This window comes from Euleptes europaea, chromosome 17, assembly GCF_029931775.1.
Source record: "Euleptes europaea isolate rEulEur1 chromosome 17, rEulEur1.hap1, whole genome shotgun sequence".
In the NCBI taxonomy this organism is placed as follows: domain Eukaryota; kingdom Metazoa; phylum Chordata; class Lepidosauria; order Squamata; family Sphaerodactylidae; genus Euleptes; species Euleptes europaea.
The window spans coordinates 6,804,072-6,948,250 of NC_079328.1; the positions used below are offsets into that span (position 1 = coordinate 6,804,072).

General features: G+C 46.0%; 1 protein-coding gene across 1 annotated transcript; it reads left to right on the plus strand.

Annotated features, from left to right (window-relative positions):
- The first annotated feature begins 15,306 nt into the window (after positions 1–15,306).
- On the plus strand, positions 15,307–112,863 carry ADAMTS16 (ADAM metallopeptidase with thrombospondin type 1 motif 16). Its single transcript, XM_056862659.1, has 23 exons — positions 15,307–15,366; positions 15,488–15,587; positions 20,468–20,787; positions 26,179–26,449; positions 31,222–31,421; positions 38,807–38,890; positions 40,365–40,524; positions 42,203–42,308; positions 43,544–43,681; positions 48,122–48,275; positions 51,378–51,473; positions 64,436–64,584; positions 67,475–67,647; positions 71,472–71,602; positions 73,437–73,560; positions 79,959–80,203; positions 83,588–83,726; positions 95,993–96,119; positions 101,385–101,586; positions 103,463–103,657; positions 103,905–104,123; positions 109,852–109,999; positions 112,748–112,863. Exons 1-23 carry the CDS (start codon positions 15,307–15,309, stop codon positions 112,861–112,863), a joined length of 3,657 nt encoding a protein of 1,218 aa, XP_056718637.1.
- Positions 112,864–144,179: the final 31,316 nt, after the last annotated feature.

Consider the following 144,179-nt stretch of genomic DNA (forward strand, 5'->3'; position numbering starts at 1 on the left):
AAAAAAAACTAATGGTATAGCTATGTATTTACCTGCGATATTAGAACCAAATAATTATTTTTCAAGGTCAAGAAGGAAGAATTTTGTTGGTAGAAATAACTTGTGGTTTTCAAAAGATTTTGTTGGTGGGACTTTATGCGCCTAATACAAACCAAAAAAGGTTTTCTAAAACTTTAGCTACAATTCTGGCTGAATATGCTTCAGAAAAAATGATTTGGATGGGGGACTTCAATGGGGTAACAGAACCCAAGATAGGTAGGTCTGCAAAGAAAAAAAAGGGAAAGTCCGAGGGTAAGCTACCGGGTATTTTTAATGCCCTAACAGATCAGTGGGATATGTTTGATGTTTGGAGATTGGGTTCTGGCAACAAAAAGGGATATAATGTTTTTTTCATCTAGACATCTTACACATTCCAGAATAGATATGTTATGTTAATACATAATGTGGTATGTCACACATTAACAGATCACTTCAGGATACAATGATTCCATATTAACATACCACACCCTCATTAGCACATTATCTTGATACTTACAGGACAATGATTAGCACATTACCTTTGATACTTTTTGCAGGACAATGATTCAGCTCAACCCAACCCCTTTCTAACTATATATTACTCTTCCTACACACTTGACACTGAGAGACACTGTCCTTCAGTGTTACTCCTCTGAAGATGCCTGCCACAGCTGCTGGCGAAACATCAGGAAAGAAAATACCAAGACCACGGTCACACAGCCCGGATAACCTACAAGAACCAAAGAATTTAATTCCCATATTATTAGAGATGATTTACTTCAAATTTGGAAAACAAATATGGGAAAACTTGTGGAAAAGGGAATACAGATATACAGTTACTAATGAAATAAGAGAAAAATTATATAAAATATTTTATAGATGGCATATAACGCCGGTACTGCTAAGTAAAATGAAGAAAGACAATATTGGTTTATGTTGGAAGTGTGAAATCGAAAAACGCACGTTTATGCATGTATGGTGGTTTTGTAAAAAAATTAAGAGATTTTAGAGATTAATATTAAAGGAAACTAATAACCTGATAAATATAAAAATAAAAAAGACCCCACCTTTTGTTTATTGGGAATAACTAAAGATAATATGGATAGAGGTGACAGAGTCATATGTCAATATAGTTTTGCGGCAGCAAGAATTATAATAGCCAAAAACTGGAAGCAAGTAAATAAACCTTCAATTAAGACTGGAGAGAGAAATTGTGGATGTACATGCGAATGGCCAAACTTACAGATTCTTTTACATGGTAAAGATATGGAAGAGTTTAAAAAAACATGGTCAAAGGCCGTCGCTTTTTGGGATAAACTGGCGAAAATGAACTTTACAAGTATAGTTAATGAATTATAGATAAAATGTATTGTTTTTTTTACAATAATAATAGTATAATGTAATTTTAAATACTGTCAAAGCACTTCTCCGGGAATCTATTGGGGGTGGGATTCACTGTTAAGGTGGATGGTGGATATTTGAGCACTGTGTATTTTATAATTCATATCAAATGGTGTGATACTGTGTGATACAAAAAGTACAATGTGCTTTTTGTATTTTTATGTTCTTTTTTATGTTTTTTGTTATTGTATGTTCTTTATAATTATTAAAAAATAATAAAAATTTATAAATATATAAAAAAAGAGCCTCAGGAATCAGGTAACTAGAAAGGCCTTTCTCTGCTTGAGATCCTGGAGAGCTGCTGCCAGCAACCTTGATGGACCAATGGACATGCTAGGTAGAAAGCTACCTAGTCTTCATATGTGGCCTGTGATTTGGCCAGAAATGTAGATCCAGGGAGAGGGCCATGCCAGCGTGGTATAGTGGACACAGAACATTGGACTAGGATCTGGGAGAACCAGGTTTGAATTCACACACTTCCATGGAAGCTGGCTGGGTGACCTTGGGCCAGTCACTTTCTCTCAGCCTAACCTACCTCACAGGATTGTGGTGATGATAAAATGGAGGTGAGGAGAATGTTGTAAGCTACTCTGGGTCTCCCCAATGGAAAGAAAAGTGGGGTGTAAAGTAAATCAAAATGTACCCTTACACCATGCCTAAATGGCTCCGTAGACCATGAGGACAAATGTAGGGAATACATTTGATAATGTCAGCATTTGAGGAGCGATTATTATGGAAAACTCCTGAAATCTAAGCAAATCATTACATAAAGTGTGTGTGTATTCATATGTAAAATGCTTGTTTTTCACAATGTTGCCATAATCAAATCTTTAAAAGAGTGATTATGGCTATTGTGTATTTGTAATGTTATATGTTGCCAAGAGAAGAATTCACCCATGTTCCCACGCACACACGCTCACTGAAGTGCACTTAACTGCTCTTTCACCTTTGACACAGCAGTAAAAACTAACCAACAGGCCCAAAGGGGTTTTGTTTTAACAGGTGAAGGAACATGAACATCGCAGCACTTTGTTGATGTAGTTCAGTTCAGACAAGGAGACTTAATTTTACCATCTCATTCATGTGTAAATGCTTCTCTCCCCTCTAAGCTTTTTGGGGACTGAAGCAGCCAGACAAACTTGTAAAACAGTGTGAAACAAGCCGGATTTTTCTGCCTTCCTGCAATGTTTGGTGTTTCAACGGGTTTGGGAACTTCAAATTCTGCTGAGGACCCCAGCTGTTGCATGTCTGACCAAACACCTGGAGTAGGGGAGTGCTGAAGTTTGCTTTGACAGGATGATGCAAAGGGGTCAGGGTGTCAGACTAAGACCTGGGAGACCCAGGCTCAAATCTCCACTCTGCATAGAACCAGGAGCTACTTTGGGTTCCTACTGGGAAGTAAATAAGTAAGAGTTATGCACACACCATGATAAGCAACTGCCTATAGCACCTTCTCATTTTACCTCTAGCAGTGGGGAGAAGACCAACCCCCCTGTCAGCCCTTGGCCCACAGAACCAGAAATCACCACAAAGTCGTATAGAGTCCAAACAGATGGATTTTACTGATCAAATAGGCATACAGTGCAAACGAATAAAATGACAACTATGAAAGGCTCACTAGCTGGGAGATATTATAAGGCAGGAAAGGCGGGAGATTACACGCAGGAATACAGTTTCCCAGGAGCTGAGTTCCCAGGCTTAGGCTTAGGCATGCGACCTTGGGGGGCAGACAATACAGCACAGAGACAGAGGCAATAACGAAACCGAGATAGCAGCCTGACATTCTGCTCCCCTCAAGGCCCCCTCCCAGTTCGCAAGGGGGCTGGCCTGTTCGGGTAAGCAATGTGAAAGGCGTCGACGAGGTCGGGGGCGGAGACATCCCGTGCGCGCACCCATTCGTCATAGGCAGGGGGGAAATGTTTCCAACGAACTAGATACTGGAGAGTACCATGGTGAATACGGGAGTCAAGGATCTTGGAGACTTCGAAGTGTTCTTCCCCCCCCACCATGATGGGGTGCGCAGGCGGTGGGTCCGGATGCCACCGTGGAGAAGCAACATGGGGTTTGAGGAGGCTTATGTGGAAAACAGGATGCACACGCCTCAAAGATTTGGGGAGAGCCAGTTCCACTGTGACAGGGTTTATGATCCGAGTAATGGGGAAAGGGCCAATGAATTTGGCGCTGAGTTTATGGCACGGTTGGGTGGACCGGAGGTTTTTGGTGGAAAGGTAAACCAAAGCACCCACTTGCAGATCACCCCCGGGGGAGCGATGTTTGTCAGCTTGCGCTTTGTATTTACGTTTGGCCCGGTCGAGGTTGCTAACGAGCCAGGGCCAAGTGGTACGGAGGGCGTGTGCCCAGGAGGCAATGTCGGGGTTCCCCTCCCCCTCTACATCATCTGTAGGAACGATGGGACTGAACTCTTGTCCATACACAGCGAAAAACGGGCTAAAACCTGTGGATTGATGCATGGCATTATTGTAGGCATATTCTGCTAAAGGTAACAGTTCTACCCAGTTATCCTGGTGGTAGTTAACATAACAACGCAAATAACATTCGAGTACAGCATTGACACGTTCAGTTTGACCATCAGTTTGAGGATGGTATGCACTAGACATTCCCTGTTCCACCCCCACCAACTTGAGGAAAGCTTTCCAAAACTTAGAAACGAAACCACTTCCGCGGTCACAAATTATTTTACGCGGAAACGAATGTAAACGAAATATATGCGTTACGAAGAGGCGGGCCAGTTTCTGAGCAGAGGGGATCCCTGCACATGGAATCAAATGTATTTGCTTAGAAAACAAATCAGTAACAACCCACAACACAGTTTTACCCCCACTGAGAGGGAGATCAGTCATGAAGTCCATAGCAATCACTTCCCAAGGTCTGCTGGGCGTTTCAAGAGGTTGTAGCAATCCCGGGGGTTTGCCCTGCGATCGTTTCGCAGCGGCACAAACGGGACAGCTGCGGATGAAGGAGTCAATGTCGGAACGCATTCCCCCCCACCAGAACTGTCTGCGCAATAAGTGAAGGGTCTTCAGAAACCCAAAGTGCCCAGCTGTTTTGGCTCCATGAGCTAAATGTAAAACGTCCTTCCGGAGAGCTTTGGGTACATACAATTTTGAGTCTTTGTACCAGGACCCCCCTTGTTCCAAAACACCAGGAGGTAGGGTATGAGCGGAACGTTCTAAAAGGCACTGGTCCCGAAGGACCGTTAAAAAGGATTCGGAGATGGGGAGCTTGGAGGGAGCCCCCCCGTCGGTCCCGGAGATTTGAGAAATAGTTATAGGGTTAGTGCTTACGTGCGGCGGCGCGCAGACTGCAGGCGGCTGAGCGGTCGGAGGGGTAGAAGGGGCGGGAACTCCGGTCTGTTGCGGTGGCGGCTGGGCAGCCGGTTGGGCTGGCGGAGCTTGCGAGTTAGGGAAGGTGTGTTGATGCTGGGATCGGGTTTGCACAGCCAGCATAGGTAGGGCCCCACGTTGCATAGGGGTGAACAGAGAGTTGGTGGGTCTTTCGAGTTTTACCGGATATTGTGGTAAACGGGAGAGGGCATCCGCGAGAACGTTCTGCTTCCCAGGGACGTGCTTCAGGGTGAAACGGAACTGAGCAAAGAACTCCGCCCACCGTTGTTGTTTCGCCGATAGTTTATGGGACCCCGTGAGGGCAGCTAGATTTTTGTGATCGGTCCAAACTTCAAAGGGTACTTTAGACCCTTCCAAGAATTGCCGCCATAAAGTCAGTGCATGATGAACTGCAGAGGCCTCTTTCTCCCAGATGGGCCAGTTTACTTGAGCGTGCGCAAATTTTTTTGAAAAGTAAGCGCAAGGGTGAAGAAGACCGTCTGGTCCTTGTTGGAGGAGAGCCCCTCCCATGGCTACATCGGAAGCATCGACTTGTACAATGAACATTTGATTTGGGTCTGGGTGCCGTAGCACCGGCTCCGAAGTGAAGAGGCGTTTGAGGGCCAGAAAGGCGGCTTGGCATTGCTCAGTCCATAGGATTTTTGCGGAGGGCAAGGCAGCCGAGCTTACTTTTCCCTTAGTTTTCAGTAGGTCCGTAATGGGTAGAGCCACTTGGGCGAAGTTAGGGATGAATCCCCGATAGAAGTTCGCAAATCCCAGAAATTGCTGTACTTGCTTACGGTTGGTGGGGGGAGTCCAATCGAGGACGGCTTGGACTTTGGCGGGGTCCATGCGAAGACCTTGGTGGGAGATGATGTATCCCAAAAACGTGAGTTTGCTTTGGTGAAATTCACACTTAGCTAGTTTAGCGAACAGTTGATGGTTACGCAGGCGTTGTAGAACTTCTCTGACCAGAGTCACATGCTCGTCCATAGTTTTCGAATAAATGAGAATGTCATCTAAGTAGACCACCACCCCACGATATAGAAGGTCATGTAGGATTTCATTGATGAGTTGCATGAAGACCCCCGGGGCCCCTTTTAATCCGAACGGCATTACAAGGAATTCATACATTCCGAAACAGCTAGAGAAGGCAGTGAGGTGTTCATCTCCTTCGCGGATACGGACTCGGTAGTAGGCTTCCACCAAGTCTAATTTAGAGAATACACGGCCTTCCTGTAATTGTCCCAAAATATCCGATATTAATGGGATAGGATAGGCGTTGGTCTGGGTAACCGCATTGAGCTTTCTGAAGTCAATGCACAGGCGAAGGTCGCCCTCTTTTTTCCGGACGAAAAACGCGGGGGCCGAGTTTGGGGCATTCGAAGGGCGAATGAACCCTCTGGCGAGGTTTTTGTCCAAAAAGTCCCGGAGGACAGTGCGCTCGGAAGCGCTCATAGGGTAAATCTTACTTTTGGTTAATGTGCAGTCCTTTACTACTTCAATCGCACAGTCTGAGGCCCGGTGGGGGGGTAAGGCATCACATTCCTTAAGGTCGAAGACATCTTCAAAGTCCCGGTATACAGCGGGTAGAGCCGGTGGTACTGGAGCAGTAGAGGTTAACGCTGGAACGGGCGGAAATGGCAGAGCAAAGTTTTGCCGATGCTGGTCGCAGGTGGGACTAGCGAAAGAAATAGTGTTTGTTTCCCAATCAATACTGGGACTATGTCCTTTAATCCAGTTAATTCCCAAGACCACGTCAAATCGGATAGGGGCTATAGTGAAGTCTATTTGTTCCCAGTGGGAACCAATTCCCATTGCCACCCCTATGGTGCGATGATCAACTGGACCCCCCTGGAATTGGCTCCCGTCCATTTGAGCAAATTGGACGGGGGCGGGTAAAGCCTCTGAGTCGGCTCTGAGGGCAGCAAACGTGGCTTCGTTTATGAGAGTGCGACAGCAACCGGAGTCAATTAGTGCTTTGACGGGGATTTGTGGACCTCCGTTAAGTTGTTGTAAAACTGCATCTACGTAGACGGTGGAGTCCACTTCTTTGATTTTGGTAGGAGCATTCGGTTTGATAGGAAGATCCTGAGAGGTCTGTGGAGATGCTCCATTCACCACAGACCGGAGCCGTTTTTTGACAAGTCGAGGGGAGATTCCAGGTTTAAGGCTGGAGAAATCCAAGGGTTTTCCTCATCCGAAGAGGGAAAGCTGTCCCCCAATGGGGCACTTGTAATCCGAGACCCGGCGGGGTCGTTGGAAGCAGGCAGGGAGGCTGGGTCCCCGGCATGGAGTGCAGAGGGTGTGGGCCTTCCCGGAGCTGCGCTGCGGGTGGCCGCGGTGCCTCTGCGTGGTGGACGACCTCGGGCGCGGGTTGTCGTGCTGGGACGAAATAATTCCTGGCGGCGTGGGCAAACGGCTGCAAAGTGGCCCATTTCTCCGCATGTAAGACAGGCACCCCTCTGAAATCGGGCTTCACGTTCCTGGAGCGGACGTGGGGGATTTCGCGGGACGAGCAGTGGTGCCTTGGGTTGAGGCTTTTGGGTGCCCTTCTCCTTGTGCTTTTGACGGACGAGAGAAATAAAGCGGCGGCGGCTTTCCACTTCCTCGGCTAATAGGATCCAGCCTTCGAGGGTATCGGGATCGCCCCGCATGTAAGACCAGTTCAGAATGTCAGCCCTTGGCCCACAGAACCAGAAATCACCACAAAGTCGTATAGAGTCCAAACAGATGGATTTTACTGATCAAATAGGCATACAGTGCAAACGAATAAAATGACAACTATGAAAGGCTCACTAGCTGGGAGATATTATAAGGCAGGAAAGGCGGGAGATTACACGCAGGAATACAGTTTCCCAGGAGCTGAGTTCCCAGGCTTAGGCTTAGGCATGCGACCTTGGGGGGCAGACAATACAGCACAGAGACAGAGGCAATAACGAAACCGAGATAGCAGCCTGACACCCCCCCCCTTTCAAGCCTTGCAGTCTGTCCCCCCTGCCTTTAGAGGTGAGGCAGGTAGTGAATGGAGACAGGGCATTTTCTGTGGTGGCACCTTACCTTTGGAATACCCTCCCCCTTGCGGCTCCACTGACACCTTCCTTATTGTATTTTAGGCTCCCCACCAAAACATTTTTACCCAGACTTTTAATGAGGGCTTTTCTCTCTCCAGTTGTTTTATGGTCTGTCTGTGCTCTGAGGTTTGTTTGATGGGTCATTTTATGCTGTTTTTATATCCCTGGGCTTCTTTTAATGGCTTATTTGTTTTTAAAGGTAAAGGTCCCCTGTGCAAGCACCTGGTCATTCCTGACCCATGGGGAGATGTCACATCCCGACGTTTTCTAGGCAGACTTTGTTTGCGGGGTGGTTTGCCAGTGAGTTTTTATTTTTATTGTCAGCAGCCTCATGCAGGATTCTGGAGAGGTGGCATACAAATCTTGTTAAGTAAACAAACAGCCTCAGTGTGGCTTCTTCTCATACCACTTGCTAAGGTCAGAAGTGTGAAGTCCTGTGTTAGGAACCTCTTCCGTGTTCCAGTTCCGTAGACCTCTTATTGAAACTGGAACACTGGCGATGTAGGGGAAAGCCTCAATGTGTTCACATAATTCAGACTTATAAGACTAAGCAGGGTCCAGGGGAAAGCCAGGCTGAAAGCACATGTGTGGTAGAAGTAGGTTTGACAACCTCTAGGTCAGGGGTGGGGAACCTTTTTCCTGCCAAGGGCCATTTGGATATTTATAACATCATTCGCGGGCCATACAAAATTAATTAACTTAAAAATTAGCCTGCTATATTTGGTCAAACATTTAGCCAAGAGGCACAACCGGAGACTGCTCTGAGTGTCTGCCATGTAGAGCGACTCACTTTTGACCTCTGTTGTCCCCAGCTGGGCCCAAGAGATTCAGGCAGGGCAGCATCCTTCTGAGCTAGAGATCTGCCAGGACCCATGAAGGGGCCAGACCAAATGATTTTGTGGGCCTTATAAGGCCCCCGGGCCTGACGTTCCCCACCCCTGCTCTAGGTGGAGGCTGATGTTCTCCCAGAATTATGACTGATCTCCAGACTACAGAGATCAGTTCCCCTGGATTCTATGTAGATCTTAACATGCCTAAGTCCTGTATGTGCATATGTTAAGTGCCAATTTGTGGTGACCCTGTGAATTAATGACCTCCAGAATGTCCTAACAGCCTTTCTCAAGTCTTGCAAACTGAGGGCCGTAGCTTCCTTTATTACATCAATCCATCTCATGTTGGGTCTTCCTATTTTCCTGCTGCTTCAAACTTTTCCAAGCATTATTGTTTTTTCCAATGACTCTTGCCTTCTTGTAATGTGAACAAAGTACAATAGCCTTCATTTAGTCATTTTAGGAGGAAGAAGAAGAAGACTTAGTTTTTATATGCCGACTTTCTCTATCACTTAAGGAAGAATCAAAGCGGCTTATAATCACCTTCCCTTCCCCTCCCCACAATAGACACCCTGTGAGGTAGGTGGGGCTGAGAGAGCTCTAAGAGACGAGCCCAAGGTCACCCAGCTGGATTCAAGTGTAGGAGTGGGGAAACAAATCCAGTTCACCAGATTAGCTTCCACTGCTCATGAGGAGGAGTGGGGAATCGAACCTGGTTCTCCAGATCAGAGTCCACTGCTCTTAACCACTACACCACTACACATACTGTAGGGAGAGTTCAGGCTTGATTTGATCTAGAACCCACTGACTTGTCTTTTTGGTGGTCGACAGTATCTGCAAAAATTACCAAACTGAGCTTTATGCATTTTCTCCAATGCTTTGCCTTCTTCAGTAGTTAGGAACAGAATAGACCAACAAGTTACTTCTGTCAGTCTGTCCTTCAAGTGCAACAGGAAATTGGGAAGGGGGTTCCTTTTGGGGAGAAAGGCTGTAGCTCAGTGGTAGAGGATCTGCTTGGCATGAAGAAGGTTCCAGGTTCAATCCCTGGCATCTCCAGTTGAAAGGGCCAGATCACAGGTGATCTGGAAGACCACAGCATGAGAACCTGGAGAGTTACTGCCAATCGCAGGAGCAGACAATACTGACCTAGATGGGCCAGTATAAGGCAGCTTGATGTATTCATGTGTTCTTCCTTGTTCATCCTACCCACTCTCTGCATCACCACCAGCTCCCTCCATAAATAACACATCTTGTGGCACTTTAAAGAGTTAACAGGTTTTCATCCTAGCTTCCAAGAAGCAAAACCTACTTTGTCATGCATGGCACAAGGCAGGCTGTAGTCCACAAGAGAGCTTATGCTGGCATTCAATCTCATTAGTTGTTCCAGTTGTTACTAAACTCTTGTTTGGGAGGACTGAGTGATTGTGGACCGAGAGCCGGTGCAGCAAAGGGGTCAGGGTGTCAGACTAAGACCTGGGAGACCCAGGCTCAAATCTCCACTCTGCATAGAACCAGGAGCTACTTTGGGTTCCTACTGGGAAGTAAATAAGAAAGAAAATAAATAAATACATGTATTTACTGGATCTTCACTAGGCAGACATGTATATATTAAGTTTTTTAAATTGTGAACAGCAGCTCAAAGGGCCATGAAATGCAGGAAGTGAGATGTAATTATGCAAAATTCCAGTGTAAATCAAGAAAAATACAGAGACCATTCACAATAGCGGTAATTACTAATCTCCCTAATTTTGCTCAGCTAGTTAACATTGTATTGGGTAAAGAATTGGACAAGGAATCTGTTTCCTTTGTAATTCTGAAAGGAACTGTGGTGATGGTGTAAATATTAAACCTTTTTTTAAAAATTAAAATGCGGCTTATTTTCAACATCTGTTCCATTATTTTTTTCATGAAAAAACTGGAAGCAAAGTTCAGAATCGCTGCAGACTGGATATAGTGAAACAGCACAAGAGATCTATGGGATTCTGCAGGTCTCAGATCAGGCACTGGAATGCTTCTGGTACCATTGGTTGGTGGAAGATGCTTGCAAGCAGTTCAAGCCAATCCGCTGCCAGCTCAGAGTCCCCAGGAATCAGGTGCTGCCAGACAACCAATCCCAGGCCATTTGTGGCTCCCAGCTCAGAAGCCCTGCAGTGGACCATCCAGATGTATTGCATACAAGTGTCCGTGTTTGCAAGAACCGGACTAGCCCCGTGTATGACGAACAAATGCTTTGATGGGTCCATAAGATCTGGAGAAACGGGCTAACAACACTTCTGAAGTTATGTTGGGTTTTAATGAGGTAAAGTTTGCAGGTCTGTGGGGTATTTTTCACGGAGATTTGCTGCTGTTTCGACACTGATTTGTGTCGGAGTCAAATTTTGGTTATTCACTGCAGATCCGTATTTTCCCCCACTGAGCAAAATAAGCCGCGTTAAAAGAGAGGCAATCCAAACCACTTTTGAGACAATCTTTCCTGTGGACGTGTGTTTTGTTGCTTGGATGCCCATGAAAAAATGTTTGCTTCGCTCCCCGGGACGTCTCCTTTCTCCTCCCCCAAGAACGGTGATTGGATGGGGGAGTTTCGCGCTCGGACAAGAATACCGCCCCTTTTGCTGCCTGCCTGTCTGCATAAAATCCTGGCACTTCTCTCCCTCCTTCCCCGCACGCCTTCCCCGCCCCTCGCCTGGGATGGGCCTTGGAGCTGGGCCCACACCTCCAAGCCCAGGGGGTGTTGGACGGACGGCTCCAGGGGGAGACCTGTGGGGCCACGCCATGTGCTCCTCACATGCTGGGGGTGGTGGTGGCAGCTCAGTCTAGGACAGCTGAACCCGTGGGGGGGATGTTCAAGGGAAGGGGCTGTTGGCCCCTCTACCCCAGAGGGGAGGGGGGATTTTTGAGAAATCGGATGGGAAAAATGTGCATCCTCAGAGCGGAAAACCCAAGGCAAAACTCCCTCCCATCACTCTTCTGAAGAGGGGCGGCCAGCCTGCTTTTATCTCCCTCCTCTCTCTATGCACTGTGGCCGGATCATGGCCGGCACACAATCCAGGGGCCTTCTTTCCTCTCCCCCCCCCCCGCCATGCACACTGGCTGGATCGGGGCTGGCGTGCAAGCTAGGAGCCCTCCTGTCTCTCATGATGCAATGTGGCCGGATCATGGCCGGCGTGCAAGCCAGGGGTCTTCTTTACTCTCCCCCCCCCCCGCCATTCCCACTTTCAGCTAAACACTTCTCTGGGCACATGGATTCCCTGCCCCCCCCCCATCCTGTCTATCATTAAAGGGCAATGGGTTCCACACCTATAGAAAATAGAGGGAGCTTTGAGGAAAGCGCTGCCTTCCCCCCCCCCCACCCCCAGTTTGGAATCTGACTGTTCCAAAAGCAGAACAGAGCGAGGGTGGAAGAAAAATGGAGGAGACCAGAGGGACTGGTGCTTGTTTTTTGCGCTGGGGCTGGTGAACCGCACAAGGTAATCTGCTGGGCGGAGCTGGGGGCAGGCATAAACAATGAGCCTGTTGGAAGGGGAGGCCTCCTGCAAAAGGGACAGACCAAACAGTTGTCAAATACAGCATGCTTTGTTCCCATGAAAAACCAAAACTACATCGAGATTGACAAGGATAAATCGCGGCCATGAAAAAAACATTTAAATAGTGGTTTTTTTTAGTCCGTGGCAAAACAGAAGTAAAATCTACCATGAAAAATGCCCCTGTGTCTTCTCCCAAGGTAAGACAAGAGAGTTACTCCATGTCCAGTTAATTATTTGTTATTTCTCTATTCTAACAAGTGACAAAATTTACCTTGATGTTACCTAGGATGGAGACGGATGTTTGGATAACCATCTTTCAACCAAAACTCAGTACACTAAAATGATTATAAGCGCAGCCAGATGAGCACAGTTCCCGGCCCCCATAATTAGTGACTCAGAAAATTGAATGCAGACCCCCAGCCATGAACCCCTCCCCCACACAGAGGCTTGACAACTATTCTACTTTTGCAATTAGCAAAAGCCAGGAGATTGCCAGAATTCTCATGGGCTGCCATGCACAACTGCTCTGCAGACAGCTAGGTGGGTGGCAAGCTCTGCAGACCTCTCCTTGTGATTGTCATCTTGGACTGCAGGCCTTAGAGTACCCAGGGCTCTGGAATTTGAACCCAGAACCTCAAAGTTTGAGACCTAGATAGTCATCTTGAGGCTGCAACCATGCTTTCACTGTGATGATGAATCTGCATCCGGGCTGCACCATTCCAGACTGAAAGCAGAAACTTCATGAGAAAATGATCCCCTGCAGCGTAAAAAGCAGATTAATACACATGCAAAACTAGCATTGATTCTCCCCGAGATGCTAGTGGGTTCTGTGCCATTTTTAAAAAAAAATGGGAAGCATTTCATTATGTGAGCCCCTTTTCCACCTGATGCGCGAATGACCACACTTCAGAGAGAGTCAGAGCAAATGTGACACAGAAGATACTTGATCAGGATTGTCTACAGCTTTGCAATTATATCACATAACATCTCCCCCCCAAATCTGCTTTATAGCTCCTCAGGAATGGGGGGGGGGGAGGGAGGGAAGGAGAGAGAGAGAGAAAGAGAGGGAGAGAGAAGTTTCTCCATAGACCATAAATGGGAGGAGGGCAGTGGAAGAAATGGTGATTTGGTAGATGACTGCAGGTGAAAGAGAAGGAGGCACCAAGTGAGGGAGTCCTGCCATACCTGTTAATAGCAGCAGCAGAAGCAGAAAAGTTGTTTTTATATGCCGACTTTCTCTACCAAAGGGAGACTCAAACCGGTTTACAATCACTTTCCCTTCCCCTCCCCACAACAGACACCCTGTGAGGTACATGGGGCCGAGGGAGCTCTAACAGAGCTGTGACTAGCCCAAGGTCACCCAGCTGGCTTCCTGTGTAGGAGTGGGGAAACAAATCCAGTTCACCAGATTAGAGTCCACCACTCATTAGCGTCTGCCGCTCATGTGGAGGAGTGGGGAATCAAACCCAGTTCTCCAGATTAGAGTCCACCACTCCAAACCACTGCTCTTAACCACTACACTATTCAGTACAGAGAGGAACCATCCAGAAATATGTACAACACTGTGGATGAATAGGTTGGTCGAGAGCTAAATAGAACACATCTGTTCAAGGGGGACCCTTTGAACTGTGTATATATGGATTGCATATGTATATTTAAAGTGTCTTTTTAAAAAAAACTTTCCTTTAGTTTGTCTTGTAAGTTTTATACCTACAAAATGCCATTTTAAAATTTAATTTGGCCTCTTTGATCCCATCACCCATTTCATGACTTGTGAGTCCCCGGGGAACAGAAATATTTGCATTCAGGAAAACTGCTGGTAAGGAGGCTCTCCGTGGTAGAGTATGTGCTTGGAATGCAGAAGGTCCTAGGTTTAATTTCTGGTTGAAAGGATCAGGCAGTAGGTGACCTGAAACCCTGGTGAGCAGCTGCCAGTTTGAATAGACAACACTGACCTTAACGGACTGATGGTCTGATTCATTATCAGGCAGCTTCATGGTTCAATCCCTGGTTCAATCACCAGTATCTCCAGTTTAAAAAGATGTGAAAGACCTCTGCCTGAGACCTTGGAGAGCCACTGCCAGTCTGAGTAGACAATACTGACCATCATGCCAACAAAGGTGACTGAAACTGAAAATACTGACCTTGATGGACTGATGGTTTGATTCAGTATCAGGCAGATCCATGCGTAAATACTGGGGAGGGGCCGTGGCTCAGTGGTAGGGCATCTGCTTGGCATGCAAAAGTTCTCCAGTTCAATCCCCAGCATCTTCAGCTAAAAGGTGATGTGAAAAACGCTCTGCCTGAGACCCTGGGGGGGGCACTGCCAGTCTGAGTAGACAATACTGACCCTGATGGACTGATGGTTTGATTCAGTATCAGGCAGACCCATGCATAAAAATTGGGGAGGGGTGGTGGCTCAGTGGTAGAGCATCTGCTTGGCACGCAGGAGGGCTCCCGTTCAAGGAATCTGGATGAACAGAAGCCCTCTGCCTCCCTGAAAGGGCAGGACCCTGAAGTAAGGGATCCATTCCCACCCACCCACCCCCCTGTCAGGACCTGGACCGTCTGGAGGTCTCTGCACACACATTCTAGCCTCACCATCGCAATGGACTCAGGAATCTGGGGGCGAAAGCGCACGGGCGCTGGAGCCTCCTTGCTTCCCTGTTCCAGCCAGGATCCAGCCAGGGTCGAACGCGCGGCCGTTCTTCGAACGTTCCAGCCAGGATCGAACGCACGGACGTTCTTCGAACGTTCTTCGAACGTTCGAAGAACGTCCGTGCGTTCGACCCTGGCTGGATCCTGGCTGGAACAGGGAAGGAAGGAGGCTCCAGCGGCCGTGCGTTTTCGCCCTGGGAGAAGCTGCCGCCTTCTGCTTATTCCTCGATTAACTCCTGGGGGAAGGAGTTCGGGCAGGACTGTGCGCAGGGAGGGCACACGCCGCACACTCTTTCGTGGGACAGCTATTAAGATGCTGCGCAGAAGGCAGCGTGAGTTAAGAGAGGGGGGGGGAGCGCACCTGGCGCGCCCCCTCCCCGCCGCCGCCCCCCCTCTCGGCCGCCCCCTGGCGGGGCTGGCAGGACGCCGCTCCCGGCAAAGCGGAGCAGGCCGGAGGATGGGCGGCCGCGGCTCGGCGGCGCTGCGCCTCTGGCTCCTGCTGCACATCCCGCTGCGGGTAGGTCGCCCGCGCTGCCTTTCAGGGGAGCGGGTTGGGGGGGGGGGTCTTCTGGGGCTGCTCCTTTTCCTGTCCAGCTCTGTCTCCTTGACCGCTTTGCTCCTCTTTGCCCTTCCTCCAGTGCTCACCTGTGGCAGGTGCGGCGGGCACGGCTGCCGGGCGCCCAACCCTCCTCCTGTCCTCCTTGAGCTCGGAGCTGCTGCGCTTCCTAGAAGACGGGGGTAAGTCACCCGGAGGGGTCGGAAGAATTCCCACCAGAAGTCACCCGGAGGGGTTGGAAGAATTCCCACCAGAAGTCAACCAGAGGGTTCCCACGCCTGGGGAAGGGACTTAGCTCTTGGGCTGGCTGAAGCATAGGAACCAGGAACATGGTCTAGACATCGATGGATTCAACTCCCTTGATAGTGGGCTTGAATGATTAGAAATCAGCCCCCCTGTGAGTGCACCAAACGTTGCAACTTTAGTGTGCAGTTTGTTAAAAAAAGGCTGGTGGAGATTTTAGTTAAGCCTATTCAAGGGTCTTGAATAGCGCAGCCTCACATGTTCCTTAGATCTCAAGATGTTGTGAAATATAGACTGCTAACCGTTCAGATTCTCAGGCGGTGCTTCCTACAACGCACAGATTTGGAAGGGAATCAGGCTTCGGCCGTATGCATTACTTACTTGAAAGTCAATCCCATTGCAATTGGTGGTATGGAAATAAAACATGTTGGTGACCAGAGGGGGTCTGGGAAGGAATTCTGCAGTGGTTCAGATAATTGCATTGGTAGGTATATTGATCAAACAGGATCTGCTGATAAATCGGTGTTAGGCAGCCTTAAACAGAAGTGCCGCTGAACAGAGAGCAAATTCCAAAATAAATATGCTTAGAATTCAGGGTATAAGGGGGGGGGGGATGTCACATTCTGTAGACAGAAATTTCTGTTTTTATTAGAAAGACACTTCTGGTGCAGTCCTAAACAGAGTTACATCCTTCTAAATCCATTGACATCAGTGGGCTTAAGGAGGGAGCAACTGTTTAGGGTGGCACAGTCAAATTACATATATTTATTTGTTGATGTTTGTGAAGTGTGGTTGATATTTGACGGTCTGTGGCTTTTGGCTTGTTGTTGATCAGTTCCCACATGCACGCAATGCACAAAGCTAATTTTGGGGTGGCTTTCTTAAATTAAACTGATGTATTTGCCACTCGGCTCCCTTCCAGTTCTCCCAGTCTGGAGTTGCAACTTAAAACCTGACCGTAATAACTTAATGGACGAGGAAATAACACCCACACACATTTGAGCTAATGAATAACCGTGACCCTGAGGGAGGTCTTGCCGCAGGGTGGGAGGAGCCTGGCAAGGAGCCCAGGCCAAGGGCTGACTTTGCTGTCTTACTGCCTTGCAGAGAATGAGTAGAAATCAAAACTGGGGCTCATTAGCGATCTGAATATTGTTAAATGTGTAAATCAACACTGTTTTTCCATAATCATGACAAAAGGAAGTTTGGCTTTTTATTAGGCACATAAAACATCCAGATGTGCAATACCCTACTGGAACAATTCCATTCTATAGGAATATTTCACAGAAAGAACACTAGAGGGTGGTAGTGTGACCATTACTATCCCCAGTGTTAAGGGACAGTAACATTAACATTAAAAAGGACATTTCTCATTAATTTAATTCATTTTCTCATTAAATGGTAATATTTATTTTTATTTTATTTTTAATTAAAGATGTATTTTGCCCTTTCCCTGCCAAGGCATGTCTCAGGGTGCCTTACATCCAACAACAAGCACAACAATATTCAAGTAACTAATATACAATACAAAATATTTAAAATCCAATTAACGCAATAAACACTCAAAAGAAATGGGGGGGGGGAATAAGCTTCTTAAACAAAAAAAGAAATTTATTGAATTAATAGAAAGAGAACCAAGTTAAATCAGGTGAATAAAAATGGAGGCACTACAGAAAGGAAATAAAATTCAAATTTCAAATACCTTTATTGGCATAGTACAATCTGCAGTATATAAAAGGATAAACGTTAAATAAAATAAAATTAATATAAATCATTCCTTAATGTTGTGATTCTACTTTCAACTAGATTCCCATTGATTGACTACTATCGTCAGAAATTTTGCCATGTTTTCGGTTATCTCAGGATCCTTATCAGCTAATAGTTTGTAAAGTATTTTCGTATTATTTGAGGAGAAATTCAAAACTATAGGTTTTATGAGGTTTCCTCTTGGGGAATCATAAAGATGGCAGTCCAAAAGAATATGAGACAGGGAGTCAGGACATCCTGCGCCACATCTGGAGACTCTTTCAGCGTAAGGTTTCTAACAGAGCGGTTCCTCAGTGGAACAGGCTTCCTCGGGAGGTGATAAGCTCTCCTTCCCTGGAGGTTTTTAAGAAGAGGTTAGATGGCCATCTGTCAGCAGTGCTGATTCTGTGACCTTAGGCAGATGATGAGAGGGAGGGCATCTTGGCCATCTTCTGGTCACTAGGGGTGTGGAGGGGGGAGGTAGTTGTGAATTTCCTGCATTGTGCAGGGGGTTGGACTTGATGGCCCTGGTGGTCCCTTCCAACTCTATGATTCTATGATTCTAAGGTGTTTTCAGGAATCTGCCACGGAGGATCGCAGAAGGCAATGAATTAGTCCTAACTTGCATAAAGACTTTCCTGAGCTTAGGATTGTCAAGACAGTCCAGGTAGTTTAAATGGAAATTAAGTGGAAGTCCAAGGTATTGAGGTGAGCAAATTGGCAGCTTTAAAGGAAATTTGCGCAGGAACTTGTGATCGGCTAGTCTTTGTTTTATTAGACTTAGGATATAACTCTCGCTGGACAGAAGCAGGGAGTCCAGGTCGATGCCTATCTGGGCAATTTTCTTTTTTATCTTGATTGTCCATTCAGAACGTTCAGTCCAGTAGGGGTCTTCTAGTAGGTATTTTAACAGGGTTGATTCCCCCGCATGATAATGGATCCGTAGCCAAAACTTTATGGCAGATGACCAGGCCCTAGTTGTTACTAGTTTTTGATTTGTTTCAGAGCAGACAGTGGAATAAGAGACACAATTTGGGAGCCCTACAAGACATCTGAGAAAGCGGCCTTGGATCCGTTCCACTTCATCTGAGTAGGCATGAATCCAAATTGACACAGCGTATAGCAGTTGTGACAATACTTTCAGATTGTTATTTGTAGTGCTGCTGGGACTTGTTGGTTCCCTTGATAGTAGAAGAACCTTACTGTGGCGTGTGCCGAACATCTGGCTTGGTTCACTATGCGTGTTTTGTGCTGTGTCCAGCTTAAATTATAGGTAAAAGTCAGACCTAGATACTTGAAACTCTTGCCCTGTTCTAAGGTGGTGGTGCCGACTTTCCAATTATAATGTCTCTAGGTTTGGGCAAAGATCATAATCTTTGATTTTTCTGCATTGATGGTGAGCCCATTTTGTTGACAATAGGCAGTGAAGGCCAGGAGGTATCTTTTAAGGCCAATTGGAGTCCTGGCCAAGATTACGGCGTCATCGGCGTACAGTAGCAGCAGAAAGGAAATAAAAGCATATGTAAAATATAAACACGGTTTAAAACCTTTCCTTAACAAACTACCTGCTACTAGTTAAGCATCTTAACATAAACTGCTATTCTCTGTAAATTGTAACTGGATCTTGTATTCCCTGCATGGCAGCTGTCAAAACTGAGCTACTGGACATTTTATTCCCTCCTCCCTGCTAGAATATCTAAGGGCTCCACTACACTTTACTGTTTCTTTTGCATTTGAAATACTTTTTTTATTTTGCAAATTTAGCTGCCAGGATTGCTTTACAAAGGAAGAGAAGAGAGTAGGTAGAAAGAGATAAATTATAACCCTTTCCACTCCTGTTGTTTTCTTGCTGGGGGGGCATCTCTGGGCTGCTTTTACCCCAGCTGGGTAAACCCAGTATTATCCTCACGGGGATACCCACATTTTTTTCTCTATCAGGTGTAAATGATTCGGGGGGGGGGGGCTATTCCAGCAAGAAAATGGCAGAGGAGGAAAGGGTTAAAGTTTCTTTCCCTGCCCCCTTGATAAAGCAGTCCTGGTGGCCAGATTTCCCAAAGGGGAAAATGAAATGTGTTGCCAAGCCCTTAGACTTACTTGTCAATGCTAGAGAATTCCCCATTGCTGTTACTGTCCATTTTGTGTTATAGTTATCCTCATTTAAAGTGCTGAATAAATGCTAGCTCCACAGTGATGAACTGAAGAGCCTTTGAAATTTAGACAATAAAATCCATAGCTCATGAATGCCCAAAGTAAGTAAGGCCTCTCTGACAATGGAGGAGCATAGCCATGCACTCTGTCTCTTGAGCCTTAAAGAGAATGGAGAAACCCCTGTTTGTATGGAGCTTCCACTATATTGAAGTTGAGGAGCCCCAGCCCAGTGGGGTGCATCTGCTTTGGGTACAGAAAGTCCTACGTTCAGTCTCTAGCCAAAAGGATCCAGTAACAGGTGATGTGCCAGAACTGAGATCCTGGAGAGCCCATGCCAGCCAGAGTGACCAAGATTGCCCTCACCTGTATCAGGCATAAGGCAGCTTCAGGTGCATGCTTTCTAATTTCATACTAACATTTGAACCAACTGAGGCTGCAATTCTAAGAATGCTTTTCTGGAAATAAGCCTCAATGAATAAAATGAGACTTAATTATGAGTAGACTTGCTTAGGTTTGATTCCTGACTCATTCTTTTGATTCCATAAAAGCGGTTTTTTAAAAAGCCACTATTTCTGGCAGCCTGACTTCATTTTTGCCACCACCTCATGACTGACACAGATCTGTATAACATTTCATTCAACATTCTAACCATTGCACCACGCTGCCTGTGTGCCAAGTAGACCATTGTTCCAATCCTGCCTTGCCATCAATTCATTCAGTGGCCCAAGGCAGGCCATTCTCTTTCAACTGCAGCCTGTCCATTGTATAAATGATACCGATCTGAATTAATTTTCTGGATACCAAGCAAACACACGTGAGGTGGCCAATTTGCAGTCGGAAGGGTGTGAGTGTGCCCCTGTGAGTTTCAGCCTGGATCTGTCACTGCTACTGTGTATTCTGATTCTATATCTGTTACGGATTCCAGAGTATGACATTGTGACAGCGTACGAGGTAGACCAAAATGGGGATTACATCAGTCACGCCATTGCGCATCATGACAGGAGGAAGAGGTCAGCAGGAGGAAATGACTCGCTCCACCTGCGTTTCCAGGGATTTGGCCACGACTTCCAACTCGACCTTAAGACTTCTAATTTCCTTGTGACACCAGGATTTACAATACAGACGTTGGGCAAAGGGAGAACCAAGTCAGTACAGGCCTACCCGGCAGAAGAGTTTTGCTTTTATCAAGGAGTCTTGCGATTGCACAAAAACTCCTCCGTAGCACTTTCAACATGTGGAGGCTTGGTAAGTGAAGCGTATAATAAGTATTGCAACCTACAATCTAGATTTTAAAAAGAAAGAAAGAAAAAAGGAAAGACGGTTGCCAGATCTCATATACAGCAAAATTTAAGTTGAAAGGAGGCTCGGCCTCCAGCTCAGGCAAAACCTCTTTGGGAATTTTGGTAGAATGGCATTTCATGTATTATGTTTTGAAGTGTGTGTTGAAGACACTTCATCAGTAATAACAGACAGGGTGTCCCTAGCAAATGCACTTCTAACATCACATGTATGTGCCAGTCTTGTACATTTCATATCTGCACGTAGCGTACATTCATAGGAACATTTTGTTTAGTTAGTTATTTTATTTCATCGACCTCCTGCCTTTCTTCCCAACGGGGACCCAACGCAGCTGACATCATGCTCGTGCATTTTATCCTCACAACAAGTCTGCAAGGTGGGCGAGGCTAAGAGTGTGTGACTGGCCCAAGATCACCCAGCAAGCTTCCAGGATAGAATGGGGATTTCACCCTCAGCAACTTTCATTCAAAAACATACTGCCTCTGAACATGGAGGTTATTTTTATCTGTCGTGGCGAGTCTGCATCTGTTTATTAACCACCCCCATTTAAAGCCAATCATTGCTACATTTTGTGGCAGCAAATTCTATCATATTAATTTTCAGCAGTGGAACCACTGCAGTAATTTCCATTAAATTACAGTCATATTTTGCTTTGGTATGAACCCAGTGTTTATCAATTCCTGCGCCAGCAAGATGTTCCCCCCTTTCTTTTGGCCTAAGTGCCTGATCACACAAAAAGTTTCCTTTAGGACTTCATGAGTTTATTACTCAGACTGAGGTGGACAGTGTTGCAGATAATTTGGACCATACTGCAGTTTCAGAGCAGGATCAACCAGAAAACCACCTTTTGTATGATACAAATGTATCGTGGCCTCTGTGGTTTTAGAAACTGGAGACTTTGTTTTTGTCCAAGTAGGCCTTCTAAGAGAGAGTTTCATAAAAACTCTCTGTGGTATTTCAAATTCCTGCATTGGTCAGCTGAGATGTTGTCCATGGACCATTGGGTCTTCTTCCAAGAGACCTCTCCCTTGGTCTTAGCGTAATTTATTCTTGATGTTTCCTCTTTATAATGTTCAACTGAATTTAAGTAAGACAAAACAAGATCATATCATCAGTGTACAAAAGAATGGATACCTTCCGAGAACCATGAGGGTGGGAAGTGAACTCCTGTCCTGATATCTTCTTGATTACGTCATGGAGATATAATTTTTTAAAAGCCATTCATAATTCTCATATATCCTGCCATGATTTCAGCATGAGCCAAATGACTTGATTCTGTTCCAACAGTGAATTCATTCCTCTCATCTCAAACAAGGTGTGGATTTGGAATCCAGAATGAATTCTGCAATCCATTCCAGTTAAGCTTGGGGAGGTCTAGTGTAGCCTCCAGACACGTGAGGTGAGACCCGGCACCGGGTGGGGGAAGTGGCCAGGCCACATGGAGCCTCCTCTGGCATGTCATGTTCCAGAACAGGAGTGCAGCAGATTCTGGGTCAGAGTCAACAAGACATGACAGAAGGAACAATGTATGTACTTAAGCGCAGTTCCGTTTGCACAAGCAGTGTGCGTGAATACTAGGGTGTCAGATAGGGCTTCTGACAGCTCCGTGCCCAAACAAGATGGTTTCCCCGCAAACAAGATGGAGTTCTCCGTGCACCCCCCCCCCCGTTTTGCACACGAGCTCCGGCCAGGGATTTACAATTGTATTGGGACCCGCCCGTGTAAATCTTCGATCTGATATCGGGTCCCGCGCACAAAGCCGAGAGCTCGGCCATCTCCTCCACTGATTTCTCTTAATTGTTTCTGTTTCAGTTTTACTTAAGTCGTTACCGGCCGGAAACGACTACATTGTCTCTTTGTTCCTGTAACCCTATTGTATCAGCCCTATATATGTATCTCCACTCCCCCAGTCATGTATTCCAGCCTTGCTCGTCTCCTTACTGAAATCACTGACTTTCGGAATAAATCCTTGAATCGCTGCTCTGTCTGGATTTGAGTTCTATTGCCGTGCATTTGCTGAAGCCTGACATAGGGTTGCCAACCTCCAGGTACTAGCTGGAGACCTCCTGCTATTACAACTGATCTCCAGCCGATTGAGATCAGTTCACCTGGAGAAAATGGCTGCTATGGAAGTCCCTCCCCTCCCCAAACCCTGCCCTCCCCAGGCTCCACTCCAAAAATCTCCCGCCGGTGGCGAAGAGGGATCTGGCAACCCTACTGGATACACATCAGTGGATACACCAACACATGTAATTTTAATGTAATTTTAACACAATAGCCATGTACATGTGGAACAATGGAAAATACAACAGATTTATTTGTTTATTTACCTCATTTACACTACACCTTTCTCTCCAGGGGGAAGTCAAAGCAGCTGACATTTGTTTTCCTCTATTTTATCCTCACAACAACCCTGTGAAGTAGGTTAGGCTGAGTGTGTGTGACCGCCCAAGGTCACCCGGCAAGCTACCATGGCAATGCAGGGATACAAAACCTGGGTCTCCCAAATCTTAGTCTGCTCTTTAACCACTATTTCAAAAATTCCAATTATTGTACAATTCAAAAATATTTTAAGCCCCGAATCAAGCAGAGGATGATTAAAACAAGCTTTATATTAACATATATCAACACACTTACAGTCTGGTGAAGATACAGGTCTGGGAGCTCTCACCCTGTTCATGTTAAGCAGACAAACTAAGTTATTCTGTGGCAAATGCTCATTCATGGTTTCTAGCAGAAATGTCTAGAGCCAAATGCAGAGCCACCGAAAACTAAAAAAAAAATGCTTACAGGATGAAATGTCCGAATTTTTTAATATAGCCACGGGCTTAACAGTTAAATAACAACACTCAAAAACAATTTTTTGTACAGACGGGTCTCATGATTTCATTCAATTTCAGTTTGAAATTGTATCGGGAGAAAATATTTTGTGCGGTGTTTCCTTGTTCCTCAGGAAAAGACAAGCGGGGATACACTTAGTGCCGGCAGACAGCAAAGACCGCGATCTTAGTCCTTCCACTGGCTCAAGGACTGCTGAGCACACAGAAGTCATCTCTGTGAGATGCATTCTGCTTATGCCCATTCTGGAAATAATTCTTCTGACCTAACCAGAGTTCAGGTAACTGGGATTTGGATTTCAGATCTGAATTCCAGTTGGGGAGGAATCCATTTCATGACATGAGATCTTCCTTCACCACCACCTGCTAGGGAGTATAAAAAGATGTTACTCACTGTGACATGTTGGAATCATTGTGCTATATTTTGTAAGTTGATATGGCAACACACACCTACACACTTACAAAAAAAAAACCTGACAAGCTTTCTTTTAGTTTGGAGGCCCAGAAATCTGTTAGACATTTGACCCAGAGGGCAGTTGAGCATTTGGCCTCGCATTAGGAAATATAAAATCATAACAGTTAGTCATGGAAAAGCCCTCTTAGCTCATCCAGCCTCTTTCTTTGCCAGACAAGAACAGTTTCCTTTGCTAGCATTGTGACCGATTTGATTTAAAACTCTCCAATGAATAGACAGCTGCCATTCCCCTAGTGCTTAATATGAAAGAGACAGATGTGGCATACGATTAGGAAACATTTCTTGAGGCTTTTTTTTTTTTAAGAGGAACTCATGGTGTATTTATTGTATATATTGCAATGGAACAGTCTGTTCCCCCCACTCATATTTGTGCGTGTTGGTTTTGTCTTGTGAGGTGGAGTCCCTGCTGGTTAGTTCTGTTTGTTAGTTAGCACTGTAGGCTGTGGGTGCTTCCTTGTCCTGAAACCAGCTGCACCCATTGCTAATAAATAAATGCTCTTTTGAATGCACTGGTTTCTGCTGGGTTAACCTAAGAGCAGGAAGTGAGTACCCTGTTCCTGATCACATTGTTTCAGAAGTGGTCCTGTTAACATCACACCCTCCACACTGAGTCCGGCTCTGCTTCCTTCCTTCTCAACTCATCTTCTCCTCCTCCTGGTGGTGACAGCTGCTGCCCCAATATCACATGCTATTTTGTGTTGCTATGGCAGCCCTATATGCTGCCCAAAGTCTAGGGTTCCTTTGTGATGACTGTGCATGTAAAGACATTTCTTTTAACATTTGGGAGTACTTTTACCAGCCCCTTTTTTAACAAATAATTTTTTTCCCTGCCAGTGTTGGGGTTCCTCTGTAGCCCCATTGTGTAGATTTTTTGATCCATCTGGGGGCTGGCCCTTTGCTATTAGATATATGGACACTCTGGGGAAGGCCTATGACTTGCGTACAACTTCTAACTTTAACAGTGTTATTTACTGCCATGGAAAGGGGTGGGCTTTGGATAGAGCAATTCAAAGGGATGGTGGTGGTATACTCAGTTCACTACTCCCATCCCTTTCCTGGCTCAATCAAGGAGCTGCAGGACCACTGCCCAGAAAGCTGCTATGTTAGGATAATCTGAACTATGATGTTATGAAGTACTTACAACATTGCATCATTCTTATTTTCCCCTTTCAGTTCTCCAGAGCAAATTCCCTTAATCTTTCCCATTTCTATTTTAAGCATTGTTGAAGTGTTGCATCTGCCATGATGCAAACCATGGTTTGCTGCTACCCAAGCCTCAGTGATGTCATATTGATGGGTTGTCTCAATGTGGTTAAGAGACTGGGAACAGCTGCTTGCTCCTCTTGTTTCCTTGCCTCTCACACAGGCACACACCCCTTTATTTCAGTGACATTACTATGGTTAACATCACAAACCTTAGTTTTTGTTAGCTATTACCAACCCACTGTTTGCATACTGATCTGTAACCGTGGTTGTAAACCACCATTTGGAGGTTAAAAAAAATGGCAGTGCAAATATAATGCTGGCAGTAATTTATCTCTGAAGTGGAAAGCGTTGGGGGTAATCCCATGAGAGAGGAGAGTAAGGTGGCGTAACCATGGTGTTCTCCCAATTTCCTATCAGTGGTTGGGAGATCGGGCTGAGTTACATCTGTGCCTATGCTCCCTTTTAATCAAAGTTAGCAACCCTATTTCAAACCCTGATTAATGTGGGAACCTTGGTTACTGTTAACCATGGTGAGTATCAGAAGAGAAGCAACATGCAACCCTGGTTAAAACTGAGAAAGAGGAAAAAATTGCTTCAGAGAGGGGAGGAGCCTGTGTTGCTTAGACTGGCTTCTGATTTATAAATCATCATTTGCAGGAGACCAGTGTTGCCTCTGCACTGGACCTTGGTTTTCTCAAAACTATTGTGTTGATTGGGGAGGCTGGAAGCTCGCTATGGGAAGACAGATAAAAGAACAAGAGTCTCCCAGAGGAGTGACTGAATCCACTGGCCATTTTTAACTGTGTTTTGTCTTTCTAGTCAGGCTTGATAAGGACGCAGGAGGTGGATTACTTCCTGAAACCACTACCTCCAAATCTTGCACTTAAACGTGACTTCTCTGCTCCTGACGGCCACCACTCTCACGTACTGTATAAGAGATCTCCTGAGCCACAACTGTCAATTGAGAACGAAGTCACTGTGAACAAGAGGCAAAGGGAGGCAGAAGCTCCGCATGTTTTCCATGAACCGCGGCACCCCCACAGTTCCAAGCAGCAAAGCAAACGGCACTTTTGTGGAAGGCACAAGAAATGTAAGGCAGTCTTCTCCTCCCCCTTGATATTTTCACTATCTGTGAAGTAGTTAAGATTATTCATCTGCCTTCCTCTTCTGGTCATGTTAATGGGTTACTGGATATGTAATTGAGCTGTGAGCTTGCGTTGGTGGGCAGGGTTACCCAGCTGTAGGTTGCCATGTCCCCCCTCTCGATTGTCGGAAGGTTTTAAGGGGCGGGGTTGGGGTGGCCACATGCATGTGATGACATCACTTCCATCAAACCCGTGGGGGTTTGAGTGCTAAAGCAGCTGCAGCAATGTGGCGCTTCTGGGGGTTAACCCAGAACTGGCATCATCGTGTGTGTGTGGCCACCTCTCTGGAGCATCTGGATGGATTGGCGGGCAATTGCCTGCCAAAACCACCCACCTGGCAACCCTATCCAGCTGCCTACCCCAGCAAGGTTCACATCACTCGTATAAGTACACCACTAGTAGCTTCTATAGATTCAGAGGGCTGCAGTGGACCTATTAGTGCTTAGAACCTTGAATGTTGGGTACTAAACTTACCATATTGGTACCTAAATATATGAACAATCATTTGGTAAACCATTTATGATGGGATCCATCGCAGACTTTGCCCTGGTCCTCCCCCACCATCTTAAGTTTGGTTGTCTGAATGTCTGCATATTTGCTAGTTTCTACTAAAGAACGCTGACATGAATCTCACCTAAGGGTGCCAAATTCATATTGGGAAATTCCCGGGGATTTGCAGGGGTGGCACCTGGGGAGGGTGGAGGGACTTCTGTTTCCCCTAGGCTCTATGGTTCACTCTTCAAAGCTACCATTTCCTGAAAATCAAGCATAATTCTGGGAGAACCCCAGGCCTCACTTTGGGTTTGGTAATTGTTCTCTGATCCAACATCAGCATTTAAAAGTTTTACTGATTTCAGCTGCAGTATTTATTTATTTATTTTGTTAGATTTTTATCCCGCCCATTCCTGAACAAGGCAGCTCACATCCAAAGAATATCATCCACAACATTCCATTTAAAATAGTATATACAATTAAAAGCTTGTAGCATCCCAGAAACTTAACAATTAAAACCAAAGGGTCCAGATGGCGCTTTTCATACCAGTACTGATAGAGAGGCAGTCAGGTAAGAAGGCGAGGCAGGCCAAGAGAAGGAGAAGAAAGAGGAGGAGGAGGAGCTGGTTTTTATATGCCGACTTTCTCTACCACTTAAGGGAAACTCAAACCGGCTTACAATCACCTTTCCTTTCCCTCCCCATAACAGACACCCTGTGAGGTAGGTGGGGCTGAGAGAGCTCTAACAGAGCTGTAACTTGCCCAAAGTCACCCAGCTGGCTTCATCTGTAGGAGTGGGGAAACAAATCCAGTTCATCAGATTAGCCTCCGCCGCTCATGTGGAGGAGCTGGGAATCAAACCCGGTTCTCCAGATCTGAGTCCACTGCTCCAAACCACCACTGTTAACCACAACACCACGCCGGTGTAGTGATTAAGAGCAGTGGTTTGGAGCAGTGGCCAACTGCTCTCAACCTAGGGTTGCCAACCTCCAGGTACTAGCTGGTGATCTCCTACTATTACAACTGATCTCCAGCTGATAGAGATCAGTTCACCTGGAGAAAATGGCCACTTTGGCAATTGGACTCTATGGCATTGAGGTCCCTCCCCTCCCCAAACCCCACCCCCCTCAGGCTCCACCCTTTAAAACTTCTCATCGGTAGCAAAGAGGGACCTGGCAACCCTACCGCAACTGTAGGCCTGGTGGAACATCTCTGTCTCACAGACCCTGTGGAACTGACCTGTCCTGCAGGGCTTGGTTGTCATTAGACAGAGAATCCCCCCAGGTCGGAGCCAGAGCCGAAAAAGCCCTGGCCCTGGTTGAGGACAGCTGGATACTTCTTAGGCCAGGGACCACTAATAAGTAGTTGCTCAATAAGTGTAAAGCTCTTTGAGGGTTATATCAAGAGAGGCAGTCCCATAGGTACGATGGTCCCAGACCGTTTAGGGCTTTGAAGGTCAGTGCCAAAACCTTAAACCTGATCTGGTACTCAACCTGCAGCCAGTACAGCTGGCGGAGCACAGGTTGAATATTCGGCTTTTTCGGGAGTTGCCTATTTGGCTTTGGGCAGATTCCCAGGTTTTGGTATTCAGTTGGCCCGAAACCCGAATATTGCCCAAATGGCTAATTTTGGGTTTATTTTCAGTTCGGGTATATCGATACGCACAACCCGTTGGGTTTCATTTGCATATTTGTGACACCTCAGCCCAGACCTCCTGATGGCTTCTCCCAGTGGCTTCATATAGTTATTAAATATATGTACCTTAGCCTGAACTGTGGCCTATGGTTTCCACCATCTTTATTGTTTACAACATTGTGGAGCTCCTGGAAAATTTTCAGTGTCACAGTTCCTAAGATTTTTGTACAGCTCAACAAAGTTAGTAGGAGAGCACACTGGCCTTTCTGCACATAACCTAAAGCCACCCCAAAAGCAACTAAGGGTCTTGGTGTTTCTGCTTTCCCATGGCTTCATCCCAGACTGGTCTAGTAACCTTTCTGTGTCACATGGGAAGGGATAGTGATGTTCAGTACAATCAATGCACAGAGTGCTGGCTGTGTGGGAAACTGACATCTGGAGCAAAATGTTAAGAACTGTAGCGCTGGTGTGCTGAATCAGCCATATACTTGAGGCTTCACACAGACACCCATAAAAAGAGAACTGTGCTCTGGAAGCACTATTGCCTCCGTTTCACCACACATAACCCTCCAGAGTAGGGTTGCTAACCTCTAGGTGGGGCCTGGAGATCTCCCAATATTATAACTGTTATCCAAACAACAGAGGTCAACTCCCCTGGAAAAAGTGACTGTTTTAAAGGGTGGACTCTATGGCATTATACCTTGCTGAGGCTCCTCTCCTCCCCAAACCACACCCTACCCAGGCTCCACCCCAAAATCTTTCAGGAGTTTCCCAACCTGGAGTTGGCAACCCTACTCCAGGGCCAAGTTGGGTAAAAATAGGTTATGTTAATTTCTGCCAGAAGCCAGCCATTCACAACCCTGATTGGCTACTGCCTGTGATATCAGAAATCCCATCATTCCTTGGGGTGCTTTTCATCATTTTAAAATTTGATTCTTTTATTTCTTTCAAACGTAAGGCCTGAGTAAACTTCTGATTGCTTAATCACCGCAAGGCAGACAGCATGCTTGAATCTTGTGAATCAGGGAGCAGTGGGAGCGAGAAGACTGAAAATTCAATCATCATTTGATTTACTTGTGCGCATGTCTGTCAAAAGCACTGTGGAGGCAGTGGGAGGAAGGCAGACTCATTCCAAGGAAGAAGAAAATGCACACTACTGTTTTTTAAAAGGGTACTTTTGTGTGGACCCTGGGCTGTTCCAAGGCTGGAGTGGCCAGCTGATTGAATGTGGGGGGATATAGTTTGCAGTAAGGCTTTATCTGGTCCCCAGGGCCATAACTGAGGAGTGTCTTCTCTTGTCGTGCACATGATTAACTTTGAGGTTTAAAATATAGAGGAAGATGCTACAAGAGGAATCTGAGACTAGCTTCAGTGAGGACCATATTCTTCTCAACATATTTGGGGAGCCCTCTTCTGTGCTCCAAGCCTGGCCACAATGACCCGGCTGAGAGTGGTCTGTTCCCCCAGGTCTAGGAATTCCACTAACCATGACACTATAGTTGGATACCAGCTTGTTCTCTATACTCTGAACCATGCATGTATGCCACATAATAAGATGTACCCATAGGTCGAACTAACTTTGTAGGGTCTCCTTGGACTGGCAGCAGCTCTCCAAGATCTCAGGGCCAATTAAGATGATGCTGGGTGTTCATTGCTCAGAGCATTTAAAAAAAATGATTATCAGGCATTCAGGGACCTGGTTTGGATCACGGCTATGGCATAAGCCTCTCCACTATGCCATTGTCCCAATCTAAAAAGGCCCTGTTTTCCCTGTTGGAGGAATCATATCAGTACACATATCGGCAGTCTTACGTTTTCCCGGTGAGGCAAGTTGAGGACAGGTAGGTGCTGCCACTGTTCCGAGAAGCAGAAGGAGAAAAAATGTTTAACAGTTGGCTATTGGGCTGACAGCATGACATTGCTTTCAAGGAAACCTGGAAGTGATGTCAGTGCTCTATTGGAATTGCTAGAAACCATGGTTTTACCTCAGAGTTTCCAGTGATTCCTAGAGAGGTGTGACATCACTTCTAGGAAAACCATGCTGTCAATGAATGGCATCCCCTGTGTTCCTCCATGAGTCTCCCACTGAAGAGATTGCATCCCCACTTCAAATTGGGAGAACAGTATGCAGGGAAGACTTAAAACTCATCACACCGTGGTTGTGATATGAATAAGGCCTTGCACGCCCATTGAATACATTAAAAAAAAAACTCTCTGGGAGTTTTCATCATGGAACTCCCAGCATCGCTTTGCCTGAGGCCGAGGTTTTCCTGGCTTAGTACTGAGGATCCTTGAGAAAGAGAAAACTGGGATTGAGCCTGGAACTTCCTGCATGAAGCCTCCCTGAGCTTGGCTTTGGCTGGGGATTGAGGGTGGGGTATAAATATGAATGAATGAATGAATGAATGAATGAATGAATGAATGAATGAATGGACTGTGCTCTGTCACTAAACTGTGGTCTTACCCCACTTTGTTGCCAGTGGAGTTCCTTTTATCGGTCATGATCTTTCTTACATTTGTAGCTCTTGAGTTTGGTTTTGCTCTGCATGTACATAACTTCGGCTTTACTTGAAGATCTCCTGTCTTGCAGATATGCCACAGCCTCCAGGTGGAGATATCTTTATCTTGCCCGATGAATATAATTACCTACTGAGAAACAAGCGCTCTCTTCTGAAGGGCTACAAGAACAAAGAGATGAATGTGGAGACTTTAGTGGTGGTTGACAAGAAGATGATACAAAACCACGGTCGCGACAATATCACTACTTACGTTCTGACTATACTTAATATGGTACAGTGATCCCTTTTCTTGAGACTAGATGGTCATTTAAAATTTGGAGTGTTGTGGGTTTGTTCTGCCATCCCCCCCAACCCTGGATTCTACCCTGAGTGAGATTTGGGAGCGCCTGGCTTCCGCATTTGCCTTCCTACCTCTTTTCCATGCCTCTTGCTGTGGGTAGAAATCAAATCAAATTTATATGCTTGAAACCATAAGGCATCATCCATGTAGGGGGGAAAGACACACGCTACACACAGATCAGCTGACACAATATAGCCTCCAGAAAACATAAACTTTTCATAAATGGTCTCTGGAGCATTATGTCCTGCTTTGCAAAACAAATACATACTGAATTCTTAGAGCAGCTAGAACAAACACATCAGCTTTATGTTACACATTACTTTCTGTCAGATATCAAATTTTCTTGGCCTCATTTGAAGATGACATATTATCAAGAATTTCCTTCAAAAAGATCTTTCCCCTGGGGAGTATATAAAGAGAGTTGGAATGTATAGCCTATGAAAGCTCCCGCTTCTCTCTGGCCTTAATACATAAACAACAGTTAACAGGAACTTCAACATAACTTCCCTGCAAATACGCCAAACTCACTCTTCGGCATCACAAAGCAGCAAAATGTTTTCCTTAGAACATAGGCATATAACTCTTGAAAAATAGTCAGGGAGGCCAAAGTTTGTCTTTTCAAGGCAGCAAAATCAAGAAAACCAAGAAATGAGGCACCTGGGTGTGTTAAGGTCACTGTAGAGAGAAGGAAATACAAACAGGGCTCTGGTGGCACTTTAAAGCTGAACCAAGTTTTAATCTAGCATAAATAGTTATGACTGCTCGGTCAGACACATGGCAAAGTGGATGGTAGCCTGTGATAACTGAGGCTGGAATAGAGTCTTTAACAAGACTTTAAGACACAACTAGATTTGTGCTTATTTTTGCTGAAACAAACTAACACGGCTACCCCCCAAACACGCACCATGCACCTGAGAAGGCAAAGGAGATTCCTTGTTGAATTGAAAGCAGGGAGGGTCTGCCTAAATCTGCAATTAAAAAAATTTATACTCCGCTTTTTCTCAGCCAAGCTGGGCTCAGGGCAGCTTCCAACCATAATACATTACAATATAAATACACAGTATAGATTTAAAACATAGCATTTAAAACTATAGTTCCGAATTTAACTTGATAGATGGTGTTCTAGTTGCATACCTACTATATATAGTAAAATATTCTCAGTGGTGAGTTGGTTCATAATAGTGAACAGGTGACCAGCAATGACCCAGAGATTCATAGGTCCTCCAAGGAGTAGAAACAAGAGGAAGAAAACCAAGGGGGAAAGGAACAAAAAGGAAGGCAGTGGGGGAGTGAAGCGTGGCCTTCCCTCCTCGTCGTGGCCAGAACCTGGGAGCAGCAGATCATCTGAACAAGCACTGTGAGGAGTGCTAGAAAGATCTCTGCCCAAGTGCAAACTCAAACTAGCCATTGTGCAAATTTCAACATGAACGTGATTGCCAGGCAAACTTCTCTCGCTTGTAGGGTTGCCAACTGCCAGGTAGTAGATAAGAACAACAGCACGTGGCTCAATCATAATAAATGCAACTAGAAAAATGTATGGTACAAAAACATTTGTTCATGTTCATATAATAACCAAAAAATTAGTAAACATCAAACCAAATACACCAAAGCAATATTTCAAAAGGAATTCAAGTTCATTCCCAGTTCATAGGAGAGTCCCCAAACCCCACCCTCCTCAGGCTCTGCCCCCAAAATCTCCCGCCGGTTGCAAAGAGGGACCTGGCAACCCTGCTCTCTTGACTCCCTCAATTACACTCCAGGCAAACTCCTGATCAGATCTCCGAGACAAATGTTGTTGAAGGTGATCTTGAGCAGCTTTGCACTGTGCAATAGCTGCTTATTTTATGGGACCAGGTCACCACAGTTTGTGGCTGCTTTTGCCCAGTCCAATGACTGATGGAGGTACTGTACAGCCGAATCATTAAAATGATCTAATGGTATAGCAAAGCAAGAAATTGCTGGCAGTTTTGGTAGGGTTGCCAGGTTGGGAAACACCTGGAGATTTTGGGGGTGGATCCTGAGGAGGGCGGGGTTTGGGGAGGGGATGGGAGAGGCTTCAATAGGGTATAATGCCATAGAGTCCACCTTCCATTTCTCCAGGAGAATGATCTCTGTAGCTTGGAGATCAGTTGTAATAGTGGGAGATCTCCAGCCACCACCTGGAGGTTGGCAGTGCCCTGAGTGGCAGCCGTATTTGCAGTCTCGCAGTCAGTTGCATCTTTTAAACGACCAATGTCAGCTAGACTGCATTGCCTGCATTTGTGCAGCTGCACAGTCAGCGCCACTTGTTGGAGTATCAGCTGCATGAAATGGCAGGAAGGTTAGCTGGGCTCACAGGCAGACACCAAAGTAGTAGCAGCTATATTTGAGTCCAGGAGCACCTTAGGGAGCAACGAGAGTTTCAGGGAAGAAGCTTTAGAGAGTCAGAACTCCCTTCATCATACATAAGTAGGAATAGAGATATCTGAGTCTTCATATCTTGGTCAGAAGGTGGGAGGGGTGTTGTAAATAATGCCTATAAACGATGCAGACATACAATGCACATTGTAATCAATGTGTATTAGAGCAGAGAGAAAAATATTTGGGGGCAGAAAATTAGCATCTGTATAATCATAGAATTGGAAGGGGCCATAGAGGCCATCTAGTCGAACCCCCTGCTCAATGCAGGATCAGCCTAAAGCATCCCTGACAAGTGTCCAGCCACTGCTTGAAGACTGCCAGAGTGGGGGAGCTTCCCACCTCCCTAGGTAGTTCATTCTACTGCTGAACAACTCTTACTGTAAAAAAAATTCCCTAATATCCAGCCTTTCTGCCTGTAATTTAAACCCATTTTTGCGAGTCCTATCCTCTGCTGCTAACAGGAACAGCTCCCTGCCCTTCTCTAAGTGACAGCCTCCCAAATACTTACAGAGAGCAATCATGTCCCCCCTCAACCTCCTCTTTTCCAGACTAGTGAGATAAGAATCCTGTGTGCCTATTCAGCCCCGGGGGTGGGGGTGTTCCATTGTTCTGAATTTGTGAATGAACTCAAGTTCAGCAATCTCACATTGTAATCACCCCTTGAAGCTCCTCTGTTTGGGGGCTTCCACAGTTAGGTCAGCAATGGAATTACCTGAAAGATTAAAATGTTCTCTCACTAGATTTTGAGTGTTGTTGTTTTTAGTGTAAGGTTTATGTCTATTCTTTTGGGTAGGGACTGACCTGTTTGCCTGGTGTAGAGAGCGGAAGGGCATTGCTTACATTTAATGGCATATATAACATGGGAAGATGAACAAATGAATGAATCTGAAATGGTATGGCTGATGTTGTCAGGTCCGGTGCTTGTGTTGTCAAAGGGGATATGGAGACAGAGCTGGCCGCTTGGTTTGTTGCAGGTCCTGGTCCCAGAGTCTATGTTCATAGAAGGCTGACTGGACAAGAAAAGGTTTGCCTCCCAGCCAGCGCCTGTGAGAGAGGAGTATCATTGTCCAGCATAGGTTGTAGGTTGTTAATGGTTAGGGTTGCCAGGTACCTTACCTCCTCCGGCAGGAGGCTTTTCTTGTTAAGTGCATGTGCGCGCGTGTCACTTCCGGATTAGAACCGGAAGTGCCACCTCACAAAGGGCCTTTACCTCTTAGTTTGAGTGGTAAAGCGGCCCTTTACCACTCAAACTAAGAGGTAAAAGTCCCCTTGCGAGGCTGAACTTCCGGTTCTAAACCGGAAGTGATGCGCGTGGTATGCACGCGCTCGTGCACATCTGCCCGCCTACCCTCATGTGGTCGGCGGGCAGAGGGGAAAATTGCGGGGGGGTTGCCCGCCACCAGCGGGCACCTGGCAACCCTATTAATGGTGCATTGAACTGGTTTGAGCTGAGAGCTGTATGTGACTACCTGTCAGGTCTGTGTCTCAGTTTTCTCACCAACTGCCTTCAAGGATTGTTTTGCATTCCTAGTCTCTTTGAAGCCGACAGAAGTCCGTGGGAACAGCGGCGCCTCTGTACCATTTGTAATATGTAATCTCTTGAAACAGCTTTTTTTCAAAGCTTCTATATTACCAAGTGCAAGCCAGTTTCCTCCATTGCTGTCTTGGGTTCTCTATGCTCTGCTTACCTATGCTACCATTAAACCAACTTCTTTGGACAACTTCGTCTCCTGCTGTGGTTAGTGGTTCTCGATAGGACAAATGCTTACACTACCAGTGGTTTTCTGCTGTCGGTTCATTTGGGCCTATCTTGTAGAAGGTTATCCCTTGGTATCATTCTGGTTTTGCTGATCTGTTTCCTTACTGTATCAGGTGGGTATTGTAATTCCAAAAATGGCTGCTGTAGATCTTGCAGGAGATAATCTGTCTCTGAGGGATCAGAACAGATGTGGCTGTGGCGTAGAGCTTGGCTGTAGACCATGTATTGTTTGGTATATTTAGGATGGTGAATAGTAGTACGTCTCAATTAAAAAACTCAGATTTTTTTTTACAGTGTTCCTTTTAACAATGGGGAGGAAGGGCATCTGCTGCAAAAATGTGCTGTGATCTTGTGAGAAAGTAGCATTATCTTGTAAAAAGAACACCTCTGAATTCATTCAGACATGTCTGAGCAGGGTATACTTGCAAGTGGCACCCAGGGTAAGAACTGTTCCAGCGGGTGCCAGGGCATGCCTAGCCCAAACCCCTTCTATTTAGACAGAACTTTTTTTTTCTCCTTGGGGGAAAGAGCATGATAAGAGAGGCTTTCTCAGCAGATTGTCTGCTCCTAACTTCACTGCAGAGCTTCAGCCCCTACCTAGAGATGGGATAAAGACCTGCTACCTGGGATTGGGAAGGTAGAGACTGTTACCACCTCGGCCTGCAGATTGCCATCATTTTAAATTCTTGTTGGTAGGTGTATTTTGGTGGTGTACGATTCCCCCCACTCTGGCCTGGATGGCCCTGACTAGCCCAATCTCATCAGATCTCAGAAGCTAAGCAGGTTTGGCCCTCATTAGTACTTGGATGGGAAGGTTGCTATGCAGAGGCAGGCAATGGCAAACCACCTCTGAACATTTCTTGCCTTGGAAACACTGAGACATCATGGCAGCTGCTGACACCTTTTCTGGCACCCGCCAAGTGTATTTAGGAAGTTGGGGCCAGGCAGGGCTTTTGCCTAGCAAAATCGACTATTGGAGATTTGCTTGGCTGTGCAGATTTTTTTAAAATGTTGCTTTGGCAGCAGCTGCCACCACAGCACAAGTATCTGCACTGTGTTACTGAAGTTAAGCCATGGTGGCCTTTTTGTGGTTGGCCCCGCCTCCTGTAGCAGCCGCTTTGTGGCAGCCATTTTGTTGTTTTGCCCATTGTGCCTTGTCATAATTCCAAATGTGTCCGCAGGCTCAAAAAGGTGAGGGATCTCTGCCCTACGGGGTCCCCATAAGTTGGCTGTGACTTGACGGCATTTCCCATAGGGCTGCCAACCTCCAGGAACTAGCTGGAGATCTCCTGCTATTACAATTGTTCTCCAGCCAATAGAAATGGTCGCTTTGGCAATTGGACACTATGGCATTGAAGTACCTCCCCTCAACAAACCCCGCCCTCTTCAGGCTTCACCCCAAAAACCTTCCACCGGTGGCAAAGATGAACCTGGCAGCCATACCTTTCCACCACCACTATCCCCCCTCCCCCCAAGATCAATAGCTGCTCCTGAGATTATTTTGCAGTTGATTAAACAAGCTCTTGAGGTGTGAGCGATGTCAAGAAGGGACTGTGTGCCAGGCAGAGTTTAGTAATAATAGTGGTGTCAATCATGGGTGTCTTCTGTCAGGGATCTTCTGTCAGGGTTCAGAATGACCTTGATAGACTGGAGAGCTGGGCCATAAGCAATAAAATGGATTTCAATAGGGAGAAGTGTAAGGTACTTCACCTAGGCAGAAACAACATAAGACTCAGGTACAGGCTTGACAATAGTACCTGTGAAAGAGATCTGGGAGTCTTAGTGGGCCACAAACTGAACATGAGTCAACAGTGTGATATGGCGGCTAAGAAGACCAATGCAATTCTGGGCTGCTCAGCCACCAAAACAAACCCGTCAACTACATGGGATACTGAAATTTCAAGGGCACCTGCCTCCGTTGTGTCAGTGTCTTGGAAAAAGAAATATTTCCTGCCACTTTATCAGCTCATTATCTGGGTGATATCTCCCAAATTCCATGACAGAGAACCTTCTGATCTCTGTGGGCTCACCTGGGCCATAGTGGTTGCTGGGATTGGTGGGCAATTGCCCACCAATCAACTGAGCTCCTTGGAGTGGCAATCTCACGTGCAGCCACACACCACTTCCGGGTTTACCCCTGGAAGCACCCCATCGCATTGGGACGCTTTAGCACTCAAACCCCCAAAATGGTATATAACGGGGGTAGCTCTTGACTAGGGTGCAGGGCCCAGTACAGCCCATGAGGAGTTTAGGTTTAGCTCTCAGTGATTTCGAACCTTTATTCTGAAAATCAATTAGCTCTTAAGGAAGAAAGTGGCTATCTCTTCCCAGTTATCAGTCACTTCAGCTCTGTCTCACCTGCCCTTTCAATAACCAGCAGTCACCTACCCCTACCACGCATAGGGGTTGGCTCCCACCTTACAGGCTCCAAGACTTGCCAAAGATCTTACTATTCAAAAGCACAGTTTTTAGTACTTCTCTTGTCTTCTTAATGTGCCCTTGAGTTAGCACAGACCACACATTATAATTTCTCTCCAAGTCATGATGTCTGTTCCAATGCCTTTCCCATTAGCCAGCATGGTGTAGAGGTTAAGAGAGGTGGTTTGGAGCGGTGGACTCTGGAAAACTGGATTTGATCCCCCACTCCTCCACATGAGCAGTGGACGCTAATCTGGTGAACCGGGTTGGTTTCCCCACTCCTGCACATGAAGCCAGCTGGGTGACATTGGGCTAGTCATACTCTCTCAGCCCCACCTACCTCACAGGGTGTCTGTTGTGGGGAGGGAAAGGTAAGGTAAGCCGGTTTAATTCTCCCTTAAGAGGTAGAGAAAGTTGGCATATAAAAACCAACTCTTCTTCTTCTTCTAACCTTTGCTTAGCATGCAAACTTTTGACAGCTAGGAATAAAGCCATATCTAAACATCTTCGGTCTGCTAATCAGCCTTGGCCTCTTGACCAGCACAGGCCTACACTGGAATGATGGTTTATTGTCATGCAAGCTTTTAAAGGACAGATCCCATTTCATGAGTTGTATAAGCAAAATTCCTTGAATGATTTTTTTTTATTAATTCAGAGTTTATTGGGCATAATTTCAATTCTCTTTGGATGAACTGCAGATGATGGTCCTGACTCCATCTGTACTTGTATTTTCCTTCAGGTTTCTGCTTTGTTTCGAGATGGAACAATTGGAGGGAACATTAACATCGCTGTCGTTGGTTTGATCCTTTTGGAAGAAGAGCAGGTACAGTGAATAATTGTATTATGTTAAATGTTATTGGCTGAAGGGACAATGAAATAAGTGCATGGGCAGGCATACATCCAGATGGGCAGGGTCATGGGGGCATTGTGGGAGAACACAAAATTATTCTTCTGGGGAAAGCCTGGAAGTGACTTCAGGTCTCTCTAGGAATCACTGAAAGACCACGAAGTATTTGACATCTGTCTGAGGCAGATTCTTACACTGTGCAGGAGCAGGCCTCAGGATCACCTGCTTTTTAGCCAGGATTTTTAGCTGGCTCCAAATACCGTGTTTGAACCTTGATTCAAAACAAGCCGTCTTTAGTACGCCCCACGGTAACACTGATGCTCACAGGATCCTGAGCCATGGTCAACAGTGGTGCTCAGGTAATCCTGAGGCTGGCGAAAACCAGCGTGCAGAAGGAAGAGGAGAACATGATCTTGCAGCCCACTCTTTTAAACTGTATATTAGCAGTTTGAAAAGTAGCTTCTGCTCAGACCCTGCTATGATCCCTCTCCATGCTTTTATAAAAAAAGAAAGAAAAGGTGAAACTGGAATCTTTCAATCTGTTTCAATTACCTTTAATGATGGAAATAAATACACTGATTCAAAGCACCCTGCTGGAATACCCAGCCAAATACATGGGGGAACTTACTCTCGATATTTTGAAGGGACAAGGTCATATCACGGCTCACCAATGAAGCTCTGAAAGAACAATTTCAGATGATCACTATTCCGTACAATTGTGTGATCTGGTACGCCCAAATCTCCTCTCCCTTGGTTTTTATTTCCTTCCTTTTGCTTCGGAGTTGACTCCAGAGTTCTGTGCAGTTGAGCTCTTGGCTAACAATGTAATGCCTCATTTTATGTGCTGAGCGATGCAGCCTCCTTAAGTGACAGCTTAATTACATTGACTACTCAGCTTTTCATGCTTGGATCGCATCCAGCCTGAACAGAGTAAGAAGAGTATTCTTTTGATCTTACACCTGCAACATAATTTTCCTTTACATCTCTGGCTCATGGGAGCAGCTCTTGCAAACCTGTTGTTTCTGCTGTTTTTTGTCCATTTGTAATAAACCATATTCAGTGCGGGGTGGGGGTAAATAAATAATTAGCCCTTGTTAGAAGCAGACTACCATTTGTAGGGCTGCACTTAATTGGCAATTAATTGATAGTATTGGTTGATCAGAAGCCTTTTGATTGATTAAAAGACTTCTGTGGTTTCATTGGCAGCAGAGTGTTTTTTTTTTAATTTATAAACAAAATTGGGAGATGGCATCTTAGGAGGAGCATCCCCCCCCCTTCTCTTTCACACAGGAAGGAATGGCTCCTCAAGGATGATGTCCCACTTGCATATTCTAAAAACAAAAAGTGCTTTTTTGTTTTTATTTTAAAACATAAAATCATCTCCTGTGGTCAAAGTAAAGCTCACTGAATTTCCTGTGGTGGACTTCATTTCTGCTTGATTCCTGTGCAGCCCGGGCTCACGATCAGTCATCATGCAGACCACACCTTGAGCAGTTTTTGCCAGTGGCAGTCGGGACTGATAGGGAAAGACGGCAGCCGACATGACCACGCCATTCTGCTTACCGGCCTGGACATCTGCTCCTGGAAGAACGAGCCGTGTGATACTCTTGGTGAGTGGAACTGTGTGTGACCATCCCTGGACGGATGACCTCGGCACCAAAGGTCCTTTGACAAAATGGATGCCTGCAATCCATTGGCTGACTTGATACTCAGCTGGCAAAGAGAACACGGGGCCCATGATTCGAAATGTTTTTAAAATGTTGGAGCAGGTTTAAAGTTGAGCAGCAGGAAGGCCCTGAGCGCAACTCAGCCACCTGAGCATTATTGCCTGCCCCCCTCACACACCTCTGCAAAAGAAGGGTAAAGGGGGAACAGCTTGACGAACAGTGGGGCTTGCCGGTGGGGCTCTTCAGAAGGTGGGAGTTGAGCTTCTAGTCTCATGAGCTTCAGAAAGCTACTTGCTGAGCAGAATTATACATCAATATAGGAAAATTATTTTCCCTTTCCCCTTGTTACGCTGTCCAAAAGCAGAGAGGGGGAAATAGAGCCAGCACCTCGCATTTCTCTGCAGTGGGGATCCAAAACAGCTTATATCAGTCTCTTCTCCATTTTATACTCACAACAATCCTGTGAGGTAGGTTAGGCTGAGAGTGTGCAACTGTTACCCAGCAAGCTTCCACAGCAGAGTGGGAATTCTCACCTGGGTCTCCCAGATCCTAGTCCAGCACTCTAAACAGGGCACCACACTAGTGTACACTACTCTACACACACATCAGATAGTCTGTGATAAAGATGATCATAGTTGGGGGTGGGGCTGTCTTTTCATTAAGGTAAAGGTAAAGGTCCCCTGTGCAAGCACGGGGTCATTCCTGACCCATGGGATGACGTCACATCCCGACGTTTCCTAGGCAGACTTTGTTTACGGGGTGGTTTGCCAGTGCCTTCCCCAGTCGTCTTCCCTTTACCCCCAGCAAGCTGGGTACTCATTTTACTCAACATAAAAGCCACGTCCAGAAATCTCTGGTGAGGAAGTGGCAGGTGGGTGGGGCCTATGAATGCCCCCTCAGGAAGTGAAGTGAACTCAGTGAATCATTGCATATGGCTGTCCCTGCCTTGATACTGAAGCCATGTTATATCAAACACAACAGCAACAAAATGCTCAGTGCAACACGCACACACATACACATTCTGGCTGCATTTTATAAGCTAGCAGATCAAAGTACTGTGTGTGTGTAAAGTGCCATCAAGTTGCAGCCAACTTATGGCAACCCAGTAGGGTTATCAATGCAAGAGATTAACAGAAGTGGCTTACCATTGTCTTCCTCTTCATAATGACCCTGGTGGTCTCCTATCCAAGTACAAGCCAGGACCGACTCTGACTAAGCTTCTGAGATCTGATGAGATTAGGCCAGTCTGGGCCATCTAGGTCAGGACAGAGAGATTCAGAGGTGGTTTGCCATTGCCTGCCTCTGCAGAGCAACCTTGGACTTCCTTGGTGCCCTCCCATCCAAGTACTATCCAGGGCCAACCCAATTTAGCTTCCAAGATCCGACAAGGGTTGTTTGCTATTTCCTGCCTCTGTGTAGCAACCCTGGACTTCCTTGGTAGTCTCCTATCCAAATACTAACTGGAGCTGTCCCTTCTTGGCTTCTAAGATCTGATGAGATCAGGCTAGCCTGGGCCATCCAGGTCAGGGCTCGAACCAAAGTTACTGTTATTAAAATACTCCTATGGCACTTTCCTAAGGAATTCTCTTTTGTTTCTCCCTTTTCCATTTAAATTGGCTAGGATTTGCTCCAATCAGTGGGATGTGCAGTAAATATCGCAGCTGCACCATTAATGAAGACAGTGGACTGGGGCTAGCATTTACTGTTGCTCACGAGTCTGGACACAAGTAAGTGTATATATGTTTGTTGGACTAAGAGAGTAGTGCTTCATTTGGAAAGTCTGAGAATCCTTCAGTTTTTTCATTTCTTCATATCAGCAAATGAAGTTGAGACTCACAATGATATCGTGTTTTTATTTAATCATAGCTTAGAACTGAAGCCATGGTTTGCGTTTCCAGGCTTGCAAACAAACTACAGCTTGTATCCTACCACTCTGTTTGGCTAAATCTGAAGCCTTCCTTCCATCCAAGGAGACTTCCTCCATTGGTCATGGCTCTTCCACCAGTAGCCCAAGGAATCTTCCAGCCTCTTCTGATGAAGAAAGGCTCCTGGAACTGGAGAAAGGCTTCAGGCTTAGCTGAGGTGTGTCTCAAGGTGTGCTTGAGAAATGCTTTGCTTTCATTTCCGGTCTCCTTGGCATCCTACTGTCTGTGTAAAGAAGCCGCTGAGGAGCAAGCGACAGCCACCGCTAGGATTAGTCAATTCAGAGATCCGGCCAAATTGTAGAAAGCACAAGGCACGCTTTGCCAACTCACTGGAATTGCTTCTTGGGTTCAAACTAGATGTTACACATTCAGTATGGAGAAGGGGAGGTGGAGAGGGGGACAGGATTGCTCTCTTTAAGTATTTGAAAGGCTATCACTTAAAGGATGGTAGGGAGCTATTCCTGTTGACAACTGAGGTTAGGACTCACAATAATGGGTTTAAATTGCAGGAGGAAAAGTACTGACTGGATACTAGGGAAAAAAAGTTTTACAGTAAGAGTTGTTCAGCAGTGGAATGGGCTGCCAAGGGAGGTGGTGAGCTCCCCCGCACTGGCAGTCTTTAAGCAGAGGCTGGACAAGCACTTGTCAGGGATGCTCTAGGCTGATCCTGCATTAAGCAGGGGGTTGGACTAGATGGCCTGTATGGCCCCTTCCAACTCTATGATTCTATGTGACATGAGTCAGGACAGGGTGCCTGACCCGACTTGCCATCCCACCTATGACCTGGGGAATTTACCTTGCAAGCATTCCTTTTGGCTTTGGAGCACTGCAAGAGGGGAGGATGGTCTTACAGTTTCCTTCATGTGCCATTTTCGCCAGCAGAAACAGCCAGGGGTGGGGCTGTTGGGCCCTTCCTCTGACCCCACATGCATACATATAAAAAAAAATCAGGGTTTGTTGTGCTGTGCAAGAGCAAAAGCCATGGATGGCAGCTGTAATACAGACACAAATAAAAGTGATCATTTTGCCTCTGACAGCTTTGGCATGGTCCATGATGGAGAAGGGAATATTTGCAAGAAGTCTGAAGGTAACATCATGTCCCCCACCCTGGCAGGACACAACGGGGTCTTCTCATGGTCAGCTTGCAGTCGTCAGTATCTCTACAAATTTCTAAGGTACATGTGCTGAAAAAGGTAGTTCTGTCCAAGCAAGAAGCATACCTACTTGGCAGGGGGGGGGGATATTTCTTTTGTTGCCCTTCTTAGAAGGAAAACCCTCAGGTTTTAAACTTCAGTAGTCGATCAAGAGTTACCCTCTTTCTGCTCATTAGCCTGAACAACATGCGCAAAAAATACATCATCTTTACAGCAGAAGAACAGTTATTTTCCTGTAACTTTTAACAGATACATCTGCTTTTGTAGAAAACCTTCATTGAGTTGTGAATTCTGCCATAGTAAGCTAAAAGGAAAGGAATGATGTTTGGAAGGGTTGCCTCTGAGAGATGTGCCTCTCTTTCAGTTGCCAGTACTTGTAGAGCCCTTCTGAGAGAGATCCCTAAAACTACCTGGCAAACACCAGACTTTTCCTCTCTGGCCCTCCTGAAGGATGGGGAGGTCCAGATGGCCAGCTGACAGAAAGAATTTGCCCAGGAGGTGTATGCATTCATTTCTAGCTTGAAAAAGCTGGAACTGACAAAGGTGTTACACACATTAAGGGAATTAAAATGAATGGGAATATCAACAAATCAAACAAGGCCAGCAGGTTGGTTTCGCAAGTTTGCAGAGGGAGGAGGGATCAGGAGAATGAATCTGACATTGACGCTTTTTGATCAACTTCAAAGAACCTTGGTAACTCTGCCTGTCTTTCCAGGGAAGGGTGCAAGCAAAATGTCTGCTCCTGCAGCTCTGCGAATATCAATGCCAGCCATTTCTTGCTGTGTAACTCTGCCTGCATTTTTCAAGGGGCCAAATGCTTCCTCTGCCACACTGCTTGCCTTCTGGTGTGTGCCATATGTCTGCCTGTGCCATGTAAGAAAACCCCTGCGGAGAACTAATTTCTGCCTCCCCCACCCCCTCCGTTACATGGTAATCAAAGAAGCAGTTTTGTAGTTTAGAGAGAGAGGCTTAGATCCATAAGCTTTTAGTTTAACTGTCTGAAAAACTTTCTCCTATCTGCACAAATACGGCACGGAGGATCCTCTGGGTGAGGGGTATATTGACTAAAAAATTTAATCCACATTGGATGGAAAACATATGGTTCTCCTGAAAAGCAATAGAAATAAACATGTTATAAGCTGGGGGAACAAATGTTTGGAATGAATGTGAGAGTGGAAGATAACTGAATCGCCCTATCCCCTTTAGATACTGAATGTCCCCATCACCTTCAAGCTTCCCTGCTTCTCACCTTGAACTAAGCTAGCCCTTCTCTTGGAGACTTCTGCTGAGCATCTTGTAAAAAATCAGAATTGGGGCTGGTGTTCCCCTGTACTGCTGAACTGGGTGCCCTCAGAACAGACTGGGCAGAGCACTCTTCCATTTGCCCACAGCTCTGAGCTCTTCCCTCCCTTGCCACTGGATCTTAGCTAGGAGTCAGACGATATTCACTGGCTTGCTAATTAATCTTCTCACATACTTGGGGCTTTCCAGGTTTGCTAGCTGGGCTCATTTTGGTAAATCCCTGGTTGCCAACTTGTTTTTGTTAGGTGTCATTTTGGGAAGGGAATGGGGGTGGCAGACAGTACCCCAGACACTGGTCCCAGATTCGCCTGCTTCAAGGTCTGATGGCCAGAGATACTGCTGCATCACCGCCCTTGTTTCTAACTTGGTGGTTGGAGTCTCTGGTCACACTTCTGTTGGGGGCGTTCTCCCACTGGCCCACAGTGCAGCTGGCCCCTATAATCAAATGTTGCTAGATCTGTGGCTATTCGTTAGGCTTAAAGGCATGAAGAAGGGTTGCTTTGGGGATTTTGTGGGCAGTGAGTGCCAGCTGGATGCCATTCTTATTTTTCCTGTACAGTGGCACTGCATGCCATGTTGTGTAGCCTCTGGTTCAAGTCTGGGAGACCCCAGTAAGTGCCTTAGAATCACATTTTCACAGAATCTGGTGAGTTCAGAAATGATGTACAGATTAATGACTGTGCTGCATTTCATAACAGGGCTTTCCAGCCTGGACAAATTTAGTCTTCTGAAAACAGCCGGCATTTCATGAGGGAATTTCTTATGAAGGCCACTTTCAGGTTTTTCCACATGCCCTGTTCTTCAGTGCTGGTTCCAGGTTTTGGGGGGCCCTGAGCAGGTTTTGGGGGGCCCAGAGAAGGGCAGCAAAGATGGTGAGGGGTCTGGAGACCAAGTCCTATGAGGAAAGGCTGAAGGAGCTGGGTATGTTTAGCCTGAAGAGAAGACTGAGAGGGGATATGATAACCATGTTCAAGTACTTGAAGGGCTGTCATATAGAGGAGGGTGCCGAGTTGTTTTCTGTTGCTCAAGAAGGTCGGACCAGAACCAACGGGTTGAAATTAAATCAAAAGAGTTTCCGTCTAGACATGAGGAAGAATTTTCCAACAGTTAGAGCGGTTCCTCAGTGGAACAGGCTTCCTCGGGAGGTGGTAAGCTCTCCTTCCCTGGAGGTTTTTAAGAAGAGGTTAGATGGCCATCTGTCAGCAATGCTGATTCTGTGACCTTAGGCAGATGATGAGAGGGAGGGCATCTTGGCCATTTTCTGATCACTAGGGGTGTGGAGGGGGGAGGTAGTTGTGAATTTCCTGCATTGTGCAGGGGGTTGGACTTGATGGCCCTGGTGGTCCCTTCCAACTCTATGATTCTATATTTGGTATTTGTCAATGTTGCTTTCCTGTAGGACAGTTTGCACAGCAGAGGGGCATTGGAGGGCTTCTCTCTGATTTTATTATTTTGGCACTTTGGTCATGGCTTTAATGATCTTTTTTGATTTTGGTATGTTATATTGTAATTGGAAACTGTGTGGAGCTGTAAGGAAAGGCAATACTGAAATATTTTAAACGAAGGAATGATCGTGGCTTGTTGTCATGACTGACCCTGCCTTGGTGCAGTAGCGTAACTTAGTTTCCTTGGGTTTGGTTCCAGTAACCCCCTGAGTAACACACACCATGAAGCAAAAGAAGGCTTTATTAAAGAAAATTAAGAAATGATGTTAAAACAATGCATATAGTTCACTGGTAGTAAAATACACAAAAAAATATCAAGGCTGACTAGCTGTCTTACTTACTGGAGTCCTATCACAGTGCAGCTGGTTCTTAAGGCAAACAATTTCCAGAGCATATTACAAATATCTTCTTGGCAGCTAGGAGGGGTAGGAAGGAAAAGATAAAGAGATAAGGATTTTTCTCTCTAGCTTCACTTATAGAAAACTACTGACCATAACCTCCTGACCTCCTCAGCCAATCATTGGGCAGTATCCATGGAACTTTCCAGGGTGAGATTGAATCCCCCCCCCCATACCAGATTCACAGCTGAATTGTATGAGCTAATTAACAGGCCTGAGAAGATGTCCTTGACTAACAGCCATCAGTGTGGGGTGGCTAATACCTGCAGAGGGTCAGGGAACAATGAACTAAGTTGGAAAATTCCTTGAAGAAGTCTTCTCTCTTGACCCTTCTATCCTCCTGCTCTGCTCAGCCAAGTTTGAAGCCTTCTTCTGGCCCAAGGAGCCTTCCTCCAAAGGAAGGAGCTCTTCCACTAGCACAGGCAGAAAGCACCTTGGGCCAGCCTTCATATCTGGTTGTGCAGAGCGTACCTGCCTTCCAGGGCTATTTAGTCCTTGAATTGCCTTAGAACCAAGGTCTCTGTGTTCAGTGGCTGATCTCATTGGCTCACTCCTCTCCCCAGGAAATCTGGGGGAGTCAGTTTAGAGATCTGCATAAATCCTCCCTCACACACAAACCTGAGAAGTAACAGAAGCAAATGCATTTATATAAGGAAAGGCTGGCGGTGTTATGAAACACAAGCCTTGGTACCCCGAGTCCAAGGCCAGCCCAGACCTCCCCTCCCCTGCCAAGAGAGGAGAAGAGGGCTTGCATCAGAGTCGTAGTTTCAGCTCAAGCAAGTTGCTTGTGGTTTCTCTATCTCCCTCCAGGAGTCAGCTCAGGCAGATGACCAACAGAGGTGTTGACCACAATAGCTTTTTCACCTTATAGTTCTTTTATCCCCAAGCCTTACAGGGGGAAGACCTGATTCTTCCACCTCCATATCTCTTCTCTGTGTGTAAAGTGTCAATCAAGTCACACCCAGCTTATGGCAACTCCAGCAAGGGGTTGTCAAGGCAAGTAAGAAGCAGAGGGGCTTTCAAGGCAAGTAAGAAGGCCATTGCCTTCCTATGCAGAGTCTGCCTTTGTGGTCTCCCTTCCAAGTACCAACCCTGCTTAGCTTCCAAGTTCTGACAAGATCGGGCTATACCAGGCTGCCTTCCCTCCCTTCCATATCTACCACCACTCCCATATTCCCAGTTACTTTCATTCACTGCTGTGGGGCTTGCTCAAGAGAAGCAGATCATGGCCTAAAGCCTTTCTTGTTTCAGAAGCCACAGCAAAGGGCCCTTTTCAAATAGCATTTTTACATCTCCAGCACTTGGGTTTCTTGCAGCTCCACCCAGTCCTTGTGTCTTGCCGATCAGCCGAAGCCCGTGCAGGAGTACCAGTACCCAGAAAAGCTTCCCGGAGAGCTGTACGATGCGGCCATTCAGTGCAAGTGGCAGTTTGGAGAGAAGGCCAAGCTGTGCATGATGGACTTTAAAAAGGTAGGACCTTGTTTTGTTTACAGACACGTTTTATTTCACATTTAATCCAAGGAGCATAAGGCAACATGTGCAGGTTGTTTCCCTCCCCTTTTTTCTCCTCACGGCAAGGGTCAACAAAGGTGGGGCAGCTGTCACAGTGGTGTTTCCAGCCCCCCAGCAGGGGTGGGTGAACATTGCCCTCACCTCTCATTTCCCCTAACTGCTCCGGGCATCGGGCCAACAGTGTAACATCACCATCGGTAAAAACCTGGAACTGATGTCAGTCCTCTCTAGGAATTGCCAGACACCATAGATTCTGGTGATTCCTAGAGAGGTGTGACATCACTTCTGAGTTTACCCAAAAGCGATGTCACTCTGTTGCTGATGGCTGCCCCCCCCCCCCGCCCCATGTCCCTCTTCTGGGCTCTTGCTGGTTGCCACAGCCCAGGGTTCCTGGCAGGGCCCACCGCCTCTGTCCTGCCCCACTGACCTGCAAGTGCTCTGCCACTCATGCTGCCAGCAGCTAGCTCTGCCCAGCATCATCGGGGAAAGGCCTGCAGGCAGTGCAGGTGGCTGTGAGCATGAGAAGTGGGAAGGCTCGGAAGGGAGCGGTGGCAGGAAACACAGGCAGGTGTAGGGATGCGGTTGCCAAACTCCAGGTGGTGGCTGGAGATCTCTTGCTATTATATCTGATCTCCAGGCGACAGAGATCAGTTCACCTGGAGAAAATGGCCACTACAGAAGGTGGACTCTATGGCATTATACCCCGTTGAAGTCCCTCTGCTGGAAACTGAAGACAAGGGAAAAGGTCCAGATATTTATGGTAAATGGAACTGGACCTCAGCCATCCCGTTTTCTAAGAGTGATGAGCTGACATAGCCAATGCCAGGCCATACTCCATCTTCGATGTCAGAGGCTCCTGTTACCAATTGGAGAGAGATAAAATACAGTCCCACCATCATCAAGCACCTGTTAATGGCTCTGAACTTCCATGACAAATAGATGGTCTGGCCCATACCGGATTTTCTTTTGTCCCGAAGGGGTTAACTGTGTCAGGATAGTCCAGTGTGGAATGGAAATGAATAGGTCATTCTAATATCAACCTCTAGGAGTTCAAGATCCCAGACACTCTAGGTAGCAGTCTTAAGCCTTAATAAGTTTTAAGGTTTCTGTCACCTTCATGGTAGGATTCTAATCCAGGCCTCTCTAATCCAAGGCTAGCGTTTTTTCCACTGTACCACACTGGTTCTCCCATTGTTGTGGGAGATCTTACACAGTGTGTGCCATGTACAAGAGAGGTACTTGTCAGAAAGGAGGGGAAATTATGTTCTCCTGCTGGCCCCCAGTTCCCTCCCACACACACCTTTGCATCTGTTTCTGCTTCCTCTCCCAAGCTCCTGCCTCCCCCTTCTCACTGGCTCCAGCTGCACTTATCCTGCCCCCTTCGTAACTACCAGCCACTCTTAAATGTACCATTCTTAAGCAAGGTGATTGCTTAAGAGTGGTGGCTGGACAACTTCAGGGATTCCTGAATGAAGTGGATGGTTCGGATCCATTCCAATGTGGTTCCAGGCCTGGTTATGGGACTGAAATGGCCTCAGTCACCCTGGTGACATGCGCCAGAAGATGGACAGGGGAATATGACCCTGTTAATTCTCTTGGACCTCTCAGCGGCTTTCAGTCCCATCCATCACGGTATCCTTCCATATTGCCTTTTGGGACTGAGACTGGGATGCCCCGTTCTGCGATGGTTCCGATCCTAGCTGGAGGGTGAGTTTCAGAGTGTGGTGCTGGGGGGCTGCTGCTGTGCCCCTTGACTTTTGGCCTGTGGGGTTCCCTGAGGGTCCTTGTCCCCCATGCCTTTTAACATCTACATAAAGTCACTGGAAGATGTCATCTGGAGATTTGGGCTGAGCTGCCACAAATGTGCAGATGACGCTCAGCTCCAGCTGACGCTCCCAGCAGATCCCAGGCAGGCTGTGGAAGCCATGAACAGGTGCCTGGACGCAGTTTTGGAATGGATGAGATCTAACAAGCCGAAACTTAATCTCGACAAAACTGTGTTTTAATTGTTTTTATGTTCACCTCCTTGTGGACCCTGATCAGGTGGAAAGGCAGCACAAAATGTTAAATAAAATAAAAGCCTAACCGTGAGAGTGGGAATTAACACAGGGTCAGAAGTTCAAAGAAACTCCCTTTTCTCTTCCAGTTCAACTACAGAGGCTCAAAATGTTGTTGTGGGAATATTTCAGGGGGAAACACCCAAATTATACGAGTCTGCAAAAAGTTTAATATTTTAAATGGTCTGGTAACCTGACTCAGGTCTATGATTCTGAGGAATCACGGAGTTCTCTAGCCAAGGCGTTCTTGTTGCTGCATGGCAATCTTTTGGTTTTACGTGCCCCCCCCCCCTGCTTCTCTGGTGGGTGTTTCATTTCCTTCAGCTGACAGGGTTGTTCTTTCGTCTGTAATAGTTGCCCTGCTTGCAAATACACAAGCAGAGAAGAACTGGAATTACAGAGATACTCCTAAAGTGTGAAGCAAATCCACTGGGCCTGAATCAGATTACCTGAGAGCAGTTTGTGCAGACCTTTAAACCTGCACTCCAGTTTACCTACCTAGTCAATTCCTGGCTGTCTCTTTTCCAAGTTCAATCTTCTGCCCATTGGCTTTTTCTCACACTCACGAACCTCTTCCCGACAGTTGGATTGCCATCTAGGAGAACAGAAGTATGTTAATCTCCTATGCCATTTACCTGTCTGGATTAGAAATTCAAAGACTCATTTGGGATTAAGTTATGTGACCCTTGGCTGTAGACATTTAGCAGATTGGTAACCCAGCCACAACCACACTACTTTGGCACACACCCCATTGATGTCAATGAAATTTCCTCCCACGTGGTAGGTAGAACCCAGTGGAAATTAAACATGTAAATCCTGCTAATGTCAATTACTCTGTTGGCTCTTAATCCTGTTCTTTTTTGTGTGTTCTTGATAGACAAGGGAAAATGTGCCACATTTGAACTATGATAATTGCACTCAGCTGTTTTACTTGATTCAAGTTGTATTTGGAAATTAATTTCTAATGTCTCATTTTAGCTTGTTGCTCTTTTTGCCCAATTAGGATATTTGCAAAGCATTGTGGTGCCACCGGGTTGGAAGGAAATGTGAAACTAAATTTATGCCCGCTGCAGAAGGTACAATGTGTGGTTATGACATGGTAAGGAAACTTTCTTTCTTTCTTTCTTTCTTTCTTTCTTTCTTTCTTTCTTTCTTTCTTTCTTTCTTTCTTTCTTTCTTTCGTGTGGGTGGGAAGCATAATGAAAGGGATGCTTACAAAATGTACCGGGTACTTACAAAATGAAATTAACTAGAAGAAAGCCTCTTTTAGAGATCTCTTTAAATATCACTAATTAAAATAGTTCTGGAAGTTAAACTCAGGTACACTGTGACAGTGAGGAAATCCTCACTTGGCCATGGGTTATAGCAGCTAAATAATGCACAAAATCAATATGTTTAATTGAAGACATAAACATGTTTGAGAAAACCACCTCCGGATGCCCTATTTTTCAATAATGAGTTCTTTGGAAATTGCAGGGATGCAGACCTAGAGGAGCCCTGTGTCAGCTCTTGCCCCGTGATAATTTCATGAATAAATTCCATGAGATGCTTAGTCCAGAAAACCAGGTTTATTCAGAAAAGTTAACAGGTTTCAGAAGCCTAAAAGTCAAGTGGACTCTAATGCAGGCGATAGGCAGATACAGAACATAAGTAGTAAAACGAAGATTGATAACAGGGCACCATGGTAACCACCACCACCCCCGCCCCCCCGGAGACCAAAGGAGACCAACGGGGCACTCGGTGCTTCTCACGGTGCGAAGTCTAAACAGAGAACAAGGCGAGACCTTGGACGAGGAACACAACAGCAGCTGCTCACAGCCACAGCATACCATTCCCAGGATCTGCTCCTGACACCCTGACCTGGATAGCCCCAGGATAGCCTGATCTCGTCAGATCTCAGAAGCTAAGCAGGGTGAGCCCTGGTTAGTATTTGGATGGGAGACCACCAAGGAATACCAGGGTTGCTGTGCAGAGGAAGGCTCTGGCAAACCACCTCTGTTAGTCTCTTGCCATGAAAACCCCAAAAGGGGTCGCCACTTGAAGGCACTTAACATACACACACAGAGAGACCTAGAGGAACCCTTGATATTCTCGCAATCCACTGAAAGCATTTGTATTTCTTCTGATAAAGAATTAAAAGCAAGCATTGCATTTCCCAGTAAACATTGTTTCTGCTGTGCTTTTGAGTGAGTCAGACATGCATGTTCACTATTCAGTGGGGCAACATCGAGGCCCTGTTCACATATTCCATTTGGTCGCCACAGAACATTGCAGCTGCCGGTCAGGGGCCCTCCCACATCTGTGAGAATATTTACTCTTCCCATGAGGATCTGCTGGGATGAGGGAGAAGGAATCACCACTGGACACCAGGGAGCCGGCACTCCTGCTGGCACTTCCCATACAACCTGGGGGGGCGGGCGTGGAAAGAACATTTAAACATTCTCATGGCCTTGTGGACCCCTTGCCATGTAGCTGCAAGCTCTCCTCTCTCGCTGCATTGCCACAGGTCTCTCTGAGCCCACCCTTCATCAGTCCATCTTCCGTCCTGTTCCCTGCAACCCATTATCTGGTACCTCCCCTCCTTTCTGTTTCGCAATCCACCAGTCTCTCTACAGTCCCGTCTCTGTCACCACCACCACCTTTTCTTCTTCCTGTAAGTCATAGTGTCATTTTTTCTATGCCAGTGGTTTTCAACCCATGAGTCATGGACTCTCAGGTGGCTTGTGAGTCCCTACAGAGGTGCTGCTTTTCTGAAATACCTGCTGCTTGTGCATATGTGTACAAGGCAAGGGCAACACACCTGCTGCCTCATTTTGCATGCCTGCTGAGAAGAGCAGCCAGACAGCAAGGTGAGGTCACTCATCAATGAAGAAGATTCCTTTTTTTATCACAGGCAGGTTCAGAACAAGAGGTGCCAGGCCTGACGACCCAGTGGAAGACCCAGGATCGAGAGGGGGGCATCAACAACATCGTGACCTCACTTCTGGAAAAACCTGGAAGTGATGTCATGGCTCTCTAGGGATCTTTAAAAACTCTGTGGTAAAACCATGGTAAACTATAGCATTTCTGACAATTCCTACTGAGGAGTGACATCCCTTCCCAGTTTTTGCCAGAAGTGGCATCTCGCCCAGTGTTGGCCTGACAACCATTTTTTTATTTTATTTTCCTCCTGCCACTCAGGAGAACCTCACCATCCCCTTGTGAAAGTTTTCTCTTTCACTCTCTAATCTTCACCTGTCCTTGCCTGGCACACCTATCCCCATCCTTTTTTTTAAATTAAATTTTATTTAAAGTAACAAAAATGTACATTTCTCAATGTATCTGTACATTTTGCTTAGTCCTCTCCTCCCAGCCCCACAACACAGAACAGCTTAAAAACTTTTCAGTTGTTTTCACCGATTATGGCTGTCCCCACTCCTGATAGTCCAGTGCTTTGCATGTGGAGTCCTGCATAATGGTGAGGCCACAACTCTGGCCCCTCTAGAGTAATGTATTGAGTCTGTGGTGTCATGTGATTTCCTGTCATGTGCTTTCAGCTAAGTGGGCCCCATGCTGCCCCTTGGGGGCTCAAGGTCTGTATTGGGACAGATTGAAGACCATTATTCTAGGCAGACTATGTTTACGGGGTGGTTTGCCAGTGTTTTCCCCAGTCGTCTACACTTTACCCCCAGCAAGCTGGGTACTCATTTTTCCCAGCTCGGAAGGATGGAAGGCTGAGTCAACCTTGAGCTGGCTACCTGAAACCAACTTCCGCCGAGATCGAACTCAGGTTGTGAGCAAAGCTTTTGGTCTAAAACGCATGGTCACCTACTCTGGTTTCTGCCCAGTCTCTTCCCCATTCCAGCCAGGAGTAAATGAACCCGGGCGGGGGGAGAATCTGTGCGCATTACCTTTGTTGATCCGTGGCAAAACAGCGTGCTGATCCGTCCGTCAAAACAGAAAATGCGGGAGACACGTACTTCCTGGCCGTTCAGCAACGCCCCCTCCCCCTGGTTATTGGTCGACTCAAACTGACCAATGATAGCCTTGAGCGCAGGATCGGGCCGGGGCAGAAAGCCCCAGAAGGCCCCCTCACTTGGGGGGTGGAAAGAGGGGGTCCTGTGGCTCCAGGGGGAAGGGGGCGTCCCGCGAGCCCCACATCGTAGACGGGGCTCGTGGGAACCCATAACGTGGTGGGTAGGGATATGGATAGAAGTGGACCCAGGCCATTTATGCACGGGAGGTTTTGCCTGTGCCTTTCTCCAGAAGCACATTTCCCCCATCCCAGTTCTCAAAACTCTGCCTGGGGGGCTTATTGTTGAGTTTTGAGAATTGGGATGGGGGAAATGTGCACCTAGAAAGCGATAAACCCAAGGCAAAACCTCCTGTGCACAGTTTCTTCCAGTACAGTCGGGGCCGGATCCTATGAAGAGTTCTTCCACGTCTTATTAAAAGCTCCTTGAAATTGACGTGGGCCATTGATGCCTGGGAGGTTTCGCCTTGGATTTGCCACTCTGCACATTTTCCCCATCCGAATTCTCAAAAACTCAAAAATAAGCCCCCCATGCAGAGTTTTGAGAATTCAGATGGGGAAAATGTGCACCTAGAGAGTGGCAAATCCATAGGATTGCGGTGAGTGCATGTTGGGGAGGGAGCTTCCCCCTATGGAGATGAATGAGAGCATGGGAGCTCATTCCTTAGACTCCCCTCACCCCAACTGGGCGGCTTGAGACAGACATTTCCTTGGCTAGGACTGGGAGCACACAGGAATGCCGAATAACGGGCAGGAGGGTGAGAGTGGGAAAATTTGGCGGGCAGGAGAGTAACGGCTCTGGTGTCCACGCCCCGCTTCCGGTATATGGGGGGGGGGGAAATTATGCAAAAAAAGCAGTGAGGTTGCGAGGGGAGGGGTTTGGAGGCGGGCGGGACGTCGTGACGCCTGAAGACTCGGCTCTTAATCTGAAACGAGCCAGGGGTAACGGTTTGGGTCCTCAATTGCAAAACCGGGTTTGTTTTGGGTCGAGACAGCGCTCAGCCAGCAGCAACTGAGGTGCCGTTCGTTTGCGAGGATTTGATCCTGGGTGAAACAGGGAATAAACAGGGAGGAGACTGGGCAGAAACCGGAGTAAGTGACCCTGTGTTTTAGACCTTTGACTGCAGTACTGCAACTTACCACTCTGTGCCATGGGGTTCAAACTGGATACTGACAACTAAAGCTAGATGAGGAAAGCAGTAAGCTGACTAATTTAAACTCACCATTTGGACACTGGTGCCTCACCAGAAAAGTTTGGAATTTCTTCTGCTCAGGAAAATTGTATTTTTTTTTAATCTAGGAAGTAGTAGACGGATTGAAAGGTGTGGAAGTGATTATTGACGTCATAATGGTACATGGTTCCATCAGAAAAGAACATGATAATAACCTAAAAGCTCTACATGACAGTGGAGCACATAATGAAAATACCTCTAGCTGAGGCACCTGCTAGGTTGCAAAGAATGATTTTGTGTGTCCAGAAACATAACCTGACAATCACATACAAACCAGGGAAGGAAATACCTGTAGCAGACACGTTGTCCCGAGTATTTTTGCCATACAAGAGAGGAAGAAGACCTGGAGGAACAGGTTCATATGATCCTAAAGAATTATCCAGCCACTGAGGAGAAACAAGAAGAAATAAAGCAGGAAACAAAGAAAGACGAGACATTGCAGAAATTAATGGGGATGATAAAGAGAGGATGGCCCACAATGAAGTTGCAAATGCCATGGGAAAGAAAATATTTCTGGAATGCCAAGGAGGAACAATTGATGAAGGTCTTATAGTGCAAGGAGAGCAGATTGTCATTCCAAAATCACTGCAACGAAGTATGCGCCAAAGAGTGCACACAGGACACATGGGCACTATCTTGTGCAAAAGATGAGCAAGGGATATATTATATTGGCTTGGGATGAGTGTACTGATAGAAGACATGGTGTCTGAGTGAACAACATGCTTAGAACACCAAAAAAGAAACACCAAATTACCAATATACCAACACCAAATAGACCATGGCAGAAAATTGGAACAGACTTGTTCACCTGGAAAAAAAAGAACTATTTGCTTGTGGTGGTCTATTACAGCAGGTATATAATTACTTGACACACGAGCAAGCACTGTGGTGAACTCTTTAAGGTTCATTTTAGCAAAGCATGGAATACGTGAGAAATTAATATAGAATAATGGAATACAATGAAGTTTGAAAGATTTGCTAAGGAGTGGGGTTTCAAACGCAAACATACAAGCCCATACTATCCACAATCAAATGGACGAACAGAAAAATATGTACAAATTGCGAAAAAATGATCAAGATATTCACCTAAGCTTGTGGAATTACAGAAGCACACCAATAGTGGGAGGTGCCTCACCAGCACAGCTGTCTATGACTAGACGATTGCAATCCAGTCTTCCAGTCACCAATAGACAATTACTACCAAGAATCCCAAAGTATGAAATAATCAGAAAAACCAACACCAATGCTAATTTCAAATTAGGGTTGCCAGACCCTCGCCGGGGGCAGGGGATCTCCTGATTTGAGGGGGGGCCCAGCGCCATCCAGCTGGCCAGCAGGGGTCTTACCGGGCTTAAACTGAGCCCTGGCCTTGGCCCTGTTGGCAGAGTGACATCACTTCCAGAAGTGACGTTATCACATCAGCACTGTCGAGGAAGACGCTCTGGTATTTGGGGAAAACTCTAATGTAAAAACAACCTCTACCACAGAGTTTTTGCCCAAATATCAGAGCATCTCCCTCGACATTACCAACATGATGGCATCACTTCTGAAAGTTGCACGATGCCAGCCTCACTCCATGGCTGGGAAGTCCCCTTCACCCTCCCATCCCCCATCAGTTGCCAGGGGGACCTGGCAACCCTACATCGAACAGAAAATATATTATTGAAGAGGCACCAAGTTACTAAAACCTCTGAAAAAAGATCAGTAAGAATACAACAAGGAGGACACTGGGAACCAGCAGTAGTGGTTGCTGTTGGAGATATACCATATTCATTTATAGTGTGGACACAGAGGAAAGGAATACAGGAGAAATAGAAGGCTACTGAGATATGTGTAAATGTAAACGTTTATTAATACGGCACCAGCCAGACAACAATAAATAGACTGAGACATGGGAAAACAGCATAGTACAAGGAATACCGCACACTAGGGTTGCCAACCTCCAGGTAATAGCTGGCGATCTCCTGCTATTACAACTGATCTCCAGCTGATAGAGATCAGTTCACCTGGAGAAAATGGTATCTTTGGCCATTGGACTCTATGGCATTGAAGTCCCTCCCCCCTCCAACCCCGCCTTCCTCAGGCCCCGCTCCTAAAACCTTCCCCCGGTAGTGAAGAGGGACCCGGCAACCCTACCGCACACCTATAAACAGGTGCGAAAGAGAATTTCAAGAACTACATTTCAAAGAAACATCCGAGTTCACAAATACACCAAAAGAAGCAGAAAATAAGGGGAAAGACACTGCAGCTACCAGCACAACCATGGAAAGAAAGACGTACAAGAGATAAAAATGGGAGTCAACTGACTCAGACCAACAGACAAAAGACAGTTTTCCAGATATGGTTGAGAAATGAAGCCCAAGATGTGGAAAGATCATGTAATGTAAAGTCAGTAAAAGGACATCCCGTATTTCAGATGTCAATTCAAATGCAGTTATTCAAAAGAAGGGGGGGTATAGAGTATACTAGAAATGCAGTTAGTAGATCAGAGCGGGCAATAGAGTTCTGTCTCTGTAGAAGGTTATGTTCAAAATGGTTACTGAGTTGATTACTGAGGCCTTGCGGTGCACCCTTCGAGAGAGACCAGATATATAACAGTTACGAAGGAATCCCAACCATATTTACTCAGAAGTAACCCTCAGTGATGCTTGTGGGTGTGCGTAAAGTGCCATCAGGTAGCAACAAGGGCTCTTAAGGCAAATGATTAAGCAGAGCTGGTTTGCCACGGCCTTCCTCTGCAGAGTCTTCCTTGGGGGGGGGGGGTCTCCCTTCCAAGTACTGACCCTGTCTAGCTTCCAAGATCTGAAGAAATCAGGCTATACTATTTTATTTATTTATTTATTTATTTAATTCAATTTATACCCCACCCTCAATTCCCAGCCAAGATAACAATCAGGGCAGATAACAACATATAAAAACCATACAAATTAATTAAGCAGTGGGGCTCAGGAGTGGGGATCACATGTGTGTGGCCATGTGTGACATAATTACGACTGGCCACTTTACCACTCAAACACTAGTGCTTGGGGAGTTGGAGTGGTAAAGCATCCCGTCGTGATGCGGTGCGTCTGGGTAGAAACCGGAAGTGATGTAGTCACGTTGCATGCAGCCGCGCGTGATCCCCACCCCAGCTCCGCTCCAAAAACCTCCTGCCGGAGGAGAGGGGGTACCTGGCAACCCTACCTGTGAGGAACTCTCCAGCCTTTTCCCCCACCATGATCCCCCTCCAGAGCTCTCTTTCACTTTTTTTTAGAAGATTCAGTCTTGCCATCAGCTACTCCCACAGTAAGCTGGAACCAACATGGGAAGCTGATTGGTCGGCTTCAAAAGTTTCCCCCTTTCCCGCTTTCTTCCATTGAGCCAGTAGGATCTCTCTGGGACCATCCAGGCTAAAGATATCAGTTCCCCTGGAGAAAACGGCTGCTTTGGAGGTTGAAGTCTAGGGCATTAGAAGGTCCCTCCCTTCTCCAGACTCCACCCTCCACTTTCCCCAGGCTCCACCCCCAAATATCCAGAAATTTTCCAACCTAGTGTCAGCAACCATACTTCCAGATATTTCCTGTGCCTTGAACCAGATTTTAGCCAGGAACAGCTTTGGTTAGAATAACTGGAAGGAGTATAAGGCCTTCACATGACCTATTTATACATTTCTAGGAGAGACAAGCTTGTTAGTTTTCTACAGCTCCTACATAATAATATCTACCTTCATCATTGTAGGGTAGATCGCATGGTTACATACATTGCTGTGATTGCCAATTTGGGCATAGGGGTATGATGTCACAGCAGTGATATGATATTGTTCTAGGGCTTCAGTTTCTCCTAGATATTGTGGTATACCACAGAGTCCACCCTCTGAAGTTGCCATTTCCTGCAAAGGAACTGATCTCGGGAGAACTCCAGGCTCCACCAGGAGGTTGGTAACCTGCCCTCAATATCCGTGAGACAACGGCCATTAAACGCGAAGTAATTCCAGAAGCACCACCCACAAAATTTGCCTCCTATTTTATTCCTGGAATTTAAGATGAATGGCTAGTCAGACGCTGCAGACAGCCACTCTTTCTAAGATTTAGTTTTCCTTTTGAACTCTGATTCATTGCTGATTAAGCTTCCCCTACCTCCCAATGTTCATATATTACAGACATCAGCCAAAGCCAGGCAGTGGCAGTGAGACCATTTTTAGACAGTGATCTAAAGCCTGAAACACATTGGGATAACCTGAACATTCAGCTTGTTCAGGGTCTAACAAGGGCACAGAACACCCAAGGGAAGCAAATGGCAATTTGCAGATATAATTCTTTATTTTGAACAAAAAAAAGTTAACTGACTTAAAAAATATAGTCTATCCATCCATCATAAATTCTGCTGGAAGTGTTTTTGGCACACATTTCTAGTTCTGAAAACAAATTTTGGGAATGTAGCAAATGCGTGTTAAATCTACTTCCACTGCGCTTTAGAATGTTTTGTCTGCCTTTACCCACAGTCTAGTGTAGACGACTGGGGAAGGCAGTGGTCAACCTCCCTGTAAACATAGTCTGCCTAGTAAACATCATGATGTGACATCACCCCATGGGTAAGTAATGACCCGGTGCTTGCCTTTACCTTTCTAGTGAAACAAAGAAATAAAATTCAGAATGGGGCTGTGCAGATGAAGACACCCGACTTGATACTCTGTAGATTGAATCCGTCCCTTATTTGGTTAAAAAACAAACAAGAATATGCCTGTACTGATATATAATGTTGTGCCAATTTCCACCAATTCCCCTATCAGGATATGGGAGACACACACACACACACACACACACACACACAAAGGTGCCACTACTCAGTACCAGTGAGTGCTAGGGTTGCCAGGTCCGTCTTCACCACCGATGGGAGGTTTTTGGGGTGGAGCCTGAGGAGGGTGGGGTTTGGGGAGGGGCTTCAATGCCATAGAGTCCAATAGCCAAAGCAGCCATTTTCTCCAGGTGATCTGATCTCTATCGGCTGCAGATCAGTTGTAATAGCGGGAGATCTCCACCTAGTACCTGGAGGTGAGCAACCCTAGTGAGTGTGTCCACAAAAAAAGCCCTAATTGAATCACAAAGGGTCAGAAGCAGGTTTAGACCCTCCCAGTGGCATCCCAGAGTTCACTCCTGTCCTTTCTCCTATGCATAGTAATAAGCGCCATTCAATCCTATACAGAAAAATAAAGCGCTGCCTTTGAGGTATGATAAAGGCAGAACTTGCCCCCTACATGTAAACTGGTAGCTTGGCCTTCAGGGACAGGGATCCTACTCTGCGTGCTCATATGATAGCTCTCTGTGCAGAGCTCACAGAGACACCGTGTGTGCCTCCTAACCAGCCTTTGTAGTATACACATTTTTGTGTCTACAAGCACTCCCCTCACCCTGTGTTTCTTAACCTTCTCTGGTCTTGGCAGCCATTTTAGAAGGTGAATAGAAAAAGAATATTCCACCAAAGAAGCCAAAAGTGGAGGATTGAAAAGCACTCCTGGGAGTTTTAAACAGAAGTGTTTTTGAAAATAAAGTGTTTGGGATGAAGTCTGGTTACCAGAAGGTGCCCGTGGGCCCCACCAGTTCAAGGTGTGTCTCGGGAGCCCTCAAATTGTGAGTGGTGTCTGAGTGCGCTGGGCTGGTCTCCACATGTCCTGTTGACTGTGTGGTTGGCTCTATGAATCTGTTATCTTCTGTGGTGCAGACACTAGCCGTGCATTCCCGAAATGCGGCAAATGGGAACGGCGAGGAGAAGGCTCAGGCGAGCTGCCTCCTAAAGCCGTTTGCCGTTCGCCGAAAAACAAAAAAAAAGCCTTTTTGCAGCCTAGTTTTGTTCAACGGGGTCTTTTGCCCCATAGAGAACAGCGAGGCTGCGTCTGCTAAAAACCAGGTGCAGCAACGCTGTTCTCGGCACCGGCGTAATGGGGCGAAAGGGGAGAGGAGGCTGCCTACCGGCAGCTCCTCCCCTCAGCCCGTCCCAGGAATGCCCCCCCCCCACACTGGCACCACAAGTCTCTGCCGTGGCCTGCGCCACGGGGACACTTCGCCGGTGGAGGGGCAAGGCGCAGCTCCGCGGCCCTCACCGCCAGTGTAAGTGCGTCTTGTTCCGTGATTAGACGCGCTTACGCTGGTGGCGAGGTCACACCGCCTCCTAAAGGGATTCGCCCCCCCCCTTCAGGAATGCACAGTAAGGAAGGCAATCCCCCTAGTTGACTGTAGCTCATCATCATGGGCAGTGAAGCTATTATTTTGTTTATTTAGTTATTAAAAGATTTATATCCCGCCTTTCCTCATGGTCCGGTGTGGTTTACAATAATAGTTAAAAACATTTCCAGTTTAAAACCAAAAATAAAATGTAGACAATGCTGACTTTGATGGACCAAGGGTCTGATTCAGTATAAGGCAGCTTCATGTGTGTTCCCCCCTCCTCCCTTAAGATATGCCTGCCAAGTCAAACCTCCTCAAAAGCCCTGGCAAACAGGCAAGCCTTGCAGTACCTCCTGAAGCTCTCCCACCTCTTCAAGGGCCTGTTCCACAGAGCTGGAGCCATGATGGAAAAGGCCTAGGCTCTGGGCCACCCTAAGGGGTGGGATAGCAACAGATGGCTGCCTAGGGTTGCCAGGTCCCTCTGCTCCATCAGTGGGAGCTTTTGCAGGGGCATGGCTGGGGTCACCCGACGCACTGACAGCACTTCTGGGTTTACCCGAAAGTGACATGGATGCTCGAGCAATCTCCGCCAAAACTTTGTTTCCATAGAGTGCCAGAACCCAGAAGTGACATCGGCGCATAGCACACCTCCCCTTCCGCCTGGCCTTCTTTTGCCTGCTGACCAGCTAAGCATCGGTGGGCAGTCTGGTGGATCGGCGGGCTTTTGCCTGCCCCCACCAAGCAATTGGCAACTCTATGGCTGCCTGACAACCACAGTTGGTACACAGGGACATATAGAAGGAGACAGTCTTTCAAATATGTAGGCCCCAGGTTGTGATGGTCTTTAAAGGTCATAGTTAGCACCTTGAAAGGCATTCGGAAACAGGCTGGCAGCCAATGTCGCTGTTTCAAAAATGGGCACCATATCTTGCCCTTTTGTTAGGTAGCTGTCCCCCTAACAAAGGTTGGGCTGCCGCATCTGGACCAATTGTAATTTTTGAGTGGTCTTCAAGGGCAGCCCCATGTAAAACACGTTGCAGTAATCCAACGGTGAGTTTACGGAAGCATGGATCAGCGTTGCCAGATCAGTTGAGTCTAGCTAATGAGAAAGTTGGCTAATCAGACGCAGCTGATAGATGGAGCTCTTGGCCACCATGCCAACCTGCTTTTCAGACAGCAAGGCAGGGTTTGTGAGCACCCCCAAACTCATATTAATCTCCTCTGAAAAAGCCAGCATCTCTCCATCTAGGAAACAGTTCTAAATGTCTCCGACCTCTGCTTTTGCCTGACGCGAATGGAGAGACATTTGTTTTGGTGTGTGGAGATGCCTTCATTAAAGGGTATTCTTTTTTAATAAAGGCATCTCCACACACCAAAACAAATGTCTCTCCATTCGCGTCAGGCAAAAGATCTGTGCCATCCCCATTTCTACTCCAGTGGCAGGAGGCACAGAAATGCTGAATGTAAACTTATTACCGCATCAGACGTTTTTTGTGCTTGATACGAGCAGGGAGATGTCTGGGGGGAGATGTGAGGGAGCAGCCCATCCCCTTCCATACGGAGTTATGCCCTGAGGCAGCTGAGATGTTTGGGTTCCCTGTGTTACAATAAAACATGTAAAAACTAAGATCTACATTAACCACAGATAAGTACAAGTTCCCCTTTTTTAAATCACCTTCAGACCAAAAATTGCAAAACTACCCCACTTCAGGGACTCCTGCAAACATCCTGACTGAAGGCTGAGAGACGCTGAACCGCAGCTCAGCCCCTGCTTGTTTTGTCTGCTAAGAAAGTTATGTGACCTCGGACAGACAGTCATTTATCACACCGCCCAGGTGTCTCGGGAGGAAAGCATGAATCATCCGGCCCGGTAGAGCTCAGCAAACACCTTGCTGCCCGTGCTGTAGCTGAGGAGTTCAGGCCCCATGCAGATTCCCACACCCAAATCCTTTGTCGGTTCTTAGGATTTAACAAAGCAAAAGCGAAGCAGAGAGCTTTTAATTGTGTGTTTCAAGAGGTTTGGTAGGAATGCTGTTTCATACAAGTTCCAGGCCAGCAAAAAGCAGGTGTTGTTTGTGCTTATTTTCAGACTCCCCAAAAAAAAAAAAGGAAAAAAAAGAGAGAACAAAAATATATTCTTGTATGTTTTTCCCTTCAGGACAAATGTTGTCTTCCTAGGGGGGAGGATTTGAATTGGGAAAACAATGTAGCTAAAAAGGGTCATAGCCCTGTTATTCCTCTGCCATCACAGCTCTTTTTCCATTTTCCATTGTACATGTGGGCTTTCCAGCCTCAGAAAACGGTCCTTAGAAAGCATCCCATAATACAGCAATTTTGAGAAGAAAACGTATTATCTTCTTTTGGTTAAGTAGGATGGAATCGAAGAGCATCCTTTACTGAGGGTGAGAGTTTCTCTGTGCGATGATCTTAATAAAACCAGTACAAAACCAGATACTATAGTATGCAAATGCAGAAGAAGAAGAAGAAGAAGAGTTGGTTTTTATATGCTGACGTTCTCTACCACTTAAGGAAGAACCAAACCAGCTTACAATCACCTTCCCTTCCTCTCCCCACAACAGATAATAACAGGATGTATTTTAAAAACTTTCCCATTTTGAAAGTGGGACCTGATGATCATACAAAAGTTCTGAACCCCTCCAAAAATTGCATGTTCCAGTGGTGTCGTGGTGGCCAGTGTGTGAAATACGGTGATGAAGGGCCCAAGCCAACCCATGGACATTGGTCAGAGTGGTCCAGATGGTCATCTTGTTCCAGAAGCTGTGGAGGAGGCATATCTCATCGAGAGCGAAATTGCACCAATCCAAGGTGACTGAAGATTTCTTGTTGCAAACCTAAAAGTTTTTCTCTTTATATTGTTTTATACCACATTGCAAAGCCACCTTGATCCCTAGGGTTGCCAGCCTCCAGGTGATGGCTGGAGATCTCCCGCTATTACAACTGATCTCCAGCCGTTAGAGATCAGTTCCCCTGGAGAAAATAGCCGCTTTGGCAATTGGACTTTATGGCATTGAAGTCCCTCCAAACCCCGCCTTCCTTAGGCTGCGCCCCCATAATCTCCAGGTATTTCCCAATCCGGAGCTGGCAACCCTAATGATCCCATTTTGGAGATAGGACCACTCATACATACATTCATAAACCTTTATTGGCATAATAACAGCATTTTAACATGTGATAATACAAACACCAAAGGAAAACCATATTCTATCCATCTGCTTCAATAAAATTGCTAAATGTCTCCTTCTCATATAACAGGCGGATAAGGCCATCCAAGCCCTTTAATGTTAAATACACTGGTACATATCTATAGTCACAGTTCTTATCCTATACCACCATTCTCTCTCTCTCTTTCTTTATCTTCACAATAGCAAGATACTCAGCAACATGCTCAGTAACTTCCGGGATTCTATCCATCAACAAAAACCTTGTACTCATGTCTGCTGAGTTTTTCTGGACCTGTAGATGAGGACCGATCAGTTGCAAGCGCTGTTGGGCAAAGAGTGGGCAGCGCAAGAGGATTTGATGGACTGAGTCTGGTTCTTTAAGATGGCAACTACAGCGCCTTTTCTCACGGGTTTGGAGAAAGGCAGTGTATAAATATTTTGCATGAGTGAATAAGAAGCATGCTGCCACCAAGAGCCAAAAGAGTCACGACATTATAGTGTGGCTTGTGTCAGCAATTCAGGCACTAGGCTATAACGTGATCCGTGACAGAGGCACAGCTGATACATTTCTGTTTGCAATAAAGATTGAAATTCACAATACTCAGATTTAACACTTTTGAGAATGAGGTTGGTTCCCTGGCAGAGGGCATGCTTTACATGCAGAAGGTTCATCTCCTAGGATCTCTCATTAAAAAACAAAAAACCCTCTGGTAGCTGCACTGGGAAAGGCCTCTGCCTGAAGTTTGAAAGAGCTTCTTCTTGTCAGAGAAGGCAACACTGAGCTAGATGTGGGGGTGGATTGGCATGTCGAGACATCTCTGGAGCAAGCTGAGCCACGTGGGCCCTGTGGTGCTGGTCAGAAGCCTACATCCATAGTTGATTGTCACCTCACTCTGGGTCTGAGCCAGGTGGACCCTGTGAATCTGCCAGCACTAGGGGTGCCATCTGCCTGCCCCAGGAGACATTTCCTCACTTGCTGGCTGATGGTAATCATCACATAGGTTTGCCAGGAGATCCCCCGCTTTGGGCCCCCTCCCCCCCGGTGCCATCCAACTAGCTGGCAGGGGTCTTCCCAGGCTTAAAATGAGGCCGAGGCCTTGACAATTATGGCATGATGATGTCACTTCAAGTGATGTCAAGGCCTAGGCCTCAATATAAGCCTGGTAAGACCACCACCACCACCCTCCCCCTTGTGGGGGTAAAGCCCAGGCCTGGCAACCCTATCATCACAGCAGGAAAAAGTGTGAGGAAGAATTGTATACAAAGCCAGAAGTGACATGCAATGCTCTGGGAATTACCCCAAATCACCAAGGTCTTTACCAAAGAGATTGGGGGGGGGGGGTCCTAGCATTGCTAGTGGGGCCTGGGGCCATTTATTCGTGGAAGGTTTTGCATTGGATTTGCCACTCTTTAGATGCACTTTTTCCCCATCCATATTCTCAAAACTCAACAATAAGCCGCCATGCAGAGTTTGAGAATTCAGATGGGGAAAATGTGCATCGATAGAGTGACAAATCCAATGCAAAACCTTCCATGAATAAATGGCCTGGAAATCTCTTGGAATTACAACTGATATCCAGCCTACAGCAATAACGTCTCCTGCAGAATATGGCTGCTTTGGAGGGTGGAGGAAGGAAGAGCTTGGGAAGGGGAGGAAGCTCAGCAGGGATGTGATGCCGTAGAGTCCACCCTCCAAAGCAGCCATTTCCTCCAGGGGTAGAGTTCTGGAATTACAGTTGATCTCAGGCTACATAGATTGGTTCCCCTGAAGGAAAAGGCTGCTTTGGAGGGTGGACTCTATGGCATTATTCCCTGCTGAGGTCCTTTCCTTTCCCTTCCCTCCCCAAACCCCACCCTGCCAGGCTACACCCTACTCAGGACCGGCTTTCGATTTGGAATCAAGGCAGACTTTAAATTCATGGCAAAAGAGCATCATGAAAACACAGGGAAACCATTACTGGTGGGGAGAGAGCGAAGTTACTTCTAAAAGTCAGAAAAGACGTGCATAATGAAAACGAAGCCCAGAAGTATCACATGAAGCTGCCTTACACTGAATCAGACCCTCGGTCCATCAAAGTCAGTATTGTCTACTCAGACTGGCAGCGGCTCTCCAGGCTCTCAGGCAGAGGTCTTACGCATCACCTACTTGCCTAGTCCCTTGAACTGGAGATGCCGGGGATTGAACCTGGGACCTTCTGCATGCCAAGCAGATGCTCTACCACTAAGCCACGGCCCCTCCCCCCAATTTTTTTATAGACATGTCTTCCAGCGACCAATGGGCAAGCCCAGCCTGGAAGCATTCCTACAAGTCAGGGTACATCATCTGATATTCTTGTACACCCACCAGATTGGCCCAACTATCAGCTCTGTGTCCACAGCCATACTAAAGAAGTCAGAGGCTGATCGCGATGGAAAAACCTGTTCATTAAAGGCTTAAGAATGCCTGTTTTAGCCACAACTATGAGCTGGTTTATTTGAATGTAAGTTGTTACGGTTGCCTGTTAACACCAATATTGTTTTCTTTAATGCTGTAGACCCTCTCATGGAGGAAAGTTCTGTGAAGGTTCCCCTCGGATGTTGAAGCTCTGTAACAATCAGAAGTGCCCGAAAAACAGCATTGGCTTCAGAGCAGCCCAGTGTGCAGAATTCAACAGCAAGCGCTTTAGAGGGTGGAATTACAAGTGGAAACCTTACTCTCAAGTGGAAGGTGAGCTTACATCTGTGATTCAATCCCTGACGTTCAAAACTGTGAGCTCAAATCATCCTCCCTCTGTGCACACATCTCATAGACGTGTGTGCATGGGATGAATCCTCAAAGGGGTCAACAAAGCCCCTTCAAACACCCCCCCCCCCCCGCAGCAGACAACCATGCTGCCTAGGGAACAGTTTGGGGAGGGGCCTGGTGTTCTGGCATCACTTAAACTGGAAGTGACGCAGTGAGCGCTCTAGCATTTTGCAAAAATGCTATTGCTACCATGACGTAGGTGTGCTGGTGCAACTCTGGAGGTAGGCCTTCCCCGCCCCCCAATTCAAAGGGAATTGGCATCCCTACTGCTGCCTAGGGGATCCAGTCACCCAGTTTCCTTTTTAGTGTCATACAGCACACCCCTCTGCAGCATCAGGCTGATTTTTTAAAGGTATAGGGTTGAATCTAGACTACATTTTCCTTTGGTATAATGGAATTCCCCCCCCCCTCCAATGCCACCAACTGATTTCCCCAAAATGCCACTTGTGGAGGATAGGGAACCCTGAGGAATAACATGGGGGTGGGGCTGAGGTAGGAAGGGGAAACCAGCAGAAGAGGCCAGTTTAATCTGAATCCAAAGCATAGACACTTTCTCTGTGTTGCATCCGAGTGACCCTACAGTTGTGTGTGCAAAATCTGGTTGTCGTAGTTCTAGATTGATTCCAAACAAAAAGATGTGATTTTGTGAGTGAATATTTATTTTATTTATTTTTCAAATTTATTGCCTGCCCTCATTCCCGGCAAGCCAGACTCAGGGAAGAAGAAGAAGAGTTGGTTTTTATACCCCATTTTTCTCAACTTTTAAGCCGTCTCAAAGCAGCTTACAATCACTTTCCCTCCCCCCAACAGACACCTTGTGAGGTAGGTGGGGCTGAGAGAGTTCTGAGAGAGAACAGTGACTGGCCCAAGGTCACCCAGCTGGCTTCATGTGGAGGAGTGGGGGATCGAACCCGGTTCTCCAGATTAGAGTCCACTGCTCTTAACCACTACGCCAGGCTGGCTGGTGCTGTCAGAATACTCTGGATGGAATTGTATTAGACATGATTCAACCTATAGTAAGCACCTTTGGGTACTATGGCTTTATTTATTTGTGTTATTTATTGTCCACCTTTCTCACTAGGATTCAAGGCAGATTACACAGTGGTAGGTCAATATGATGAACAAGCTGGGACGTCCAATAGACATGCAAAATGATTTGGCTTTCAGTGGGATAGGATTACACACATGCTTAACACTCCCGATGAAGTCGATGGGACTAAGACTTGGTCGGATTGGGCCCAAAGTGGGTCTTCATTCTTTAAATGGTATCCTCGAATTCAAGCCCCTCCATTTCTTGCCTTGCTCTTGACAGTGACGTTTGGCAGAGAGAGGCAGATTTTTCTTAAGATTTCTTTTGAAGCACGTCGGTCTCCAAATTTTGCAAAATAATGTCCTAGATTTTGAATCTTAATGACCTCCATAGGTAAATAGTTCCATAGTTCCGTTGTCAAAGTATGCTCATCTTCGGGAAGTCTCTTCTGGTGTACAGCTGAAATCTACACTCCTGTAACTTAAGCCCATTAGATCCAGTCTGCAGCAGAGAACCATTTTTTGTCCTCTTTGATGTGATAGCCCTTCAGGCATTTGAAGAGCACAATCATCTCCTAGGTATTAATTAATCAGGATGGAAGTAGCACTTTTCCTCAGAGGAAGGAAACAAAGGCAGTGGGGAGGGGTTAGAAAAAGAAATAATGCACCTCGAACTTCCTCTTCCTACACAGTGACTTGCAGCTGTTGGTGGGGAATCCCCTGTGCACATTGGAGCTTCATGGGTCATTGTGGAGAAGGGCTGTTTTACAAATTCTTTGAATCATACTATATATCACATCATGTTTGGAATTCCCACCATGCCTTTTAGCCCTAAAAACAGTGGGGAGGTATGGGTCAGAGCTTCAGTGATAGGGGAAGGGGCGGTTAAATTTTCTCTACCCCCTCTGTGTCTCTGCCTTTCCTCAATTAAAAAGGGTCACCCTGGGGGGGGGGGGACAGTACCCGTATCACATAGCTGCTTTCCAAGCTGTTGACTTTGGTTCCATTTTCTTCCAACACAGATGCCAGTTTTTTCCCCAACCGTTTTTCTAATTATGTGGTTGCTATTGTGATGCAGTGGCTGAACGAGAACTAGTCCCCACTTAACCATGAAGTTCACTGGGTGACCATAGGCTGGTCACTGTCTCTCAGCCTAACCTACCTTGCTGGGTTGGTGTATTGATAAAATGAAGGAGGGACCAGGTATGCTTTGAGCTTTGAAGGAATGGAGGGATAAATATATCAGATAAATAAATAAAAACCCTATTAGTGCTATTAAGATCTTTATTTATTATTTTTTATTAATTTTGTTCTCAAGCACCCTACTGAGTGCTTTATTTAATTCAAAATACAGATGTTGCCTCCTCCCTGAAGGTTGCAGTCTAAAAGGAAATGGGAATGAAGATAGAAGAGGAAGTCTACAAACAGGCAATCTTAGGTCCTGTTTATCTGAGTGAAACAAATAAATACGCTCTTAAATTCTAAATTCTCCCATTAAAATTAGTTGTATTCAGTGTGGATGCTTTGGGCTGAATTAAGCCTGTGGCATTATTTCTTATCCCCATTAAAAAGTATTTTGAGATTGCTGAAAAAACCCTAATTCCAGGACTCAACTATTTAATCATTGGTTTCTTCCTTCCTTCGTTCTGGGCATCTTCTAGCCAAAGTGAACAACTTCTAAGCCGGGTTGTTTTAAATGGGGAAACCCTGTGCTTGTCCTGACCTGAATAGCCCCAGGCTAGCCTGATCTCATCAGATCTCAGAAGCTAAGCAGGGTTGGCCCTAGTTAGTAATTGGATGGGCAACCTCCAAGGAACATCAGGAGGCAGGCAATGGCAAATCTCTGCTTGTCTCTTGCCTTGAAAACCTTATGGGGTCTCCATAAGTCAGGTGTGACTTGATGACACAGACACACACACACACACACACACAAAAGCAGGTGCTTAAATATCTCCCATTTTTACATCAGACCCTTATTTTATGCCTGTCTTTTTCGGTAGTCAGAGTGTAGTGGTCAGAGTGTCGCTATAGTATCTGGGAAGCCCAGGTTCAAATCCTCACTCGTGCCATGGAAGCTGCTGGGTGATCTTGGGCCAGTAATGGAATTATAGAATCATAGAGTTGGAAGGGACCACCAGGGTCATCTAGTCCAACCCCCTGCCCAATGCAGGAAATTAACAACTACCTCCCCCCCACATCCCCAGTGACTCCAACCCTCCCCCCACCATGCAGGATCCCACAATCAAACACTCCCAACAGATGGTCATCCAGCCTCTGCTTAAAGACCTCCAAAGACGGGGACTCCACCACCCTCCGAGGCAGGGCATTCCACCATTGAACAGCCCTCACCGTCAGGAGTCACACACTCTCAGCCTGACCTACCTCACAGGGTAGTTGCGAGAAGGGGAAATGCTGTAATCCACTTTTGGTCTCCATTGAGAAGAAAAGCAGGGTATAAATGAAGTAAATAAATAATCAAGCACCAACTCAGTCTAAAATATTTTAAAATAAATTATTAATAGCATAAACCCAACAATAAATATATCTCACTTGCTAAATTTACAACTTCTGGCTAATCAAACAAAAAATGTAGAGATCCCAGAACATCTTCTCACTAGCTTCAACTACCATTCCAGGTAGGAAGATTCCCTGCCCCTTAATCTTCTAGTTCAATTTCATGGACAAAAGTAAAGGAATATGTTCTGTTTGCATTTTAGATCAAGACTTGTGCAAGCTCTATTGTATTGCAGAGGGCTTTGACTTCTTCTTTTCTCTATCAAACAAAGTAAAAGATGGGACACCATGTTCCGAGGATAGCCGTAACGTTTGTATAGATGGGATTTGTGAGGTAATGATGCAACAAGGTATTTTTGTTTTGTCATTAACTCGCATGCCAGTTTTGTTAATTCGCCAAGTGTGGTGTCCACTCTGCTTCCCTTTTGTTTGTGTGTATCTCTTGAGGGTGATATAATGTCAGGGTGTCAAGGAGAGGCAATAGGGACAACCTGATCAAGGCTGAATAGAAATAAATGTTCAGAGTTGTAAACGCAAGCAAATGCCACTTGGCATTATTTCATTTTCTTTCACTGCAGCATGTAAAGGCAGCCGTGTTCTGAGAACTGCGGCTTACTTCCCATAATGCAGAATGCTAACTGGAGGCCACCTGTATTATTTCTTTGCAGGTACTGTACTAAGTACATGTGCTTAAACTGGTTCAGAGAGAGGGGGGGAAAGGCCAAAGCGTCATTTTCACAGAGTCCTTTGCTGAATTCCTAAGGAGATCTGAAGCGAGAGATTCATGATCAAGAATCTCCATCGCCCAGAGATAGGGTTGCCAACCTCCAGGTAATAGCAGAAGACCTCCTGCTATTACAACTGATCTCCAGCTGATAGAGATCAGTTCACCTGGAGAAAATGGCCGCTTTGGCCATTGGACTCTATGGCATTTAAGTCCCTCCCCTCCCAAAACCCACCCTTCTCAGGTTCTGCCCCAAAAATCTCCCACCGATAGCGAAGAGGGACCTGGCAACCCTACCCAGAGAGGCCTCATTGGCCACTCTTTGTAGAGATTTTGGTTGTTCAGGATGACTGCTTGATGTTTCATTGGTGGTAGCTAAGGACAGGAGATGTTCTCCTGGTACCTGGGAGTTTCTCAGTGTTTAGGAAGTTGATGTGCTCCAGCTAGTGGGCGTGGGCAAAGAAAGTGCTTGGAGTCATTATGCAGCCTCATTTGGGGAGGTTGGGAGTTCTGGGAACTGTGTGAAGCTGACCCATTTTGGGGGTGCAGATCTGGACGTATGATTATGATATAATACTACTACCACTGAAGAGCCTGTTTGCCTTCACTGTAGCTGTTGGTATATTTGGAAATTAAGCAAATATGACAAAGATCTCATAAGTCTTCAGTGTTCCAAAGGAAATAAACTGTGTAATTCTGTCCCTGGAACTTCTTACCACTTGAAGAAGGGTGGTGGTGTAGGACTGCCAACCTCCAGGTGGTACCTGGAGATCTCAGCAGGGATGTGAAGGGTATAATGCTATAGAATCCACCCTCCGAAGCAGCCATTTCCTCCAGGCATAGAGTTCTGGAATTACAGCTGATCTCCAGACTACAAAGATTGTTTCCCCTGAAGAAAATGGCTGTTTTGGAGGGTGGGGTCTATAGCATTATACCCTGATGAAATCCCACCCTCCCCAGACTCCACCCACAGAATCTCTAGGTATTTCCCAATGCAGAGCTGGCAACTCTAGGTTGTGACTGGGTAACAATACTAAAGTTTACTATCCCTTATTTTCCCCAAGTCATTGAGTAATGCCCCTTTCTGATTTTAATGTTTCCATTTTTAATCCACCTCTCCTCCCAGAAGGACTTTAGTAGCACAAAGAGGCAGATGGAGAAACATAAAATGTTTGGGTTAGGAGGAGAGAGAAAATGGGAATTCACCAATCCTCTAGAGAATTCAACATTGATGTAGAGAATAATAATAAGAAAGAGGTGAACTGGTTCTCTCCCCACCTCCCTGTCTCTGTACTTAGCATTTCCCTGGTGATATAAAGTTTCCCACAGCCCACCTAAAGAACGGGAACATTAGATGGTTTTGTTTTAACTGTCTTAAAAATTAAATTATCACTGTTCTCTAAATGTGGAGCAAGCAGATGGTTATGTTGTCCATATATTGCAGATGGTCGGCTGTGATTATGTCTTAGGCTCCAGCACAGTGGAAGACGCTTGCGGAGTGTGCAGAGGAGATAATTCAAGCTGCAGAATCTATAAAGGGCAATACACTAAATACCACCCTGCGAATCGTAAGTAGTTTTAAAAGCTTAAAGCTCTTGATGTAGTACATTGAACTATTTACAGGATGACATGATACCAAATCATGCATGGTGTAGAGAAAGTAATAGGGAGAAACTTTTCTCCTTTGTCCGTAGGACTGGAACTCGGGGTCAACCAATGAATGGTATGATTGGTAGTAGATTCGAGACAGACTGCTTCACACAGTGCCTGATGAAGGAAGCTTTGACTCTTGAAAGCTTATACCCTGAAAATCTTGTTGGTCTCTAAGGCTACTGGACTTGAATCTAACTGTTCTACTTCACACAATGGGTAGTTGCCTTGTGGAACTCAGTACCATGAGATGTGGGGCTGGCCAACCATGGGCTCAGATGGTTTTAGAAAGGGGATTGGATAGATTATTATAGGTCTGTTGCTGACTGTTTGGCATGAATTGGGACCTCAGTTTTCAGAAGCATTAGCCCCTGATCGTCAAATGCTGGGGAGAAGTCCTCAGGGAAGGGCTGTTGCAAATGGGACCCTGTAGCATTTTCAAGGCAAGAGATGTTCAGAGATGGTTTGCCATTGCCTGCCTCTGCATAGCAACTATGGACTTCTTTAGTGGTCTCCCATCCAAGTACTAACTGGGACCAGCCCTGCTTAACTTCCAAGAACTGATGAGATCTGATTAGAGTATGAATCTAAAAATCTCCAGTTCAGATCTGCTGTCTGCAATATGGGGATAACTTGCCTACCTTATAGATTACATTTTATTTGTTGAAGAAAAAGTCCTGCTTTTTTCTGCCTAAGTAGTCAGAGCTTAAAAACAAGTTACCGTATATACTCGCGTATAAGCCGAGTTTTTCAGCCCAAAAAAAGGGCTGAAAAAGCCGAACTCGGCTTATACGCGGGTCAATACGGTAGGGGAAGGGAGGGGGGAGGGGGGAACTTACCGCCATCACCGCCGCCATCGCCCGCGCACCTTTTCCTGGCCGGCAGCAGTCTTCCTGGGCTGGCAGGAGGCCCCTGCCGGCCGCGCCGCCCACGCGCCCGGGCGCCTTTCTTTAGCCGGCAGGGGCCTTCCTGGGCCGGCATGAGGCCCCTGCCGGCCGCGCCGCCGCCGCCCACGCGCCCGGGTGCCTTCCTCCGGCCGGCAGCGGCCTGGAGGGGCCTCCTGCCGGCCCAGGAAGGCCGCGCCGCCGCCGCTTCGCCACCTCTCCGGGTGATTAGGGGGTTCAGGGGCTCTTCCCCCTCCCCCCCTTGGATGGCACTGGGGTCGGGGTGGGTTGGGGTGGGTCGGGAGGGCGTGGGGGGGCGACCTGGGGCAGGGGCCCTGCTCTCTAAAATGGCGGCCGCCATTTGGCGTACTCCATTTGGCGGCCGCCATTTTAGAGCGCAGCATTGCCGGTAAAGGGAATTTCTTATTGACCCTCGGCTTATACGCGGGTCAATAAGAAATTCCCTTTTCTGGCCTCAAATTTGGGGGGTCGGCTTATACTCGGGTCGGCTTATACCCGAGTATATACGGTAAGTAGAAAAGATATAACTATTAGCCATTCTTAGAAAGAGGATAGTGGGCTACTGACCCAACACAGTTTTCAGTTTCATTGGAAAGCTTTAGTATCTTTACACATAGAGTTAAAATCCTGGATTGTGATGGGAATATTGTTTTTGTCATTAGAGGTGTTCCAAATTTGAGTAATTTATTTTGCTTATATTTAGCCTCTCTTCCCTGAAAACACATTTGCTCTGAGAACTCCTTAGAGCTATAGTCAGTGTATGGGACTTTTCTTTAGAGGCGTACTCCATTTGGCCCTGCGATCACTGAGGTGATGTTAATAAAAATTTGGCAACAGAGACCCATTTTCTCTCTGGGCATTCACACCCCTTCCATTCCCACACCCCTGCAGTCAGAAAAGGGGAAAAGAAGAAGAGCTCGTAACGTAACCGTAAAGATTTGGAGCAAAAGGAGCAAAGGGATAGAGGGGGAGTCTCAGACAAGGAAAAACGGAGAGCTTTGGGCTGGAAAACTAGTCTGAGGTGTGTGGGAGGGTGATGACATAACTCAAAGATGGGACTGCTGAGGTAAAGAAAAAGGACAGAGGAAAATTGATGACCCCCGGAGTTACATGGATGATGGGGAAAATGAGGAAGGTTGGTATTGTTCAACATTCAAATATGGAGAAGAAATACCATCTTCTGGAGGTTTCGCTCTTGGAACTGATTACTCGAGGGAAACATTCACCAAAACGTTTTAAGGTTTAACTGCAAAGGATGTGCCTTTTGACTCCCAGTGCTTAATATTTACAAATGTAACTTCTGGTGTTTCAGAGAACTTATGAGATTGAAACTTCCCATTTCACATGCCAGCTCCCATTCTCCCTTAATAATAGTTCATCATTACATGCTTCAAATGCCAGTTACAGTGAATATGAGTACATTCTCATTCTCAAAACCCTGATTGAGCCCTAGTAAAAGTAAGAGGTAATCAAGCGATGAGACCTTAGTAACTTAAGAACAAGTTACCTTAGTAACTTAACGAGAACAAATTACCTTAGTAACTTAAGAACAGGAGCCCCATGGCGCAGTGTTAAGCTGCAGTACTGCAGTCAAAAGCTCTGCTCACAACCTGAGTTCGATCCCTACAGAAGTCGGTTCCAGGTAGCCGGATCAAGGTTGACTCAGCCTTCCATCCTTCCGAGGTCGGTAAAATGAGGACCCAGCTTGCTGCTGGGGTAAAGGGGAGATGACTGGGGAAGGCACTGGCAAACCACCCCGCAAAGTCTGCCTTGGAAACGTCGGGATGTAACGTCACCCCATGGGTCAGGAATGACCTGGTGCTCGCACAGGGAACCTTTACCTTAGTAACTTAAGAACAAGCAAGGCCAAGGCTGTGGTCAGCTCTGCCAGTGTCTAGAGAAATTCTTCAGGCCCACTAGATTTGAGTCCAGGAGCACCTTGGAGACCAACAAGAGCAGGGGCAGGGAACCTTTTTTCCGCCAAGGGCCATTTGGATATTTATAACATCATTCGTGGGCCGTACAAAATCATCAACTTAAAAATTAGCCTGCTATATTTGGTCAACCATTTAGCCAAGGGACACGACTGGAGACTGCTTCGAGGGTCTGCCACGTAGAGCGACTCGTTTTTGAGCTCTGCCGTCCCCAGCTGTGCCCGAGAGATTCAGGCAGGGCAGCAAACACAAGACGGAGTGAGCAACAAGCCACTCGGGGCTTGTAGGCGAAGCAGCCCTGTCCCATAACGCCCCGATCCGACACTTTCCCTCCCTACGAGTCTTTTGCAGGACTTAGAGGGGAAAGAACCAGAAGGGAGAGGGGGTACTGACCAAGCCCCAAGCAGGCAGCTGCCCAGATGACCCCCCCCCCCCGGCACGGGCAAGCAGGCAGGCATCCAACCGGTGGCGCACTTGTCCACCTGGTGGCACAGGATGGTCTGTTGCACCAGCTGGGAGCAGCCGTCTAGCCGCATGCTGGAGTTGCTCCTGCTTCGCATGGTCAGGGCCGGATTCTACAGCCAGCTCCTGCTACCTGCAGGGATGAAATTAGGACACACTAGTTAAGAACTCGCCCCTGCGCATTGTGGCTCTGCCCCCTTTAACCCCTCGCCAGTCTTAGATCCTTCTGAGCTAGAGATCTGTCAGGACCCACAAAGGGCCAGACCAAATGATTCCGCGGGCCTTATATGGCCCCCAGGCCTGACATTCCCCACCCCTGAACAAGAGTTTTGGCGTATAAGCTTTTGAGAGTCACAGTTCCCTATGTCAGATATGAGTCGGAATGGAAATCTCTGAGTCCTTTTATCCTAGTCAGAAGGTGGGAGGTGTGTTGCAAAGAAGGAACTCAGGATGCAAAGGTACAATTGCAGAATGTAGTCCGCTTGATTAGTGCAGGGGAGAAATCTTTGGGGGCAGAAAATTAGCATCTGTAGTGAGATAAGAACCCTATGTCCCTATTCAGCCCTGGGGGGTCCATTGTTCTGAATTTGTGAATGAACTCAGGTTCAGCACTGTAATTTCCCCTTCAGGTTTCTTTGTTTGAGGACTGCCACTCTTTGGTCAACAATGGAATGCCCTGGAAGATTAAAATGTTCTCCCACTGGTTTTGGAGTGTTGTGGTTTTTAATGTCAGATTTATGTCCATTAATTCTTTTGCGAAGGGACTGGCCTGTTTTTCCAGTATTGAGAGTGAAAGGCTGACATTTGATGGCATATATAACGTTGGAAAATGAACAAGTGAATGAACCTGAGGTGGTGTGGCTGCTGTTGTTAGGTCCAGTGCTTGTGTTGTCAGAGTAAATACGGGGAGAGAGTTGGCATCTTGGTTTGTTACAGGCCCTGGTCCCAGAGTCCGTGTCCATGTCCATGTCAGGAAGAGCATTGTTGTTGGTGAGGTTGTTTGAGGTTAGGAGGCTGTCTGTGGGCAAGAAAAACTTTGCCTCCCAGTGCCTGTGGGAGTATCATAATGACTGTAGGTCATTAGCGAACCCGTTAGAGCTGAGAGCTGTATGTGACTACCAGTGGTGCTCTGTTGTCGTTTCATTTGGGCCTTTCTTGTAGGAGATTCTCCCTTGGTATCATTCAGGCTTTATTGATCTGCCTCCTTACTATATCAGTTGGGCATTGTCATTCCAGAAATGACTGTTGTAGATCCTGCAGGTGAGAATCTCTGTCTGAGGGATCAGAATAGATGCTGCTGCAGTGTAGGCCATGTAGACAGTGGGTCATTTTATGTGTTTAGGATGGTGACTGGAGGCATGTAGATATGTTTGGCAATCAGTCGATTTTCAGTATAAAGGTTTTTTAATGCTTCCATTATGTATTTGTATGGTGGTGGCTAGAAAATGTCTTTCTTGTGTGGACTGGTTCATGATCAGGTTGATGATGGTGTGGCAGTTGCTGAAGGCCAGGGCTCCATAAGTGCAATTGACAGAAGGAACTGTTCTACTGAGCACACAAGAGCATAAAGCCAGACTCCTAATATTTATGACAAGGTATGCCAATCATTGCATCCTTTGCCCATCTCTGGATCTGCTGTAGCATGCCCCTTTTCTAGGGTTGCAAACTCCAGGTTGTGACATTCCTGGAGATTTTGGGGGCAGTTTGGGGAGGGGGGGACCTCAACAGGATATAATGCCATGGAGTCTAGCCTCCAAAGCAGCCATTTTCTCCAGGTGGAGCTGATCTCTGTAGTCTGGAGGTCAATTGTAGTTCTTGGAAGTGTCCAGGCCCCACCTGGTGGTTGGCAACCCAACCCTTTTGGTATGTGACAACCTCTCTGAAGCTGGAATCTGTACAGGACTAAAATGCAAAGTGGGTCAGAACTGGAACTATGAAATCCATGGTTCAAGCCTGAGAGTACTAGAGAAGGCACTAAGGGGTGGGCACTCAGAAGTCTCCTGTAGTATACAGAAAAAATATGACTGTCAGTTAACCAAAACTAAATAATCCAAATAAAATGGCCTGATGAGAATTGAATATGCCCCAGAAGAGACAGGGTCTCTTAAGGGTCACTCAAAGGAAAGACAGGGGAAGGAGATAACAGTCTACTCAAGCTGCTGAGAACATACTGAATCTTAGAGACAGGAATTTTGAGGAATGGTGTGGGATTTTAAGCCTTGGGCGGATTCTGCAGAGTATGTGATATAAATCTTTTAAATAAATACATTTCCAAATTCCTTGCAGAGCTCCAGCTTGCACCCCTTATCAGTGATAAGTAGGGTTGCCAGCTTTGGTTGGAAAATACCTGGAGATTTTGGGGGTGGAGTCTGAGGAGGGCAGGGCTTGGGGAGGGACTTCAAAGCGGCCATTTTCTCCAGGGGAACTGATTTGTATTGCTGGGCGTTCCGTTGTAATAGTGGGAGATCTCCAGCTATCACCCGGAGGTTGGCAACCCTAGTGATAAGCAAACTCCCTGGTTCAGTTCAGAATTTGCTCAGTATTTACAAGCTTTCTCAGACAATGACCAGGAAAAACCCCCTGCAAGTTTTGCTGAGAGTTCTCTTCCCAATCATCATGTTGTCTGAACCTCATTATGTTGCCTTACCAGTTCTAAGTGCACCTCACAATTAACTCTACCTTTTATTCAAACCTTTTTATCTTTGCTGAACAGAGTGGAAGTATACATGCCAATAGTTTTAGTTCTGTGCAAATTGCTTAGTTGTTTAATTAAAGATTCTTCCTTGTTCACTATGTGCCCAACAAAGTAGCCAGAATGCTGATTTATAGGTGTTTGCACATCATCTTTTTTTAAATTCCAAGCCAAAGTAGAGCTTCTCAAGAAAATTATACTTGACTTGTCATTTATTACGAGCTGGACTAATTTTTATTTCAAACCAAGTAATTATGAATGTCAGCAAAATCTTTAGCCCTAACAAAGATACTGAACAGACCATTTCTTTCTTTTTCATCCAGAGTACTATACACTGTTCACCATCCCTGCTGGAGCACGAAGCATTCATATTTATGAAATGAACATCTCCAACTCCTATATTGCTGTTCGCAGTTCCAGTAAAAAATACCACCTCAATGGCTACTGGACCGTCGACTGGCCGGGGAGATACAAGTTTGCTGGAACTGTGTTTGAGTACCGGAGGTCACACAATCAACTGGAGATGTTAAGTGCATCAGGACCCACAAATGAAAGTGTGGTCTTAGAGGTATGTTATTGTTGCAGTGAAGAAACAATTCACAGGCCTTTAACCTAACACTCTGTTCAGCCAATTTTGAAACCTTCCTGTGGGACAGTGGTACTCACTCTATGGTTTTACAGTTACAGGGTTTTCAGCTCCTGTTTCCCACTGCCAATGGCATGACATCATTTCCGGGGGAAACCTGGAACTGATGTCATGCCTCTCTAGGTATCACCAGAAACTCTATGGTAAAAGGTTTCTGGTGATTCCTGGTGAGGACTGACATCACTTCCAGGGAAAACAACAGCCATTCTGTGCAGGCCTAATTAAACAGAAAGATGAGTGTAAAAATTACCCTAAAAGAAAACCTCTTGCTAGCTGATATCATGTTCTTAAGGTATCTTCCCTCTATTGCTTATGTGGTTCCATGGTGCTAAATCAGTTGGGGTGAAAAATGCCATTTCAGCACCAGCTAAACCAGTCAGATACTCAGTGTCGAGGAACTGTTCCAGCACAAAAGATTCTCCTGACCCCCCCTTAGCAAGTCATACCCAGAATCCTAAATAGGGAGAGCCATGACATAAGAGGATATTTAAAAGAGGAAACGCTCAAAGATAAAAAGACTTTACACTAGCTGGTTGCAACTATTTACTACTCCGCTTTCTAAATACAGGGCTCAGTATTTAAACCTGCTGAATCCTCAGCAGCTTCTAGGGAATTTGATGGGAGCAGTAGGGTAACTAGCCTGCAAATAGCTTGCAGTTGGATCCTTGGAGCTGTAGTGCCAACACATGGTTCTCATATGATGGTGGAGAAGGGTCTCAGCACCATCTTGCCCTCCCTTTGTGCATAGACCTGCGTTCAAGTCTGTTGCTGGTTGAGTAAAGTCTAGAGTCAACTTCTGTTGAGAGAACGGTAAAGTAAAAAGCAGAGTCAGTGATCTGAGGAACGGAATCTTTTAGTGAGCAAGATTGACTGGGAAGATTGTATAGTGAATTAGGAGTACCAAATGACATGTTGTGGTCTGTTGGTTTAAGGAGACTTCCAAAGCATTATGCTGGTCTTCAGAAACTTCCTTCAGATCCTTCCTTTGGCCAGACTGAAACCCTGCCTGATGCCTCTACAAGTTGTCAACTCAAGACTTGCTTAATTCCACTACAGATGACATACATACCCGTGCATTGAGTCCCCACACGGGGAAGGAAAGTGGGCATGATTGGCCCCACCCCCTGCCTCCATGCAACAACCTGGTCATCTGCAGAGTGTGACTGTGAGGAGGAAGTGGATGCGTGCACACCTCCTCCCTGTGCTCATCAGCATCCTGAAAGCATAAATTCAGGTCTAGTAGCACCTTAAAGACCACCAAGATTTCCAGGGTATAAGCTTTCAAGAGTCAGCACTCCCTTCATCTAATCCCCGTTCTGAATGCAGCATTGCCGATTATGAGGGTGTGTGTGTGCACACAGCCAATTCCTCCCCACAGTCATACTCTGCAAATGACCAGGCAGCGGACATGTGGCCAGGGCACTCCTGCCTGCTCTCCCTCTCCATCTGGTGAGTCAACATGTGGAGAAGGTCCTCTGTGATGGTTTTAAGTGCTCACATCCAGTCGGCACTCTGTCCTTGCCCCTGTGTGTCACGGCTGTGTCATGCGAGCATCAGCTTCATCCCTGTAAAGTGCAAAGTGATGATGTATATTGGGGCAAAAAATCCCAACTTCACGTATACACTGATGGAATCTGTGCTGGCAGCAACAGACCAAGAAAGGGATCTTGGGGTGGTAGTGGATGGCTCGATGAAGATGTCAACCTTGTGTGCGGCTGCTGTGAAAAAGGGAAATTCCATGCTGGCCATAATTAGACAAGGAATAGAGAATAAAACTGCTGCTATCATACTGGCCTTGCACAAATCTGTGATGAGACCACACTTGGAATACTGTGTACCGTTCTGGTCACCACACCTAAAAAAGGATACTGCAGAGGTTGAGAAGGTGCAGAAAAGAGTAACCAAAATGATCAGGGGACTAGAGCAACTGCCCTAGAAGGAGCAGTTGTTTAGCTTGGAAAGAAGGCGGTAATGGGGAGACATGATAGAGGTCTATAAAATTATGCATGATATGAAGAGAGTAGAGAAGGAGAAGCTTTTCTCCCTCATAATCCTAGAGAGCAGGGTCATCTGCTGAAGCTGGAGGGTGAGAGATTCAAAACAGATAAAAGGAATTATTTCTTCACACAACACATAGTTAAATTGTGGAACTCCCTGCCCTAGGATGTGGTGATGGCTGCCAACTTGGAAGGCTTTAAGAGGGGAGTGGACATGTTCATGGAGGAAAGGGGTATTCATGGCTACTAGTAAAAATAGATACTAGTAATGATGCATACCTATTCTCTCCAGGATCATGCCTATTAGTTGCTTTGGAACACAGGCAAGGCAATGCTGCTGCAGTCGTCTTGTTTGTGGGCTTCCTAAGGGCACCTGGTTGGCCACTGGACTGCTGGACTTGATGGGCCTTGGTCTGATCCAGCATGGCTTTTCTTATGTTCTTATGTTCCTGAAGAGACAAGGTAGCCCTGGCTTTTTTTGCTGCAGCAAATAAGGCAGAACCCAGCACGCTGATCCTTCACAATAAAGATTTTGCACTGGCATGCTGATCACAGGTATATGACCTCTTGATCCTTGCCAGGTACAGGATACAACATTAGAATGTTTACACCTGTGGAGTAAAAGTATATTGATACGATGGAATTGCCCAATACCTAGCGTGTAATTTTGAGATCCAGAGCTGTTTTTTTTTTTTAGTGCCAGGTAATAAATCTCACTGGATCACAGTCCTGAAACTCTGGAAGAGCCCTCAGGTTTAAGGCTGTAGCCTCATTCAGGAAAGGATTCAGTATAAAAGGAAAAGTGTAATTCTAGCCCTAATCAGAGTTCCACAACTGTTTCACTAGAGCAGGAGGCTCCATGTTTACCTTGAATTCCTCATCAGGCTAAATCTGTGCAATTCTCTCTCCTGAGAAATCTCACCAGCCTGGGGAGAGAGAGACAATGTGTGTGTGGTATAAGAGAAGGGGCACTTAACGCAAACTAATTACTGTAACTCAGCTTGGCCTACCTTACAAGGTTGTTGAGAGTATAAACAAAGCTGAGCTTCTGGCAGAAAGAGTGTGATACCAAACATTATAAAGGAATAAGATATTCTGTCTTTCCTTGAAATTTCCACAGATATTTTGCCTTGGACAGTCCTTCCAAATTCACTTCAGCTTTCTCTGTATGCTTGCTAATAGTTTTAATGCACTTTTCCCCAGAGATTCCTCATTCAGGGAAATTCTTGCCCTAACCCTTTCTTCAAACCTTTGTCAAGTATTAATATGTTGATAGTTATAACCCCTCCTCCTTGGTTTTGTTCCTTAGCTTCTCTCTCAAGGTAAAAACCCAGGAATCGCTTGGGAATATTCCCTTCCTAAGGCAGAAAATGAAAAGACGACCACAGTGAAGCATAACTATACTTGGGCTGTCACCCATTCCAAATGCTCGGTCTCGTGTGGAGGAGGTAACGTATCTCTGAAATGTTCAAAAATACAGTTTTATTGCAGACTGCAGATTCTTTCCTGTCCAGAAATAGCCTCGCCTCGGCACTTCCAGACAGCTCAGAAAGGTAACCTGTAGGAATAGAAAACTCCTTCATAGGTTATATTGTTACATCAGTGCCAAAGTATTATGTTAAACATGGAAATCACACGGTCATTTATGTTGCCAAAAACTTGTTAATTGAATTGACCATCTAGAAAAGATCATGCAGATAATGATATTTCTAGACCTGGGATGCTTCATGTGTATCACTCTGATGGGGGAAATGAGATGACTAAAATGAAGCATAAAAAGAAGTAGCTGACTGCAAAGATCATGTCCTCTTGGAGGGGTTGAGAATTGTGTTAACATGGTGAGGGCACCATCTTTGCCGATCCTGCTCCCCTGCCGGGGAGGGCTCAACTTACAGTTGTATGGCTACAAGTGATAAGTGTTTTGATTACTGTGAAAACAACTTTTGCATGTTTATTTTTACAGGGGTTGAATTTAGGATTTTGTTACTCTACAAGAGGCACGAATGCTTCTCCTCATCCATTCTACCTCCTTTACTGCTCCAATGGACCTGTGACCTTCTCCTCAGACTCTTTCCTTCCTCCTTCTCTGGTCGAGGGTCCTATCATGCCTCCACCATCTGCATTCTCTCCCTTCCACACCCTATCCTGATTCCCTTCCTATACCAGGTTGCCGAAGGCTATGGTGGGAGGCCTGTTTGCCTGCTGCCACTCCCAGAAGCAGAGGGAGAAAAAATTGAAAACACATGTTGGCATTGTCTGCGCCATGATGTCACTTCCAGGGAAAACCTGGAAGTGACAGGTAGTTCTAGGAGGTTTCTTGCAATTCCTAGCGCTACCCAATGTTACTTCTGAGTTTTTCCCAGAAGTGATGTCCCAGCGCAGACAATGTGCCCCCCCCCCATGTCCCCACTCCTGAAACTACTGCCAGGTGCTAGGCATGGCCTGGCAACCCTACTACTGTCCTCTTCCTTGCCTTCAGCTCCAGGACTTTGCACATACCTGACATTATGCTAAGTGCAGGCACATAAATGAATCAGTGGGTTGAGAAAGGCTAGAAGGACCAGCAACACTGACCACTGATCTGTTACCAGGCTGGCCAAGATACAGGCAAAACTAACTTACACTAAGTAGCAAACTCTGTATGGTGGATAGGGTTACCTGGCCACAGCTGGCAACCCCTGGGAGAAATTGAGGGGGGCTGTTGCACACTGACATCACTTCCAGTAAAATCTGGAAGTGAAATCTTTAGAGGCTGTAGTTTTTTGTAAATGCCAGAGCAAACACTATGTCACTTCTGTTTTTTACAGGAAGTGGCACACTGGCACGACACGTAGGGTTGCCAGGTGGGTAGTTTTGGCGGGCAACTGGCTGCCAATCCACCTAGCTGTTACGAAGTGGCGATTGTATGCGTGCACAGCTGCACGCCCACTATGGCATCACTTCCGGGTTTACCTCCAGAAGCATCGCCGCAGCTGCTTTAGCACTCAAACCTGCTAAAGCAGCAGTGGCGATGTAAATCTGGAAGTAAATCTAGAAAGGACATAATCACATGTGTGTGGCTGCGCACGCACTCAGCTGCCTCAGCCCCACCCCCTAAAACCTCCCGCTGATCAAGAGAGGGGATCTGGCAACCCTAACAACGCGGCATATGCTTCATTCCCCCACCCACCCCATTTCCTTCCTGGGCAAAGAGCCAGGAGCTGGGGTGTCTCCCACCACTGCAGGCGGCCTGGCATACTAAGGCTGGGGAAGAAAGAACTTTTGGGTGAACCATGATAGAGTTGTTTGAGAGAGGGATCATGGATTTAGAGCTGCAGGCCAGACTGCAAAACCTGGGAGCCAGACTGGGCCCTGGTCTGTCAGCTGCCTACCCTTGCTGTAATGGCAATAATGTAATCATAATCAACAAGCAGTGTCTGTATTTATAAACATGTATTTGATAACTATTGTGCATTCCTTTATTGAACTAAGCTAGCTTACCAATTACTACAGTGACTCATTAAGGGTCTCAAAACCAGCACGGTTGTCTCCGGTACATACCACATTGTGATCATTGCATAATAGATATCAACATTCCAGTTTACCCCTAACAAACATCGGGAAACCTTCTGATTAAATACAACGGTAAGGAATTATTTAGACCAGGGGTGTCAAACTCATTTGTTAGGAAGGCCGGGTATGACATAAATGTCACTTGGTCAGGCCGGGCCATGTGTAAATAAATAAATAAATAAAAAGGGAGAGAGGGAAGGAAAGAAGGAAAGAGAGGGAGGGAAAGAAGGAAGAACATAAGATCATAAGAAAGGCCCTGCTGGATCAGACCAAGGCCCATCAGGTCCAGCAGTCTGTTCACACAGTGGCCAACCAGGTGCATCTAGGAAGCCCACGAACAAGACGACTGCAGCGGCACCATCCTGCCTGTGTTCCACAACACCCAATATAACAGGCATGCTCCTCTGATCCTGCAGAGAATAGGTATGCATCATGACTACTATCCATTCTAACTAATAGCCATGAATACCCCTTTCCTCCATGAACATGTCCACTCCCCTCTTAAAGCCCTCCAAGCTGGCAGCCATCACCACATCCTGGGGCAGGGAGTTCCACAATTTAACTATGCTTTGTGTGAAAAAATACTTCCTTTTATCGGTTTTGAATCTCTCACCTTCCAGCTTCAGCAGATGACCCCACGTTCTAGTATTATGGGAGAGGGAGAAAAACTTCTCCCTGTCCACTCTCTCCAAACCATGCATAATTTTATGGACCTCTATCATGTCTCCCCTTCTCCGCCTTCTTTCCAAGCTAAACAGCCCTAAGCGTCTTAACCGCTCCCCATAGGACAGTTGCTCTAGTCCCGTAATAATTTTGGTTGCTCTTTTCTGTACCTTCTCAAGCTCTGTAATATCCTTTCTTAGGTGTGGTGACCAGAACTGTACACAGTAGTCCAAGTGTAGTCTCACCATAGATTTGTACAAGGGCAGTATGATATTAGCAGTTTTATTCTCTATTCCTTGTCTAATTATGGCCAGCATGGAATTTGCCTTTTTTACAGCAGCCGCACACAGGGTTGACATCTTCATTGAGCCATCCACTACCACCCCAAGATCCCTTTCTTGGTCTGTCGCTGCCAGCACAGATCCCATCAGTGTATATGTGAAGTTGGGATTTTTTGCCCCAATATGCATCACTTTACACTTACATTGAATCTCATCTGCCATTTTAATGCCCATTCTTCCAGTATGTAGAGATCCTTCTGGAGCTCTTCACAGTCCGATTTTGTTTTAACCACCCTAAATAATTTGGTGTCATCTGCTAACTTGGCTACTTCACTGTTTAACCCCAACTCCAGGTCATTGATGAACAGGTTGAAAAGTACCGGTCCCAACACAGATCCCTGAGGGACCCCACTGCTCACATCCCTCCATTGTGAGAACTGACCATTGATTCCTACTTTCTGCTTCCTATTTTTCAGCCAGCTCTCAATCCATAAGAGGACTTGTCCTCTTATCCCATGACTATGAAGTTTGCTTAGCAGTCTTTGGTGGGGGACTATGTCAAAAGCTTTTTGGAAATCCAAATACACAATGTCCACAGGTGGGAGGGAGAGAGGGAGAGAGAGAGAGAGAGAGAGAGAAACAGTGATAAAGAGAGAGAAAGAAAGAGGGAAAGTGAGAATAGAGAAAGAAAAAGAAAATGAAAGAGAGGAAGAGAGAGACAAAAAGGGAGGGGGGAGGATCTTGGCTGGGCTTGAGAAGCTCAGAAAAGGAAGGGGAAAGCTTCCCGGCTGGCGCGCGGGGCTGCAGCAGGCGGCCCATCCACCCCAGGAGAGAAAAAGAGAGCTTCCCGGCTGGCGTGCAAGGCCGCAGCGGGCAGCCCGCATGCCCCAGAGAGGAAGAAAGGAGGCTTCCCGGCTGGTGTGCAGGGCTGCAGCACGTGGCCCGCGGAGGGGGAGGGAAAGCTTCCCGGCTGGCGTGCGGGACTGCAGCGGGCAGCCCACACGCCCCGGGGAGAAAGAGGTGAGGCTTCCCAGCTGGCGTGCGAGGTTGCGGTGGGCAGCCCACACGCCCCGGGGATGGAGAAAGAAAGCTTGCACACCAGGGGAAGGGAGAGGGAATGCTTCCTGGCTGGCTCGCAGGACTGTAGCGCACAGCCCGCGTACCAGGTGAAGGGAAGGGAAAGCTTCCTGGCTGGCGTGCGGGGCCGCAGCAGCTCTGGGAAGCTCAGAAAATGTCAGGGGAGGGGGAAAAGAGGGCCTAGCTGCCTCGGCTGGAGAAAAGCCCTCCGGAGGCCGGATTCGGCCTGCGGGCCGCATGTTTGACAGCCCTGATTTAGACCATTCTCAAACACTATGGTTTTGAGATCCTTAATAACTCACTGTATGCCCTGACCTGGATGGCCCAGACTAGCCTGATCTCGTCAGATCTTAGAAGCTAAGCAGGGTCGCCCTGGTTAGCATTTGGATGGGAAACCACCAAGGAAGACCAGGGTTGCTGTGCAGAGGAAGGCACTGGCAAACCACCTCTGTTAGTCTCGTGCCATGAAAACCCCAAAAGGGGTCGCCATAGGTCGGCTGCAACTTGACGGCACTTTGCACACCCACACACACACACACACACACACACACAATGACTCACTATAGTAATTGGTAAACTAGCTTAGTTAGATATAGGAATGCACAATAGTTATTAAATATATGTTTATAAATACAGACACTGTTGATTACAATTACGTTATTGCCATTAGTGATGTGATTTTGTTGAACTTTAATGTACAGTACTGATTATTTTGATTTTTGTGTACCCTTGCTGTAAGGCAGACAGTCACACACACACACTTTCTATCAGACTGAGATGCTCTTAACTAGACTCTCTCACATCTGGAGAAAGCATAGATACCTAAAGCTTGACGTGAGACAAAGAGCAAATTATAAGATGCTACAGTCTGCACCTGAGTCACCTCTCCTCTTACAGCACATCTATCACCAGGATTAAAACGCTGAAACACTGGCCCAAAAACATTGAGGTGATGTCATGAGAAAGGGAAAGGTCAGCACGGCTGTGATCCTTCAGGAGGTGAAGCTGGTCCTTGTCTCAGCAGCTTTCATACAAATTCTTTTTGCCTTTGATCTTAAAGTTGCTACGCTTGTCAAACTGGAGCGGTATTTTTAAATGATCCATTAAAAAAACACCTTTTTCTTTCATCTTTTTTTTTTTTTGCTTTTGATTTATATTTGTACGTGAAGTTCACCTGGACAACTAGGATTAGTTACCCATGGATTTTTCTCAATTACACATTACAAAACTGAAACAAAATGCTAGGCTGCTGTCAGGATCCTGGAAATCCCAGCTGGTTTCTAATCCACAAAATAGGGTGTGTGGGGTAGGGTTGCTAGCTGTGAAATGGGAAATACCTGAAGATTTTGGGGGTGGAGCCGGAGGAGGGCAGAGTTTGGGAAGCGGAGGGACCTCTGCAGGGTATAATGCCATGCAGTCCACCCTCAAAAGCGACCATTTTCTCCAGGTGAACTGATCTCTATTGGCTGAAGATCAGCTGTAGTCCCAGGAGATCGCCAGCTACTACCTGGAGGCTGGCAACTCTAGTGTGGGGAGAGGTGGGAATTGTTAAGGGAGAAGGGGCTTGCTGGGATTGTCCTCCTGCTGGTGTTTTAGGTGCATGCTGACATTGTGAAATAGGAAAAAGCCACTAGGAAACGGGTTTCCACAGAGAAAGTCATTTCCATAGAGTTTTTGGAGGAATGTGCTAGAGCATCCCCATCACTTCCAGGATAAATCTGGAAGTGATATTACATGCAAATCGCCCCCCATCCAGCTCCCGCCAGTGGCGGGGGGGGGGGGGCTGGCAACCCTATTTGCAGCAAAATCTCTGTTGGGAGCCAAATGTTTAGTTCTGGCCTGAGTTTCTATGAATTCTTCCTTCACCATGGACAACTGGCAGTTGTGGGGTGGTGGGGCCCATTTCATTTTGTTCAGCTCCTCTCAGAACTCGATTTCTGCCAGGCAGTGGTCCTGCGCCAGAATCAGTGTACACTAATTAATACCTAGCCTTTGGGACAATTTGAAGTGGGGGGAAAATTACAAGAGGAGTAATTTAACAAACAAAACAAAACTGATAGTTCTGCCTCACCCTATCTCCATCAACAGTTATTCTGCTGGTCTGCATCAGAGAGAAAGATGAGCGAGGCCTCCTCCGTTGGCCTCCCAGGAATGTCCCTCTTTTGCCTGCTCCCTTCGCAATGGTCATCCAGCTGGAGACAAGAAAGTGATGCCTCTTTTGATCAGACTACCCAGGACCAAATGCCATTGGTCTCCATCTCTGTCAGAATGCTCCATTGGTAGCATCAGATGGTGGGGCTGCCAAGAGCTGACCTGTTCTATCAGGAATCATCTCTGAGTAGGGTTGTCATCCTTCAGGTGGGGCCTGGAGAGCTCCAGAATTACAATTGGTCTGCAGACTACAGAGAGAAGTTCCCCTGGAAAAAATGGCTGCTTTTGAGGGTGGACTGCATGGCATTATACCCTGCTGAGGTCCCTCCCCTCCCCAAACCCCACCCTCCCCAGACTCCACCCAAAAATCTCCAGGAATTTCCCAACATGGAGTAGGCAACCTTGTCTCTGGGTCTTCCTCATACCTTATCTACCACAAATCACAGGACTTTTCCAACCCTTGTAGCAAGTGTTGAAATACAAAGGACCAGTCTGGATAGAGTTCTAGTCCTGTAGAGCCCATGTATAGTGGGAGCATGGGATTGCAGCTATCCCACCTACCACAGCATGTGTATTTTGCCGCTGAGCCGCTTGCATAGAACCTTTCAGGTTAATTGATAAGGGCAGGGTCTGGTAAGTCCAGGGGGCCACATGGGGCTGTCCTTTTACAGGTTTTACTTGGGTTAATGATTGCAGGGTTATGAAGCTGGGGCACACTGGGACCTTCTTTTGCACATAAACCCCATGCAGAAAGAACGTAAGGAATGTAAGACCAGTAGGTCCAGAATGGAGGGCAAGTGTGCCTAGTGGGTGAGACAGGTATGTTCCTGCTGTATCACCATAAATGATTCTATGTATTTAAAGCCCTATCTGAACTTTCCATAAAGGAGACCCCTCTACAGCAAATGTTTCTGGATGCCACTTGGCACAGCCTTGTGAGGTATCATTGCAAATGATCACCACACAAGTCTTTGTGCGAATTGGACATTTTGTGTGTGTGCCTGGGATATAGGATCCATATGGGGGTTATTATGTATGCGTAGGTTACATATGAGGCCGGAGACAGAGTTCCAACAGCAACCACTTTATTCAGTTAACAGGGAAGATAGAACTAACTTAACTGCAAAACACCCCAAGTTATATACAGTTCCCAACCACCCAGAGCTACCCACCCCCCAGCCCATAGTTGGATGGCCAAAGTCCACCATCCAATAGGAGAAACAGATGACGGAGCCTGGAGCAGAGCCTCAAGCTCAACACAGTTCAGCACAGCTGAGTTCAACAGTTCAGCAGTTCAGCATAGACCTTGCACCAACTAAATACATTACAGGGGTCTTCCTGTAGTTCTTCATCACCCTGTATTAACAGAAATAGAGATAAGCCAGTACCACTAAGCTTAGCAACTCTGGGTTGAGGAGGCCAGAGTTTGGGGAGGGGAGGAAACTCAGGGATGGGATGCCAAAGACTCCAGCCTCCAAAGCAGCCATTTTCTCCAGGGGGAACTGATCTCTGTCATCTGCAGATCAGTTCTAATCCAGGGATGTCTCCAGACCCAACCTGGAAGATGGCAACTCCGGGTACCCACCATTCTATTTCTTTTTAAAATTTGCTTTAAAACAGATAATATAAACATGTGTACAGCATTACGGTTAACATCTGCTGTCTGCTAGTCAGCCCTGGCCCAGAGCCCCTTTACCAGCACAGGCCCACATCTAGGCACTAGTCTTCTGTTTGCCGCCTGTTGTGGTATGCCCCTTTCAATTCAACCTGGAGAATTTCCCAAATGTGTCAAATGCTGCGGTTTTCAGTTCATGTTTCCCCTGCCCCCTCCATGGTAAGTTTCTTATGTTCACAAGATCACATTAATGTACTTGTGAAAAGGAATGTTGCAGTCACATGAGCATTCCTGTTTGTCGGTGGTTTTAGCCAATGAACTCCATGAACTAAAAATGCATCACTTTGAACAAAAAAACAGAAGAATGGTGGACTGCTAATTTACCAGCATCATTTCATAAACAAGATCAAGTAATTGTAAGCCCTTGGCCCAATCTGAACCAAAAACCACATCAGAGACAGTCAGGTCCAAAGAAGCTGGTTTTTACTGGTCAAATAGGTTAACAGAGCATAAAGAAAAGGTGACAGCAATGGAGCTTGCTGGCTTGCACTTCTTAATATAAAAGCATAGAAAAAAGCAAGAGATTACAAAACACAAACAGCGCTGTGGTTCCCACAGCTTCAAAAGGGTTTAGGTATGCATAACAGTCCTTGAGTCTGGTCAGTGGGAAAACGAAACCAACTGAGACACAGGCCTGACATTCTGCCCCCCTTAAGGCCCCCTCCCATCTTGCAAGGGGGATGGCTTGTCCGGGTAGGCGGTGTGGCAGGCGTTCACTAAGTGTGGGGCGGAGACATCCTGTGCACGCACCCACTCATCGTAGGCAGGGGGGAAGTGCTTCCAGCGAATTAGGTATTGCAGGGACCCATGCCGTATACGTGAATCCAGGATCTTTGACACTTCAAAATTTTCCTTCCCCCCCCCCCACCATCACGGGTTGCTCGGGAGGCGGTTCCGGGTGCCATTCCGAGGAGGCGACATGAGGCTTAAGGAGGCTGACATGGAAGACTGGGTGGATACGTCTCAAGGTTTTAGGGAGAGTCACTTCCACAGTGACAGGGTTAATGATCCAGGCTATGGGATATGGCCCTATGTACTTGGCACTGAGTTTGTGGCAAGGGCGGGTAAATCGCAGGTTTTTGGTGGAAAGATACACTAATTCACCAACTTGAAAGTCCTTGCTGGGAGAGCGATGCTTATCTGCTTGTGCCTTATACTTGCGCTTGGCTCTGTCTAGGTTCCCACCAGCCAGGGCCATGTGGTGCGGAGAGCATGCGCCCAAGAGGCCACGTCAGGATACCCCTCCCCCTCGGTTACCTCTACAGGGGCAATAGGACCGAAGTCCTGACCATACACAGCATAGAAAGGGCTGAATCCTGTAGATTGATGTACAGCATTATTGTAAGCGTATTCTGCAAAAGGCAGCAGTTCCACCCAGTCATCTTGGTGGTAATTGACATAACAACGTAAATAACATTCCAGTACATCATTGACACATTCAGTTTGCCCATCCGTCTGGGGATGATAGGCACTAGACAAACCTTGCTCCACCCCCACCAACTTGAGAAAAGCTCCAAAATTTAGCCACGAAACTACTTCCGCGGTCGCAGATTATCTTGCGTGGGAAGGAATGTAGACGGAAAACATGACACAAAGAGGCAGGCCAACTTGGGGGCGGAGGGAATACCCGCACACGGAACCAAATGTACCTGTTTGGAAAATAAGTCAGTAATAACCCACAGTACAGTTTTGCCCCCACTAAGTGGGAGATCCGTCATGAAATCCATGGCAATCACATCCCAGGGCTTGCTGGGAATTTCCAGGGGGTGTAGCAGTCCCGGGGGCTTGCCTTGAGACCGTTTGACCGTGGCACAAATAGGGCAGCTGCGAATGAAGGAGTCCACATCAGAACGCATCCCCCCCCACCAAAACTGTCTACGCAACAAGTGAAGGGTTTTCAGGAACCCAAAGTGCCCCGCAGTTTTAGCTCCATGGGCCAATTGCAGGACTTCTCTTCGAAGTATCTTAGGCACGTATAATTTCGAGTCTTTGTACCAACAACCACCTTGCTCAAGTAAACCTTGGAACAGGGTCTGGGCAGTGCGTTCGGCTAAGCACTGAGCACAAAGGGAGTCCAGGAAGGAGTTGGAGAGGATCACCCCCCTCCTCCCGCAGAAGAGGGTGGATCAGGAGCGGGTGGCGATTGAGGGGGGGGGACTGGTTGTTGCGGGGTGCCGGGTACAGACAGCGCAAGGGGGGCCAGCGAGGGAGCCGGCTGGTTAGGGTTGAATACTCTGTCGGCTACTGTGCGGCTTCCAGGCTGGGGTCGAGTTTGGGACCGGGTCTGCACGGCCAGTACGGGCAGGACCCCTCTGTGCGCCGGGGTGAATAAAGAGTCCGTCGGCCGATCACGTTTTACTGGGTATTGAGGCAACCTGGATAGGGCATCAGCAAGTACGTTCTGTTTCCTGGACACATGTTTAAGAACAAAACGGAATTGAGCAAAGAAGTCCGCCCAACGCTGTTGTTTTGCGGACAGTCTATGGGTCCCCATGAGGGCAGCTAGATTTTTGTGATCTGTCCAGACTTCAAAGGGGATCCGGGACCCCTCCAGGAATTGCCTCCATAGAGTAAGGGCATGATGGACGGCTGATGCCTCCTTCTCCCAAATGGGCCAGTTTAGTTGGGCATGCGCAAACATTTTCGAGAAGTAGGCACGGGTGAAGGAGACCGGTCCTCTCTGGGCGAAAATCTGGATGGGCATCAGGTTGCCAGCTCTGAGTTGGGGAATTCCTGAAGATTTGGAGGTGGAGCCTGGGAAGGGTGGGGTTTGGGAAGGGGAGGGACTTCAGCAGGATATAATGTCATAGAACCCACCCTCCAAATCAGCCGTTTTCTCCAGGGGAACTCTGGATAACAGCTGTAATATCAGGAGGTCTCCAGGTCCCACCTGAAGATTGGCATTCCTAGATGGGGAGAACTTTCTAAGCATCCTTAAGCAAGCTATTGGGACCATTCTCTTTTTCTCATGGAAACTCAAAGCATTTTTCAGAACTGGTCTTTGCACTTTGCCCCCATTAATCCAAAGCAAAACTGGGGCTATTTCCACACAAATCATTTACAACAAATTATACTCATGGTCGATCTGTGAGGTTTGGCAGCGCATTCCAATTTTTTGTCCGCATGTCGCCCTTTTCACTGTTGTATTTTGTTTTCCCAAGAATGTTTTACCCTGTCCGCACTTTCCTGAAAAAGAATGATTTTTTCTCCTGGGGAGCCTGGTGTCATTCGTGATGTGACTCACCCCTCTCCCCCCCTTTTTTTGTGTTTGCACATGCACTCTGGCAATGGTGTGCTGTGATTGGTCGTTGTCTCACCGAGTTCTTTGGTACTCAAAGTGGATGCCCCGACCCGAACTGCAATCCACCATGCAACAACAAACACATTGCGAATGGATGCAATTTTCCTTCACAGTCTGATAAAAAATTAAAACCTTCCATTGGTTATGTCTCCCATGGACTGCAATAAGCAACGATATACACAGATAGGAAATGGAACCCCTCACAAATAACCCAATTTCAAATTCAGCAACAGGGAGGGTTCTAATACTCCCACGTTCCTTTCTTTAGTATAAATAAATTAAATTTTAAAAATGCTGGGAAATGGGTGGCCGGAGGGGAGGGAAGGGGGAAGGGAGATGGGCAACACAGTGGGTGTGGACAATGGAGGGGCAAAGAAATGAAGAGTGTTTCAAACATATCCGCACCTTAAGGGAAGTCATCTTTGAAACGGAGAAAAAGAAAACATTGTGGTATAAGTGGTGGTAGAAAAAAAGGAGATTAAACTATTGCAAAATGTTTTCAACACCAACGGGGGGAAACAGTGCGGACATGAAAAAATAAAACATTGCGTGAAACATTGCAAAACGTTTGTGCAGAAACAGCCTGGGTTTTATAGAATCCTCCCTCTCTCCCCATGCTCAGCTATGTATAGCAAGGTTTGACAATGTTTATGAATCCTAATTTGTCCATAGTTCTAGGTTTACCAGTATTTAACAAGGAGAGATAGGAACAAGAGAAGAAGGAAAAGAGGCAGCAGAACTGGAAGAACACAACTGGCATAGCAATTAGAAGCAAATGGTGGATAAAGTTACCAGAGTTATTTAAAGCTCTAAGATGATCAGTCATGAATTAGTTGATACTTAAAGGGGGGCGGAATTACAGGCTCTTTTTATTTGCACTGGGGATCCAAATCACAGAGTAATCAAATACACAAGATCAGGGTTATGTAAGACATACACAGTGAATTTAGATAATCAAGATGTATGCAGCTGCTCGTGACTTTGTGTTAGCCAGCTGTGTTGCTTTGTTTGCAGGTCAAATGGTTGCCAAAGAAAGCTGCTATAAAGACCTCCAAGTGCAAGTGGATACTTCTCTTTGCAATCCGCAGAGTCGGCCCACCACTGGAATTGTTCCTTGCAAAATGCCACCTTGCCTTCCGAGGTAATGAAGTGCATTGCCAGTTATGTGGCTCTCAATTAATTGGTAACCAAGTTATTTCGCACCCCTTTATCTCACTGGAGCCATCTGTTTGTGATTTGAATTCCTTAAGGAAAAACAAAGCCCTAATCTTGAGCTAAACTATATATTTTTTAAAACCCTCAATGAAATATAATGTCCAAATCCTTGCACAGTTGATTTATAGATTACAGAAAGAGAATGGGAATTGTTCTTGTGTGGTGCTGTGGTGTTACTCTGATAACGCTTGAGGGAAGGAATTGCATATCCCAGCACACAACCGAGTCCTTCAGCCCACACTGGTCTCTCCCCATCCACTACAGTAGCCAAATTGAGGTTGGGGAATTCCTGGAGATTTGAGAGTGGACCCTGGGGAGAGTGGGATTTGGGGATAAGTGGGACCTCAGCTACATATAATGCCGTAGAGTCCACCCTACAAAGCAGTCATTTTCTCCAGGATAATTGATCTCTCAGGGTCATCTAGTCCGACCCCCTGCACAATGCAGGAAATTCACAACTACCTCCCCACCAACCCCCAGTGACCCCTACTCCATGCCCAGAAGATGGTCTATTTGCACTCTTCATCTTACTACAGTGGGGAAACTAGAATGTTCCAAAAGGCTTAGAACAGGGGAGTCAAACATGTGGTTTGCGGGCCGAATCCGGCCCCCGGAGGGCTTTTATCTGGCCCACGGAGCCGCTGGGTGGCGGGGAGTGGGAGGGCCCCTTTGCCGCAGCCGCGCTGGGCCGCAGAGCCGCTGGGCAGCTGGGGGTGGGGGGGGAATGCTTTGCTACGGCCACGCTGGGCCGCAGAGCCGCTGGACAGTGGGGAGTGGGAGGGTCACTTTGCCGCATCCGCGCTGGGCCGCACAGCTGCTGGGGTGGCCGGGGGTGGGGGCGAATGCTTTGTCGTGGCCGCGAAATGGGAGGGCCACTTTGCCGCAGCCATGCTGGGCCGCGGAGCCACTGGGGCGGCCGGGGGTGGGGAGGGAGGTTTTGCCCAGGTCGCGCGGGGCCACTGGCATGGCCAGGTGTGTGCGTGAGAGGCTTTTCTCTTCCTCTTTTTCTGTCACTCTCTTTTTCCTTCTCTCCCTCTCTTTCTTCCTCTTTTTCTGTCTGTCTGTCTGTCTGTCTCTCTCTCTCTCTTTCTATTTCTTTCTCTCTTATTTATTTATTTATTTATTTGTGTTCACATGGCCCGGCCCGACTAAGTGACATTTATGTCATATCCGGCCTTCCTAACAAATGAGTTCGATGCCCCTGGCTTAGAATGTTGGGAACTCTGTGTGTGTGTGTGTGCTTGGGCATATTTGCAGGGTCCTTATTAAATTCAATACCTACAATGTAAGGTTCCTCAAGAAGTAATTCATTCAGAGCAAAATATTCTGATGTTGGTTGCCACTTGGGGGGAAAAAGTTGCTTAAATTACAGTTTTTTTAAAAAAAGCATTCTGGTGAATTTTTAGCTACTCAAATTCTTAGTCCAGCTTTGAGGATGCTTCTGATTTCCTTGATCCTGACTCAATATAGCTCAATGCTTATTTAGTCCTCACAAATACTAAAAACGCGTAAGCAATTCTATCGTGGCTCCTCAGGCACATATAGCATCTTACATCATGTTGTGTGCCCTCTCTCAAGTTAAAAGAGACATCAGAATACTGTTTTAACTGTCCAGACATCATTTCTGTATTTGATATGTAATCTTTTAGAATTCATGGCCTCAAGACCTGCAAGGCTTGGCTGCCGTCCCATTTTTGATAGCTTAAACCAGCTGAGCTACTGCGTGAAGTCTATAAATATTAGGTTTAGGTTTACACCAGAACAAAGCTTGCGCTGGTGATTACGTTGCTGAGCCTCTCCAAAACTTATCTGACATTAAACATTTGCGTTTTGTTCTCCCTCATGGGCGATATGAACTGATTATAGAGCTCCAATTATGTCCAGTTTACTCACCTTTACTTTATGGTTATTATTTTGCTTTGAGAATTCAAGGAAATTACTTCCTTTTTTTGGTCCAGTGTTTCTTCCTAGAAATTGAAGGCAAACTGAAGATCTTTCTTGATGCTCTCCTCCTGAGTTGTAACTTGCTAATCGTGTTTGCATCCTGCCCTATATGTGCAAAATAACCCAGCTCTGTGTTAAGGCCTACCCCTTAGTAACATGCAACAAATATCCTCCCACCCAATCCCCAAACTGCCTCCCTCTGATGCCCCTTGCACAAGCTGAAGACCCTCCACCCTGGGGTACAAGTGAACTGACTCACTTGCTATATCCCTCCCCTTCTGCACTCTGTTCCTCAGTGCATGCCATTGGGAAGTGTTCGCCCAACCTTCAGGGGCTTCTCTAGGGGAGGGACTATGGGTGGGAAAGCTATGTGCTTCTTGGAGTCTAAGCTAGTGGTTCTTATCCTTACTGCCTACCAAGTATGCAGTTTTCTCAATGAATGTCCCACTCCCACAGGTTAAAAAAAATTAAGACATAAACCGGCACTCCAGACAAGGCAACGCATACATGTATATTTATGATGCATGTGATTCAACTCACAGATCTCAGGCATACCTTCCTTAAAACCCTTGTGCCTAATACCCATCGGCCAGCTCCTTAATGCCAGGTATGATTCATGTATTCTGCATGCCACCCTTTTAGCTGCCTAAGGGAGTGGGGCAGGAGATCTGGGGGTTTTATCCTGAAGCCAGGGTGAGCATTTATAAAGCAACTCTCTTCTGCTGGCTGTCAGGAGACAAGGGGCTCTCTAGCATCCCATTTGTTCTCAAAGTTCTGAATGTCCACCAAGATTTGTTTAAAAAACAAGCATCCCACATAGGGAACTGTATTTTCCCCACTGAGAATCATTGGTCTAAGCCTGGATAAATGTATAAAAAGCTCCCCCTGACACACTCCTGCCCTGGCAGTAGCAGAACACCCCATCCATAGAATCATAGAATCATAGAGCTGGAAGGGACCACCAGAGTCATCTAGTCCAACCCCCTGCACAATGCAGGAAATTCACAACTACCTCCCCCCCGACACCCCCAGTGACCCCTACTCCATGCCCAGAAGATGGCCAAGATGCCCTCCCTCTCATAATCTGCTTAAGGTCACAGAATCAGCATTGCTGATGGATGGCCATCTAACCTCTCCTTAAAAACCTCCAGGGAAGGAGTGCTTACCACCTCCCGAGGAAGGTGTTGGCCAGTGCTGATGCTCTAAGCACTTCCCACTGCCTCTGCTGCATAGCTGCAGTTTGTCTGCACTCTGCATGACATACAGCCTGTCCATGAGGATTAAAAGCCCAAAATGCATGCCTCTTGTGAGCGTTACACAGCTTCACCTGGTGTATTGCAAGCACAGTGAAGTGTTGTGTGTTAAATTCTCAGGCATCAAACTTTTTTTAAAAAATGGAATCCATGAAGCAGAAGATGCAGAAGTGTTGACGAGAATGTTTTAGGTCACTTGCAGAGGACTTGGGTTACTGCTCCAGGTTTCCCTCTTTCCGTGCTCTTTGCCAAGCACCTGTCATCATCTCCCGGTCTTTTCCATGCCAGTGTCTGATATCAGACAGTCATCTTTGGGGAAGAGAGAAAAGTATGAGCAGATGCCCTGGGCGGCCTGAAACCTGCTCCTGGGGTCAGCCGGGAGAACATCTGTTCAAACAGCAGAGCAAGGGAAAACGTGACCACATCGTGTCCTGCTGTTTTGGCTGTATCTCCTCACTGGTTTCTAATACAACAGCAGGGGCAGAGTGTGCTGAGGGCCATTAAACAGAGAGGAACGCCAGGACAGAGAATGTAAACAAGCTATCCTTACAAATGCAAGATGAGAGATTGATGGGAGTTCCCCAGTGCACAGAACCCTTTCCCTTTGCTGCAGCTCCAGGATGTATGTGTGGTGTTTTGAAATTTGCAATGAAATCTAACAAAATGACTATTTTTTAAAAAAAAATACATTGCAGATGCTTGGAGAGGAGCTGAAAAAACTGAGATAAAATAAGAACAACACATGCTGTTTTCTTCTGTACCTCTACACCAGTTCCCCCAACAAACTTCTTTGTTATCTGATTTGCCTTGCCAGATTATATGGAAGCCATGGCAAATTTGAGGTGTTATTGTTCTATAAATGCTGCTGTTGCTTACTCAAGAATTGGAAAGAATTATTGTCAGGTTTTTACAGCAGCCTGGATAGCCCAGTTTGGCCTGAGCTCATCAGAGCTTGGGAGCTCAGCAGGGTTGGCCGCAGTCAGTACTTGAATGGGAGAATGGCAAGGAATGCCAGGGTTGCTCTGCAGAGGAAGGCCCTGGCAAACCTCCTCTGCCCCTCTCTTGCCTTGAACAACCCATGGTTGGGGTCGCTGTGAGTCAGTTGCAACTTAATGGCTCTTTCTTCATCTTCTTCATCATTGTTTTCTTCTTAATTTTTATAGCACACACTTGGGAATTTGAAATTTTATTATATTTACAAGTGTGAAAAATTGTATCTTTCAGTGATTGAACTTTGATAAAATATTACATTTTTGGTAATGTGTTCCCCCTGTTTCTTCTCTTTGCTCTGCTCTGTTATATTTTGTCATGAATACTTATTACCGGGGTTGCCAGTCTCCAGTGACACCTGGCAATCTCCCAGAATTAAAACTGATCTTCAGGCTACAGAGATTAGTTCCCCTGGAGAAAATGGCTGCTTTGGAAGGGGGACTCTGTGGCATTACACACTGCTAAGTCCCCTCCCCTCCCTAAACCCTGTCCTTCCCAGGTTCCACCCCCAATCTCCAGGAATTTCCCAAACCAGAGTTGGCAACCCTACTTATTACGTAAGCAAAATTGGCATTCCCTGTGCTTTTCCTGGTGTTTCAAAATTTTCCCATACCCCCTGGATTTTCAAATTTCAAATACCTTTATTGGCATAGTACAATCTGCAGTATATAAAAGGATAAAAGTTAGCCCCCTGGATTTCCTGAGAGGCATTTGTCTTTTTCCCTTCCTGTGTGGGTAAAATGAGAGGATCCCTAAGTAAACTTCTTTGAACTTTCCAGAGGAAAACCAGGACACAAGTGTGATGAGGTGTGTGTGTGTGTGTCCCATTGACTTGTATCCTATGACTCTGTTCAATCCAGTTTGAAGCCTTCCTCTTCCCTCAGAAGAAAGCTCCTTGAGTTATTCCTACTTAGTTAAGCGGAGTGGTAGGATACAAGTCCTGGGGCTTAGAGGAAGCAGGAAGCCACAAAAAGGTTACCCTTTTTCTCCAAACCTTTTTCTAGCTGGGCTGTTGGCAACTGGAGCGAGTGCACGTTGACCTGTGGAGGAGGAGAACGATATCGGTCTGTTCACTGCATGCAGAGAATTCAGCTCAAGCCGGAGTGGGTGTCCCGCTCTCTTTGTCGTTACCCGGCCCCCGTCACCAGGGAGCTTTGCAACACCCAAAACTGTCCATCGGCCTGGAGTGCTGGGCCCTGGTCCGAGGTAAATTCAGTTCACAGATGTCTTCTTCAGCTACTAGAGTGTTCTGTCAAGGTGCTTAGACTGGGATCTCTTTGTTAGTTTACCTTGGCACTCGTATGGAAACTATACCATCCATTCGGTCTGGATTTCATTTTTTTTTTTTAAACACAGCTTGGCAGCTATCCTTGAGGCACCCATGGCTGATGGAAGGAAACTTGATGCCCAACCACAAAAAGGCTCATCCAAGGCAGAAACCCACTTTCACACAGAACAGCCTTTCTGGGGCTGCACTTAGGGTTGCCAACCTCCTTTCCTTTTATCCCTTAGAAGCTCCTTGATCCATTGATCTTGAGCAGCATATAACTAGTGTTTGAGGGATATAAGGACTGGAACAAATCTTGCCACTGACAATGTAGCCTTGGGATCCCTATCGCTTAGTAGAAAAGGCATTATGTCAGACACAGAGGCATTAGATTTGTAAATTAAAAGAGGGGAAATATAATGTGATCGAAGTTCCTCGTAAAAACGGCATTCCAAAAGGGCATGAGCTAGTGAATCGATAGAGCCAGAAGAGCAAGGGCAGATCCTGACTGAATATGGTGTATTCAAAATTCTGCCCTGCACCACCATAGAGGGGTTAGCATTCAATCTAGCTAAACAAAAAGCTCTAGAAAGACGAGGAGTTGTCAAATAATATGTATAAGCAGGCAAACCACGTGGTGGTGGTATTCCAAAGAACTGGGATGAACAGACGCGGCGAGCACGAAAGTAGTGTTGTTATAATCAAGCTCTTTAATGTGCTTTTTAATTTTGGTGAAAGCTTCAGTTTTCTCAAGATCTAATAACATATCCTGCGAGAAGCCCAACAATGACAGTTTCTCATCTAAGACTTTTTGCCATGAGGATTTAAAAGGGTCGTGCTTCAGAGAAGCTAGGAACCCCTCAGTGCTAAAGCACAGTTTAAGGTGCAGTTTAAAGACAGCCAACCATGCCCTAGCTTCGAGTGACATTTGGCCAAGGTTGCCAACCTCCATGTACTAACTGGAGATCTCCTGGGATTACAACTGATCTCCAGACAACAGAGATCAGTTCACATGGAGAAAATGGCCACTTTGGAAGGTGGACTCTTTGGCATTATAACCCTTTGAAGTCCCTCCCCTCCCCAAACCCCACCCTCCTCAGGCTCCACCCCCAAAATCTTCAGGTATTTCCCAGCATGGTGCTGGCAACCCTAGCTGCATTGCTTCAGAACATTGGGTGGAACCCTGCAAGTTTGAATAGTCTTCCTTATTGCCAAGTGTTTGGTTTTTTTTTAGAAAATTCATGTATCACACTGAAGGGTTGGAGTCTAGCCTTCGATCTGACATACAACTTCCAGGTCTTCTGCTATAGTGAGAGACCTTGCCCCAGCAGCTTCTGACCATGGGGGGGACGGGGATTGGTGTAGTGGCATCAGCATGACATCTCTTCCTTTGCTGTGAAGCTCTAGAATGCACCAGAAACTACTGTAAAGCCATAGAGCTTCTGGTGAATCCTAGACCTTCACATTGACATCACTTCTGGGTTTGCCTCCCATGTCCCTGACCCACCTCCAGCTTAATGGCAGCCACCAGCTGGCTACCCTAGTTCGATATGCCTTTTGCCCCATACGTGCACAGAGTTTCACTTGAGGAAACATTCAAACTGTAATTTTCTCTCCGCACTAGAGTAGCTCATCCAGAGTGATATCACATCGTATTTCTAAGCATGCAGGTTGGCTTTAACAGCCAGTTCTCACATTAATTAAATTTGTAAAAATGCATCCTGCTAACAGCATCTTTCATTTATGTCTGTTTTTCTTTTTCCTAGTTCTGGAAAACATTAACAGCCAAATGTTTTATTTTTCCTGCTTTCTCAGTGCTCTCGAACATGTGGGAAAGGGTGGAGAAAGAGAGTAGTCCTATGCAAAAGCTCCAGTTCCTCTTTCTGGCCTCAGATTTTGCCTGATTCAGCCTGTGTAGTGGAACTAAAACCAAAAATGCAAGAAACCTGCCTCCTTAAGCGATGCCACAAAACCAAGAAGCTGCACTGGCTTGTGTCTACGTGGTCTGAGGTAAGCAAACACTATTGTGGATGAATTCCAGTATTTCTATGAATTTCAGTATTTCTCTTAGAAGACATAATTACAAGCCTGCACAATAAAATCCATCACAGGAGAAGAGAGACAGAAAATTCTTAGACCAGTGGGGTTGCTCTGGCAGCAGCCTCTTTGAGATCCATTCAGATGTGCCCATTCCTTTAAGATATTTTATGTAAAATATTGTCATAGGTTTGTCTTCTCCCCCTCCCTCTTCTTTTAGTGTTCTGTCACATGTGGAAAGGGATTACGGAGAAGAACACTGAACTGTGCAGAGAAATCTGTTTCTGGAAAGTACAGAGAGCTGGCTCCTAAGAAGTGCTCCTACCTACAGAAACCCAGCGTGGACTTGGAAAATGCCTGCATCTTAAACCCATGCCCCAGACACCCCATATCTTCACCCACAAGTCAGAGCAGCTGGTTCTCTTCTCCCTGGTCTCAAGTAAGGAGCACTGCTCATTTTGAAATCGGTTTTATGTGTTAGTGTGGTGTAGTGGTTAAGAGTGGTGGACTCTAATCTGGAGAACTGGGTTTGATTCCCCACTCCTCCACATGAGCAGCAGACCAATCTGATGAACCGGGTTCGATTCCCCGCTCCTCCACATGAAGCCTCCAGAGTGACCTTGGGCCAGTCACAGTTCTCTCCAAGCTCTCTCAGCCCCACCTACTCACAAGGTGTCTGTTGTGGGGAGGGGAAGGGAAGGCGATTGTAAGCCAGCATATAAAAAACAACTCTTCTTCATGTGGGGGGCCTCAGGGCCTCACTATGTGCTACAAAGTCCTTATGCTTGTTGGTGGCCTATGCAAGTGTGACAGGGAGGAATAATTGACGCAAGCTTTATGTTTGGTTGTTTGGTTGTTTATATACTATTGCCCCTTCAAGGCTGAATCATGTGGCATTCTGGGTAATGAAGATGGCAGTTAGCAGGCTTCAGTGCCGAAGTGATTTTGGTTCGGAAAGGTCAATTATTCATGGCTGTTTGCTGCGGTTTCCATGCTTTGTTGCGCCGGACCTTATTTTTGATTTTTCACAGCTGCCGCGAATTGGCCCATAAAATTCGCAGCATCCCAGCAGCAACTCAAACTTGTGTTGCTACAATCTTTCCCTTTGCCCCACCCTTTCTGCCGGAGGGTCCCATGAAAAACTCCCTGGAGTCGGATTTCTTCTCCCTGCCCATCCCGGCAAATGTCTCCTCCCTCTCCTACATCTCCCCACCCACAGGGGCGGCTATTGGCCAAGGGTTCCTTTTTTGTTCTGACCAGAAGCCTGCCCCTTTTCGTGCGCTTTGACCGGCCACTAGATCTGCGCTTGAGTGCCGTACCAAATCCAAATCTCTACGGCAAGATTACAAGAGATGTGTGGCCTCCCATGCACAAATGGCCCTGGGCGCTTTGGCTGCTGCAGTAATGAAGAAAGAAAAAATAAGGGGGAAACAAAGAGGGGGGTGAAGAAGAAAAAGGTGCGCGAGCGTAAATCACGAGGGGAGAAGTGAAAAGAACTATTCCAAAGGGTGACGAAGCAACAAAAGCAGAAAACAGAAGTCAACGGGAAAACGAATCCAAAGCTGAAAGGGAAGGGGGGGGGGAACCATGCCGAGTCAAAGCAGAAAGGGAGACAAGGGCCGTTTACGCAGGGGAGGTTTTGCCTTGGATTTGCCGCTCTCTCTAGATGCACATTTTCCCCATCCAAATTCTCAAAACTCTGCATTGGGAGCTTATTGTTGAGTTTTGAGAATTCGGATGGGGAAAATGTGCATCCAGAGAGCGGCAAATCCAAGGCAGAACTCCACATGCATTCGGTTGCATGAAAGTGGAGTCGAGAGGTTTGGAGCCCGATAGGACTTCTCCTTCCCCCTCTCCTTCAGATGCCTCCCCTCTACGGAGTTGCCATGGGCGGAGCTGTGACAGAGGTGTGGGGGGGCCTCAACAGTGAGCTTGTTGGCAGGGGGAGGGCTGAAACACCAGGGGCAGACACAACCGCTGTCAAATGCTGTGGCCTTTTTCTCATGAGTAATCCAAGCTACATCGGGCTTTATGTATTAGATTCACATCCATGAATAACCTTTTAAGTTTGGGGGTTTTTTTGCTCCGCCTCAAGAGAGCAGCAATTTTTTGAGTGAATAATTGATCAAAGTGTTTTAGTTCATGTTCGGTGTGTTCTTGGGAAACACAAGACAATATTTTCTACATATCCTGCCTTTTCCCCTGATCGGAGTGTAACACAAGCACCTGGTATCAGATGCACAGTATGAATTTTGGGCTTCCCAGATGCACATTGACCCTTTTCAGCTCGTGACTGGGGTGCGCATGAAGATCCCTCGCCTGCCTGTTTTCACATCCTGGAAGTATCCCAATGGCAACCAGTGGGAGGACTGGGGGGGCAGCGACGTGAGGGGCTTGTAACATCATTGATTGGCTTCTATGGGAGGCCTATAGAAGCCAATTGGTAGACCTAGCCTCTGAAGGGGGACTTTTTCCCCCTCCTCGGAGTCCAGGTCTACTGCCAAGAAAGCCAGTGGGTAGACATGGCCTCCCAATGGGACTCAGTCGGAGGCCAGGTCTACCAAAGGAAGCCCGCCCTGCCCAACAGCTGATAGGCGGGGGGGCCAGGAACCGCTGAGCAGCCCGCCCAGCAATCACGCTGCTAGAGGGGAGGGGAGGCTTTAGCCTCTCAATCATTGAGGGAAAGGGAAAGGGGGACCCGGCCATTCTCCACGGTGTGGGGGGGGGAGACAGTGCACCCGCTCACCCGCTCTCTCTTTCTCTCAGGCGCAGTCCGGCTGCCTGCGCAAGCAGGTGCAAGAGCAGGGGCAGTTCGGAGAGCAGCACTCAACGGGCCAAAGAGCCGCATGCGGCTCGGGAGCCGCAGTTTGCAGACCCCTGTTCTAGCCTTATGTTTCTGTGGACTTACTGAACTCGCTGGCTTTCTTAATAAAACTTTCAAACTCGCGACTACGTTTGGAGTAAAGTTCTTTATGAAAGAAACGCAACGAGGTACTGCAGTCTGACACAAAGAGGGAAAGGCCACTGCTTTTATGGCCTGTGTATGGGCTTTGGGATATCATCCGATAGAAGAAGAAGAATAGGAGGAGGAGTTGGTTTTTATATGCCGACTTTCTCCACCACTTAAGGAAGACTCAAACTGGCTTACAATCACCTTCCCTTCCCCTCCTCACAACAGACATCCTGTGAGGTAGGTGAGACTGAGAGAGCTCTAAGAGAGCTGTGACTAGCCCAAGGTCACCCAGCTGGCTTCAGGTGTAGAAGTGGGGAAAGAAATCCAGTTCACCAGATTAGCCTCTGCCACTCATGTGGTGGAGTGGGAGAATTTATTTAAAGATGGCCATTGGCCCTATTGCATGATGTCACTTCCAGGGGAAACCTCAGAAGTGATGTCACACCTCTCTAGGTATTATACCCCACTGAGGTCCCCCCTTCCAAAACCTTGCCCTCCCAGGCTCCACCCTCCAAATCTCCAAGAATTTCCCAACCCAGAGTTGGTAACCTTACATGCAAGCTATGGTTTTTGTAGGAAAGTAGATCGATCTGAGAGCTAATGACAGAAGGTTGTTACAGCTCTCTGTCATATTTACCTAATGAGGTACTGCTCTTTGCTTGTTAAAGTTTCTTAGGGGATTCTTAAGGCCGCTTGAGTATGTTGTATATTAATGAACCACTTAACATTCATTGGGGAAAAATTATTGCAGATAGTTATTACCCAGCACTTCTTCAGGAAACTGCTCATGACTCAGCAACCAGCCAGCTCCCCACACTCAGCAGAGTTCTTAAAAAATATATATTATTTTTCAAACTGGTTCACATTCTATTATATCATTCCATTCATATAGTGTATACTATAAACAATTTCTATCTTATAATTAAACATATATATATATATATATATATATATAGTTGACTTCGCCTCTCCCCCCCCGTCCATTTGTTATTCTTATTTCACTCTTTGTATTTAATGTCTAATTCATTATAATAAACCACCTTTATCATTATCTTAAACTCTACTCTTTAACGTTAGTATCTTAATTACTTCAAAGAATTTGAATTAGATCAAAACATATCCCTTAATGTTTCCCAAATTAAGTTCATTTACACAGTATGTTGTCCTTGCCTCCCATTCTCCCACAAATTCAGCATTTTCTTTTTGATTTATTAATGCGGTAAGTTTTGCCATTTCAGCCAGTTCCATCATTTTATCTATCCAAGCGGCCTTATCTGGTAACTCAGCAGAGAGTTCTAAGTTTCACGTTAACTTGTTGCTTGTGAGCATTTTCACACCCTGTGCCAGGCTGAGCACTTCAAAGGCCTCTAAAGACATTGTGGCTTGATGCCCACAGAGGTTTATTCTTGGACTGGCCTCACTATTCGACTGTTTTGTTTATTTGATTTATTTATTGAAGATATTCATATGCCCATCTTTCTCCTGAGCATCTCAGGACTCTCATTCTGAGCTGGGCTGCTGAGGCTTCTTATTACCTGTCATTCGAAAGCAACGAAGAGTTGAATCTAAATACAAAACAGTTGAACGGAAGCAGTCAGCTTTGGGCCAGCCACTCTCTTCACGTTCGCACCCCCATCTGCTGTATAGAGAGAAGAATTGCAGCTTTTGCACTGTCAGGATTACAGTGATAAGCGTGAAACACTCTGAACTCCATTAAAAAATGCATTATCATCAAGAGTAATAATATTGTTGTTTAATGACAGTTACTATTTAATGAGTTAAAAGGATTGGGTTGGGTCCCACAGATCCATTCCACTCATAAGGATGCTTTCTTCCAGTGGGAGGAGTCTTCCTTTATGTCTCACATCAGGTGAAGGCTCCTTCTGCCAGAGAAAAGCACCTGTGCAAGTATAATGGATCCACTGGTTCCAATCCAGTGTAGTAAAGGAACCCCCACCCAGAATAGCACCACATTCTATATGCCAATTCCTGGATTATGTCACTCATGAGAAATGAGCGCAAGTAGGGGAGCAGAGCTATATTAGGGCTGCCATGGTGGGCAACTTCCCACCCTCAGGTGATAAGAGAACTGAGAGCAAAATGGGGGAAGGAATGGCATGGTGCAATGCCATGACATAATTTCCAGTTTTCCACCCAGAAGTGTCATCATGGTTTTGTGCAGTGCTCTAGAAATGTCTCAAATCTCTTTTGGTAAGAACTATAGAAATTTGGGGAATCCTAGAGCATTGCTGATGATCCAAACCCAGAAGTGAAGTCATGGCATTGCACAGTGACTTTCAAAGTCTCCCCCCCCCCGATTCTTCCTGGGGGTTTCCAGCTGGGAGTTAGGAACCCTAGGATACACACAGAGAAGCAAGCTCCCCTCCCCTCCCACCCCTGTTCTCTGGGGCACGGTAAATAGATTGCAATCCCAAGTACACAGTTGGGGGGTGCCCTCTTGAATCAAATTTTCAAGAAATTTAGATGCTGTTACAGTACATCAATCAAAAACCATTTCCAGCGCAGTTCATGTGCTGGCATAGTCCCCTCCTCCACCAAACCCTTTCCTTCCCCAAGTGGCTCTCATTCATCCCTGTGAAGAAAAGCCGAGCGCTGCAAGGCGGACATCATTGCAGGGGAAGAAGAAATAACACAGGGAAATGATACGCCCCTCATCTTCCCCATCTCCAATGCTGGGGTTACACAGAGAGAAGAAGGCCCAGTTTCCCAGGATCAGAGGGACGTGTCTAAAATTAGCATGGTGTTACATGTGACCTGCATTTTATGCGATAGTTTAAAGCCCAATTGTCTGTTTTTACTCATCCCACTGAGTTCAGTAGGACTTGCTGCCATGGTCAAAGGCATGAGCTTGCAGCTCTTCAATCGAGAAGCCCTTAAACCATGCAAGTGTTGATGAGGAAAGACCTCTGGTATCAATCTTATACCCACTTGTCTGGGAGTTAAATTCCATTGCTTACAGCAGGACTTCCTTCACATTGCATGGGAAAGGACTTCATGTCTTATTTGATGTTTGTCATCCAGTGTGCAGAGGTTGCTGGGGAGCCACTTGGGTTTGGCAGGTCTCCTCTTTGAAGAGGCATTGCTAAAGGCAGCAGAGACTGTGACCTGACGTATACACCAATATTTCCCAAAGGCTTGTGGTCTCTTAATTCGGGAGTTGGTGGTAACTCACTGAGTCTCCTTTTCCCACCAGTGCACAGCAACGTGTGGAGGGGGCACACAAGTACGGTCTGTCCAGTGCCTCGCCAATGGGAGATCGGCCACTGGATGCCTCTCGCACCAGAAGCCCGTTGCCTCACAAGCCTGTAACACAAACTTCTGCCCTCTTCTGGAAGCAAACGGTAAAATCCAGATTGTTTTATTTTCCTGACTTCTAAATGGCCATTTATCCTTGGCTATTAGCCACATGGTCCCTGCAGAACTGCCCTGTCTTCTTTTGAATTATTCATGATTTTACCAACCTTCATGGGCCACCCCATGCCTGCCCTGCCCTTGCCTTGCAGTTTCAGGAACCTCCTTTATTACGAATTTAAATTTTGCCTTGATCCCAAAGCGAAGTTAATTAAGGCAAAAGTAAAAAGTGACAGAAACAGAATCAAAAGTTTAAATGCAGCATTCCAGAGACTTGCACATAGAGACAAAGAGAACTATTATAATAACCAGTGTAAAGAAATAGAAGAGAACAACAGCAAAGGAAAAACAAGGGATGTACCTAGAAAAGAGGAGACTGAGGGGTGACCTGATTGCTCTCTAAGTATTTGAAAGGTTGTCACTTAGAGGAGGACAGGGAGCTGTTCCTGTTGGCAGCTGAGGATAGGAATAGCAATAATGTGTATAAATCACAGGCGGAAAGGTACCAACTGGACATTAGGGAAAAGTTTTTGTTTTACACTAAGAGTAGTTCAGCAGTGGAATGGGCTGCCTAGGGACATGGTGAACTTCCCCGCTGGCAGTCTTCAAGCAGCAGCTGGATGAACACTTGTAAGGGTGTCTAGGCTGATCCTGCATTGAGCACGGGGCTGGACTAGATGGCCTGCATGGCTTCTTCCATGATTCTAAATCAATAGAGCTATTCCAAGCCACAGAAACTGAGTCCATCAAAATCTGAACAAGAATATGCCAACAAATATGGAAAACAAAACAATGGCCCACAGACTGGAAACACTCAACCTCCATTCCAATTCCAAAAAAGAGACATCAAAGACTACAGCAACTATCGGACCATTGCATGAATTTCTCACGCTAGTAAAGCGATGCTCAAAATCTTACAAAAAAGACCATTACCATATAAGGTAAGGTAAAGGTCCCCTGTGCAAGCACCAGGTCATTCCTGACCCATGGAGTGACGTCACATCCCGACGTTTTCTAGGCAGACTTTTGTTTACGGGGTGGTTTGCCAGTGCCTTCCCCAGTCATCTTCCTCTTTACCCCCAGCAAGCTGGGTACTCATTTTACCAACCTCGGAAGGATGGAAGGCTGAGTCAACCTTGAGCCGGCTACCTGATACCAACTTCCGTCGGGATCGAACTCAGGTCGTGAGCAGAGCTTGGACTGCAGTACTGCAGCTTACCACTCTGCGCCACGGGGCTCCTCTGTTACCATATATGGAAGGAGAAATGCCAAATGTTCAAGCTGGATTCAGAAAAGGAAGAGGCACTAGAGATCATATTGCAAATGTACGTGGTTACTGGAGTCTACTAGAGAATTTCAGAAGAAAATCAGCTTGTCTTTCATGGATTACAGCAAAGCTGTTGACTGTGAATCATGAAAAGCTATGGTAGCTGTGGTTGGTTTTAAAACAAGTGGGTCACAACATCTGATTTTTTAAATGTGCAACCCGTACTCTGGACAAGAGGATACTGTTAGGACTGAATATGGAGAAACAGAATAGTTTCCAATTGGCAAAGGTGTTAGACAAGGATGTATTTTATCTCCCTATCTGTTTAATCTATATGCAAAACATATCAAAGGGAAAGATGGATTAGATTTATATGAAGGTGGAGTGAAAATTGGTGAAAGGAATATTAACAATTTGAGATATGCAGATGACACCATATTATTATCAGAAAATAGTGAAGCCTTGAAATGACTAGCGCAGAAAGAGCCAAAGAAGGATTACAGCTGAGCATCAAGAAGACAAAAGTAATAACTAGTGGGGAATTACACAACTTTAAGGTTGGTGATGAAGAAATGGAAATTGTTCAAGGTTTTCTACTCCTTGGCTCCATCATCAACCAAAAAGGAAACTGTAACCAAGATATCAAAAGGAGATTGAGACTGGGAAGGGCATCCATGAAGGAGCTAGAAAAGTTGCCGAATTATAAGGATGTGTCACTGGTAGGGCTATGCATATCGGTAATCCCGAACCAAAAATAAACCTGAAAAAGGCCTTCTCGGCTTTTTTCGGGTTTAATTTATTTTAGAACTGGGAATCAAGCCTAAACTGGATAACCGATCGCCAAAAAAGGCGAATAGGTATTCGGCTTTGGCTTTCTCCAGGCTTTTCCCTATGGGGACTTTTTAATGAGCTCTGGGGAGGGCATTTTTCAAGCAGACTGGGCAACTTACTATTTTTGAAGCACTTTTTCTTTTCTTTTTTGCTGTCAAGTTACAGCTGACTGATGGCAACCCCATAGGGTTTTCAAGGCAAGAAAAAGTGCTGCAGTGCAAAATTAAGGTAATGATGTCACCAGTTCAAAGCCAATCAGTGCTGTACGTAGCAGCTTCTCCTGCAGACAGGAATAGGAGTGCACATCGGACCAGGAAGCACCCTAGTAAATCTATGTATGTCTGGATTCATCTAGGGTTGCCACCCAGCAGCTGACACCAAGTGGGAGACTGGGAGGGCAAGAACAGAGAGAGGCACCATGGTGTCAACGGTATGATGTCATTTCCAGGTTCACCCCAGAAATGCAATGGTGTCTTTTGCTTCATTTCCCCCCTCAATGGCTTACTGGGCAGCAGAGAGGGGCAGGGGCTGCCAGCAGGCAATCCCCCTCTATAGCGAGAGACCCAGCAACCCTGGATGCATTGTGCTGCTTTGAAGCAGCATTAACCACACAATATTTGCTTGATTTTTTCTTTTTCAGATGCCTTCTGCAAGGATTACTTTAATTGGTGCCACTTGGTTCCCCAGCACGGTGTTTGTAATCATAGTTTCTATGGGAAACAATGCTGCAGGTCTTGTATCAACTCAAATTTGTGAGACTGGGATCTGGAATATAAACGCAACACTCCGAATGCAAGATGAGCTGCATGTTCTAACTCGGAACTGTGCCCCATGAAGAAGGAAGTCTCATGCATTAATGCACTTTGCTCCAAAAGCATATTTTTTTCATTAATCTATTGAGCCTGGACACAAGGACTTCTCAGGTGTCCAAAGCACTTCAGATCCTTTTCAGTATTCTCATGGGACCCACGGTGCTTATATATGATGGGTGCCTTTTTCTTAAGACCTGTGGAGAGAAGGGGCTCGCAGTGCACAGTGGACAGTTTTCAGAGTTTAAAACTCTCGGGGAAATTTGATTCCCATGAACCCAGCACCTTCTTTTGGGAAGATGTTGAAGAGCTGCCTGGTGGATGAACATCCTAAGCCAGCGATGTAGAGATCAGCTGACCCTGTAAGAAGACTTTTTATTTTTGTTTTTACATCAGTTGCCACTGCTAAAGATGGTGGCAATGTTAACAAGTCCTTTGAGTACAACCTACCAGGCAGTGCTCCTGCACATGCCCCGTTACAACTAAGGGAACTGCCCCAGTGCGCTTCAGTGGGGCTCATGCAAGAGAACTTCTCAAGACATGAAATATTTATAACTTTTCATGGGAGTTCTCTTGCAACGCTAAAGACGGAAGCTGTGTGAGTAAGTACTACAGTATCCTGAATAAGCTCCATTGACAGGAATGGGGCCAGGGGTAGAGTACTCCCCTGCTCTCCAGAAGCCCCCATCCGTTTCAAAGGGATCTTGCGTGGAAATCCCCAGCAGATTGTTCACCTGCCGTCGCATGCCAGACACCTGACTCATGCAATTCCTAAATGCCCTGTGAAAATGAATACTGTAATTGAGTACAGCGATTGAAACATACTTGAGGTTCATTTGCCAGTTTAAAAAAAATGAACTGCATTAGTTAGATCTATTAGCTTTTAATGAATATGAGAGAGGGGAAAACCAGCCTCAAGGTGCCCTTCTCAACTTCTGCATCAAGGCACAAAGATACTGTATACTTGTTTTCCAACAAGGAATCTTATTTAAACATCCCTGTTTTATGCTTTAAACTGTTAAGTATAAAAAGTATGTCGTGTTATCAGTGGCTGATAATACCAAAATGATGTTTTGCTTCCATTTACATGTAAGGTACTTTCACAGTAGATTCCAGAGCTGTAGTCACATTAATAAACATATGACTTTTTTTTTTTTTTTTGGCAATTCAGTAGCTATTCAGAACAACTGGAAAATATTTTGCAACTTTAAAAGCTGCAGGAAAGGGCAGCTTCAGGGGCTGTGTGTGTATTACAGTTCAGAAAACCAGAAGGCTGTGGTGTTGAGCACAGAACACTTACTTTTTTGCATCTTCATTAAACAAGCCAACTTCTAGTCCTGCAAAGACATAGTCAGAAATTAAACAGGTAACACCTGACAAAATTTCAGATAGCAAAGCAGCTGCTGAAAAAGGTTTCCAGTGTTTGGGGGTTGGGTTTCAGTGCCCAACATAGCTGGTCATGCAGCCAACTGCCAAAGCAGAATATAGCTGTAATAACATTTTAATTGCAAGAAAACACCATTGGAGTTTCACTGCAATGCAAATGTCACAAAAGTAAGGGAAATCGTGCAAGTGCACATTATTTGCCTAATGTTCATGGTTTACTTTTCTTGGTGCAGATTCTCCCCCCCCCCCTATTTCAAGCTCAAAGGCATGCACAGCCCTGACTAAAATATGGTCCAGTCTCTGATTCTGCAGTGCAAAACTATTGTGTCTGGAAATTTTGATGTGTTGGCACGTGATTGGTCAGTCGACCATATTAATAAACTTGACTTGACTAAAATATGGTCTGCAATTTCAACAGTGGTGCTACTTTAAAATTTTCTGGTGCTGTTGCTCCAAGTGGGAATGTAACCATTTATGTTACCTGAAGTTTAATAAATTGTATTTGTTTGTCTGCTGTCTTATCAATTATTTTGGCAACACTCAAAGGCTGTGTAAAAGCCCGTACTTTCTAATCTTTGTTCTGAACATTAACTGCTGGTTGACCAATGTTATTTCTTATTGCCACGCTTACTGCCTCTTGTCTGTCATCTAATCAATCAAAAACCATATATACGCCCATGGCCTGGATTCTGCCACACTGCAGCATGGCTAGTAAAGGAAAGCTGGCTTAGCTTCAAAGGCAAATGGAAGAGGCTCAGTTCTCAGTGGCTCCATTAAATACAAAGTACACAGGATTTTAGGGAAGGCCTATTTCCTCTCGGAAACTGCCCTAATTCTCCCATTCTAATGAGATCCTTGAATATATGTAATGTAATATAAAATCTCCCATTTAAATGCACAGCTGCTGTTTGCATGGAGAAACAGAATGGAGAAACAGAATGTTTTCCAATTGGCAATGGTGTTAGACAAGGATGTATTTTATCTCCCTATCTCTTCAATCTATATGCAGAACATATAATTAGAAAGCTGGGTTAGATTTAGATGAAGGTGGAGTGAAAATGGAGGGAGGAACATTAACAATTTGAGATATGCCAATGATACTACATTAATGGCAGAAAATAGCAAAGATTTGAAACGACTACTGCTGAAAGTTAAAAGAGAAAGTGCCAAAGCAGGACTAAAGCTGAACATCAAGAAGACAAAAGTAATGACTACAGGAGAATTACACAGCTTTAAGGTTGACAATGAGGAAATTGAAATTGTTGAAGACTTTCTACTCCTTGGCTCCATCATCAACCAAAAGGGAGACTGCAGCCAAGAAATCAGAAGGAGATTGAGACTGGGAAGGGCATCCATGAAGGAGCTAGAAAAGATTGTGAAGTGTAAGGATGTGTCACTGGCCACCAAGATTAGGTTATTTCATGCCATCGTATTCCCTATTACTATGTATGGATGTGAAAGCTGGACAATGAAGAAAGCTGACAGGAAGAAAGTTGACTCCTTTGAAATGTGGTGTTGGAGGAGAGTGTTACGGATACCATGGACTGCCAAAAAAAAAAAAAAAAAAACCAGTGGGTTATAGATCAAATCAAGCCTGAACTGACCTTAGAAGCTAAAATGACTAAACTGAGGCTATCGTATTTTGGTCACATTATGAGAAGGCAAGAGTCACTAGAGAAAGTCATGCTAGGAAAAGTAGAGGGCAGCAGGAAAAGAGGAAGACCCAACAAGAGACGGATTGACTCAATAAAGGAAGCCACAACCCTCAATTTGCAAGACCTGAGCAAGGCTGTCAAAGATAGGACATTTTGGAGGACATTGATTCATAGGGTCGCCATGAGTCGGAAGCGACTTGACGGCACTTCACACACACACACACAATATAAAGTATCCCATTTAAATGCACAGCTGCTGTTTGCTTCTCCAGGAATGTGAAAAGTGCTGCTGTTGGATATATTATTGCAATAAGGAGATAGGAAGAAGGATATACTTTCATCCAGAGTGGCAAGAGCAAATTCCGTTTCTTTTCAAATGGAACACATCCAGTTAGCATTTTCCACAGCCATGCTGAGAAAATGGTTGTCATTGTTGGGGTTTTTTAAAATAATACTGGAGATCCTGAAACCTGTTTTCAGAATGAAAAACACATCACAGTGTGCCTTGAAGAATGCTTTTTGAGAAGATGGCAAAGACATGTTCCAGCTTCCTCCAGCAACTCCCATTGGTCTGATGTGAAGGTTATAATAGGCATTATGTTTGAGTAGGTTTGCTAAGTACTTCAAGACGTGAAAATATCCTGTCCTAAAAGACACTGCTAATCCCAAAGGACCCACACACACACACACATTGCATCACAATTAGCTGGCCAAACTATGAAGGAATATGTTTCAAATTGGCTGGGCATCTCTCACATTAGCTCTACTAAGTTCTTTCTTTGAGGGTTTTTTTAATAGCTTTCCCCCCTGTGCCATTTTTCTGACTGTGTGCACTTGCGAGTTTCCCCAACAGGCCAAATAGTGCAATGGATCGTTTTAGGTCAAGGAAATGGTGTGGGGAGGAAGGCCAAAGCCCCTTCTCCATTGCACTATTTGACCTGTTGGGGAATCCCGCAAATGCCCCACAGTCGCATTTATTATGAGGCACTGCACACATAGTCACCACCACCTGCCAAGTCCATCAAAGCCTTTCCTACATTCCTGAAATGTAGAGACAATGCCACATAGGGAGATGGTGCTGAGAAGAGCCATAGGTGGTTTCTGAGCCACTGAATGAGTATCACTGTATATTCATAATAAACAAAACAATGAAAACTGCCTAAGTTTCATACGCATTAACTACAACCAAGGGCTTCCCAACAATTCCGGTTGACTCATTCTGTAGAATTGGGGTTGCAAGCTCTGGGTGGGTTGGGATTTTGGGGGTGGAGCCTGGGGAGGGCGGGGTTTGGGGAGAGGAGGGACCTCAGCAGAGTATAATGCCACAGAATCCACCCTCCAAATCAGCCATTTTCTCCAGGGGAACTGATCTTGGTTGTCCAGAGATCAATTTTAATAGTGGAAGATCTCTGGATGTTGGTAACCTTATATAGCATAATAAACCCATGGAGGGGCCTTCCTGATCTCAAAAGGCAGGCCATTCTATCAGGTTGGAGCTATACCAAAGAATGGTCATATTCAGGCTGCAGTCAGTCTTACAAATAGTGTGTAAAGGTATTTCTGCCTTGGCAAAGCCTTTTCTGCTAAGCAGTGATAACTTTATGATGGAGCCTGACCAGGGATCCAGCATGGTGTAATGATTATAGTGGCAAACTAGGCCCTGGGACTGGGAGATTCAGGTTCAAATCCCCACTCTTCCATGGAAGTAGCTGCCCACCAGAGAGTCTTACCAGTAGCAGGGGGAGGCCTAGTCCAGCAATGTTACTTCCAGCACACACTCTGGTATTTGCGCAAACAAACTGTAGAGTAAAAAAGGAGTCAACCATAGAGATTTTGCCCAAATACCAGTGTCTTTTGTTACCTTTTTTTCCCCTTTTATCCCTTAGAAGCTCCTTGATCGTCTTTTGTTACAAGTGACGCAATGATCATTTTCAATGATTTTCTATAATTCTATAAGCAGAGGCTGGATGTCCATCTGTCGGGAGTGCTTCGATTGTGGGATCCTGCATGTTTGGGGGAGGGTTGGGGTCACTGGGGATGTGGGGGGGAGGTAGTTGTTAATTTCCTGCATTGGTCAGGGGGTTGGACTGTTGTGCTCCCCCATTCTCATAGAGTCCAATGTGAGCAATGAGGGAAGGAGGCTGGTTGAACTATAGCTTGCTTTACTGGCCAAGGAGTCATAACCGGGTGAGCCAGGATCCAAACAGCTCCACGATCCTGTCACCCCGAGGCAGGGCAAATGCAAGAGGTTTTATAGACGTTTGACATTCCAATACAACAATGATACATTTTCTTAACATCCGATGTTAGCTTGTCATTAGCTCCTGCAGCACATGCGTACGCGCCTTGGTACATTAATGAATGAAGCCTGTCTTGTTGAGCAGTTCAGAACGTTCCCTTGCAGGGTGAAGCGAAAGTATCAAAAAGGAGGAATAGGTGGGAGGGAGGCTGTCGGAGCGTTCCCTTATGCGATGGGAAAGTTTCCAGCCTTTGGAATGTGTGTGTGTGCACAGGTGCTTGGTGCTAAAGGAAAGGGAGGCCACTGGGAAGCGGCTTCTGTGGTTTTGCTTGTAAGCAGCTTATGCGTGTAGCTTGCATGTATGTCTGAATGTGATGCACAGGTATGATTACTCAGGCACAACAGGACTAGATGACCCTGGTGGTCCCTTCCAACTCTATGAATCTATTATTCTATAATGACATCACTTCCAGTGCGCCCCAGAAGTGATGTCGCCACGTTGCCAGCCCAATGCTTTGTCACCAGCCTAGGCCTCCACCTGCTGCCAGTCAGTCCCCCCACCAGTTACCAGGAGGGACCTGGCAGCTCTGTATGGAAGCTCTTGGGGTGACCTGAGTGCAAGGATATGAGGATAAAATGAGGAAGGGAGAACCATATAAGGTGCCCTAAGTGCCTCAGAGAAAAAGCAGAATAAAAGTGCACGAGATAGAGTGGGTCAGCTGGTGAAGTGACATATATTTCTGGATCCTGGACTGCTTCTCGGACAATAGCATGACCTCTAGATAACAGAGGTTGCTCAGCCCCATTAGAGACAAGCATGACTAGCAGAGGCTGAAAAAGAGAGAGATTAGATGGAATAACTGATTCTTAGGCTGGTGTTGAGAAGCGGTGATGCATCCAAAATGAGATGTTTCCACAGTTGTGGGGGGTAAAATTGGCCTAAGGATTAGGGTTGCCAACCTCCAGGTACTAGCTGGAGATCTCCTGCTATTACAACTGATCTCCAGCCGATAGAGATCAGTTCCCCTGGAGAAAATGGCTGCTTTGGCAATTGACCTCTATGGCATTGAAGTCCCTCCCCTCCCCAAACCCCACCCTCCTCAGGCTCCACCCGAAAAAACCTCTCATAGGTGGCGAAGAGGGACCTGGCAACCCTACTAAGGATGAAGGTACATGCCAGCCAAAGAACTTGGGGAATCCACATCTTGAATAAGAAATAGTTTCTGCTTTTGTGACTTCCTCTGCTTTATTCAGCACAATTAATAATCCTTTCAATGCTCCCCCACCCCATATTTCTCTGCACCGACTTTCAGTCTAAGCCAAACTTAACAGAGCTTGCCTTCTTCCCTGGTGGTTTTAGTTGGGGGGGGTTTAAATAGAGAAGTTCAGAAGAACATTGCCTGCTGGAAACCTTTGGAACAGTCTTTTGGTACTGAGGAAGCAGTAGCAACTGCTTGGAGAACATTTGTCACATTCAGCTTGCCTGAAAAGTAAGGTCTGGGCCTTGTTCCCAGACAGGAGACAGAAGCCTTCATGATTCTGAACCTGTTCCCATGTAAACATCTGAGTCATCCACCCCAAGTGTCAGGACTTGGCAGCATTGGCCATTCTGCAGCTGAGAAACTATGCTGCTCTCATCATTTTGTGGTAATTTGAGGTCCTGTCCCTAATTATGCACTCTTGGAAATTTGAGCATTTGTGTAATAGCTGTGCGGTGGGGAAAAGTGGGAGGCACATAAAGCACATATTGCTCATCATCAGTTCTTTACCATCTAGGAATAAAAATATTTTGCTGTTGTCAAAGTGAATTTAGACAGAGGCAATTATAGTGGGTTACCGCACTTTGTATTCCCAGCGATGTATTAAGAGTTTGAAAATGTTGTAAAAAACATCGCTTTAAAAGGGTTTTTGGATACCACGGCTTATAAATGGTTGGAAAATGTCTTCACAGCTAAAGGGGCCAAACAAAGTGCGAACAGTATTTTTTATAATGTTTTCAAACTCTTAATACGTCGGTGGGAATACATAGAAAGTGCGAACAGTATTTTTTATAACATTTTCAAACTCTTAATACATCGCTGGGAATACAAGTGCGGTTACCCCCATAGACAAGTTGTGATAAGATCCTTGGCAGGGGTGATCCAACAGTAGATTTGTATTAATGGAAGGAAGGGCAATTTTCACTGATTCCCCTCTGAGACCTTCGACTCTCCCCTAAATCTGTCCCCGGGGTGTCCCCCACCCTCTGAAGAAGCTGCATTTTGGGAAACAGTTTGATCCGCACATGAGGTTCTGTTCCACTCATAAAAGCCCCTCCTGTCAGCATAACTAAACACAAGCAGTGTGGTGTAGGGGTTAGAGTGTCAGACTATTATCTGGCAGACCCAGGGTCAAATCCTCACTCTGCCATGGAAGCTTTCTCGTTGACTTCTCAGCCCAACCTACTTCACAGTGTTGCTATAGGGTTGCCAACTCCGAGTCATAAAATTCCTGGAGATTTAGTGGTGAAGTAGGGATGCCAGCAGCCTCCAGGTGGGACCTGGGGACCCCCGGAATTACAGGTCATCTCCAGACTACAGATATCAGTTCCCCTGGAGAAAAAGGCTGCTTCAAAGGGTGGACACTATGACATTGTACCCCAACTGAGGTCCTTGTCCTCCCCAGGCTCCATCCTCAAATCTCCAGGAGTTTCCCAGCCTGGATCTGGCAACCCTAGGATGAAGCCTGGGGATGGTGGGGTTTGGGGAGGGAAGGGACCTCAGTGGGTTATGGTTCCATAGAGACCACCATCCAAAGCAGCCATTTTCTCCAGGGGAAACTGATCTCTGTCACCTGGATATCAGTTGTACTTCCAGAAGATCTCTGGGCCCCACCTGTAAGTTGGCAACTCTAGGCTGCTGTGAGGGGGCGATGGAAGTGTGTCAAGAGCAGGCCATGAGGATGGTATGCAGTAGTGCGATTGTGCTGCTTCCAGGTGCAGTTGTGCTATTCTGTCCAAGGCCAGTCTATGCCCCGTGTTTAGTCTTCATAGATTCCCATACTGTGGGAATCGCCAAGTACTCCTTCCTGCCTCTGGGAGGGGGGTTGCTTGGGTTACCAGTTATCTCCTTTTGCTTTTCCATATATGCCATGTACCTTGCCTTTTCCCCTTACTAGTGTCCTTTTGAATATGGCTTCTGAAACCTGTCAATTCTAACCAATAAAACTGCTTTCGTGGACTTGTCGTCTGCTGGAATCTATTTATGGGTTTGCCACTAGGCTTGAGCTTACATTAGGACACTAGTCCTATCCTTACTTGCTGACCTTGGCTGGAGCCCTGGAGGGTTCGCCTAGACACTCGTCTCCTCGGTTTGGGGTGCCGGACGAGCTCCCCGAGGACCCCGACTTTCTGCGTGCCATCTTGGAAAAGGCACAGCGGACTTATGCAAAGTCCACCCGGCTGGTTGGGCTGGTGATTGATCAGTGGTGTCGCCTGGCAGCAGTGACCCCCTGGAGGACTCAGGACGCTGATCTACATCTACAACGACCTTTTGGGACTGGATACTTTGCTGGAGGAGTCCCGGCTAGCGCAAGAGGACTTTGCTCTGCTAACTCGGTTATTAGCTGAGCTTACGCTCCACGGGGCGCAAGAGGAGTCGGCGGCCCCAATCCAGGGGCTCGAGTTCTGTTTCCCAATGGCGGGGGCTCGGGAGGGAGACGTTCCGCAAACTGTTATGGATCCCACCCTATGCCGCCGGGAAGCACAGAGCGTTGCCGCCAGGACAGTCCTGGTCCTCATGGACTTACCGCCAACAACAGCAACGGCGGCTGATGTTGAGAAGGTACTAAACCCTGAGTTCGGTCCTTCCTCTGCGGATCTTGCTCAACAGGTCCAACCGCTGTTGGGCCAACACAAGGAAATTCGAATGCTCTTGGAACAAGCGGCCGAACCAATTGTGACGGCCGCTGCGGTCGCCAAACTCGACCAGAGGCAGGCAGAAGAGCAACTGTTGGTGGATGCGGCCGCCGCTCAGGCACGAGCGACAGCAGGGACTGGAGCGCGGCCGAAAGTTAGCAGGGGACCGGACTGGTCTTTCCCCTCATTCTCTCCAGACTCCCCGGAACCTGGCCTGCCCTGGGAAGTAGTGTGCCAGCAACGGCTCACCTTTGCTCCTGATGTGCAAGAATATTCGGAGGAGGTGGACTTGTATGCAGAGGAGGGCGACTGGAATACAAACTACCGAGTCAACCAAGCCCGATGAACTGGGGGGGCTGAGGAGGAGATCCATGCCTTGAGATTTCAAAACAGAGAGCTGTTGGATCTTATGGCCCATATGCAGGACCAAATGGACTTGTTGATGAATGAGTACGGTTGCCTACAGCGGGCTCAAGCAGCGCCTGCACAGGCACTGGTCCAAGGCCAACAACCCCCTGGCCAGCAGCCTCCGCTACAGCCGGCTCCAGGGCAACCTCCGGTGCAACCGCCTCCGGGACAGCCGGCCCCGGTGCAGCTTCCTCCGGGGCAGCCGGCTCCGGTACAACTGGCCCCCAGGCAACCACCAGCACCACCCCTGTGGTCCCAGTTGTGCAGTGGAAGCAACCCCGTTTGCGAGTGACATTTGATGGCTCCGCGGACGCGTTGCCCTGTTTTCTACACCAAGTGGACAGTTACATGCAGGAACAGGGGCATACCTTTCCCACAGAAGACAGCCGAGTAAGGTTCGTTTCCTCACTTTTGCCTGAAAGGCTGCAGAATGGATGGTCCTCCAGTTTGATACCCGGGCCCGCTCCATACGGTCGCTTAATCACTTCCGGGTTGGATCGCCCCCCCCCGCCGCAAGCACGGAGCCGTGCTCTTGCTGCCTCGCTGCCGCAGGGGCTATTAATTAGCCCCTTGAAGATCCGGCAAGCGGCACCCCTCGGAGTAAGAGGGGATGCAGAGTCGGGTGCTGGTGGCGGACCCGTCATCCGAGCGATAGCCGCCCTGAAATCGGCGGCGGTCGCTCCGACGGGAATCCGCTGAATGGCCAGCGCCATCTTAAAGGAGCAGCAAGAAGAAAGCGAGGTGGGATCCGACTTTTTTTTCACATTTCTTTCAAAATAAAAGTTTCTTTGCACTTAAAAGATTAACTTGGGGTGTGTGGCAGTATTGTTCAAGAAAGACATTACTTACAATCATCTATAGTTCTGTTACGCTCTGTTCTGAGACTTTTGGCTTTTTGCCAGTTGTGTGACGCATTTTAAAAAAAAAAGTTTCTTTATCAAGCAAGAACTTGGAAATAAAAGTAAAGGGTTGGAGAACAATCAAGTGATATGGAATAATACTATCTAAGATGTCATAGTGATTGCTTTCTCTGACTGGGATTCTTCCATCTGAAATAATTTTTGTGTGAATGATCTAAAAGAAAGTTTCTGCCCCCCCCCACCCTCCTATTTTTTTTTTTTTGGATTACAATTGCCAGCTGTTTAGTCTTCAGCACTCACAGTTTTTCAATGGGAGAAAAAGAGAAACACTCCAAAGACATTCTTAAGGATACAAAATTGGCTGTACAGCTTCCTCAAAGAAGGCCTTCAATAACTCAAATTCCACCTAAACAGATAACGTCTCCAGTTACATCAACATCTGTTATTGCTAAGATGCCTCCAAAAGCAAAGCCAGAAGTAACACTGAATTCTGTTTTTGAACTTTTAACTAAGACTCATCAAGATGTCACAGAAATGAAGCAGGAGTTATCCCAGAATACTGCAACTACATCTCAAAATTCTGCTGCAATAGCTACTCTGCAAGACACAATTTCATCCCTGACTATTAGACAAGACAAAGTTGAAACTAAGCTCAAGAAAAACATACAGGAAATTAAAGAAACCAAGAAGAAGGTGGATACCCTTGAGATGGCAATAACAGCCTCATCTGACAGAGATGAGAGGCAACAAGACCAGATAGCAATGATTGAACTTAAGATAAAGGAATCTTCATTGCGCATACGTGGACTGAAAGAAAAAGTGGAAAATCGGGATTTACGTGGATACCTGACAGCTCTTTTGGTAGATTTCTTACAGGAAACTGAAGAAGTAATTGCAGGGATGATTGTGACAGCCTACAGAATTAATTCTGCATATGCAACCAGAAACAAAGTACCCAGGGATTGCCTGCTTCAATTATTTTCGAGGAGCCATCGGGATTTGATATTAAACACACACTACAAGACACCATTAAAAGTTGGAGATGAGCCTTTGAGACTGATGAAAGAAATACCGGCTAGACTGCTGAGGAAGAGGAAAGATTTTATGGAAATTGTTCAATACTTAAGATTTAATGGAATCCAATTTAGATGGGAATACCCACAAGGTGTATCCTTCACTTTCAAGGCAAAAAGATTCAAATATACAGAAGTGGACAAAGCTGAGCAGTTCCTAAGAAGATATGAGGCAGAATTGGCCAAACCTACTAAATCAAACAAGCAAGTTCCAACCAGAGAATCCACAGAAGAAGAAAAGGCATCTGAAGCAGTTGGAGGTGGAGATTTGCCAATGCCAATGGATTCTGCGGAGGACTCTTCAATTGATGAAGCTGAAGACTAAACAATGGGGGGAAGGGGGGCAATAAATGACATGGTTCTTAATGCTGAATGTGGATTATAGGATCTAACTGATTTTTGATATGTTACAGGTCTTATCTTGGAATATTAATGGACTGAACTCTCCTAATAAAAGAAGAAAAATATTTCACCAGCTACACAAAAGTAATGCTAACATTATTTGTTTGCAGGAAACTCACATACTCCCAAAAGATATATTTAGATTGGAACATTTAAGGTTGGGTACACTTTTCACGGCGTGTAACAATGTTAGAAAAACTAATGGAATAGCTATGTATATACCTGCTTTATTGGAACCAAGAGTTGTTTATCAAGATACAGAGGGAAGAGTGTTACTAGTTGAAATAACATCTGGATTTCAAAAGATAATGCTCGTGGGAATATATGCACCTAATATAAATCAAAAAGTATTTTATGATAAATTAGCAATAATATTAGCCGAATATGCTACAGAAAAAATGATATGGATGGGGGATTTTAATGGAGTTAAAGTACCTAAGATAGATAGATCTGGAAAAAAGAAAAAAGCGTCCAATGAAGGAAAATTACCAGGGGTTTTTGATGTTCTTACTGATCAATGGAATATGTTTGATGTATGGAGATTGGCACATGGAAATAAGAAAGGTTATACTTTCTTTTCACAAAGACATCTTACATATTCCAGAATAGATATGTTGTGGTTATCGAAAGGTTTAATAGAGAAAGCTGAGGACTCAGAGATTTTACCTAGAGTTCTGTCAGATCATAATGCGATCTCAGTTAAAATTCAATTGGGAGATAGAGGATATAAACCCTGGAGAATTAATGACTTCCTTTTAAAAAATACTAAAATAGTTGATAAATTGAAGATGGAAATAATGAATTACTTTAAAGAAAATACAGATAAAGGTACCCGGGAAGATATAGTATGGGATGCCGGTAAGGCAGTAATTAGAGGATTATTAATTCAACAAAATACAAGATGGTATAGGGAAAGGGAGAATAAGAGAAAACATATATTAGAAGAAATAAAACAAGGAGAAAGATATTTAAGTACTCTACAAGATAAAGTAACTAAACAGGAACAGCAGATTAAGATTAGAAATTGGCAACAGCAATATGAATTCTTAATCGCAGAAGAAATAGAAAGAAAACTTATGTATAACAAACAAAGATTTTTTGAACATGCAAACAAGCCGGGGAAAATGTTAGCATGGCAATTAAAGCAGAAGGAGAAAAAAATACCAATAATTCAAATTAAAAGGAAAGGTAAAATTACAAGAATAAAAGAAGAGATACTTGAAACATTTGTAGAATTTTATACAAACTTATATAGTAAAAAAGTATCTTCAGAGGAAGAAATGAATATGTATCTTACTAAAGGAGATTTGGGAAAAATAACACAAGAAAATAAAGACTTTTTGGACCTTCCAATTACTAAAGAGGAGTTGGAAGAGGCAATAAAAAAAAGTAAATTAAATAAATCTCCCGGTCCAGATGGATTTAATGCATCATATTATAAAATATTTAAAGATCAGTTAATCCCTTACTTATTGGAAGTAATGAATTTAGGATTGATAGAAGGAATTATCCCTCAAACTTGGAAACAGGCAAATATAGCATTAATACCAAAGGCAAATTCTGATACATTGGAAGTTAAAAACTTTAGACCAATTTCATTGTTAAATATTGATTATAAATTATTTGTTACAATTTTAGCCTCAAGATTAAAAAGAGTGTTAAATCAAGTAATACATGAAGATCAAGCTGGTTTTTTACCAGGAAGGTTGATGAGTCAGAACGTGAGGGTGGTAATTGACCTTTTAGAATATGCAGAGCAAGATACAACACCAATAGCTTTGATATTTTTGGACGCTGAAAAAGCTTTTGACAATGTTAATTGGCAGTTTATGTTCAAGATATTAGATTTTATGGATTTTGGTGAGAATTTTAAAACAGCTGTAAAAGGAATATATACACAGCAATTTGCTAACCTGATTATAAATGGGTCATTATCACCCAAAATTGAGATTCAAAGGGGAACGAGACAGGGGTGTCCTCTTTCCCCTTTATTGTTTATCTTAGTGTTGGAATTATTATTGTATAATTTTAGAAAAAGTGATGTAGTTGGTCTACGAATAGGTAAAAATCATTATAAGCTTAAAGCATATGCGGACGATATAGTATGTTTTTTGACTGATCCGATTGAACAAATTGACAGATGGAATAAAATTTTGGAGGTTTATGGTAAGCTTTCAGGATTTAAAGTTAACAAAATTAAAACTAAGATTTTAACTAAGAATATGACTCTTTCACAACAACAAATACTAATAAAAAAGACGGGGTTCATTATTGAAAATAAAGTCAAATATTTAGGAATATGGCTAACAAACAATAATCTTAACTTATTCCAAGACAATTATGTGAATCAATGGCAACAGATAAAAAAGGACTTGGTAAATTGGGAAAAATTGCCATTATCATTGTGGGGAAGAATTTCAGTAGTTAAAATGATGTTATTACCTAAAATGCTTTTTTTGTTTCAAAACCTCCCAATACTTAAGGGTGTACAGATATTTGATGTCTGGAAAAAAGACATTATGAGATTTCTCTGGGGTAAAGAAAGACACAGAATTGCATATAATAATTTAATTGAACAAAAAGATACGGGAGGATTTGGATTACCAGATTTGAAAATGTATTATCAAGCAGCATGCTTCACCTGGATTAAAAACTGGATTCTCTTAGAGAATCCGAAACTATTAGAATTAGAAGGTTTTAAGTTGAGATTTGGGTGGCATGCTTATTTGTGGTATGAAAAGGAGAAAGTAAATAAAGAATTTAATTCCCATATTATTAGAAAAAATTTACTACAAATATGGAATAAATATAAAGAAGTTTTTGAAAGTAAAACACCCGGCTGGATTAACCCTATAGAAGCATTTATGAGAAGAGGTGCACACTTAAATTTGGATTGTAACAATTATAGAGAAATAACGGAATATAAAGACGGTATATGGATATTGAAATCAAGAGAAGAAATTCTGATTAAAGATTGGTTTATGTATTACAAACTAAGAGATGTTTTTAACAAAGATAATAAGCTGGGTTTTAACCAAACCAAATCAAAATTTGAGATTATATTATCCAAGGGAAATAAAGGATTGATAGGTAGGGTTTATAAACTACTTATAGAAACAAATTTGGAACAAGAAAGGATTAAGTTTGTGATGCTGAAATGGATGAGAGATTTAGGTTATAACATAGACTTAGAAATTTGGGAAAAGTTATGGAAAAAGGAATTTAACTTTACAATTTCAAATGAAATAAGAGAAAATTTGTATAAAATGTTTTATAGATGGCATATAACCCCAGTACTACTAAGTAAAATGAAGAAGGATGATGAAGCTTTATGTTGGAAATGTGGTACGGAAATAGGTACATTTATGCACGTTTGGTGGTTTTGTAAAAAAATAAGGAGGTTTTGGAGATTAGTTCTGAAGGAAACCAACAATTTGATTAAATTAAAAATTAAGAAAGACCCCGCCTTTTGTCTTTTGGGTATTCCAAAAAGAGATCTAGATAAAGGTGATAGAGTCATATGCCAATATAGCTTTGCTGCAGCAAGAATTGTAATTGCTAAAAAATGGAAGCTAACAAATAAACCTTCAATCAAAGAGTGGCGAGAAAAATTATGGATGTATATGCGGATGGCCAAAATTACAGCATTTTTACAAGATAAAGATATGGAGGAATTTAAATGTATATGGGTAAAGGCCACCGCATATTGGGATAAAGTGGCAAAAACGGATTTTAAAAGTATAGTTAACGAATTATAGTACAATATGATTTTAAATATGATATAATAATAGAATTTTTTTCTGATATGTCATAACACTCCATCGGAAGTCAATTGGTGGAGGGCACTGTGGTGGGGGGATGTGGTTTGGATTCAGGGCACGGTATGATTTATAGAGAGATTTGAATATTGTATTAGTGGAGAAACAGTGCGCTGAATTTGTAATTTTTCTTTTTATTTTTTATTCTTTTTAAATGTATATGTACTTTGTATTTCTTTTTTTTTCTTTTTTTTCTTTTTTTTTGTGTTTATTATGAAAATAATAAAAAAAAATTCACATACGGTCGCTTAATGAATTCATGCGAGCGTTAAGGAGTGTCTAAATGTGAGTTCCATAAAAAGCAATTGACTTTCCTAGGATATATTATCTCACACCAGGGACTAACTATGGATCCTAAAAAGGTGCAAGCAGTGCTCAGTTGGGAACCACCCTCTACTCATAAACAGGTCCAAAGATTTCTCGGGTTTGCAAATTTTTACAGGGCGTTCCTCCCACATTTCGCTCAGATTGCGCTACCCATCACGAACCTCCTTAAGACTAAGGGAAAGGGGAATACAGCCACCTTACCCAACGCCCGGGTGGTGTGGACCCCCCAGTGTCAAGCTGCCTTCGATAGTCTTAAGCAGCTTTTTACATCCGAGCCTGTTTTGCAGCACCCGGACTGCAGTCAACCATTCATAGTGCATGTAGACACTTCTGACGTAGCAATGGGGGGTGCACTCCTGCAGCGGGGGAAGGATGGGCACCTGCATCCTTGCGCTTATTTTTCTAAAAAGTTCACTCAGTCCGAACTCAATTGGGCCGTTTGGGAAAAGGAAGCCGCTGCGGTAAAGCATGCCCTGACAATGTGGTGGCAATTTTTAGAAGGCTCCAAGGTGCCCTTTGAAGTATGGTCCGATCACAAAAAACTAGAGGCCCTAATGGGGGTGCACAAGCTGTCCGCGAAGCACGTACGCTGGGCGGACTTCTTTGCCCAATTTCGATTCGTCCTAAAATATGCACCTGGGAAGCAAAACCTTCTGGCTGACGCTTTATCCAAACTTCCCCAATATCCCACCAAGGTTGATCGGCCCACAGAGTAGCTTTTCACCCCTGCCCAACGAGGTCTGTTGCCCACTTTGGCCGTACAAACCTGTTCTCGGACCCGATCCCTCCCGTCGCCACTTTCGATGGAGGGGGAAGCCCCACACCCGGCTGAGCCGGCAGCACCGCCCACCTCGCTTCCTCCTCCCTCTGAGCGACTGACAGCCACAGTTCCCAAGGTGCGGGGGTCCGAGCGCCCCGTTCAGTCGCTCCCTGCACCTGTGTCGGCTCCATCCCCAGTCAAGCTGCCCGCCGACTCCTCTCCGGAGGGGGTGGAAGGGCTGTCTGATTCCTTTAAGGAGACTCTCCTTCGCAGTTGTGAAGCAGAACTGTCCTCGCAGACCCTTCCAGCTACTCTAATTAAACACGGGGGGTTTTGGTACAAAGATCCTGAATTGTATGTTCCAAAAGTGTTGCGGGGGAAGGTTTTGGGTTTGGTTCATGGCGCCAAGACCGCCGGACATTTTGGATTTCTCAAGACATTGCATTTGCTACGGAGACAATGTTGGTGGGCGGGCATGCGGTCAGATGTGGACTCCTTCATCCGCAGCTGCCCCATATGTGCAGCAGCCAAACAATCTCAGGGCAAGCCACCCGGACTTTTACAATCATTAGAGACTTTCTCGAAACCATGGGAAGTAATTGCAATGGATTTCATGATGGACCTACCCCCTAGTGGGGGAAAGACAGTTCTTTGGGTGATTACTGATTTGTTTTCAAAACAGGTGCATCTTGTACCCTGTGCAGGTATCCTTTCCGCTCCAAAACGGGCCTGCCTCTTTGTGTTATATGTCTTCCGTCTCTATTCCTTTCCGCGCAAAATAATCACGGACAGGGGTTCAAATTTCGTGGCCAAATTTTGGAAGGCTTTTCTCAGGTTGGTTGAAGAAGAACAAGGACTGTCTAGTGCCTTCCATCCCCAAACGGATGGTCAAACTGAACGGGTGAATGCGGTGTTGGAATGCTATTTACGTTGTTACGTTAATTACCATCAGGATGATTGGGTAGTCCTATTGCCTTTTGCTGAATATGCTTATAATAATGCGGTTCATCAATCCACAGGGTTCAGCCCTTTCCAGGTTGTCCATGGTAAAGAGTTTGGCCCCCATCATGTTGATGTTTCTGAGGAAGAGGGGGGGCTGACGTGGATGGATGGGTATGTTCAATTCAAACTACCTGGCCATGGCTGGTTAAAAATCTAGAGCGAGCCAAATGACGTTACAAGGCTCAGGCTGACAAACATCACTCCAGTATGGAATGCAAAGTGGGGGACCTCGTCTATCTGTCCACCAAGAACCTACGATCCACCTGCCCGTGTGATAAACTCAGTGCCAAGTATGTGGGTCCGTTCCCCATTTCTCAGATTATTAATCCAGTGGCTGTGGAACTCTCCTTGCCCAAGTCCCTCCGGAGAATCCATCCTGTGTTCCATGTCAGTCTTTGAAAACCTTATGTTCCTTCCCAAAAATGGCATCCTGAACCACAACCCGAAGTGCCTGAAATGGTGGGGGGGGGGAGGAGTATTTTGAAGTAGCTAGGATTCTCACATTCGCTACGATACCCTTCAGTACCTGGTCCGCTGGAAACATTTTAGTCCCACCCAGGATGAATGGGTGCGCGCCTGTGATGTCTCTGCCCCCCGCTTAGTACAAGAATTCCATGCAGCCTACCCTCACAAACCCAAGGTGGGAAGGTGGGGGGGTCTTTGGGGGGGCAGAATGTCAGGAGCAGGCCATGAGGATGGTATGCGGTGGTGCGATTGTGCTGCTTCCAGGTGCAGTTGTGCTATTCTGTCCAAGGCCAGTCTATGCCCCATGTTTAGTCTTCATAGGTTCCCATACTGTGGGAATCGCCAAGTACTCCTTCCTGCCTCTGGGAGGGGGGTTGCTTGGGTTACCAGTTATCTCCTTTTGCTTTTCCATATATGCCATGTACCTTGCCTTTGCCCCTTACTAGTGTCCTTTTGAATATGGCTTCTGAAACCTGTCAATTCTAACCAATAAAACTGCTTTTGTGGACTTGCCATCTGCTGAAATCTGTTTATGGGTTTGCCGCAGGGCTAGAGCTTACAAAGTGAGAAAAACAATGTAAGCCGCTTTGGGTTCCCACTGGGGAGAAAGGCTATAAGTGAAGTAAAATGAAATTAATTACTAGATCCAAGCCTTTGTCAGGTCAATATATGTTCCTGTTAGTTGCCACCTAGTGGAGCAGGGACAGATACTTCTTGTTGTCCACTCAGACTAGGCACATTTCTGAGTAAGGTGGGGTTAGCTGAGGCCTGGTTCCAAGGTGGATACCTGGCTGAGGTTTTATACGCTGCAGTTCAATTCAGCCGACTGATACCATTGACCTGCTGATGTGGACTCCAGACTACACAGACAAGATAGATACTGAATGGTCTCTAAGTAAAGCAAGCCTGTTCTTTTGCACATTCTTAAGCATTTAGACATGCAAAATGCAAAACATCTGTACCATTGCATCTGAAGGGAGTTGCTAGCCATGGTAACATTGCTGGCAGTGATTGGCCATGTTGATCTGATGTCATATAAGAGCAGAGTAGAATGAATGGGCCATTGTCCTGCCATTGGCTGAACTGCTCTGATTCTACGGAGATGTTGGGCAGGTGGGAAAAGGCCTTGGGGAGAGGGAGAGGAATAGAATGGGCCAAGAGAAAGGGAGCTAAGGCAGAGAAGGGCCAAGGACTGGAATAGGTACTCCAGGGGGGAGGGACAAGCCTCTTCCAGGGGGTACCAGAAAGTGATTTTTACAGCACATCCAAACGCCATCAACACATGCTCTTAGCTCACCGCTAGGGTAGACAAGCAGGAAAGTAGGCAGCATGCTATGGAAAGCAGGCCTCGTCCCCTCCAGCAAAATGCCCCCAGGCAGACTTGAGGAAGACACAAGTCTGCTCCCCCCTCCCCCAAACAGTCACAAGGACTGAGGGAAATGTCCTAATACTTTTAAATTTAGCAGTATCCCCTCCCTCTGTCTGTCTGGTTTATAAAAGTCTGAGGTAGACTCCATTTTCAGAAGTGATGTCAATGGGGTTGGCCTCCCCTTCGGCAGGACAGAGGATTTTCCTGTAGGCCAGGGCCTTGTGGGGTGGTAACCCTAGACCAGGGGTCTCGGTTTCTTTTTTCTCTCCCAGACAGTTACACGAGACTGCGTGACTTCTGCTCGTGGAAGATCTCCTTTCATCCTGGAAGACATTCAGGCTAAGCTTGTGGCCCCTCTTGCACGCCATTCAAATTATATGGCATTACGCACTTGGGGGGGGGGAAGGACGGGGGAGCCATGAGACACATGGGCCCTCCCCGTCTTCACAATTTCCAGCAGGGACACTGACTCCAGTTGTAAATATATATCAGGCCAAACAGACACATGGACTTTGCGGGGGTTTCTTCCCCGCCAGGGCAGCACAAACATTGCTTTCATAGCACAGCTCCCCCACCCCACACACACCCCCACACACAAATGCTCCCACTGGAATTTAATTCCAGGTCACAGCCAGACAAAAATTGCGCCCCGTCATTTCGCTCACAGACTATTGAGTATTATTTTTAGTTGCAGAAGCAAATATTAAACGTTAACGTCAACCTGGAAGCATTAGTGTTTTGGGATCCAAGATTAATTCTACCTTGGAACACACAGGCTCAATTTCATAGTGCACTTTTTTTCTGATGTCCCCACCCCACCCTCAGCACCCCTGTCCACTTCTTTCCTGGGGTGGGGGGGTTTACTATAATAATAATAGCTTTTCTATAATGCTTTTAGAATATACAGAATATTTCACAAACCTTATCTCAGTCATAACAGCCCAGGAAGCATCACTATCACTCTCTCATCTCCTGTCTAAGAAGACCAGTGGCTGTGGTAAAATCTGATGGGTTGGCTCATCCTGCCTGCAGTTTTATGCACACTTGCTTGGGAACAAGGCCTACTAAGCTGCATGGTACTTACTTCAGAATGAACATGCGTGGAAATGTGCTCTACATCACTTTGCTGCCACTAAGGAGAGGAGCACTCGATCACAGGTGATCGTGTCTGAGACTTTGCACGAAATCAGAAAGCCCCCCCCATGCAAACACCCACACACCAGCTGATTCGTGCTCTGCCATGGACTTGTTAGGCAAGTTACTGTAAGGTCTGAGTCCACCTGTCAAATCCCAAACAACAGACCATCCAGACAGAGTCATCTAAGAAGCAGTTTATTTGGGAAACATAAGGTGTGTAGCAGCAACTTACAGGAAAAGGTACGAGGACTCAAGTGGAAGGAAGCGGGCAGGTTGAAGCATATACATCAGAAAGGCACCGTTGGATACCAGGCTGAGCCTGGTTCCCATGGTAGATATTACACTTATCGCACCGGGGCGCAGGCCGTCATAACAAACCTCTGAGATACTCGACCTTGACTCCAGCTGCTCTCTCAGCCTGGAGCTCACATTCTGCCCCTACCCTAGAGCTCCCCCCTCCCCACCTCAGCCGATGGGGCGGGTTTATCTGGATATGTAGCATGGAATTGACGCAGCAGGCGAGGGGCGGAGATGTGACGATGTTTAACCCATTCATCATGGGAGGGACTGAAATGTTTCCAACGAACTAGGTATTCCAAGCCCCCCCTATTGAATGCGGGAATGAAGGATCTTGGAAACTACACAATACTCCTCCCCACCACCACCATTTCGGGAATCTCTGGAGGCTCTTCTGGATGCCACTGAGAAGCGGGCACATACTGTTTTAACAAACTGACATGAAAAACTGGATGGACCCTTTTTAACTTCTTGGGGAGTTGCAGCTCCACTGTGACTTCATTAATAACCCAGATGATAGGAAAGGGACCAATGTACTTTTCACTCAGTTTTTTGGAGGGTCGTAGAGAACGTAGATTTTTAGTGGAGAGATATACCAGATCACCCACCCTGAGTGTCCAGCCGGGGGACCGATGCTTGTCTGCCTGAGCTTTATATTTTCTTTTGGCTCGTTTTAAGTTTTCAGTTAACCAAGGCCACGTAGACTGGATGGTTTGAATCCAGTCTGACATCTCCGCACACACCCCCCCCCCGACACATCCACCTTCCCGACGGGGCCAAACTCCTTGCCATACACAATGCGGAAGGGGCTGAAGCCTGTGGATTGATGAACAGAATTATTATCTGCATACTCTGCAAAAGGCAATCGATCAACCCAGTCATCTTGATGATAATTTACATAACATCGGAGATAACATTCTAATACAGCATTTACCCTTTCCGTCTGTCCATCTGTTTGGGGGTGGAAGGCACTTGACAGACCTTGTTCAGCTCCTACCAGATGAGGAAAGCTTTCCAGAACTTGGCTACAAATATAGAGCCGCGGTCCGAGATTATCTTGCACGGGAAAGAATGATATTTGAATATGTGTGTCACAAATAAGTGAGCCAGTCTTTGAGTGGACAAGGGATTAAATGCACCTGTTTGGAAAAATGGTCTGTAACCACCCACAGGACAGTTTCCCCTCGACTTAATGGTAAATCAGTCATGAAATCCATGGCAATTACCTCCCATGGCCCTTGAGGCACTTCTAATGGTTTTAGTAGCCCGGTGGGCTTGCTTGTCAGACGTTTTGCAGTGGCGCATATTGGACAGCTGTGGATGAAGGTGTCCAGATCAGAACACATACCCACCCGCCAGAATTGATGACGGAGCAAATGTAGTGTCTTTACAAACCCAAAGTGTCCAGAGGTTTTTGCTCCACGAGCTAGTTCAAACACCTCTGCTCGCAAAGTTTTAGGCATGTACAATTTAGAGTCTTTGACCCATATTTCTCCCCGCTGCTCAAGACCTGAAGGTAGTACATTGTTAGTCCTCTCGGTTAGGCATTCATGTATCAAAGTGTCACAGAAAAACTGGGGCAGTCCCATTGGAATGACAGGGTCGCCCTCTGCTTGGGGTTTGGTTGAAGAGTCACTGCTAGCGTCCTCGGGCGGCGATGGAGGACTAGGAGGGACAACTCCCTTAGTGGGTTGCGGGGAGTCGCTCCCGGCCTGGGCTTACCACGCCTGGGTGCGCGTGAGGACTGCTAAGGTGGGGAGGATACCTCTTTGCTCTGGAGTAAACAGGGACTCGGTGGGCCGTTCCACCTTAACAGGATATTGAGGAAGTCTAGAAAGAGCATCAGCTAAGAGGTTTGTGAAAGTCTATACACAGTCTTAAGTCACCTGTCTTTTTATGCACGAAGAAGGCAGGAGCACAGTGGGGGGCTGTGGAGGGGCGGATGAAGCCCCGTGCCAGATTCTTGTCAATAAAGTCTTTCAATACTGCCTTTTCTTTGGGATTCATAGGATAAATCTTACTCTTAGTCAAACGTTCCCCCCCTCCACCTCAATAGCACAGTCCGTGGCACGGTGGGGGGGGCAGTACATCACACTCTTTTACATCGAAAACATCTGCAAAATCTCGATATTTGGGAGGCAATTGAGGATCAGCATCCCCTGCCGTCAAGGCAGAGCCTAGGAAGGCTACCTCTTTTTGGTGCTGTTCACATTGCAGGTGGACGAACTCAAGTGTTTGGGCTGCCCAGTCGATTATGGGGCTATGCCGCCAAAGCCAGTTTACTCCCAGGACTACTGGGAAGCGGATGTCGGGCACTATAGTGAAGCGGATCTGTAGGACTGTCGATTCGGTTCGTCCCGAACTGAAAATCAGCCGAATTTCCCCCGATTTGGCGGGTTTTAGTTCGGGACGAACCGAACTCAAAAAAAGGTGGGAAACGGGGGAGTCAAATTCGCCGACTTTGGGGGTTCGGCAAATAAATTTGGCAGATTCAGGGTTCCCCCCGCGCGCCTTCAGGGAAGCCCTCTGAAGGTGCACGGGGGGCCCTTTAAACAGATCTGCGCCTTCCAGCTGGGAGGCACAGATCTCTTTAGAGCCCCCCGCGCGCCTTCAGGGAAGCCCCATGAAGGCCCACGGGGGGGCGAATTTCCCCCCAAACTCTGGATCTCGCCCGAATTTTGGGGATCCGAAGTGGGGGAGTTTGGACTTCGGCACGGCCTGAATTTAAAAGGGCCGAAGTTTGCCGAAGCCGAACTTTCCTGAATTTTTTTTTCAACAGCCCTACGGATCTGTTCCCAATGGTCCCCCACTCCCATGGCGACTATGCCCGTTCGCCTGTCAACCGGGCCTCCTTTGAAGTCACTCCCAAACATCTGGGCAAATCGGAGGGGCTGCGGTAAAACGCTTGCTTTTATGTTTAAGGTTTTAAAAGTGTCCTCACTGATTAGGGTATGAGCACATCCAGAATCTACTAGAGCCTTAACCGCTACTTGGGGACCCCCCTTATAATGTTGCAATATTACATCAAGAAACATAGTGTCTTCCACTTCTCTCACCATTAGCAGAGCTGTGGGGGGTGCAGTCACTTTTGTCCACAGTGGCGCTCCGTTCACTGCAGACCCTGCTCATTTTTTGTCTGCTCCTGGATGGGAACGAGGTTCAGGGCTGCTAAGGATCCCCAGGTCCCGTCTTCTTCTTCCTCCAATGTATCCGTGTCGGTGGGACTAGAGGTGATTGTATTCCGTGGCCCAGATGGGCCTTCATTTGTAATCTGAGCCCCCGACGGGGTAGGAAGGAGTGCTGGCGACCCTTTATGAGCAACCTCGTCGTTCATGTGGAGAGCGACGGGTGGTTTGCGCCCACTTGGCGTAGTGTTTTTGCGACGGCTCTCCCCACAGTTCCGGGGATGTCCTTCCGCTTGCGGGTCTGGGTTGGGACGAGCGAAACGTGCAGGGCAAGTGGCAGCAAAATGGCCCATCTTACCACAAATGAGACATGCTCCCTTTTGGAAGCGTTTAACCTGGTCCAAAACAGGAGCGGTTGGTCTTCGTTGAGGCGGGGCGGCACAGTCTTGCCGTGGACCTGTTTCCCTCACTCTGCATCTGGAGAGAGCGAGGGATTGCCGTCGGCTTTCCATCACCTCCACAAGCAGGACCCATTCCTCCAGGTTAGGCGGATCTCGTTGCATGTAAGCCCAGTATAGAACTTCAGGGTGCAATCCTTCACGAAAGTATTGCACTTGAGTAGCTTCACTCCAGTCCGTAATTCTGCTGGCCAGACGTTGAAATTCCCCGGCATATTCTTGGACAGACTTGGTGCCTTGGTGCAATTGAAGGATGGCTGCCTTAGCCTTGTCACTTCGGAAGGGATCCTCAAAACGCCTTCTCAGGGCCCACATAAAGTCATTCAGGGTTCGTATGGATCTGGCCCATGAATCAAACTGTTGGATCATCCAATCCGCCGCCTCTCCCTGTAATAAGGACACGTATCGCACCCGGCTGTCCTCAGTGGGGAACCACTGTCTTTGCTCTCTCATGAAGCTGTCTACCTGATGCAAAAAATAGGCTTCCGCAGAGCCGTTAAAAGTCACTCGTAAGTCTTTTAAGGATGCATGCGGATGGGGCGGCGGCGGGTACTGCCAATATGGGGGGAATCCCCCTGGCCACCCCGGCGGGACTTGCAGAGGCGCTTGCGGCGGCACCAGCGGCGGTGCTTGCGGGGGTGCCTCTGGCGGTGCTTGTGGCGGCGCTTGCAGCGGGACTTGAGGAGGACCGCCGGGCTGCGGTGGCAGCGACGGCAATCTCACTGGGGATTGTTGCCTCCGTTTCCATTTGCGACAGAGAGCATCCATTCGCTCTTGCATTTGGGCCATCTGTTGCTGTAATTCTCGGTTCTGGAAGCGCAAATGAGAAACTTCATCTGCCGGTCCGCCTCCGCGGCAGCTCTGGGAAACGCTGAACTGGGCATTCCAATCTTTGGCTGTTTCCCCACCGTACCCCCCCGAGAGACATCGAAAGGAGCATTCCAGTCTTCAGCATCCACTCTGTCCGAATCCCCCTCTCCCGGGTATTCACAGATATCCTGGGTCAGCGCATAGTATACGGTAGCTCGTTGACGACGAGCTAGGTGTCTTGGGAGAGCCATAAAAGACCGATCGGAAGAGTGCAAAAGCGAGAAGTCCTGCTCTCCCGAACCTGGTCCCGATCCCAGGTGCCCAGTATCCTTAGATCGTGCTCCAAGGGCTGTGGTGGTGGTGGTTTCGGATGCCCGGGCTGCTACCAACTCCGCTGTCTGGGTCTCGGCTTTGGCCACAGCCACCCTCAATTCCGCCACCTGCTCTAACAGGGGAGTTAGAAACAGTTTCACCTCTTCCAGGTTGGTAAGCAGCGGCATTATTTGCCGCGCCACGTATGTCGCAGCGGACCCAAAATCTGACAACAACAGTTCTTTGATTTGGGCTTCTGAAGCCGACGGTGGTAGTTCCATGATGCGTAACACAATTTTGGAGGCGGCGTTACTCGCCTCGAACTGAAAACAGTTGCCTCAGGAGCCCTCAGCCATAGTGGCCCGTAAAAAAGGACTGTCCAATAAATCCTCAAGAGCCGTGGTGCGCACGACCAACTGCGTTAGTAAGGAAGTCCCTTCTTGGGTGAGCAGGGTCCGCTCCTCCGGTGCACCCCCGTTATTCAAATGATGGAATTGGTTTAAAAGGTAGGACCTGGTGGCCTTCCTTTCTCTCCTCACGCCGGTGCCGGTCGACCTCCCTCTGGGCACTCCGGATTCAATCCTTAGTCTCCTGCAGGAGCTGCCGGAGGATTTCTCGAGCGGTGGAGGCCTTCGGTTGACCCCCCCGGTAATCCCCCCATGAGGAGCCAGTAGACTCAGGTGAGGTGCAGTGCCATGCACTTTAAGAATGAGGCAAGATTCCTTAAAAATAAAAAAACTAAAACTAAAATAAAAAAGTAAGTGAAAAGGATTTGAGTCCTATTGTAAGGTCTGAGTCCACCTGTCAAATCCCAAACAACAGACCATCCAGACAGAGTCGTCTAAGAAGCAGTTTATTTGGGAAGCAGCAACTTACAGGTGTGTAGCAGCAACTTACAGGAAAAGGTACGAGGACTCAAGTGGGTGGAAAGCAGGCAAGTTGAAACATATACATCAGAAAGACACAGTTGGATACCAGGCTGAGCCTGGTTCCCATGATAGATTACACTTATTGCGCCGGGGCACAGGCCGTCATAACAAACCTCTGAGCTACTCGACCTTGACTCCAGCTGCGCTCTCAGCCTGAAGCTCACAATTACTCTCTCTCAGGATCAGCCCCTCCCATATGTAGTACGGGGTCATGGTGACCAACCTGGCAGGGTTGTTCTAAATACTACAAGAGATATTGTGTGTGAAGCACTTTGAAACGCTGTTCATATATATTTTTATTATGAGTATGTACAGTGCAAACAATAATTATTCCTTACACCTCTGAACAATTGTCTCTGTTTGCAGTCTCTGTGACAGTTTTCACCCATCTTTATGCACCAATTCATTCTTTCTACTGCCCCCAAGGGGCGGCTGTAGCCATATAAGCTACTTCCGTTTATTACCAGAGTTGACCGCAATCCTACTTTTTACAAAGGAGTACTCAAACCAACACATCTCTCTCTATAGCACATGAAACTTAAAATGATCAGACATTAAACCTGTATTCATTATCTGCTTTAAATGTTTGGAACATTTAATGTCGAGTAAGGAGAGGTCATGCTTAAATATCATTTAGTCAACTTAACAGTTAACAAAATAATTGTGTGCTTTTCATCCTAATCACTGTAATTGCTGTGTTTTCACACATCAAAAAGATGAGGTAGTCATAGGTTTGCCAAACCTGGGTTGGAAAATTCCTGGAGATTTCAGCATAGAGCCTGGGGAGGGTGGGGTGTGAGGAGGACCTCAGCAGGGTGTTCTGCCATAGAATTCACCTTCCAAAGCAGCCACTTTCTCCAGGGGAACTGATCTCTGTCATCTGAAGATCAGTCATAATCCCGGGAGATCTCCAAGCCCCACCTGGAGATTGGCAGCCCTAGCATAGGCATGATACACGTTTCAATGCCTCACAAATAGGTTTCCTTTAATTATACCTGACACATAAAGCAGGGGTTGTTAACCTTTAATCTGGTACCACCACCCGAAAAGACAACACTATCATCAAACACCTCCCAATTTATTTATTTATTCTCAAGGACAGTGCATGTATCCAAGGAAGGCACTTTTTAAAAAATAAAAAGGAAAAGCCAACTAAAGAACACATGCAGAGAACGTGCATGTGAAATTTAAATAATTCACAATGGGTTTGTTTTAACTCCACCTAAACATCTACATCTGTACTAAACTAGGACCTTTTATGCATGGGTTGTTCCCATCGTAGGAGCCCCGTGGCGCAGAGTGGTAAGCTGCAGTACTGCAGTCAAAAGCTCTGCTCTCACGACCTGAGCTCGATCCCAATGGAAGTTGGTTTCAGGTAGCCGGCTCAAGGTTGACTCAGCCTTCCATCCTTCCGAGGTCGGTGAAATGAGTACCCAGCTTGCTGGGGGTAAAGGGAAGATGACTGGGGAAGGCACTGGCAAACCACCCCGCAAACAAAGTCTGCCTTGGAAACGTCGGGATGTGACGTCACCCCATGGGTCAGGAATGACCCGGTGCTTGCACAGGGGACCTTTACCTTTACTTTTTTGTTCCCATCGTGGTCACACACCCCCCAACCTATTTTGGGGCTTAGTTTTAATTATGCATGTATTTTCCAACCTTCAGAAGTTGTCTCACTCTCTCCTCGTGTTTTCAGGATACTGTTTTACCCTGCGTTTAAAGTCTGCCTCGATTCCAAATAGAAAGCTGGTCCTGTGCATACTTGTCACTTCGGGTTTTCTCCCCACACCCATTCTTGCTTCTCCCTCCCACGTGTTTGCCCCCCTCACCCAACCCCTCCCCTTGAAGCCATTATCGAGTGCATTAGTGAGAGAAAAATGCTGGAATACCATGAGGCTGCTTATTTGGTCAGTTTTACAGTGAGTGTGGGTCAGTTTCAGATCTAACAGTTGAAAGAACACTGAAATAATCACAAATGACCTATGCAGCTGCTTATTTGGTCAATTTCCCAGCGAGTGTGGGTTAGTTTCAGTTCTCGTCAGGATGGAACAGAGCCGGACTGATTTGCAGCTCTCCCCTTATACGTGTCCTCCCCTTATACGATAAATGTTACAAATGACCATGCGAGTGTTTTTATGTTTTATGACCCCTGCATTGACTTACGCAGAAATAAATTGATTGGGGGGGGGGGTCTGGACCCTTCTCTGCTTTGGCTGTAAAATGGCACTCAGTTCAGATCAAATGAAAGATGCCGCTGTGGGGCTGGTGTGGGCTGGTGATGTATTTCAAAAAAATACACCACAGCCAATTACAAAGCAGCTTTTTCAGGGGGAGGAACTCACACATGGTTCAGAAGCTCCACATTTTTACTAGGGAAGCAGTGTTAATTCAGGAGGGGGGAATCAGTGAAATATAATTGCATTACTTTGGATCTCTAGGAAATGTTTTATGATCAATCTTTTTAAAAGCTCTTAAAGCACTTGAGAAGAAAACACAACATTCTGTTTCAGTTTGGGGGGGGGGAAATGAACATCCCATTTTTTTTATTTTCTGAAGATTTCTTCTGCAAAGCTTCAGAAACATTTACAAAGCAACACTGTAGGCCAGGGCTGTCAAACATAAGGCCTGCAGGCTGGATCTGGCCCCTTGAGAGCTCTTATCCAGCCCATGAGCCACCCAAGGCAGACACCCCCTCCCACTCCCAATCTGGGCTGGTGAGGCATGGCCCGGCTTGACCAAGTGACATTTATGTCATATCTGGCCTTCGTAACTATTGAGTTCAACACCCCCTGCTGCAGGCACTGTACACATCTATTCTACCAATGTCTTAACTCACCCCAAGGAATCCTGGGAATTGTAGTTTGGGGAGAGTACTTAGCATTCTTCTATGAGATCCTTCACTCCCCACTTCCACCCTAGTGGATTAAAGTTTCCGAGGTTCCTCAAAACAGAAAATATTGAACCAGTTTAATTATGTCATGTACACATGACCACTATGTTAGGAGAAAGCATGCTGCCAGAAGGAAGTCTTATTGTACATTCAATCTTTATGCAAGAAACGCACATAAAAGAAAGTCAAAAATGTTTAATTGAAAAACCAACTTTAGGCAAATTATTTATAGCTTCAGCCAAGCAAAAAATTAAAGGAGTTGCCATACATATCAAAACACCTTTTTTAAAGCCAAATCAAAAAAGATACAGAGGGTAGATTTTTACTAATTAAAGGAGAAGTGTGCGGGAAGAAAATAACATTAGGTAACATATATGCTCCAAATCAAGAACAAAAGCAGTTCTATGATGAGTTACATAAACATCTGTCTAATTTTGTAGGTGGTTGATCTTATTCTGGGTGGAGATTTTAACGCAGTAATGGATTTAGAATTAGACAAAAGCTCCAAAGGTAAACAAGGAAGATCAAAAGAACACACATCCTTAGCAAAACTAATGGGAAACACTGTTTCCGCATACCAACTCATAGATGTTTGGAGAGATTGTAATCCATTGGGAAAAGATTGTACTTTCTTTTCAACAGCTCATAATTCATATTCAAGAATAGATAATTTTTAGTTTCCAATTCAATTAAATATAGGGTTCATAAAGCAACAATAGGTAATTTGATACATGCTGATCATGCCCCAATCTATTTAAGCCTAAATACTGATTATAGAAATAAAGGTTCCTGGGTAGTGAATAAAGAACTACTGAATAATCGTACTGTAAAGGAAAAGTTAGAAGAAGATTTAAAAAATTATTTTATAATAAATAACCAACCAGAGTGTTCTGCATTAAGTATATGGGATGCAGCTAAAGTGTATTTTAGAGGGCTGGCAATGAGTACATCAGCAATGGGTACATACAGAGAAGTTGTATACAAAAAATTGAGGAGTTAGAAAACCAACATAAAAAGAACCAAAATGATGAAACTTTATCAGAAATCAAAAAGGAGAAATTGAAATTAATACAAATGGATACAAATGCTATTAATAAGCAATTGCTTTTTTTTTTTTTTTAATGAGAATGGAGATAAAGCCGGAAAGTTATTAGCCAACAAGGTAAGGAAAGTCAAAGCTAAACAAACTATAACCAAAATCAAATTAAGTGATGGTTGTATGTGTTATGACACTAAAAAGATTATAAAATCTTTTGTAGAATATTATCAAGATTTGTACAAATCCGAACAGCCAAACAAAGAAGATATAGATGAATTTTTAAAAAGAATTAAAATTTCCTAATTATCAAATGAAGATAAAGAGTTAATAGATAAAGATATAAGTTTAGAAAAACTTGAGAATGCAATAAAAAAGTTAAAAATCAATAAAGCTCCTGGCCCAGATGGTTTTATTTCAGAATTTTATAAAGAGTTTTGCAAGATAATTAATTCCCCCTTGCTAAATGCAATCTGCCGGCGCTGGGCCACGTATGCAGGGGCTCGCGCCAGCAACAAAGGGGTGTTCCCAGGAGCGGGGCTGACATTAGTCAGCTACCTGGGCCCTTTTGCCCAGGGAATGCCCTCTTTTACCGGCCCAAACTTAGCCA

Coding starts and splice junctions, on each gene's coding strand:
- ADAMTS16 (XM_056862659.1), top strand. CDS start 15,307: ATGGGCGGCCGCGGCTCGGCGGCGCTGCGCCTCTGGCTCCTGCTGCAC. Junction 15,367..15,487: donor TGCTGCACATCCCGCTGCGG/GTAGGTCGCCCG, acceptor CCCTTCCTCCAG/TGCTCACCTGTGGCAGGTGC. Junction 42,309..43,543: donor GCTCACGAGTCTGGACACAA/GTAAGTGTATAT, acceptor TGCCTCTGACAG/CTTTGGCATGGTCCATGATG.